Raw genomic sequence first — 108,490 nt, 5'->3', positions numbered from 1 at the left:
CCACCCCCTTCCTCACCGATAGTCATTAAGCAGCATGTTACAACAGCCTCCGGAGGTGGGCGGGATTAAAACGCCAGTGAGATCAACGCTTTTGCACACTTAACCGTACGATGGCGGATTATTCATTCCCACAGCCCGTGCTAATTAAAATGGTAATTAAGGCTGGAAATAGGTCTAATTGTCGATGGTGTCTGATGCAGGGAGATACTCTCGCTATTTGCTAGCCATCAATCTTGCGGCGGGGTCAATGAGGACGGGTGGAACGGTAACGAGCAGTTGCCAATTGTGGGAGGGTTTGGAATGAGAAAGTCACTTGCAAATATGATTTTCTTTCAGATTTATATACTGCACTATGCTTTTTATTCATTGCTATTAAGACATCTTGCCCAACATTGTTGGCGTGAGTGTAAGTAGCATTGATATAAAGGATGCAGAATCAGGACCACACTAAAAAAAATTAAAAGACATGAGAAGTAAGAAAAAAGTAAGAATTTTACAATAATCAAGTCACGTTATCAGAATGAAGTCAAACTTTTGGGAGAAAGTCATAATCGTACCAGAATAAAATTGCAGTTTTGAAAAAAAAAAAAAAATCAGAATCATCTTCCAGATAATAATCCTAATCTTACAAAAATAAAGTGAGATTTTTTTTAGATTGTCGTAACTTTACTCAAAGTTTATCCCAATTTACAATCTTTCATTTTTTTAGATAAAGGGTTTTTATTAACTAAAATATTGTCATCTTTTTTAAAGATAGAATGTAACATCTTACAAGAATAATTTTTTTAAAAAGTCGTAATCTTACTAGCATTTAAAATAATGAAAATAAAAAGTCACAATATATACATTTTGAAAGAAGTCATTTTTTATATATAAATTTGTACTCACACCAAAATAAAGTGAAAAAGAATTGGGGTAAAAAATGTAAATCTTACTAGAGTATAAATCTAATTTCTATCAAGATGAATAGTCAGAATTTTACTATAATGAAGTCAGATTTTTTTTTTTTAGATAAAATGTTATCTTACTAAAAGAATCTTTTAGATATAAAGTTTTACATCATTGCCCTAAAAAGGCCTGCAGTATGACCATTTTTAGGTTATGTCAAAAATGCTGTCGTTTCCATAATATTGTGCCGTGTGGTTCAATCAGATTAAAAAAAAATAATAATAATAATAATAAAGATATCTCAAGCGTGCTGGGGAGAGTTTATGCGCGTGCGTGGTAGCAGTGGGTCCATACACTAAGTGTGGAACATCGCGTCCCCCCCTTTTGTAAAGTGTAAATTGTGAATATGTACATCGCTATTAATCTATTATATTCATAAGTAAAGTTTTAGATTTTTTAATCACCTGTCTGTCTTTATATTATCTTATCAATCTTTATACTGTATTTAAAAGAAACAACCCACCCAGTTCAGAACATTAAGAACAGTATGAGAACACTAAAAATGGCATTTGTTATTGTTTTGTCTCCATCTGAAGTGCACGAGAGCGGCGGATAGTTTTCCAAACATGTGGCTAGCCGAGATGTTTGCTAGCCAGAAGCTGCGCTGCTCTGCGTTTGTTTACCGAGTAGGTGTGGAACAAGAGCGCAAGGCAGTCGCACTTCTTGTCGCTTTCCTAATATGTTTTGGATGCGAACCCGAACAATCGCTGCATCATATTGCATAATTCCCTTTGCATTATTGACATAATAGGCTCAGGCTAGTTTTGAACAGAAGGAAAGAAATTGTAGCAAGCGTAAAATAACATGGAGCCGCCGGGCCTTAATTTTGACGCGTGGGTCCGAGCTCACTCATTGGTTAGGCTGGAGACAATGTTTAAGGCCTGCAGTCTGCGGGTGTTGTTATTGTCCCGTCGCACACATTGTCAAAAATATATATTTATATATTCGCGCTATTCCTTTGATGAGTTGAGGCGGCGAGCGAGTACGCACGAAGTTGCGGTGAACAGCTTCACCTGAGCCTGAGGAAACTTGTCGGGCTTAGCGAGGGCGACACGCCCTGAGCTGACCCGCGGCTGCCAACGCGCATGCTCCCACCGCGCACCTGCAAAAGAGCGAGTCACCGTGCCAGAGTGGGCGGGGCCCCCGGCGACGCGCATGCATGAGTGAGCTCATCCCCCGTCGGTTCCCGCACATTCCCACGTCTCATCTGCAGCCCCACCCACTTCCAGCTACTCTTTGTCTTACCTGCCTCTTTCCCGAGCGTGTGCGTGCGCGCGTGTGTGTGTGGAGAGAGATGACAGGTTGCATGAGAACGCGGAGACGCAGGACAAGTGTGAGAACTGCTACCTGGAAAACAGCCGCTTGACTAAAACAGGCTGACCAACCACACACGTAGTATTCTGCATTTCCTCAAATAGCGGCCTTCCCTCTAAAAGACGGCATATATATATATATATATATATATATGCACTGTTCAGTGGTGTTTTTCATTTGGATTGACTCGGGCGTTCTGATTTGACAACAACATTTGATTTTTGATTCCTGAGTCTGATGTTTCGCCAATGTAGCTTGAGAATTGGGTTTTGTCTTTACGGTTTTGAGAAAAATAACATGCATGAAATATTTCGTAGCAATTGATCAAAAGTGTAAATTGCGCTACATCAAAACAGCTAATCCTTTAATGTCCCTTAGTGCACAAGTAGGATGTCAAATGTGACCTGAAAAACAAGAGTACAGTGTAAGAAATCCAAACAAAAGAAAACAACAGACCTTTTCAACACATTACGTGTGTGAATGTTTCGTAGGTGGACAACAACAGAGCTTAACAAGGGCTTGTAAAAGACTGTTTGGCATTAGCAAAAGAGGAAGTGCCTATTTATCGTACTTTGCGCAGGCAGGTTACGCAACCGGGGTGATGGATTGTGAGAAAGGCGAGAAAGAGAGAGAGAGAGAGAGAGAGAGAGAGAGAGAGAGAGGTCGGATTCTTCTTCATTTTGAAGAATATGAGTTTGTTGTGTCGAGTCGGAAAACAACCAAAACAAACAAAGCGATCGAGCTCGATGAAGCCTCTTTTCAAAGCTGGCCTTGATCCCGTGTCGCTGGTTGGCGTCAATGGCACCCGATACAGAACGTGGGGGGGGGCGGGGGAAAGGGGACCTGGCAATTTTCCGGCTTCCGAGATAGCATCGGAGCCGTAATATAGATCGGACGGTGCCCGCGTGAAAGGAAATAGCAGAAACGAAGTGTGAATTTGAACTCCCGGGAGACTCGTTTCTCCCGCCTCGTTGCAGTGAAATCAATTGCCCGCCAACTATTTTCTACATCACACCAGAAGCCGGCGGGGATGTCATCTCATTTTCTAACTAGCGCAATTACAGATACTGAGTGGAAATTGGCCAATGTGCTAATATATGTTGTGACTGAGCAAGCTTATATGACTTGATTTATGACTCCACTAAAGTAGTTGAAAATTTGCTGGCGACTCAACTTGACTGTCTTGATTTTTGCCCCAGTAACTTTGGACTTGAGACTTACTTATTACTTGCGCTTACGTGGTTTATCCCAACTTTACCGGCACGTGCGTGTCCCATTCTGACCAAACTGCTGCAACGCTATGCCAGCATGCTAATCCACTTCTGGGACTCCAGCAATGTTTATTCTATAAATAAAGAGCTCCTATTCGGATAAACTGCTGCTATGCTATGCTATGTATAACGAAACCCCTATATTGATAAAAGTGCAGCTCTGCTATGCCAGCATGCACAGTATGCTAATCCCGTTCTGGTTTTGCGGCGTCATTTATTTAGGTTGCACTTTACCGCTCGCAGCTTTTGTACGCTCACATTTTTTGGAGGTATCATCTTCAGGCTTGGCAAGATGGATGTGTGAGATTACATACCTGCGCTCGCTGAGTGTAAACAAATAACCACGGCACTCCTCCGGTAGAGTAAGCCCGCATTCTGCCAACTTTAATGGTGGTTGCGGTCAGAGACAAACTGCACTTTGGGGGGGGGGGGGGGGGGAACCATGCTTCACTAAGTTATGTGCTGCTATTGCATTCGACAACACAGGTAATGGGATAAGGACAATTACGATTTATATTTGACCAAACAACTCAAAATCACCCACGTCTGACTCACATTGTAATTGTTTGCTACTTCCGGGAACCTCTGTTGTTGTTGTTTGCACTGTGCAGGAACTTGGCACTCTGGTTGCATCGAGGCCTGATGGCTCCTGCTTGAATGACAGCCATTGGATGTTGACTGATCAAACACACCGGAGTGTCATCATTGTTAATGACAGTGAGTAAAGGTTAGTGTAAGAACAGGGAGTGCCCCCCCCCCCCCCCCTGAAAACACTAAATCAGCCCCTGGGCATCCGTTTGACAGCGTTATTATGCCGAACTTCTTCTACTGTGGTTCTCGATGTTATACTTGAATTTCTGCCAAGTTTCCAGTTGGCAATAACATCATCAATAATCATAAATCATAGGAACAAGATCTACTCATCACACAGTGGAACCCTTGTCAACTGGCTATTTTTCTTTTTCAGATTTAGAAAAAAGACAAATCCTGTGGGAAATGTGAAAAGTGATCTATCTGTTCCGGTTTCCATCCTAAAAACACAGGAAATTGTAAAGGACATTCAAGTGTAAAATGAAGTCAACTGGTGAAATAGGAATACAGTACGTTAAAAAGAATAAAACACGTTGATGACAGGATGTCGGATATTCACCGGGACGATTATTGCTTTTATCTGGGAGGTGAGTCTCTTCACGTGAAGAAATAAACAAAATGAGTGAGAGGAAGAACAGGGAGTGGTTCAGTTTGTTTTGAGGCCCTGAAAAACATGAAATCAGGCCCCGAGCGTCCATTTGACAGTGCTATGAAAAGGGTCTCATATATAGGTGCACATATGTGTTTTCATGAAGAAATCCCATGCAAAAAGAACAAAAACAACTTGCAAATGCAAAACTGCGAGCGCGAGCAACTCTTATCTAAGCTGTTTGCGGGAAGACACGTAGGCGACATGTAACATTTGTTGTGAGTAAGGGGTAACGTGTGACAGTGGAAAAACAAAGGAAGTCACATGACCTGGAACATGGGGAAAGGCATCAGCTGCTACCATGAGCGATTTGGAGCTAACTGCCTATGCTATGAGAAACATGGTGTAAGAATATTTTCTCTTTCTTTCTTTCTTGTACATCGCCTCTCATCCAAAGTCAGCTGGGATTGGCCCGAGGACGTATAGATGCCCAGAAAACGCTATCATTACGTAAAAAGGCCTAACAAATTAGCACCACATTGACGACAATGTCTTATTTTGGCAGCTGTTGCACTCTAATCTCTGTCGACATGCATTCTTTTTCTTGTTCGTTTTTTTGATAATGTTCAGAATTCTTAGGAATCGTGTCTTATCTCGGGCTGAGCGCCGGATGACGCACGAGCTCGAGCAAGGACGTGCGATTTCTATACCCGCAAGTAAACAACCTTGAATCGCAAATATCACCAGCCTATTTTCTTATTTTCGTGCAAGGAGTCGACTCAAAATAAAGTTGAAAGGTGCAACGGGGGAAGAAGATCAAATAAATATTAAGAAAGAAAGACCTATTCATTTGTCAATTGACAATAATAAAATGTCACTGGAGAGATTGCGCATACGTAAGACTCTGACACCGTCACCGCTCCCCTTCAATCACACTAATGTGAAGGGCCGTCTATAGCGGCGGGCAGACAGCCGGCCAACCCCTCGTCACCCGAATTAAGCACTAATAAATAACCGCTTCCCTCAGGTGGTCTTCGTCCGCACGCTGAATGGAGCGTCAGTCAATGACGGCTCAAAAAGGACAAATGTCCTCCTCATCCAGCGTTTGATCGGCCTTTTGTCTCGTTTAGGACTCCCGGCGCAACCTCCCCCCCGGTCGCGTCCGTATCCCTCGCTCGCTTGCTGTCCCGCCCCAACTTGGTGCCCAAGCGGTCACTACAGCGGTTACAAGCGCCGCCACTATTTCTTCCGGACTAAATCCCGCATGTGTCATGCACGTGCGCGCCTCGGCTCTTCCCTTCGTCGGGAGGCGTGCACCGGAGGCTCAATTGCGGCGGCTTTTCCACTGATGCTACATTTGCATTCGGCACACAGCCCAATCCAGCTTCCCCCGCGTAAACGGAACTCGGTGGGAAAAAAAATGATAGTTTGCATGTTACGGAAAGCACCGATCAGCACCCTTGAAGGACATCGAGGCGTGGTAAAAAGCCGATACAAAAATGGCAAACACCTGCAAGTTTGTAAACAACGGCATCGTCTCTGGGAAAAGATGAGCATTAGCGTTGACACAGTAGCACTTTTATCGGAGCAGGACAACATGTCTTTCGTAGAGGAACAACAAATAACAATACTGAATGCTTTTGTTGAAGGAAAGGGTGTTTTCACTCTTGCACCTGATGAAACACTGTGTTGTTTTCGACTTGCTGATGAGGCTAGCCTGCGATGAACCTCAATGACCAAAACCTTTCACAGCACAGACTGCCAACCTCTTTTGATCCTATTTTACAATTTGCATTGTTGATAAATGTACCCAAAAAGGGAATCTTTCCCACTTCGCGTGCCAGAATATTATTACTACTACGACTACCGCTTCTATTAATACTACTAATATTACTACTACCACCAACTACTACTTCTACTAATACTATTACTAATACTACTATTGCAAATGATAATAATGAAATGATAACAATGAAAAAAAAAACGACTACTCCACTATTATTATTATTATTATTATTAAATTCACCAGCCGCAACTTGCACCATTTAACGCTCCGAGATATATTAATTTAACAGTATGTTTATTAATGTGGCTGAAATTTAGAACTGTACTTAATAATGATATCCATATAATACTACTATTAGGAAAAGTTGTGCCGTGTCAAACGGCGCAGGATTTTGATGTGATCCCGTGATCCGGTGCAGGTGCACTGTTGAACTTGAGGTGTTCCTTTTGAGTCCAAACATGTCTGAAATGTGAAGTATTTGTAATACCTATCTGGTGGCAGACGATAAACAAAACCAACAAACAAACAAAGAAAAACAAATCACTTGTTGATCAGAGCCGGCTTGCCGAAGCGCGTTAAGGTGTGTGACCTCGTCGGGCTGAGGTTCGTACGGGGCAAGCCGACGGCAAGCGGCCTGTTACGCAAGACCTGGCCGTAGCACAAAGCATGCTAACAGATGTAATGAAAAGCAGAGACAAAGTGCTGGTGAAAAACAGCAACCACTCGAAGGAGAATCCGCAGTAATGGACTCTTCTTACGCAACCGACGGACACCCCCTCCTTAACGCTCTCGGAGTCGCTCTGTTTGTCTTTTTGTCTTTCCGTGCAGCATGATAGCATGATAGGTGTTTCTCCCTCTGAGCGCTAGCAGAGCAACAACACATTCCTGTCCACATTCCAGCCTCAGGAAAAACAGTGTCCGGAACATAATAAAAGGCCAAGCACGTCAACGCTGTGCTGAGGGCAGGATGGGGCAAATATGTTTGTGTGCGTAAAGGAGGGGAAGGGGAGGATCGGTGGAGAGAAAGAGGCATGTTTGGGCGCTTGTTTATTTGCCGTTCTTCTCTGTGGTTAATGAAGACGTGACGAGCTCGTCGCTCTCTGTCAACAGTGATTCGTCACTCGGCCGCCGCCCACCTCTGAGTGGAAATGCGTGGCGATGAGAACAAAATGAAGTGCTGATCAATGCTTATTGCTATCAATACTGCACACTGTCTGCTGCTGTTGTCTTCCTGTCAACCTTTTTTTTTTTCCTCATTTCTCTCGATGGGCTACTTTGTCCAGGCCAAATCACGCCCGCACGATATATATTCATATAAAGAATAAACATCCTTTACAAAGATAATAATGCTCATGTTTGACCTACGATGTAAAAGAGCGATTTGCCTCAACAAGTGTTTTTTTCTTCTTTTCTTCTTTTTTTATTTTATTTTAAATTGTGGTTTGCTGAGGTGTAAACGTACACTGCCTGATACTGACAGATGTTTCTAATATTTTGACTAGCCAAATATGGTAACCTAATGATCGTTGTCGACCACTAACTTCAAGTAAGATGGGCCTAAAGCAGAACGGCAGGCAACATATGGTCCATTCTTTCATCCGGCCTACCAAGCATTAATTATATATATTTTTTAATTAATTTACTTTTTTTTTTTATTATTGTTTAAAAATTCTGTCATATTTTGCAATCGTCATAGTGAATACATGTACCCAAAAAGTTAAACCTTATTAAAACAAAACAAAAAAAACTTCTATTCTAATAAAATAATTGGATAACGGACTAATTGTAAATGATAACATTTTATACATATATTTTTAAAAATATATATATTTAAATGAATTATAATAACAGAATTAAACAATCAGAATGAATTATTATTTTAGTATTAAAATAAACTATTTAACAGGCGGCACGGTGGGCGACTGGTTAGCACATCTGCCTCACAATTCTGAGGACCCAGATTCAGCCTGTATGGAGTTTCCATGTTCTGCCCGCGCCTGCGTGGGTTTTACTCCGGTTTCCTCCCACATCCCAAAATCATGCATGGTAGGTTAATTGAAAACTCTAAATTGCCCGGAGGCGTGAACGTGAGTGCGAATGGTTGTTTGTTTATATGTGCCCTGTGATTGGCTGGCAACCAGTTCAGGGTTGTACCTCGCCACTCGCCCGGAGTCAGCTGGGATAGGCTCCTGCCCGCCCGCGACCCTTGCGAGGATAAGCGGCATGCAAAATGGATGGATGGACTATTTGACATTCACAACTTTGTCACATTTAAAGAATGTGACCAGGCCCATCCGTCCGTTTTAAAAACCAAATCAAGTCCTTGAACTTTTGAGTCAGAGGACACAGGTTCAAGTTGCACAACGGACACAAATGTAAAAGAAAGCTATTGGAGAGATGCTAGTGTGCTTGCTGACCATTGTTGAGGTGCCCTCGTGCAAGTCATCGTCCCCACCAGCCCAGCTCAGCTCTTTGCGTACTTCTTTGGCGTTGCATGTGTGTGATCTGTTTCTGTGTGTGCTGCGCAGCACAAAGTATACTTCAGAGTGTGAGTTGAATTTGCCCTTGAGGGCCAATGAGTATAACATGTGTGTGTGTGTGTGTGTGTGTGTGTGTATGTATTGTATGCGACTGAGAGTGCAGACAGGGTGAAGGTCATAATCACATTTAATGGCGTGTTTTGGCCGCGGCGGATCCTGGCTCAGACACCCTCTCGACCCAAACATCCTGTCTGGGACAATCTCACGTTGACTCCGCCCTCTCGCTCCAAGGCAGATCGCTCACCTGCCTCGACTGTGACTGATATGTGTGCAGAAAGTCCCGTGTGTTGACATTTGTCGCGCGTCATCATTTTTCTCTTTTAATGCTTCCCCCAAACTCTCCATTACTACATTTGTCAAGAAAGAGCAGTAAGTGATACTCGGCGCTTCCGACGGGGCCGATCCATAGCTAGCACCCGCTGACCTCATTCTGTCCTGCTATCCGCTTTCCCCCGACGACACACACACACACACACACACACACACACACACGCACGCACACACACACATCAGCTCCTCAGGAAGCTAATAATCTCCTTTCTGTATTTGACACGGGGCGTGCCAGCCCGGGAGTGTGACGGGAGTGCGCATGAGCCCGTGCACAATGATTATTCAGCCATAACGGAAGTCATAAAGACTTCCTCTGATCACTATCAGTGTGGACAGAGCGATAACGCACGCACACACGCCCATGCAGGACGTCAAGGCAATGCTGTATTGACACCAAAACAAAGCTGCTCCAACTCGCTTTAAAGTTACTGTTGTGACAAACTAAAACAGAAATATGTTTCATGGCCTTATAATATAAATAAATATTTCCGCCAGTCCTTCTTTGGCATGAGTATCGCGAAAAGCCAAAGAAAAAGTAAAACAGGAAGTCCTGCGATACTTGCTGAATCGAGGTTTTATGCGGTGCGCGCTGCGTGCGTCTCACATGTTGTCATTCATAACAGCCAGGCGGGATAGGCAAATGCTAATCGCGCCGTAGCCTCCAGGTGGCGCAACAAAATCGGGAAAAATTCACCGTTAATATAATGATATTATAGCTAGTTATTCCTATTACGTGTGGCACGGGGGGCCCACTGTTTAACACATCAGCCTCACAGTGCAGAGGTCGTGGGTTCGTATCCTGCACTCTTGTCTCATTGATTGCACTCCAGGTTGGCTCACACCTGACTCTGACTAGCTCTTGGAGAATCCGAAGCCGACTTACTTTTTCCTCCCTCTCTGTTGCATGTGATTTTCAATAAAAATATGAAAACAATTCTTTGTGTGATATTGGTTCATTCGTGATTTAGATGAAGATTATACTACATTTTATGACCAATTTATGCAGAAATTTAAGAAATTCCAATGGGTTCACATAACTTTTCTTCCTACTGTATATTAAATGTTGATTACTTTTCTCATCAATTACAGTAAAATTGTTGAGTGAATCCACTTGTTAGATTATCCTCCTAAAGAAGGATTTTAAGGACTTTATCTAGCTCAGGAATTTTCTCAAATTCACTCTTTTTAGTTGATGATGAACATTGATATTCAAAATCTTTAGTGATAAATATCATTCACTGGACAGGGGAAACATACACTAAACCTGTCAGATATTTGTAACAGATTTCAAAAGTGGACAAAGTGGCCTCAATTACATACCTTTTGTCAACTTTTTTTTTTTTATTTTTTTTTTTTTAGGAAAGGCATTTATAGTAACATGTGAATGGGGTGGGCCCCGTGACTGGGTTTGTCTAGGACCCTCAAATGATTCGCTACGCTCCTGCTGGTATGGTAACACATGACATTGCGCGCGACACATTTTTTTGAAAATGTCTTTTAACATTGCCACAAAAAGCCAAAGACGAAAGAAACACCATTGATACTTTCTGTATTGAGATCAAATCAGCTATGAGAAGACAATGGTGCTTCTGGTGGAAAACAAATATTGCTGATAAGCCAAAGAAAAACAAAACACAACCTCAGGGTAAATCATTTCATGCTTTCAATTGTACTTGTTTCTTCCAGTAATGAGAGAGAAAAAAAAAGTCATAACGTCAATGCATATGAACTGAAGACTGCCTTGTATCTACAGTGACTCAGACCCGCTTGCAGGTGTTTACCTCTGCATCATCGCATCCCACAAAACACACGCATGAGTCACACCGGCTAACCAACTCCTTCATTAGCATCCCAATGAACAAATGTTGACCTGTCATCATAAATACTAAGAAAGAACATTTTAGCTATAAACAGCTAAAAGCGAATGTTCACGAGTCAACACCGTGGTTCATGTCTTCAAATTGCACAATGAGTAAATAATGAATATGCGCAGTGAAATCTCCGAGGTCGAATGCCTCTGAGATCATGCAATTTGGAATAAAACCCAAATATGGCAGAAAATATGCCTCTAAAGTGGCACGCGAATCCAGACTCAGCACATCTCATGAGACGTCAGCTCAGTACTCACAGGAAACTACAAAATCCACGCCGCAATGAAAGCATCATTCTGAAAGAGACATGCTAAGAAACAACTGAGGACTGAGGAGACTGATGGCAGCAAAAAAAAAAAAAAAAATGGGCCACCGCCCATTTTTTTCCTTGATTTTTTTGCTGGGATGCCACAAGAAAAATATGATGATGACCACTGAACCACTGATAGCTTCTCAGCCTATCTCTAAGGAAGAGCCCGGACACCCTGCGGAGGAAACTCATTTCGGCCGCTTGTATCCGGGATCTTGTTCTTTCGGTCACGACCCACTGCTCGTGACCATAGGTGAGGGTAGGAACGTAGATCGACCCGTAAATCGAGAGCTTCGCCTTTCGGCTTAGCTCCTTCTTTACCACAACGGACCGATACAAAGTCCGCATCACTGCAGACGCCGCACCGATCCGCCTGTTGATCTCCCGTTCCATTCTTCCCTCACTCGTGAACACGCCACCCTTTTCTGACCGAGGACCACGGTCTCAGATTTGGAGGAGCTGATTCTCATCCCGGCCGCTTCACACTCGGCTGCGAATCGCTCCAGTGAGAGTTGCGGATCACAGCTTGAACCCAACAGAACCACATCATCTGCAAAAAGCAGAGATGCAATTCTGAGGCCACCAAACCCGGACCCCCTCTACACCTCGGCTGCGCCTTGAAATTCTGTCCATAAAAGTTATGAACACAATTGGTGACAAAGGGCAGCCTTGGCGAAGTCCAACCCTCACCGGAAACGAGTCCGACTTACTGCCGGATATGAGGACCAAACTCTGACTCCTATCATACAGGGATCGAACAGCCCGTATCAGGGGGTTTGGTACCCCATACTCCCGAAGCATCCCCCACAGGACTCCACGAGGGAGACGGTCGAACGCCTTCTCCAAGTCCACAAAACACATGTAGACTGGTTGGGCGAACTCCCATGCACCCTCGAGGATCCTGCCGAGGTTGTAGAGCTGGTCCACTGTTCCACGGCCAGGACGAAAACCACACTGCTCCTGCTGAATCTGAGATTCGATTTCCAGACGGAACCTCCTCTCCAGCACCCCTGAATAGACCTTACCAGGGATGCTGAGGAGTGTGATCTCCCAGTAGTTGGAACACACCCTCCGGTCCCCCTTCTTAAAAAGGGTTCAGGGATTGCCGCAACAACAGGCACCGACCAGTTTACGGCCAGAGCTCCGGTCGGCCGCCTCAGCAATGGAGGCGCGGAACATGGTCCACTCAAACTCGATGTCCCTTGCCTCCCCTGGAATATGAGCAAAGTTCTGTCAGAGGTGGGAGTTGAAACTCCTTCTGACAGGGGATTCTGGCAGACGTTCCCAGCAGACCCTCACAATACATTTGGGCCTGCCACGTCGGACTGGCATCTTCCCCCACCATCGGAGCCAACTCACCACCTGGTGGTGACCAGTTGACAGCTCCGCCCCTCTCTTCACCCGAGTGTCCAAGACACGTGGCTAGTCCGATGACGCGACCACAAAGTCGATCATCGACCTGCGACCTTGGGTGTCCTGGTGCCAAGTGCACATGTGGACACCCTTATGCTTGACATGGTGTTCGTTATGGACAATCTGTGATGAGCACAGAAGTCCAATAACAGAACACCACTCGGGTTCTGATCGGGGGGGGGGCCGTTCCTCCCAATCACGCCCTTCCAGGTCTCATTGTCTGAGCATTGAAGTCCCCCAGCACCCCCTCCAAGGACTCCAAAAAGGGTGGGTACTCTGAACTGCTGTTTGGTCCATAGGCACAAACAACAGTCAGGACCCGTCCCCCCTCACCCGAAGGCGGAGGGAGGCCACCCTCTCGTCCACCGGGGTGAACCCCAACGTACAGGCGCCGAGCCGGGGGGAAATAAGTATACCCACACCTGCTCGGCGCTTCTCACCGTGGGCAACTCCAGAGCGGACGAGAGTCCAACCCCTCTCGAGAGGACTGGTACCAGAGCCCAAGCTGTGTGTGGAGACGGGTCCGACTATATCGAGTCGGAACTTCTCGACCTCACACACCAGCTCAGGCTCCTTACCTGCCAGAGAGGTGACATTCCAGGTCCCTAGAGCCAGCTTCTATAGCCGGGGATTGGATCGCCATGGTCCCTGCCTTCGGCCACCGCCCAGCTCGCACTGCACCTGACCCCTACGGCCCCTCCCACAGGTGGTGAGCCCAGGGGAAGGGGGACCCACGTTACCCTTTCGGGCTGTGCCTGGCCGGGCCCCATGGGTGCAGGCCCGGCCACCCGGCGCTCGCCTTCCAGCCCCACCTACAGGCCTGGCTCCAGAGGGGGGCCCCAGTGACCCGCGTCCGGCAAGGGAAACCTAGATCCATTTGTTTCTTTCTTCATAGGGGTTTTTGGAGCCGTGCTTTGTCTGGTTCCTCACCTAGGACCTGTTTGCCAAGGGTGACCCTACCAGGGGCACGAAGCCCCAGACAACTTAGCTCCTAGGATCATTGGGACACACAAACCCCTCCACCACGATAAGGTGACGGCTTCCAGGAGGGGCAGTTCTGACGTTCCAGGTTCAAATCACTCTTTCGGCCTTCCTGGGTGGAATTTGGATGTTCTCATTGTGGTTGCGAGTCGGGCTGTCACTCTTAAATCTTTCAGAATCAATACTCCTATTGATTATTAGTCGAATAATCTAATAATAATTGCCCCCCCCCCCCCAACACACACACTATTATTATCCATCCATCCATTTTTATTATTATTTTTAACTACTATTGACATGCATTTTATTCTCATTTATGAGGGATGAGCCTTAAACTGCAAATGTTGATACTGAGTGTATGGTATAAATTTGGTGAACAGAATTTGAGACAGCTAAATGCTAAACAGTTAGCAATCGCGATTAGCATTAGGGCTAGCAATTACTATTTTAGGTAAAAAAATTGAGAATAATAAAAAAAAAAAAAAAACACGAACTACCATTCAACTCACTAATAAATCATGTTATATGTAAATTACACATCTAACACTGTCTTATACTGAAAAAATCACTTACAGATGCTCCTCTGTTGTTTTTGGCAAAGTTTCTCAGCAGCCCAACACCGCGTCGGCAATAAATGTCCGTGTGAAACATTGGTTCTGGCGGCGCAAACATTTTTTTTGTCCCGGCGGATCTTCGAAACAGAAATTTTGCGTCGACCTATTTTCGAAGTCGACTTAGCCGAGTTATTCCAATTTTTCCCCCCCCTAACCCTCGTTGTGAGGCTTTTCTCGGGGCATTTGGGCTTCCACCCACATTCCCAAAACACGCGTGTTCGGTTCGTCGAAGACTCAAAATTGCCCACGGGTGTGAATGAGCGTGTGAATGCTTGCTTTCTATAAATGTACATCAGGGATAAAAATTTGACAAAATGTTATTACCGGTTCTTAATCCTTCATGTTATTGAACACCACTTCCCTTCACTAATCGCAGCTGTGACACACACACGTCCATGGTCATTGGTGTCAAGCGGAGCGCTACCCGGGTTCAGTGATGTTACACTTGTAACCTCAAATCATGGATAAACACCTTTATTTTGAAACGTCTCTTGGTTGGTTCTTTGTCATGCACCTGTGTGGGTGAAAAACAAGATGGGGGGTCGGGGGGGACATCTTGGCACCCCCACTCATTATTTTTCTCTCTGTGTTTTTCCTCCATCCTCCCCCACCTCCTCCCAAACAAAGCTACTTTCAGTCCATCATGTGACTTCCTTCCTGTTGTTTTGACCCAGGGGTTATACAGCCTCAGGGTCATTGGACAACCCCCCTCCTAAAAAAACACACACACATGCTTATTAAACACGATCTGAAATCAGCTGCGTTTCCCTCTCGAACACAGCACGAATACTAACCCCTCATTGCGGCGGCGGTTTTTGCGAGACAAAAGGACGAGAGGAGGAGGAGTCGCTGTTGAATGTGATTGAACTTTAGAGGAACTCAATGACCACCCTTAACTCCTCTTTATGGCGCTCTCTGGCTGACCTTTCCGTCTGTGAGGAATGGCAGACGGCGGCCTGGTGGGGGCGGAGGCGAGGGGCCGCCGCGACGCAGGTTGGTGTGGTCCAAATGGTGCGAGTGTCACACTCTTTCCTCACACCGGATTATTGGTCTGGATTTGGCCGTAATGATAAAACGACACACTGCAAACCATCGTGGTCTTAATAGGCCTACTTTACAAATAATACTAATTCTTGGCATTCGACGTCGGTTCAAAAATGTAAATTGGTGTGGAGGATAATTCCCCTTTTCCGCTTTTGCTTTGGCAGTTGCAGGAAACTGCCAAAAAAACTTGCGAACACAAAAAACAACAACAAATAGAAGGGAGGCAAATTTGATCTGAGAGGGCCGCCAGATAATCAGCAAAGTGGAGACTGTGGAATATAACGCCAGCGTCCAGAGCTAAAGGCACCCTGACAGAGTTAACTCCTTTTAGTGTGTGTGTTTATTTCGGTCATTTCAGATTTTATTTGTCACTGGCTCACAGTATCAGTTGATTTTTAGTTACGCTTGAATATTTTTGGTGCCTACTCGCTAATGCAATAGTCTTAGTGGGCGGAATCAATATTAGCCGCTATAGTGTTCTGCACGGGATTAGTTAAAGAACGCACTTGACAAGCGGAGAGAGGAAACGCTGGTGTTAAGCAGTTGTCTAAAAGTTACAAGTTTGTTAATAAAAAGCAACCGGAAACAGCAGGATTCGTCTTAGCCCCTCTGATTACAAGCCGTCTACGAGGTATGTTTGTTACCGTCGTATTAATGTGGTAGGACAAATTCGAGTTAGCTGCTATTTGTATAGCTACAGAGACGACGACATTGCACGGCATACATTCTATTTGTTTTACTTTCTTTCGTATTTCTTGTAACGCAGTTCTCACGGGTTATCCACGACTACCGCTGCTGGAATAAAGCCACGTTTTTCCAATGGCGAGCTCGAGCTTTGCGTCGTTGTTCGAGGGAGCGACGCAGAACACGACATTGTTTGGGATTTGACAGTTAAAGCTAACAAGTTTACATTACGTACGCTTTAGAAGTTGAGGTCAGTGTTATCGAAACAATAAAAGGTCAACAAAGCACAAATGATCAAAGCGTAGTGATTTCACTGCAGACGTTGAAGTTTATTCACTGCACTGTCCCGACACACAACTGAGTGGATCCGGTGTGTTGCCACGGTCACGGATAAGGCCGTGCGTTATCGCGTCCTCTAGATCCAGAAAGCACATGACCTCTATTTGCTAAATATGAGTGTTTTTGTGAGAAAAAATATATATTTGAGTTCAACTTTCTGTGATTGAAAATGACCCCCCCCCCAAAAAAACCTCTCGGTTTTATCAGTGAGAAAGCGTCCCCTCAACAATGGAGGAATGCTATTTGCTCTTGGGAAAGAACACTTCGTCTCCAAATGTAATCTCTGTGTACGCACATGGCATACGGGAGCTTAACCGCGAGGAAGGGGGGCGTTTCCGTCGTGTTTGACGGCTGAGGGGAACACTCGGTGCCGGGATAATTTAACCAGCCCTCGGCTACAAAACGTTCTGTTCCCAATTTTGGGAGCATCTGACCAAACCGATCTCCCCCACACTCCTTGCTTGGAGCCCGGCGTGCATCTCAGCACCGTGTCCTGGCGGAGCGGCCTGACCTGCCGGCGTCATGTCAGCTATTTGTGCAAAACAAACCGTTGTGTTACTACACATGGGAGACACACACATCCAAAGAGTGCATGTTAAAGGTAGAGTATGCACTTTTCAAACTGATAGCAAGACTTGAATGTAATGTCACATCTTCGCGTCGCTGCCCAAAGACGCTAAGGGTGCTACATTGCTAGCATGATTTATTCATGATGGAGTATTGCCAAAGACAAAATCCTACCGGTTTGATGATGAATATATATATATATATATATTTTTTTTTAGCATGTACACTCAATTAAAAATATAAGAGATGCGATCAACCAACCTGACGACCCAGTGAGAACTGACCCCCCGCCTCCACAATTCACTGGCAATTGTCACCTTAAAAACCAAAGTAATCGTATGTAGCCCCTCGCACACTGCCTCCCGCCCAATTCTGGCTTCACAGTATAATGGTAGCCTTTTTCCATCTATGCCCTTCAGACAGAACTGGTTGAGGAGGGACAGACATCACTGTGTTCATCGCATGCGCATTCAAACAGCTGTTGCGGGTTCACACGTTCACATAACCCGATGCGCGGCAACGTCAGTGCCAGCGACTGGGACAGACTGATTTGAGTTCGACCAAGAATGAATCCAACCTGCAGCCTTTTGCAGTGAAGAGGCTGTGGGTAGGTTTGCACAGATTGAATGTTTTCATCTCTCTTTGAATTGTTATTGCTCAACGAGGCCCATTTACGCAATGGAAAGCCCCATACTCTCAGTGGCCTGCCCGCCCTTTAAATCTCTGATCATTTGTCATATGAGAATAAAGGTAAAGTCATATTTATTGCGTGTCTCTGTATAAATCCACCCATCAGATGTGTGAGTGGAAGACAAGCGAGCAAGCTTGCACAAATAGGGCCCAGATGCGTTTGCATGCAAATACAGCGAACGTCGGAACGCTTTAAGGAATACGGGCGCACGTCCAGGGGAGCTGTAGACGCCGCGCTCGAAGGCACATGGCCCCGATGTTGTCCCACTAAGGCGATGGAGGGAGGGGTCATCGGAGTATTTGAGGTCATCGCCATGCCCTTTGTCTATTATTCTGTATGCAGGACATTTTATTAGGTACGTCCATCCATTTTCTATAGCGCTTGTCGTCATTAGCATCGCGGGGGAGCTGGAGCCTCTCCCGGCTGACTTTTGGCCGAGAAATAGGACACGCCCGAGACTGGTTCACATTCACACCTGTGGGCAGAGTCTTCAGTGAACCTATAAAAGCCACGTAAGCACGGGGGGGCATGTAAACTCCAAACAGGAAGGTCGGCGCCTCTCGACCGTGAAGCAGACGCGCTAACCGCAAGGTCACCTGATGGCTTTCATTACGTACAGACACAATGTAATTCTGCTTTTAAAAATACATTTCGGAGCTGGAGGGAGCTGTCGTCATGGAAACGTTATTATTGGAAGCTTATCTACTTTTGGTACACGAACAGTACATCCGGTAACATCACTATCTAATGCGACTATTTGAGTTTGTAACATAATGACATTGCCATTCTCCTGCCGAATAACCAATTCAACCTGTTTTTATTAGCTACTATTTATATCGAGTATCCCCAGCGATCGCCAGAAAGCTCCCAAACCTACTTTCACAAGTATTTAGCAAGATTTTTACGTATAATTGAACACAATTTGATTTTTAACTAGGCATTTCCATAGAATCTAACAGAAAGAGAAATAATCGACAGGCCTACACGAGCAAAACAAAGTTAACTTTGACAACAAGTGATGACGCACGTGGTGGCATAATATTGCTATCCATAAATTACAAAAAAAAAAAAGATAAATATTTACAGGTGGTCCTCAGTTTATGACGCAATTCCGTTCCTAACCCGAATTCGTATGCAAACCGCAATGGGATACTAACCCATACAAACGCAAAGTGAAGTCATAATGACAGTTAAAACGCGTGTAGAAAAACGGAAAGTAGGACGTTAACTGAGCGTTATTTTTTGTTCCTCGTGACGACAAACCAGTGCATTGCGCGCTGTTCGTAACCTCGAAATGCCGTATGTCGGTAATCGAGGGCCCCGTGTATTATTATTTCTTGATTCAGATGTCAAATTACAGTGATTTGCATTCCTAAATATAAAAAAAAACATATTTGGATGAATTTGTTTGAACGTGAACATTTTGGATTTTCATTCCTTTTCAAAATTCATTGAGATTTCAATGAAAGAGAATGAGTCCACAAGAAACCACGCCATGACGTAAACCTTTATTTGTTAAGCACTTTATGTTCTTCTTCCTCTTCTGTTAGCACCCCTTGTTGAGACTTCTCGTTCTTTTGGGACAAGTGTTGTGAAAAAGCCCCCCAAAAAGCAAAAACCAGCAAAATGGACTTTTCTTGCCGAACTGAACTGTGAGTTTAACTATTTTTGCCTGAACCCAAAAGTTTTAACCCTATCGGCCATCTTTGTGGAGTTTGTTATGGCAAGAGAAACCATATCTAGAATGTGTGTTAGGAGATATTTAGTACAGTATATGGATGCTGGGGAAATTAATTTGTGTGTGTTTTACTAGTACAGTTCTCCCTTCGATCCCTGCTATCCTTCATCGTGGACGTTCTACTGGATTATCATCCCCAATGAAATTCCAATGCACACATGTACTCCTCCAGCTTCAGAGGCATTTAAAGGTCAGAAAGCAGCAAAGAGTTCAGTCTAGTAGCAGCGTTCACCAGTGCAGAGCTGCAAATGACATTGTGTATACCTCGCAAACAGGCCATTATGAGAATGTAATTAGTCAGCGGCCGGCTGATGAGATGGTTAACCAATGCTTGATTAAAAGATGGGGGGGGGAAATGCACATTAAGACAAGATGGAGGGGGGAAAACTCAACCGTGGAGGAATGAAAGAGACCACGGTTGGGTGTGGTCCTCATTAGAAGACGACAGCGTACAAATGATCCAAGCGGTTTTTTTTTTGTTGATGTTTAATTCAAGTGGTGCAGCCTCTCCCAAGCATTTTGTTTTTGTACAAAAAAAGGTACTATCATTAGAGGAAAACCTGGCTATAATTAGTTTAAAAAAAACCAAAAAACTTTATGGGTACAAAAAGTAAAATTAGTAGGAAACCATTTTACAAAGACTAAATGCCATAAGTTCAAGCCCTGAAACTTAAAAATGTGTTGTAAAATATAAATAGAAAATAGAAAATAAAATCAAATGTAAATTAATAAACTGGTTTTATAAAGTGTGATTAGGCCAAACAGACAGACATACACACAAACTGTAGTTCACCCTGTGTTGATGTGTGCCTTTAAGGGGTGTGGCCTAATAATAAACCAGGAGGAAAATTACTTTTTTTTTTTTTAAATAGAAAAATGAGGTCCCCAAACCCCCAAATCAGTAGAAAATTAGACTTTTGAGTCATGTATTAAATTGGCAGATCAATGTCATATTTTCAGGTACAAAAGTAAGACACTAAAGAAAACAGAATTCTTGTTTCGGTATGAAATTAAGGTACTAAGTTTAAGCACAAAAATTAAGACTTCTACTAAAGATATGTGTAAAAACTGGCTTTTTAAGGGACACAAGGTGAAGCACTCAAAATTTGTGACAAACTGACTTACTTTCAGGTACACAAATACGCAGTACAATTTGTAGAAAACGGATTGTGTTCTGACTAGGGTATTAAATTAGTACAACACTGTTGTACGTGTTTCCATATGTCCCTTTTCTAGCGCAGGTACACGCGGATTTTAGTGCTGCTACTTCAGTAGAAATATTTCAATCACGACTTAAGACTTATTTTACACTCAGGTATTTAGTTAAACTACACGCAGGCCAGTTTACCGCCGCTTCTCCTCTCTGGATGGCGATGACCGAATCTGAGGCTGTTGCTGCATGGATTTTGTACTGAGCAACTGGGACAAGATCTGAGGTGGACCTAGTGGCACAAATTGGCAAGTGCAACGTGTGTGACCACACAGGGCGGCACGCTTGCGGGCAGCAGACAAAAAAAAACCAAGTTGAGACAAACCAATGTCAACACAAGGGCAACACCCACAAGAAAAATCTGGTGTTTCCGTCATCTTTCCAATAGGTTTTTCTGCATTGATGACCTCCATCCTTCTACCCATCTCACTCTTTGCAATCGATGGGAGCGTGTACAAACTACATAGCTGTAATTTTTCTCCTAGCCTGCTTGTATAGCGCAGCCTGGCCATATAATATGTCGTCCTGTGGGAGTGGCACGGCTTGTTCGTGTAAACATGACATATACTGTACCAAAGAGCGGTCCGAAGAAAGATGGCCCAAGGGAGAGAAGCGGCATTGTGGTTGCCTCTGACCCTGATGAGGCCTCACGTTGCCACGGTAACCATACAGAGAATATCGACACAATTTCTAACATAGTTTGAGGGGGTCCGACCTGCCTGCCATGTTGCCATTTGTCTCAATGCGAACGTGGGGACTGAAGAAAAAAAAATGCATACAATGTGCTACAAAAACGGATTTTTTTCAGGTACAAAAAAAAAAAAAAGGTGGAAAGTAACTTTTGCAGCTACAAAAAGTGAGGTACTAAAATAATTGAAAAAGTGACTTTTTTTCAGTTAAGGGAATAAGGTACTAAAATGAGGTGCAAAAGTAAGACAGTAAAATGAGTAGAAAATTGCCTTTTATGCACACACACCTGTTTTGAATTTGTAGGAAGAAAACTGACTTCTTCTAGGTACAAAAGGCACGGTACTAAAAATAAGTGCAGTGTACTATTTTTTCAGGTACATCAAGTAAGGTAATAAAATAATAAAAAAGTGACTTGGTTTTTTTAGCTACAAAATAAGGTGCTAAAAGGGTACAAAAAGACAGTAAAATTACACCTTAATCACATCGTTTAAGGGGGTTCGTCGTGCCTGCGTGCATGCAATATTGCTATTTGTCCGCACGCATACGTGGAAAAAAAATGCATGAGGCACGTTCTATTTTTCCTTATCATCATAATACAATTATGTCGTCAGTATCATACAGCACATTGAAGACACAGTTACACCTCATTAGCGTTCGCTCGAGTGCCATTGAGCACGTTAGTAGAAAAGTCAGCTCACGCGACCTCGTCAGCAGTATATGCCCTCGTTAATTGCCATGCTAATTAGCTTCACCATCAAAGCAAGCGTGGATTTGCTGACTGCTGGCTAAGTGGCGAAAAGAACCGAAAGTGGGGGGGGGGGGGGGGGTAAGCGGTCATCTGGATGCGACCGGGGTGGAGCAGACAGAATTCATCTTCTGTTACTAATCTGCTGCCAGTCATTTTTCATTTGTCGTTTCATGTTTGGAGGCGCACCAACGCGGGACCGCTGGCCTGCCATCAAGGCGGAGGGCCTTCGAGCTCGCCGCCACGCTGATGGAGGCCATATGCAACGCTGACAGTGCACAAACTGCGTCACTCCCGCTCATAGTACAGCTACAGTGGAATGTTTATATTAGATATTATACCCAAACCCAGCCCGTTAATTCTGACCTATTGTTTTAGTAGCGCTTTATGTTCCAGATGTTTGTCTCTCCAGTGTCGTGCTCAGTCGAGTCCCATCTCGCATTGGCTCGCGTCTAATCGCAAGTGTCAAAGTCTGATCCCGTGCGATGGATGCGTCTGGAGAGAGGGACCTTACAGTCGTTAATTGAAAATTGAGACAGTGTTTAGATGACGCTATTGATTTTACGGCGTGGGGCTGCGGTGAGAAATGAGGCGGGGTGAAAGAGGAATAACAGTGGGGGATCGTCGAATAGCGGCAAAATAGGGGGGGGGGGGGTGGTGAGCGGTGTCATAAATGCGTTTGTAAATGCTTCCGATGGAGAACCGTCGGGGCCCGGTGAAGGTTGAGCAAGACCATCGAGAGGCCTTTCTTCGCCGATCGATCAGATCGCAGCGTGCCGCTCGCCTGGCTGTTTAAGAGTCAACATAAACACCCCCCCCCCCCCCCCAAGAAATCGATGTGGACCCCTCGCCGTGTTCCGCGGCCTGGCGAATATCTGAGCGAGCACACACCTGCGCTTCTCGGCACACCACGAGACAACCTATAGACACAAAACCAACACAAGTGTGAATGATATTTGTCTCTGGTGGTTTTGAAAGCAGCCAGCAAGGACCGAATCAATACAGAGGACACAACATTCGGGAATACGTACGTAATTCAATGACAGAACTATCTGCCTTTACAATTTGAACCTTGCCTTAAAACCTTAACTTGAAACCCTAATCCTGGCTTGAAACGATTTTGAAATGTGAACCTTCTCTTGAAATAGAATTTGAAACACTAACCCTGGCTTCAAATCCTACTTGCCAGCACTTTGCCTTGTTTAAAACCATAATCAAGGCTTCAAACGCCAGTTTCTTGGAACACTAACTTAATATCCTAACCATCATCCTTAGCTTCAAACCTGAACCCTGCCTTGAAACCCTTTGAAACACCAACCCTGACTGGAAACTCTACTTTGAAATCCTCACCCAGACTTTAAACCGTAACCCTGGCTTTAAACCGTAACCCTAGTCTTGATACCCGAATTTGAAAGAATCCTGACCGTGGCTCGAAATCCCAACTACTTGAAACCGTAGCACTGGCTTCAAAACCATCACTCGTTCTCAAAATGCTAACGTGAAATCCTAACCCATACTTGAACCCCTAAATTGAAACCATAGCTCAGGCCCTTCATTAAAAATCCCAATTTTGGCTTGAAACCTGACTTTAAAATCCTAACCCCGTCTTGAAACCCTAACCTGAAAATGGGGATTTGTGTGTATTTTGCCCATCTCGTGTAGCTAATCAAAAGGAGAAACAGCTGTCGCTATGATGCAGTGCAGTTGTAGAACTCTATATCCACAGTAATAAAATTCTTATATAACCTATGAAATATGTGCATTCTCCTTTTAAAGGCTGCATTTACAGTGCGCTCTTGTATTGATCTGGACGGTGGCCCGTGACTGACTAACACAAATTTCAAATTGGCCATGAGATGATTATTCGGCACATTTAGTTCCGGTTAATTACTATTGGAGTCTGAGAATAAATAAAACAAAAGTAATTTTTTTGTAGTTTACAGTCGAAGAAAAAAAAAAAGAGTCAATGAAATTGGGACAGGCCAGCACTGACACAGTTGTGCTTTATTGCTGTACAGGTACAGTACAGTACTTATAAAACATAATCAACATGAGATACCACATACAATCTTTTTTCTTTCCACAAACACGTGAATGCGTCTTAAAATGTGCTGTAAATTATGTACAAATAAAAATGACGGTATAAAAAAAAATACAAAATCCAAACAGTGACACACAGTGAGACATCCCTGTTTATGTGCTGAAACAATTGGGGGTAAAAAAAACAACAACAACCTGATGCGCAAAAACAAATTAAACTGGCAACAAAAGGATGGTGTGTGGGGCGTCCGTGTGAGTGCGTGTGCGTGGGCGGCCAGATGAATGACGAGGTGATTCGCAGTGCGATGGGAAGCCGTCGGTCATGTATATCTCATCTTTTTAGCATGTTTTAACAGCTGGGACTTTATCTGCTTGACGTGTGGTCATACAAACACCGTATTAATCTGAATCATAATAATAATGATGCCTGTGTAACCATAGTAACTCCCATAACTGACCCAATTGTTGCTCGTGACGACGCTAGGCGCCGCTTTTCCTTCCACTGAGGAGTACGTACGGTTTGTGGAGGCACCAGTTAATGTAGCGCTACACACGGCGAAGTGCGTATAGTTGCCTTGCTCCGCTTGCCCTGCGACCGACTGGCAACCAATCCGGGGAATTGTCCACATTTTGCCTCTTAATTTCTTTCCCTGAACAACATAAGGAGTAGAAAATGGACGGACGGATGCGCTGACTTGAGACTGATCACCAATCGGAGACCCAGAACTACAGGATGTGAACCACTACACTACCTAGAACTCCGGTTTGGTAATTATTATTATTTTTTTTTTGTGTGTGATTATTTCTCAAAACGACTGTTCCTTTAAAAGTGCCATTTTTTTTTTGGAACCCTGCAATTGGTGCACAAACTGCATCGGTATTCGGATTGAGACACGCTGCCGTCGACAGAGAATTGTCCCGTTTGCTGCGACGACAAGAAAGGAATGGCGGCAACATCCGTGTAGCGTCACCTTCTCACCCTTACTGTTATGTTACGATGCGGTTTGGCTACATTTTAGCATAACGATATTTGAACAGAATCTTGAAACGTCCCAGCACATTTGACATTACATGTTCAAACAAATAAAATCACCACATTTGTAGAAAGCTGTGAAGAATTGGGCGCGAGTGATTTATACCGCAAAAACACAAAAAGAAGACCACGTTTGTGGGTTGGATTTGAATTAGGGAGTGTTATGATGTCATTGGCCTTCAAATGCAGCCGGGCTTCGATTTCACACTCAGAATAGCTGCCATCATAATTAAGCTGCCGTTGCCTATGCAGAAAGTCTGGCACTCGCCATCCACACACGTGTGCTTTTGACACCCGACCCATATAGGAGCCCAGAAAACAGGCGGATAAATCCCAGCTTGTAAAATTGGTTAAACACGGCACAGGACTTGGGACTCCAAAATTCATCTCAAAGGGGTTAAATTACTCAACTCAAAACACCATGGGATGTAAATACAGTATTTGGCATCGCTCCGTATTTGACCAGCAGTCACTACCTCATCGGGGGAGCGCATCCTCAAGATTAAACTTGCAGCGAACGGCAAAGTTCCGGGAATAAACACTCCTCCGGTCAGCCCAAGCTGCCGCTCAGCTAACGTTGTAGCCTCTTCTGGTGAATCCTTACGGAAGATTAGTGCGTCGCCAGGCCCACAATTAAGCTGGAATCGATTGGTAAGGCAGAATCAATCAAACGCATTGAGGGTGATCAGGAGGAATGAGAAATCAATCGGCGCTATCGATAACGTTGCAGATCTAATGATTCCGACCCATCTTCAAAGATCAGGCGATTGTTTGAGCCCATCGCGGTAAACAGAGTGCAATTAAGCGCCCATATAAGCGATGCAAATGTGCCTATTATTGGAACTAGATGGCGGTCCGGGACAAGGGAGGGATGAAACATTTATTAAGTAGAATATACACCATTTTGTAGCCATTGACATTCGTACAAGCAAGGTATTCACATTTCTTAAAACAAACCTCTCAGTCATTGCATCGAACCCGTGACATTCTTTCATTTCAGTCAGCACCGGTTCATCGCTGTGCTTCGACACCAGTCGCTCTTTACACAGCAGTTACTGTGGAAACAAGCGGACAGCTCCTCGGAGCCATGAGGAAGTAGGGAAGGGGTCCAACACCAAAGGGCGACGGGGTGGCTGGAATCGGGTCTGTCAGTTGGGGTCAAGCTGCAGATTCTGTACAAGCACGGAGGTCATCTGCTTCTTTTCAAGAAACAGTACATGAAATCATGACTGAGATGAGGGTCGGGGGCGCGGTTCGAGGACTGTCGTAGTCGTGACGCTTTGGCACTGACAGCTTAAGTAATGACATATTGCATTCTTAGCTGCTTTTTGTCAGATCGCCTTTGCACCACAAAGTTAAGTGCAGTAGAATGCATTCGTCCAGAGGTTTTCCGCCTCAAAGGCTGGCGGCGAAGAGCAATGCACCTTGGGATTTTACGTTGTGGTCTCGCAAGACTACCTAGAGAGAAGTTTTCGGTACCTCGGGTGCGTTGAAAGGCGTCGGCTGACTTGTAAACTTGAAAAGCTCATTGAGTGTGATCAGCAGCACCGTGTTTGAGGATGGAGCTGGCGGAAACCCAACCTTGGACTTTGTCCTCTTAACACCTGCCATGCCGCCGCCTTAAAATAGATATGACTGTACATGTTGTCCCTGGGAATCTTCATGCTGTCTGCTTTCCACGCATTTTCTTTAGAGTCGCAAAGTGCTTCGTAAACGGCAGGGTCGGTCGGGGGCGTGCGTCCTTCGCTCGACTCGATGGGGTGTTTTCGAATCACGGGTCAAGGCGAAGTCTTCCTGCCGGACCAGAGCAGCGTGGGCGGCGACTGAGGCGGCGGACGGTGTTTCCAGCCGCCCCGCCCCTCACACTGCGCCTGCCGCCATCGCAGCAGCTCCCGCAGCGCGGTGCCCGCATCCCCGTTGGAAAAACGCAGCCTCTGGAACGCCTGGGTTTGCACAGAGGACGAGAGTGTGTCACATTCCGACCGGCCGGATGAATGCAGTGGAACCTCTAGAATCGAACGGCCTGCAATCTGACCACAAATTTGGGGAAAAATCATCTCAAGCGGGGTTTCCCCAAACGTAAGGTTCGGGACCTATACTGTATATATGATATATATGTGCATGTATGTAGTTGGAAACTGTTGATGGTAAAAATGTCCTTGGCTTTTTATTTGGCTTTTACCAAAGACCGCAAAGAACAAAATTGTGATGGCCTGGCTGATCGGTAAAATCTGGCTACGCCAATAATAAAAAATACAAAAAATAATAAAATCCTGAACACAGGATTGTGGGATTTGGAATTAAACCTACAATTGCAGATGAAAATGTTACCTAAATTGAAAAAGCATTTTTTTTTTTCTTTTTTAATCATCCTGCCAGTTTAACTCTGGAATGGATTCTTTCAATTTCCATTATCTCCTATGAGAAAATCATTTCAAAACGTCGCATCCGTGAACAGATTTTGCCCTGAATTTTAGAGGTACCACTGTGATTACTTTCCGGCCAACGAGGAGCTGAAATGATGAAATGATGATTTGGAGGTTGGGACCAAAGTGCAGCGTGGATGACAAGCAGATGGAGTTTCTACGCAAGGAGACAAAATCAAATAAATGGAGCAAAAAAGATTGAGCACGTGTCATACTCTAATCAGGCAGCCATTAGAGACCGATGCCTACAGTATGGGAAAATTAGGACATGGCTATGACTTGTATTGGAAAGAAGATGGAGATGAAGCCACCGTCGGCGTGCCGCCATCTCTCCCGAGTTGGTCGATGCCAGCGTGAAGCGGGCGTGGAAATCCCTCGCTCTGATTGACAGCTCTGGTAGCGCCTCATTTACATCTACTGGATGCATCACCTCAAAGGGGATGATATGTATTTCAGTCGCGGTCGTTCAGCGGGGACCATCCCTAGTGTCCCTCCAACAACGCGTACGCGCGCACACACACGAACAGAGCACATCCATCATCTGCGACTGCATATGCAGGTAAATCAATCAGAGACGGGAATTCCAATCTGCTTCAGTCAGTAATTCCAGAAACAGGACTGAGCATGGCTGATCCATACCAGAAAAGGACACGGCGGTTATATTTTATTGATGACATTACAACCAGTGAGTCACTAGCCTACCTTAACGTAATTGACTCAAAACGTCCGTGAAAATTTGGTTGACCTGCACAATCTAATATAGGAGCTGGGTCTGAAGTTTGGCCTTGAAACAGATCAATTGTATAATTCTGTTTTTCCTCCTTTGGTCGAAGTGGTGTGGAATGGCATTGCATCGGACAGGGATTTCTAATGTTTTGGTCACCCTCTTCAGCTACATGAGGGGGGCAAAATCATACAAACAGCTAACACAGTTAGACATCGGTGAAAACTACAACGAAAATACAGTGCAATATAATAATAGTAGTCAAAGATTAATAAACGTGTTTTGTTTTCAAAAACTAAATAGTAAAGAAATTGAATTATTATTATGTAGCTTGGAAAGAATATTCACTAACAATTCTTTATTTAACATTTTTGGGGGGAGTGTGGGAGGAAGCTTGAGTACAACACACATAAAAAATAAAGTAATACATTTCACATTTTAGTTTGTTATTGCAATACAGTGAAATCGCAATATTTTCCCTCTCTGTTAGCATATGATATATATGTACATAAGCACAGTCCCAGTCAAAACTTCATAGAGATAGACACATGAGCAAGTGTGTCCAAACTTTTGACAGGTGCTGTAGGTTCAGCAGGGATTATTGCTCTACCTAAAGCACTGTACATGAGAGACAGGGAGAGAGAGAGCGTTTGATAAAGCCGGCATGCCTCAAAGTTCGTGTCCCAGTTTAACCCGAAAAGTCGAGGTCAGACTGTGCTCAGCGCGGTCAAGTTCTTCCACTCCACATTAGGAAAACGAGGACTTTGCGACTTTCGGCAACAGAGGGATTCTCCTGTTTAAACAGAGGAGGGCTCTCAAACACAGCTGCCGTGAAGGTCATCATAGGGGAATGATAAAGGCCACATCTTCAAACGTATTCCATTAGACGAGCGTCTTTTCGATAAGCGCCACTTAATCTCCAAACACACAAAAACAACAGGGCTTTCCACTACGACTGTCCTCCCCTCACTTTGAGGACATCGGTTAACTTTTTCTTCACAAATTTGAATGACACATCAACATATCTTTCATAAATATCTACACATGCTGTACAAAAAAACGGCAACTAAAAGCATAACCCAAAAGCTGAACACAAATGCCTGATTTAAAAAAAGGTAAAGGTAAAAAAAAAAAAAGGTACGAATGTGGGATGTGGACAAGCAGAAGTCTCACTTGTTCTGGAATCAGATGTTGGCTATAAGAAGGGATCTGTGTCCAGAAGAGTTTTCATGGAAAAAAGCTTAGATGATTATTCCTATGTGATCGAAAGAATCCCCCCCCCAAAGAAAAACCAAAAACTTGGATGATTGATGAGTTTTGGTTAAAGACTTCCACAAAACAATGATTCAACCAGCACTTTCGTGATCTCACAATGGATTTGATGGAAGCATCGTTACACAATGCAATTCCGGATAGACTCACCACATCCCTTCCAGTAAGCCCCCAATCCCTGCCCCTCCCCCCCAAACACCCTCGTCCGTTAGAGGGCGGCCCCAGCTCCAAATGGAGAAAAATTGAGATGACCCCTCTGGAAGAGAAAGGGTAAAATGATAGTTTTGTGGTCATTGAATAAACATACAGTATGAGGAAATATTGGCAAAATGATCATAGATCTGGAATGCGCTCATCAAGGGCATTAATAGGACGTGTGACTCGATGTGATTTGTTGCATATTGATTTTTGACTTTGTTACTGGTGAACTTTGAACTTGGGCGCTCCCCCAGGCGGGCAAGGTTAATTACTACTAAAAACTGTGCATCCGGGAGGCTGTCTTTCTACTATATGGCCACCGAGTTTGAAGGCAATCTGAGGAAAAAAAAAAAAAAAGGTGGAAAACTGTTTCTGGTGTGAAAGACAATATCGTCCACTTTTTTTTTTTTTTTTTTTTGCAATACTTGTTAAACACAGTAAATTGACAACAACGCACAGGGTATTTGTTTTGTTGTGAATCATATGAGTGTAAACAAGCCCTCTCGCTTCATATTTTAATCATTAAGACTCGATCGTATAGGTTTTTAATCACACTGGCAGGACCCGGGTTTCAGGTGGTTCTTCCAGCCAATATGTTTTCTGCTCGGTTGTCAGTATGCTATCAACCTCGCGCAACGAGGCCGCGTGCGCGCCAGGCTTTAAACTCAATCCTGCAACCGAACACCTGAGTGCGGAGGCAGCGAAAGCTCGCGCGTCACGAGTGGCGCATGTTGCCCCAGGGCGGCCACTTTCCTGGCTCCTCAAAATGTAAACAAAAACAAGACCAGTTGGAAAAAATGAATCGCGCTCATGCTTGTTGGGTGTAAATGTGCATGTCGGTGTGTAAATAAAGCATAACGTGGTGGGACCGGCTTACGTATTAGTGCCATTATCTCAGTTCCCAAACAGTACCGCTCGCACATGGGCACTCAGGAGTTAACTGCTGACCCCATTTCAACTCGGTTGCTAACAAAATCTGCAGCTCCTAATAGATGTATAAAACTCAAGCGTGCCGCTATAATAATAATCTTATTATTATTATTTTATTATTAATACTGTATGTTGTATTTGCCACCACTCGTCACGGTATTCCGTTTGATACTGCCCTCGTGAAATAAGAATGAAACTATTCCTCCAAATTATTATTCCTCCATCTCAGGGGGGGCGCCACGTTTGGCAATATTGCCCTCTGCTGTTAGCAGCCTAAAAAAAGCGTACAATCACACCATCTCTTGTAAATGGTGTTAAATTATATCAGTTTAATCATCTGGTATAAGGATAACTGCCCTTTTATTACAAACGCGTACTGGAAGTGTTTATATGTGTGTGTGTTTGTTTACCTGCGTATGGTGGCTATCCATGTGCCTGTGCAGAGAGGATGTGGACATGTTTGACTTAACGTGACTCTGGTCCTCCAGTGAACCTGAAGGAACAATTAAATGAAGCGTTTGAAAAAAAGTTCTTATTAACATAATACATTTGATTTATTTACATTATACACAACATCTTTGGGATGTATCAACTTGGGCAAGTTTACGATGGAAGAAAGCAGTTGTTTGAAATGCGACAAAGTCCACCAACCATTGGAGATCTGGTTGCCGTTCTCAATAGAGGCGTGGCTTGATGAGTGAACAGAATGATTGTTGGCGTTCTTGTCTTGAAGCTGCAGTGAAGGCGAGGACGGGGCGGAGCCACACTCTTCCCGGCCAGGTAAATTGATATTGGAGTTAAAACCTGGGAAGAACAGAGTCACACGTAAAGATCTGGATTCGCGTTTCTAGCATTAAGCAGATTTGCGGTTTGTTAGGTAGCAAGATTTTGCAAAAAAGCAGGAGAGGCTCATCCAGTACTCGCCTTGGTTCATTCCATGTCAAAATAGTATCGTGGTAAATGGCAAAAATCATGTTGCATTGAACAAGTAGCCCGTTTTTACTTCTTGGTTAAGCAGGCAAATGTAATCCGAGAAGAGAATGTTAAGTATAATACCGGAGCCTCCAGAGTGAAAGAAAAACAAGAGGGTCGGGTAACATTAGCAAGTGTGTTTATTTGTCATTTCTGGTTGTGTTACAACGGTGCTGTGATGGCGAGTCTGCTCGGCAACAGCGGTTTACGTCACCCGAATGATATCGAACCTTGGCAGGACACAGGTACTAGAAATAGCAGCTTGTAGTTCCAGTGGAAAGGGGGGAGTTAGTGTCGGGTTGCAAAAAAGGATCAAGGGTTCTTTAATCATTTCCCTCGAACTTCCCAAAGAACGAATGCGTTCTACTAGGCAGCGTGGTGGCCCGTTCACAGCTCCAAGTTTCGGGATTCGAATTTTGGCTCCATTATGCGTGGGGGTAAATTTAGGATGATGTGCCCTTGTCCGCCCTATTCTGTATGTTTGTGTGTTCCGTCATTGTGCTTTGCAGTATTCCGTATTCCTTCAGCTGTGAGAAGGTGACTCCATTTATGTCCTCTGGGCTCACATGCTTTCACGCTGAATGAGTAATTGTCTGCAACTTCATATGGGCAGACCAGTCCTGAGTGTGAAGTCCTCAACTGCCACCTCAGACTGGCACAGCTTCCCTGCCATCCATCCATCCATCCATCCATCCTAGGCTTGGTTGCAACGCACCTAAATATAAACGCACCGCCCTCCACTCGGCTCCCGGTGGACCTCTACGTGTTAGTGGGCGACGCAGGTAGAGATAGCGAGGCGGTCGTGTACGTGAGAAGAGATGAGTCACGTCAGCTCCGCAACGACACGACCATGACGAAGAGGCGGTGTTGTGTTCAATTCATGGCATCCGGAACGCTGCAGCTGAGGTGAGGGGGGCGGAGACGAGGGCAGTCTTATGACAGTGATTTCCTGCAGCTTGCCAAGACCACCTGCCCTCTCCCACTGGCATTCCGGTAGTTTGCTCATTCCCCGAGGATGGGGGAGGCAGCTGCTCCTCACAGAGATGTCTGGGATAGCGACTGTAACCTCCGGCCCCGCCCCCAGCGTCAGGTATCACACTGAGCAGCTTAACGGCCGAGAGGGAACGGAAGTGGAGCATCCCGTTAAGCCCGTTGGCATCCCGCCGCTCTCAGATCTAAGTGGGCCGCTTTGCTTGGTCCACTCAAAATAACAGCAAGGTTGTGATCCCCGTCACCCGCCCCCTGAAGTGCCAGCTTCCCCTGTCACAAAACCAGTTTCCATCACGCCAGCACCGTGCCTGCCTGCCTGCGTAGGAGCGCGTGCTCACCCGTGAAAAAAGCCAGGAACGTCACGTCAGGCGAATTAGTCAGCGTGAGCACTCCCATTCCGCCTCTTATAAGGCCTTCAGCCTCTTGCCCCCTGAACTTGTTATGGCAACGTGACACCCGCGATCCTCGGGTGAGCAAATACAGCAGTCCTCTGACGGCAAGGGCGTCGCGCACTTTCAGCTGAATGCAATTTCTAGAATCTCTTAGATAACTGCCGAGGGTCTCCCGGTGCGGCGCTTTTGGCCCGTCACATTGGCTTCTGTAGAACATGAGTGAGCTGTTAAATATTTGATAGGCATCCTCATCATTCCCCTGCTCATGTATTATTAAGCCCCCCACCAATAATACTCCTCCAGGAAACAGCCACTCAGATGAAAACAACATGAGAGGACAGTTTCTCCCTTGGCTGGAGTGTTCTCTCAAGCCGTCTGAATTAAGTTTCAGTTTTAACACAAGAACCAGCGTTACGACCAATCTCCGACCCTTTTGATTTGTTTTGAAAGTCAACAACACGCTTAAAGACACGCGACCGACGTCTACAGGATTTACCACCTGAACACAAGTTGTGTGTCTTACTTGGATCAGTGCTTTGTATTGAGGCCTTTAAATGTTAGTCTTGACTTTCCGTCGAAGGCAGGTTACTAGTATGAATTAGAATTGAAAACAAAACACTTTTCAAATTGTGTAGTCGGTTCATTGGTGTTGTTCATAACCTCGAAATGTTCTGTGTTGCTACAGTAGAAAACCGAGGACTCCAACTACGGACACCAAGATAAAAAAGGCACCGACGTCCTGAGGTGCATCGTTGTTGTTTTTACTGTTAAGAGTTTACGCAAGTATACACTAAATATGTCACTTTGCGATGCAAATTGTATCGCTTTCAATAACTTGCACTTTGAGACCAAATGCTGGTGTTTACAGACTGTAATATGCCGTGTCTTATGCGACGACAACATTTCAACATAAATCATTGTTGGTTTTTACATTTTTGTCCATTTTCATTTCAAAACACTGCAGTGAAAATGGCCCCTTGGGCTTCAGTAATTACAGTCCTATTCTCCTCAAAGTTTATAGACTTTTTATTGCCCAATCAAATTAGCTTGCACTATAAACCCTGCTTTTGTTCACAAGTAGTGTTTTAGTAATAGCCTGTCTATGCCACTTTACATAAACATGACTTCCCAAGAACACTCCTGTCAAGCGCGCGTGTTTCCCAGGGGGGGGAAAAAGCACTAAGTGATAAGCGGTGATAAGACTAAACGTGATGACCCGCCGCGCATGGCACCGCAAGCTCAACTGGGCATGGACATAGTCACAAATCACTCAAATAATACGCTGCACATGCACTGCAGCGGAGGCAGGATGAAACGTGCCACAGCTGGCAGCATAGCCAACAAGGTCAGCGATGGCTGTTACTCATTATCCGTGCTCGTTGCACAGAGGCAAATCTTTTATCCCCCCCCCCACCCACCCTAGATAGGTAGAGGTCACATTTTAGGGGGGCACGACGAATCAGGGAGGAACACATTATGACAATGATTTTATGTGGAGAAATATGTCCTGTCCCACTTTAGCGGAAAGGTCAACCTTTGCATCAGCATCCACGTTTTAAATTACAACTTGCATTCCATAACGCCGCTCGGCGAAATAAGCCCGCCGGCTCATTAGCTATCATGTTAGGACACACCTGCAGTCGCCAAAAGACGCTGCGGCTGCAGATGGGAACAAATGGACTCGCTCAAATGTGCCAAAGAGGGTGCTTTCCGAGAACACCTCTCAATATAAAAACAGTGGATTGTTGAGGAAGGACAATGAAAAACAAAAGGTTTATTACTTACCTACTGCCCTACAGCGCACTACAGCGCAGGAGATAATCACCCGGCCAGCACCCAATAAATCAACTCAAGACTCGGATCATGAACTTGTTACAGTAAATACCAACACAAGATGGACATGTGGCGGAGCAGGCTCAGCGGGATAGAGTGAAAGATTACAATAAAGCCGAGGCGAACTTCCCATCACTCCGACTGGCCGATGGGTTCACTGGCTCGGCACTGTCTATAGTCAGCACAGACACGCCAAACAATCGCAAATCGAGATAGGAGCTTTACGGTCTTGTTACGTGTTACAAGTACAGTGAAACCTCTGAAGTGGATCAATGTGAGAACTGTCTGGCTGGGGCAGTTGCGGGGGTGCTCTACCAGTCATAAAACAACACTGCATGCCTTCATTATTGGTGAAATTCTGCTGAGAAGCCATACAAAACCGCCATCACAAATCTTTTTCTTCTTTTTGTTTGTTCAAGAAAATTCAAGTAGTAAGAATTTGTTTTGATTTTCCAGTGGTGAACTTCTTTTTACGCTTGTAAGACAAGAATGTTGAAAAATGAGATTTGTGATGTGCCTCTGCAATGCAAATCAGTATGCCTTCTTCATGAATGCTAACAGTTGATTTGATGGGATTTCCTCACTTGTATTGTATTTTAGAGGTCCTAAATACGACTCTCTAAAACTCTTATCAGGAGTGCCCCCACAAATTTCAACAATCAACATGAAATTGGGTAGACCCTATTCTATTCTATTCTTAAGAGGATCCACCAAAAGAGTATCCAAATGCTCGCAATTGAACAGGAAGTACAGTATGCCATTTTGGTTTGAAGCAACCATTTTGAGTGAATTCCAGGGCTCGTATTTTGACGACTAGCAGAGAATTTGCCCATATTGGATGCAGGTATCCTCGACAAATGGTGACACGCCATCTCGATGTGGGCGAAGAATGGCATCAAAGTTTTCTGAACATTTGGAGGGTTCGCCACGTCAAATGGAGAAAAGCTTGCCGCTTTTGATTAATATTTGGGAATGGGAATACATTGGGATGTTAGCAATTCCGCTGTATCTTAAAAATGTGTGTGTTGGAGTGACAAACCTCCGTCTCGCATCTTGCGTCCCGTCGAGGACTTCCTCAGCAGACTGCGTCCGGTGCTGAACAAGGTGTTGAGCTCCTCCAGGGGACTGGTGAGGGGTCTTCCATTGGCCGGGTTGAACAACAGGGGCGAGGAGGAGCAGGATTGAGCTCTTCGAGGTTCCGGGCGGGACATCTTCCCTGGGGAGTAAGGGGGCGGCTTCCCCAGTGGCTCCACACTTGGTCTTTGTGATGTCAGAGCCTTGGAGGAGTCTGACTGCGTCCCGGTGACAGAAGCGGTTCGCGTCAGCGCAAGTAAGCTGGCCTCAGGTGGGAAGGGGAAGTGGGAAGGTGGTCTATATGGAGGAGGCGGGACACTCGTGGTAGAAAGAGGAAGCGGCGGCGTTAGAGGAGGGGTACCCTTCTTCTCCGGCATGAGGACGGTGAGGCTCGGGGAGGAGTCGGCCCTCTGGCGCACATATTGAGGCGACAGCGGGCTGTCTGGACCGGCCGAGTAGTTGAGATTGCTCTCAAACACCGGCAGCTTCTTGACCTCTAGAGGAGTGAGGGGGGACTCGTCTGAAGCGGGGGAGCAGGTGACGGGGGACGGCGGGAACACCAGGAGAGGCGGGCGATGAGGAAGCAAGTTGGGAAAGGGGGCCGGAATGTCGCAGCTGCCATCTTTTCCTTGCTGAGCCCTGCTACCGCCACCGATTGGCGCGTTGTGTGGTTGAGCGATGTCCAAAGCCGCCGTCACCCCCGACGTCAGCCGCTTGCTCTCCTCAGTCTGAGGGCGACAAATGCTGGATGTCACCAGGCCCAAGCTGAGAGCCTCCAGCTTGGTTGGTTTGGTAGTGGCGGCGGGCGGAAGTGCGGTGTCATCAGGAGGGAAGAAGGACATCTCCTCGTAGACAGCCTCTGACTCCGCCTCCTCGGAGCTGTCGGGTGGTTCCTGGAGGCTCCGAGCGCGGGACTGACAGCCCAGCATCTCGATGTAGATGTCCTCTTCGTCCCGGCCCTGGTAGAGACTCAGCGCTAAGCCCGGCGGAGCGTCCAGCGACGCCGCTTTCTGCATCCCGGCGCCGGCGCGTGTCAGCAACGCCATCTTGACATCTGCGGGGCGCAGCTGGTGTAGGAGGGGCGCTACGGCGTTGATCTCTCGTAGGAGCCCGTCAGCTTGGTGTTGGGACTGCGCTTGGGCTTGGGCGGGGGCACCTTCCTCATGGTTGTGTAGTCATCGCTGTGGGGACGGGGCTTTGACCCTGAGGAAACGTTGAGAAAGTTCCAATTACGGTCACTAGCACTATGAGTAACTATCCGTGTATCATTCCTTCGTTATCGTTTCAATTGGCAATACTGCTACTATTATACTATTCATTTTTAGCTCTGCGACCCACTTTTAGGTCCCAACCCACCAGTCGACAATCACTGGTTTAGAGGAACTAAAGACAAAAAAAATGACTCACTGCCGTCTGTCTGTCCAATCACATCATTCATTTCAATTCATTCATGTCCACACGGAACGCGACCACAAGTGGATTAGTCGACTTGGGCTGTTATTTTCATTCTTCTGACCGTGGTGCAGCGATACACGAGAAACCGTGTGTTTTTGTCTTAGTTAGGGGGTGTGGCCTAGGCGAGTCCGTAGGCTACAGTGAGTGAGGGTTGAATGGCTAAAGATTTTCGTTGTGGTCGACTATGTGACGACAGTCGAGTGGAAGTCGATGAATTGATCATGTCCTTAATATTTCTTTCAGTACATTATAGCGGTCATGTGCAAAAGGTCGGTTTCACATCAAAGGTATAGTTTAGCAGACGAGCACAGAAACAAATAGAAACAAAGGATCTAAAATACACCTTACCATTGCTCTGAATGGAGTTGTAGTAATTAGTGGGAGCCCTGCACATGTTTCTCTCTTCAACGAGCTGGCCAGTCTCATAGCTTGTGTTTCATAGCATAGCGTGTTGTAAGACGGAACAGGCTCCAACAAATGAAGCATTTCACTGATTCTATTTCACTTGTGCTTTTAATGTACTTGAGGACAGACTCGCATCATGTTTTGCAAGTGAGCGTGCTACAGGTCTTACTTTTGCTCAAATATTTCCACATGCTTGTGTCGTGATGTTGGTTGGTACGTGTTGTGACATGAATGCAGTTGTTTTTAAATCACACAACTGTTGCCTGTGCAGTACTGGACATAATATTTTGGCAACAAAAATGGAGCGTCACTTTGCGCTGCAGCCCTCCTTCCTCGCTGCCAGTCCCGCTCGTATGAATATTTTAAGACAAGGGGAGATTGAAATAGCCAAAGCTAGCGAGGCTAACTGCTATTCTCAGCCACAACCAGTTTCTTTTCGTACTCTCGGGCCCGCACAGATGTATGAAGACTGTCGACTTGTCGGCCGGACATTTCGCTGGTCCACAAAGCGTTCTAGTCTGGCGATGGCAGCAGAAGGGCGAGTTGAAAGTCCTCTGTAAATTGCCGGATTGAAAGACAAGATGGCCAAAACACGTGATTAGCGAGTAGTCGACTTCGAGCTTTAAACGTTGATGCGGAGTAGTAAAGTCGACTCGTAGACTAATTGGATCAACCGCTACAGTAAGGAGCCAATAGAGCGAGCAGATTTAACGCATGTAGCCAATTACAATATTGCTTCAAACACGTGTGTCCTTGATATAATATGGCAGATGGCTCATCTGACGGATCGTGGGCGTGAGTGATCTTGACTGATTGTGGCTGCTAACAGCTAGCTACCGTATCTTAGCTAATGCTTGTTACTAAACTTTTGGCTCAATCAATTAAATATTCAAATCAAACTGGCCTATATTTTAATGTTGTATTTATGAGCTAAGACTAAATTTGACAAATAAATAAATAAATAAATATATTTTGGTCTTAGATTAAAAACAAAAAAGTCATTTTTTCATGCCAGTTCAAAATGCAACGAAGGAATGATACACAGAGCAGCAACCATCTGTCATGTCTCTGTCAAAACAAGTGCATGTACCTGCGGGGTCTGTCGGGGACAGCTGGGATTTGGGGGGACTCCCAGCTGGCGAAGCATAGCCTTCCGGAGTGGGGCTCTCTTTGACCGCCATCACCAAGCCGGCACTAACCACCTCGTACGACGCACTCAGGCGAGTGTTGGGGTCCCTCTTCGGTTTTGGGGGTGGTTGCTTACGAGGCGAGGAAGATGCACAACCGCCGCTATTGTCCACGCTGCCGTGAGTGGCTTGCTGCAGCGCTGGCTTGACGCCCGGGCCGGCGGCCCAGTGGGACGCGTTCTCCGTGGCCAAGGGGACGGGCACCGAGCTGGATCGAAAGTGGCGAATGACTCGACTTGCCCCGTTCACAGCACCATCGTGGACTTTTCCGACTTTTTCCATAACCCTACATGTTAAGCGAACAGTTAGCTCACGATACATTTAAGGTTGTAGATGAATTGAATCTATCCATTCATCCATGCACATAACCACTCTCTAAAGCTGTACTGTACATTCAACTGTTTATACATTCTATGTATAAACTTGTTAAATATGACTTAAAGAGGCGGCCCAAAATGAAATCAATAGGGCAGTATTTGACAAACGTTGTTGCAATTTTGTGTCATGTTCCAAAGCCTTTGATTTGAGCTCAGCATTACGCTCACACCGAAGTGTCACGCCACAAATATGAGCTAAGGAGGCCAATTGGAGGATAACGAGACAAGAGATTATGCTTTAGATCTACGCTCGCTGCAGTAATTTGATCATAACCAGTTTGATATTTCTTACGTTAATCTCGGTGAGCCATCTGTCCGTCCTATGATTGCATGCAGGAGGGGGGGGGGGGGGGGGGGGGGGGGTCTGGTGGGCATGTGAGAGGCTATGTGCCTAAGTGATGACGGAAAGACTTTTAAATACCTGCGTTCAAATTAAGGGGTTTTGTTTAATTGGAGCGTGCCGCCTCAATAAAATCCTTCCCTTGTTAGCCCACTTACCCGCTCTTCCAAGAATGTGTGTGTGTGTGTGTGTGTGTGTGCGTGCGCCAGACAGCAGATGTTACATACACAAGGACACTTTAAGGTCACTGGGATCTTGTTCAACAATAAATTAGTATCCAAAACATTGTACAAATGTCGTTGATAGAGTTCTTTTATCAGACCTCATGAGATTGTGCAAGTGTACCTAAAGTTGTGGCTTTTGAGGGAAAGTGTATATTTGTAAATGTAACTTAAATTAGCCTTCAGAGAAGCCTTTAGATTTTGTATTGTTTAGTTTGAAGGTTTTTGGTTTTTTTTTTAACAAAAACTGTCATTATTTTGAAACGGGGGCTTTTTTCCCCCCACATTTGTCAAGTAAGCAACCAGGTATTAATTTTTAATAAATAATGTATCTAAAAATTACTAGTTGGCAAGTCACAATGGATGGATGGGTGGATGAAACGATGAGTTCGCAAACTCACTTTTTAACCGATTGCTCCTCCTCCTTGCCGACCGGATCGGGCCTCTCCCCGAGCGGCGGGCTGCCGCCGAGGGCGGCGGCCAAGATGAGGCCGTTGTTGCCGTGGCAGCGCAGGCGGTCGCTCTCGCGCGCGATGTCCGACGCGTTCTGGATGACCAGCCGGTCGTAGGTGCGCAGCCCCATGTCCTCCGCCCCCTGCAGGAAGCGCTGCACGCAGCCGTCGTCCTTGTTCCGCGACGGCAGCCGGCGCCGGACGCGCCGCCGGACCAGCCAGCCGCGCACCACTGAAAGGAAGAATTAAACGAGTTGCTCACGGCAGGGATGGAAATTTGACGTTTCTTTAACTGACAAAACGTTCAGTTCCCAAAACTGAACGTTTCGTTTAATGTGAGTTTTGGCTACATGTTCTTAACTCCTGTTTCCGTGCCAACGATGAACTGAGCGGAATAATGCTCGGGCTGATGTCGTGCTGTCTTCTTTGGACAGCCAACTAGTCGCACTCCATGTTGACTTAATCGACAATCAATTCCACACAGTTAATGGAACTAATAACTATGTACAGCCCTAATTGACTGAATAAATATTTGAATAGATATTAATAAACTGTGCTTTTCTGATGTTTGCAAAAAGCATGTGGATTTATTTTTTAAATTATTTTTATTTTTTACGCATTAAACCGCATAATGAGGCCTAAAAAGACAACTGGAGTCATCAATTGCTGTTTCTTTACCTTTCTGGCAGGTGATGATCTTTTTATGCAGTTGGTAGCAGCGGTCGTTGAGCTGGTCCGCCTGCCAGTACTTGAGAAACACTTTACTGCTGCCCACCTTAAACAAGCAAACAATGCGGTTAAAGAAGCAGCGACCCTAAACAACAAACAACAAACACACAGTTGCGCTGTGCAGACAATCTGAGAGCAAGGCTGTATGAGAGAAGAATGAGTGTTGACACAACATTCAATTCCTGCATTTAAAAAAAGGGGACGGAAGGAGTCATGCTGGTCTTTGGTAGGGGGTGAGTGACATCCTTCTAGCACCGATTTGTAGAAGGGATGACCAACATTGTGGAGGAGTGTGTGTGTGTGTGTGTGTGAGTGCGGCTGCAGCTGATGTGACCCCTTGAGGTCAGTCACTCAGACACAACAGCAGTCTGGCAGACAGGACCGAGAGGAGGCAGGGCGGGTGGTTCCGAGGGCTTCTCTGTCGTGTGTGTGTGTGAGCGTCTACGAGGGAAGAATGATGATGAGGCGGGACAGCTGGAACGTGTTGACGAAGATTCCAAGGAATCTCTGACAAACGGGGGGTGGCGGCTAAGGGGATTAAAGTCATTTGGAAAAATCTTTTGTTAGTGACGGGAAGACAGAAAAAGGCGCGCACCTGCCATCCCTGCAGTTTGGTCTGCTGCAGCACACGGCGACACTTCTCCTCAGCCGACAATTTCTTCTCGTCACGCAGCGTCGGCACAACGAGGTCTTTGTATCTTCGGCGCACAAAGACAAATCAAACATCAGAGGAGAGAAGAAAGTGGTCAACTGGCTTTAGTTGGAGAGAAACAATAGGGTCAAAGGTCAGAGGTGGGGGTCAAAGACCAGCAAAACAGCATCTGTTCCTGTTGGGGTTGCCCAGGGCAACTGTTGCTATGAATGGTCAGCTGAACGAAGACATTGGGCGTGTATTTTGTTTTCATTTGATTTTTATTTTGTCTGGGATCGATACACACGTGATGGCTGTGATGCCGGAAATCTTTTTAATTTTCAAGGATCTCTTTGGAAAGTCTGCTCCACTCGATGGATTGTGAAGCAACACAAGCAGCTCAACTCAAAGGAATGTAGAGCCATAAATCAGTTGGATTTCCAAAGCCCACATCACCAGTGCATCCACTCAACATCCAGATAAGGACCTGCTGAGTGCTGACCCTCTTCACTCGGTGACCCGTCCGCACCAGCGCGTGTGCTTTTGTGTGTTTAGCCAGGTAAAAATGTATGTATGTAAGTATGTAACCGACCGATCTGAAATTGGACATGCCTATCATGACAAGATGCACGAAAGGTCTCCGGGAAACGTGGACAGAATTGAACAGAAAGTCGGCCATTTTGGGACTCGCACTCGGATGAATCCTACTTGACAAAATTGCCCAGTTGAGCACCAACCACAAGCAGGTGTCCGAGGCAGATGTGCCACGCTACGCCATGTAGCATGGTTCGGCGAAGAGGCGTCAACGTCTTAGGATCATTTAGGTGCGGGGGGCCCGTTCATCGCTGTTATTACTGACTCGAGAGATCAAGATTTTGATCTAACTTTATTTGAAAAGGAATTAATTCTCATAGAACAAAGTGGCATCTATTTCTTCCATAAGAGAATGCATTTTGGTATCATAATCGGGGTTGCCCAATACAATGCACACTCCTACGGGTCTTCTCACACACGGGTCAATTGTAATATGAGCTTCCAACTGGGAAACACTTTGATCCCACTTCTGACACCCACTTTTGAACCAATGGAATGCATTGGGAAACACCTGTTAACCGCCAACGGTGCCTAAGAATGAAGCCTGGTCGGTAACTTCAGTTACAATTTGGAGGACAAGGTCACCCCCGCTGAAGCTGTCAGAGATTTTTCAGAACACTTTTTAGCGTACGCCTGTGGGAATGGTTCTCGAGGGAGGGCCCCTTCTAGTTCATCCCCAAGGAGTTTGATTGGGTTCGGTCATGTTCTTCAAATCCAGACTCCTCCAAGTGTGCATTTAAAGGCCTTTGGAACAGAAAAGGGTATTGCCCAATCTATTACCACCGAGTTGGAAGCATACTTGTCCAAATGAAGAACTAAGACGAAGGGGAACGAAAGTCTCTAGCCTAACGCCTAATTGATTAATGGATTGATTAGAAGGAGCGTGTCAAGACTTTTGTGCATATGTCAGCAGCGTTGCATCCAATTTCATAATCATGTTGTTCTGCTGTTTGATGCAGAGATGATGATGTCAGGCACACATCAAATGAGGCAAATATAACAAGCAGATGGCTGCGAACGTGAATCACTCGTGTTGCAAGCGTGGGCGCGCTTGATTTGCGCCTGAACTCTGGCTAACCCTCTTCCTGTATGGAAATACCAGTTCGGCAGACAGCGCCCGCCGTCCCCCCGAGGGCCCATAAAACACAAAAGAACCGTGCAAACCCATGAACCCCTCGATGGGGGATAAGAAAACCATAGATGGTCGATCCACACTCTTACACGAACGACCCAGGGGGCTTCATGATCGAGTGATAAGGGTTTAACCTCCAAAAGTTGTTCGAAATTCCTGACGTCAAACTACCGTCCCGTGCAGATCTCATGAGCATCTAAATGATTAACATTTTTGCTTTTGATGCACTCAAACGTAATATCTGTTGCCCAATTTTTGTAACCCCTTGGTTTCATAATCTCCCCGCAGCCAAGCTAAGGGCGCTCGCTACACAACGCGTGTTTATCCGACAGCCAGCAGTAACGATGGCCCACTTGTCACTACCCACTCACTGTGTGATGGAGTTGTCTGAAGTGCTCCGTGAAGAAACGCAGACACACAAACCAGGGGCCGGGATTTACACGAGCGACACAAAACGCAGACAGTATTTGACCTCGCGCAACTGTCAGGAAATAAATCTGGCCGCAAAACAGAGAGTAGCATAAAAGGCAAATAAAAGCAATGGTAAAATAGATTTCCTCATAAATCTCCAGTTGCCAGGACACTAATGCAATTCCCCTTAATACAGCCTCGAGGACTTTAGGGAAGTGGCCTGCACGGTTGCAGCCTGTGTGTGTGTGTGCGTTTGCGTTAACAAGAACAGCACAAAACATTAACGACTGACTTATTGCCCTGTTGTATGATTTGGTCAAGGGGCAGGACGAATGGAAAAAGAGATGAAATAAGTAGTAGGTCAAAAAAAAAAAGAGCTAGTGCCCCTTGGGAGGTGGAGAAGGGAAGAAGAGTTAGGAAGGTCCCTTTGTTTAAGAAGCGGGATATGAATGACACTTGGGGTGGATACACTAGTTTTTTTCCATCTGACACCAAATATAGCCTCAGAGAAACCCACACAAAAGGTCAGAGTGTTTTCACAAGGAACATAACAAAAACAAAACAAAGCCTAATCTCATGATCAGTGATTAATAACCCAGTATTTAATATCAGTCACACTACATCAAATGACGTGCAATTGCTTTTCCAGTAAAATGGTTGCATCAAAATTCTTCAACTTCTAGGAATCATCATATTTCCAATTTACCCAATGGCAGAAAGTTCTCAGCATCTATCATTTGAAAGGCGTATTATCAGGGGGAGGTCTTTACTCGAAGACCCTCTTGGAATTGCTTAATTTCTTCTGCATTGTTATTGTATGGCCAAGTCAATCACAGTTTTTATGACATTTCTACACTGAAGTTCAACAACTGACCTAATTTTGCTGGTGTGTTCATCCAGCCGAAAATTTTCCTAAGCAGGACCCCCCCCCCAAAAAAAAATTGGCTTGGTGACACCGCTCTCTCCCCATAGAATTCAACCCCTCAAGCCACTTTCCTCAAACTTTGGGAGGCACATCAATCGTGAGTAAGATGTATTAAAAAAAAGTCTCATAAACAAGAAGACGCAGAAAGTCTACCATTTTGGTGTGAAGCGGCCATTTTAGTATCATTTTGGCCATTTTGTCTGAGGTCCTTAAAAAAAAGTATGCCAGAAAGTTTGTTCGATTGGCGCCAAATTTGTGTACAGTAGATTGGCGATGCTAAACTGCAAAAAACTGGTGAGACCTCCAAAAATGCAATTCATTTTTTCATGGTTATTATTTTTAGGCCAAATGAATCACCATTTTGACGGCTTTCCCATCCACACAAGCTCACCACAAAAAAAAATGTCTGTTTGGTTGCAGTCCTGGATGTAATCCTCCCAAAATTGGCTTGGTCGCCAACCCCAGAATTTTGGGAAACTGACTGCTACCAAAACCGAACCACATACTGTAACCTCAAAAGACAAACCATTAGTTTTTGCCACGGCAGCAAAGTTTGATGAATCACCATAAAACGCAATTGTAACGACTCAGCTTCACAACGTCCAAACTGGATGAGACATTCCGCCATTGAGACTCACAGGCCAGATTCAGATCCAGACTCAAGACATGTGCATACAAGCCACCCCCCCCCCCCCACCCACAATATAATATATAAAAAGCTACCTTGCCATTGAAAGAAAACATATTTTGCCGTCCATGTAATATTTGAAACATCTCGCTACCTTTCTATTCTCCATTTCAGTCACAATAGAAAGTCTGACATCACTGCAGTAAAAGAAGGACCAGGAGATGTGATGTTTACCGTGTGGGGGAGTGGAAACTTTTTGGTGTGTGCCATGTGATAAGCTTTGTCCTCTTTTATAATGTTGCAGGAATGTCCATGTTAATCCTTTCACCTTCTAAACCAGACAGTAAGAGAGGATGAAAGACAGTGACAGAGGAACAGAGAACACACACACACACACACACACACAAAAGTGGTGGAGGGGGGGGGGAAGAAGCTTAAAGCCAAAAATCCTCCACTGGTTGTAAGAATGTGAGGAAGAGGGGGGGGATGCCGAGTGAAATGCCAAAGAGATGTGTCAGATAATCATCCTCTCTTGAGTCCCGGCAAAACGTGGAGAAAAAAAACAACAACTCTATTTGCCACAGCAAGAAAACGACGCTGAGGCAAAGTGGTGAAAGCAGCAATGCAGTTAAGAAAGAAAGTCCAATTGAAGTTCTGGGACACGGAGACCTCACAGACGCAACTCGCTGACTGCTTCGTGTGCCCGTGTCACGCTGACATGAGAAATGTGATAGTGGCATTCATTAGCTGCAATGGACTCCCATCATCCTCCTCAAGTGAACCTATTCCAGGTCATTATGTGCTTCCAACAACAACAAGGAGGGTTGCACTGACTTCTGGGATGCTGATGCTTATCTGCCTGCCAGAACTTCTGAGAACATATGACATCATCTCAAACTTCTGGAGTCCAGGAGGGACATGATCCGAACGCTAATTCAACAAAACTACCAGGTGCATCCCTAAATGCCATGGGAATTATTTAGCCAACATTTCAACCTAAATATTCATGACTTGTTTTATAGAAAGCAACTTAAACAATTTCAATATAATTTAGGTAAGTTGTTGACGTCCATTGCTTCCACTAACAACATTGCAAAAAACAAAATACAAAAATATATATATAAAATATATTTTCCGACCGCTCTCACTACTATTTTTACAAAAAGCGACTAGCAAATTCAATTCCCGCTAGGAAAGCCACAACCCGAGCGGGATCCTTTTCACATTGGTTTAGAAAAGAGCTAATCACGTAGTCAATTGAACCGAACATTGCTAAAGACATGGCGCCCTGTTAGTGACACGTTGCACATGCAGTGCTTGGGAACATTTGACCTTGACGTATGTGCAACTCCGCATGAGAAAAGAGCGTGAGAGAGCTAGAAATGCTGAATGCATTTGCACATTACAAGTTGTAATCCTGTAAGTTGTAATCATAATTTTTTTTCCCCCTTCATAATTATGATATTTTCCATAGAATATTATGAACTTATTAAAGACTTTGTGTAACCCTATGCGGCTTTTATTGTTGTAATCCGACTTCTTCATGTGGAAGGGTCATTTTAAATTAAGGAAGTAGACAAGTGATTTCCCATGAAAATGTATCCAGGGATGTCATGCAGGCAGAGGAAAGAAAAACAATTGTGGTGGGGGCGCACTGTTCAAAAGTGATACTTGAGGAAACACATTTATTTACATGTGGATATGGGAGGCCCCAAGTTTTGCCTCAGGCCCCCAAATTGCTAGCCACGCCCCTGCTGGTCGCTAGCCAATCACAATGTATTTGAATAACTGATGTCAATTAGAGGAAATAGGGGGAAAAGACAAATTCCTACGTACAACAAGTGTTCCAAGAGAACGGTACAGTACAATGGCTTGTGGTAAGTTTATATTGAACGCGTATTGCTCTTTTGAGGCAATCGCAGCACACTGGATGAACGGTTGGCACTGCCACCCCGCAGTCCCACGAATCTCGTCTTTGTAAGGCGTGGAGGCAACACGCTCACACTGACCTGCTGAGAAAGCCGGGAAAGGACAGGCGCACGGGGTAGCCATAACGGATGGCGCGCACCATGTCGAGCACGCCGAAATGTCGCAGTTGGGCGGACACGCGGGAGCTGTCGAAGGCGTCGGGCCGACCGCTGCCGTTGGGGCGAACGCATTCCACAAAGTGGGCCGTGGATGCCCGCAGCTTGCTGATCACCTCTGACAGCGAGTTCTGCGTGGAGGGAAGAGTAACAAAAAAAAAAAAAAAAAGGGGGCCAAGTCAAAAGTTGCCCACTGGCTATTTCACAATCATTAGAAATGTTCCGTTTCACAAAGTCTGTTTATTGTTATTCTCTGACGTCGTCGACACTCTCACTTTTTTTGTTTTGTTTCTTTTCAAGCCCTCTGATGCCAACAGTTTCCCCGAAAACACGCGCACATTAGGACAACACTGGGACTAAAAGTAAAGTTCCAAGTCAAAGTTAGGAGATTCAATTCGGAATTCATTTTACAAAATGAACTTGTCAGCTGAAACGCCCTCTGACCCAAACCAGGATACGTGGTATAGAAAAGGGACTTTTTTTTTTTTTATTTGACTACTGACTACTATTGAATACTATGAGGAAATTTAGTTTGTGTTATTATAAACATAAAGTAAAATAAATCGGAGAAAACAAAGGTAAAATTATAGACTTTTTTTGTAGAGAAACTTTAAAACTATAGAAATTAAGTAATATAATTCAAAATGTACCATTACAAGTATAATGTTGTACTACAAACAATTTTGGGGGAAAAGTAATGCTCTGAGAAGTTATTTGTGTTATCATTGATGACATAGTAGCGCTATAACAAAAAATATCAGGAAAAAAATCATTGCAAATCAAAACAACAAAGTTGAAATATCATAAGAATTGTCCTATTAATACGAGATACCGTAAATCTGCAGCGTTACAAGAAAATAAGGGAAATTACGAGAAACAAAGTCATATTTTTTCAAGGAAAAAAAAACCTTGGAACATTTCGGCTTTTTTCTTTTCTTTTCAGTGTGGGCCCATTACTCCGTTGTACTCACGCGCACTTAAACCTGCGTGAAAACAACCACACGCTTCACCGCTCCCCGAACGTCAACCTCGATCTCCGCATAGCTTACGATTCCCGCCCCCTCTCAACCCCGAGCGTCATCGGCCGCCCTCGCATGACCGAATACGCGCACGCTCGCAGGATTCGGAGGACGCACGTCACACGCCGCTTGTTGTCCATTGTCCATTCATTCATTCATTCATTCATGAGGAGGGCTTCAAGCGTGGTACAGCATCATTCTTCAACCTACTCTCTGCAAGCGGCACCCCCCCCCCTCCTCGCTCCCCCCTCCCCTTAGGGACTCTTGGACCACGCGCCCACAAGGCCACTGTGATTGTGAAACACACTGGCCTCATTCAAAGCGCAAGCGCTCCTTCTCTGAGGCGCATTCTGCAGACTTGCATCACCAGCAGACACTGCGCTTCCCTCTCATAACTAATATTATTGTTGCTTTATATAGGCGTATTACAGTTTTATCATAAAGTCTCGAGGCTTTATGACGCAAAGGCTGTCTTTCGAGTACGACACTACACTGATAGTGTAAGAGGGAGCTCGGGCAAAAAAATGTTGATTTCTAGGAGGGGGGGAATGCATCACAAATCATACCATTACATAGATAATGATGTTCAATTTTGTTTGTTTGAGTGAAGAGGTGCATCTTGTTACCCTCAGCTGGACCGCCACTGTGATGGGCCCGCAGCGCTCTAGTCGTTGGACAAAGGAGCTGGAGCCTTTCTTCTTTAAGATCTGACAATTCAAGGTCATAGAGTGAGACACAAAAAAATAAAAATATTCCCAAGGAGAATAGCTCTCATTGTCATGGCAACACCAGATCATCATACGTGGTCTTAACAAATATGTACACATATATATTGGGACCAGCCAGGACATTTTTCGTGTTGTGGTGATAATGTATAGTTCAGAATTGTGTTTATCATGTACAGTGGACGCCCGCTATTTGCGGGTGACAGCGACCGGCGACAGCACTGAACATTTTTTTTTTAACCCCAAATATTCTTGAATAAGCAGGGATGAACTGCCACTAAGTGATTTTGGGGTTGAAAAAAAAACTGAAGAAAAAAAAAATTGGTGTCATTTTTTTCTTAATTGAAAAAAAAAATGTGCTGAACCGCAAGTATGCGGGGGTCCACTGTATAGTGCTTTAAGCTCCTTTTTTTGGTTTTATGTTTTGAAAAGTAAACCGCCTTCACTGACGTCAGCACATCACTTCAGCGCACCTCACTGCAACTCCATTCAGTGAGCATAGATAGCATCATTGTTTTAGCCATCTCTTCAAAGTTTCGACATTTACAAGAAAAACACACCCAAGAAACCACTGTGACACCATTTGAGACGTGAATAAATGTTCCATGAACTCATCAGGGATCACAAGTCAGCTCAGCGAGCATCCAAAAATTCTTTCCTTTTTTTCTTTTTTGTGACTCTTTTGCAACATGCAAAATGTGAGCAGAGAGGTGCTGTTAATTGTCTTTTATTGTGAGACAGCATATGTCAAAACATGCCTTTAGAAAGCTGAGCAAAAGTCATTTTGTTTCCTTTCTCTTACTTTAAGGGACGGCAGATAAATATGAATGTGTTATAATATTCCACCCAGAGAATGCAGTCATAACAGACTGTGTTGCTTTTAAGGATGTCCCAATCTAAGCGTGTCCATGTGATAGTAACTGGCACAATGAGTTTTCCAAGCCTGACTTGACACATGGCGTTTATTGTGTTATTTTCTTATAGTGAGCCCACTACTACAGCATTACCTGCTGTGTCCCTACAAGGCTGGAGGGACACAACTGGGTGTTGTAGGGTTCTTATGTAAACCCGTGTTCTAAATGGCTAATGAGCCACAGAGACAGAAGGCCAGACCCCCCCCAGGAGGTTACATGAGCAGGAAGTGTCTTTAATCACATGTGCATGGGGGAAAATAAGCTTTCCAAAACTCATAAAATGGGAACAGGGAAAGGGAATTGACAGAGTGAATGCACCACATGGTTTGTTCAAAGATGATTTTTGTTATGATCAAATGCCATGGGAAATGTTTGTCTAATCTCAGATGTGACCAAAACGTGTGTGCGCATGTGTGTGGGCACACATGGTTGTCAGGCTTTTTTTTTTTTTTTTTTTTTGTAAGTACGGGCCGTACAAACAAATCTAATTCCCAGAGGTTTATAAATAGCCTATGGTGTGGGAAGAAGTTCAAATTCAACCATCGTGTTTTTTTTTCTTTTTTGTCTAAAAATACGATGCCTCCGTTTCCATTGATTGTTAGCACGGTCGTCGGCCTAATTGCAATGAAAAGCTCATGACTGGTTGTATCACGGACGCCCTTCCACTCATCAATTAAGGCTCAGAAATCAACAAAGTTGACAAGCTGTGGCATCTGTGGCTCTTGAGATTTGTTATGGTGGGCTACCACAGCCAAGTTCACAACACACTGCTTTGTGAGCAGCACGCTATACCTTGGTGAGGTCACGGTACCCCCGGTGCGCTTGGGGGGGCGCGCCGGCCATGTCGCCCGGTTGCGTCCGGCTGAGCGGCACAGCAGCTTTGGACCCCCTGAGCCCGAACCGACCCTGGGCTGCTGGTACCAGAGAACCGGTCTGAGTCAACTTGAGCAGGAAGAGCTGCCGTAGCAACACGCTCTCGCTGGCTGCAGGGTACAATGCAAAGCACACAGGGAAGAAAACAAGAGTGAAAAGGAGAAAGCGCATTTGTGGAAAAGACGAGGTGGACAGGAGAAGTATCAACGAAGGAGAGGCCCCATTTAAACAACTGGGGGCACGCGGAGCTGTTTAGAACAACACGTTTTCATGACATAAGAAACAGCTAAATGCTGAGTGAGTTAGGCGAATTGATACACGGACACACGACAGTCCAATTGAAAAGGACACGAAAACCCTTCAGTGCGACCGCGAGATAAAAAGAATGGACAATGCTAGCTCGATTAAAGATAGAGCGAAAAACCCAAGTTCACAGACACTCATTAGTCTTGGCTCAAAGATCCATTGAAACACCGCAGACCGACTGATAGATTCAAAGAAAAACCTTAGTCCGACTGACCACTGACCTCAATTTACAACTTCAATGAAACTGTATTCATTTATTTTCCACATTTGATAGACATTCTCAGCTTTCGGTCGTGTGTGTTAAGATTATAATGTATTTATTTTTTGGTCCCATCAGATTTCAGCTTCAATGTGTTGCCATGTCAATGAAATCTGCCCAGGGTCTTCGATGCCATAAGTGCTGACCAATGAATGACACATACACACTTTTGGCAATGGTTGTATTTGTGTGTGTGTGTTTTTTTTTTAACCAATCAGATTTCCGATTCCAAACTCTGATGCGTTCGTGCAGACTTAAGAGTGACCTCTGCATTTTCCCCCTCCTCTGACCGGTTGAGCTAAACAGTCTTGCGAGGCGCGATGGGTTACAGAGAAGGACGAATGTCGGACACTATTCAAAATTCATTTTCAAAGCGGACTTTTCAAGAAAAACGGGACATTGGGTCAGCCAACACTGTTTCTGGCTGGTTTGTTTCAACACGGAAAATGATTTATTCGGCACTTCCAGATAAGACCGCTAGCTTACAGGCAGGAGCAAAGAAAAGAGGATAGATTTCATGATATATGAATAATTAGCATCTGGTAATTGCGATGTCTTTTATTTAAAGCTTTTATGTTTTTGTCATGTTATTAGGTAACTCTTGCTTGTAAACCGCTTCTAATAATATTGTAGAGGTCTGGCGTTATTTGGCAGAAGATAAAGGGATAATTATGTTTCTTGCTTTAGTCGTACAAATGTTATGCATCCCAAATATGAAAATATAATTCCTCATTCATATATTCATTCGCCAGAGTGAAAAAAAGACTGCAACACTTGTAGTCCAACTGAAAGATATCTGGACACGGACGGATACTGTAAATCCGAGTGAAAGATCTGCAGAAAAACTTTAGTTCAAGGGGAAGTTGTACAGAAAAATATTAGATGACTGACAAGTACACAAAAACATGTCTGACTGGAAAATACACAGAAACGTATTTGTCTGACTAAACGATGCACACAAAGACTTTAGTCCAACAGAAAGATACACAGAAACACACGCACACAATAAAGCCGAGTATAAAGAGGCTAAAAGCTGGTGTGGCGCCACCTATGGTCCCGGAGGTGGAAACATGCAAGTGATGTCTCAGTCGAGCTACAGCAGCAGACTCATTCAGCAACACATGCACCAAAGTGGATGAGAGGGAATATTTGATTACAGTCAGATAATGAGCAAAGAAAAACAATCATTTAAGTAATTGAAGGACTTAATTACACAGCGCTTCAGGGATAATTGTCTTTTCATTTAAAGCAATCACTTACATAGATCTCATCAACTTCTAGAAGCTTAAAGGCTTAGAGAGGGAGCTGGAAGCCACATTCAAAATAACATTGGCACAACGTGAGGGAATGTAGCCGTTCTCATTCATTTAAATTAGCGCCAGTCTGGTGGGGCGACGACACCATTGGCCGATCCCTCAAGGTACATTACTCCTTTTCATGTGATCCCAAAAACAATTTCAAGACGATAGTGCTGTGTTTTCCCCTTCAACAAATAAAACAGTGTGTGTGGTTATGAAGCCCAAAAGCTGTCCTTGTACTTGACGAATCTGATAATAATGTTGTTAATTGTTGCAAACATAAACGGGTTGGTTGTGGTTCTCTGCTTCCATTTTCCACAGCACAATTAAGATCAGTCCAAATGTTACGAGAATACATTTGTGATATTGACAGAAGGCAGCGCTGAACTCCCTATTCATCGAAGCACAACATAAGAAAATACCATCTCAAAGCAAAATGTGGTAGATTTGGCTCCTGTGATTAATCGCAAATAATCAAAATTCAAAAATATTTCACTGACAGCCCTAATATATATATATATATATATATATACCAGGTGATTGAAAAGTAACTCCCTATTTTTATGTACTTGTCATTTATTTCTGAACTATAATTCTTACAAGAAATGAGCATGAGAAGAAAGTGTATTGCATGGAGTTTAAGAAAATTAAAGCTTGAATTAAATAATAATAATAATTATTATTTGGAGTCTTAAAATAAGGAAGTTATCGAAATCATAGAATCATAGAAAGTAAGTAGTTTTACAAGAAAAATATGTCCTAATTGTATAAGAATAAAGATAGCTGGGATAGGCTTCAGCACGCCCGCGACCCTCGTGAGGAGAAGCGGCACAGAAAATGGATGGATGGATAAAGTCGCAATATTATAAGACTATTAATTATAACAAAGAAAAATGTTTTTTATGAGCATAACATAATTCACTGCTGGATTAAATGATTTGGTAAATATAGTTCACGAAATATTACACATTTGAAAGAATAAAACAATTTTACGATTATACATTTTTTATTTTACATGGCTTTGTATTATATCATGACAATACAATTATGATATTAAGTGAATAAAGTCAATTCCCCACGAGACTAAAAAAAAATATAAAAAATGAAGATTAAATATAAGGGGACAGCAACTTCTGGTCTCAAACTGGTTTTTACTAATTTCTGAATTTACTGTTGCGCCATTTGGACTTTTTCCGCCAAACTGTCTCTTACTTCTATATACTTATAAAAACAAAGTGCATCGTGACGATTAGTATTTTTCATTTTCAGTGTGCCACTAGCACGCCTTTATTTAAATAAACAGAAAATTGGCGGGGGGGGGGGACATCACGTCCCAATGTAACCTCTGCATTGTGTTAACACGGTCTGTTTGCGATTTGAATGCCTGCGCACGCCCGGCCGGACTGAGCGGGGACAAGGGCCAAGTATGAATGAAGGCCGGGCCTTTAGAAGATTAGCCACATCATGGAAATTGAAGCAATTAGGCCGCTGGACGTACTAAGCAAGCCTGGCAGTTGCACAACGACTCGTCTGTGTCCTCGGAGCTGCGACACCTCACATCTGGCACCTTGGTCGACAATACATGCACACAGACACTGCTGTCTGCAGCATACGCCATGACATCCACACACAAACACACACACACACACACACTCAGACAGAGAGTGTTTTGGAGCGCTGTTGGTTTAGACATGAGTGGATCTTTGTGATCAAGTATGCGCTGACGCAACAATGTGCTCATATGTGCGCTGCTCAGCGAGTACTCACACTTCATCGTAAACAAGATGTTTTGAGGAAGGGAGTCCTTGTTTTTTATGAGCGATCCTGTGAGGTCATACGCAATCTGAAAAAAAAAAAAAAAAAAGAACACGGCACACAATACAATTACTATTGTCGTCTGTTTTTTATTTTCAAGTGGAAAATTTTGTTTTTAAAAAAATAATCACATCTGGAGGCAATTACTTGAAACAGGTAATAACAACACAGCACAATTTCAAATATATTTAAATGAAGAATGTTCCGCTGTACTTGATGGATGTGACATTCTTAGTATGAAGAGAGATTTTTGTTTTTTTTTGATTTGAGAAAAAAAAAATTCTCTTCCTATTCACATCCTTTATAATGCTGGCAAGTAATGGAACACATTATGTTTTTGAAGAGGTGCAGCAGCTTCATTATGTCCATATAAAGAGAGCCTGGGTCAATGGGACTTTAAAAAAAACCTACAAATAAAAAGTTGCTTTCAAACAGTTTGGATTACAGATGAAAGGACAGCCTCGCAAAAGCATTATGAATGTAGCAAGCATCATATTCCACCTTTTCGTTAAGTTTGTCCTAAATCAATGAACTACTGTACATGCATACACATCATGTGACTTAATTAATTAGGATTGTGAAAGAGGGACACCTGTATTCCTCGGTAACATTGTTCCTAAAGCAGACTGCAACTAATTTTGCTATTTGGTGGCCATTGATCATTATTTAACTGTATAATTGGGATTTCATACAATGGACAACCACCCATTATATGTTATCAGATATTATTAGTAAATGTGTCACACCCACTTAGGTTTTGCTTCTTTTTCCACTGCTCAACTTGCCTCGCCTTCAGTTTTTAGGCTGGGAAACTGCGAAAAACCACAGCGCAAGAGGGTCTCCTGTGTTTGCTTTTGCAATTGCAATGGATTCCCCAGCCTTGACATGCCGGGCGTTGATTTTGCTCACCTGTCCGGTATAGTGGCGGATAGTAAAGGCGGGGCCTTGATCCTTGGGTGGGGGGTTTCCGTTGCCATCCTTGGTAGTGAAGGAGAGGCCGTGCGTCGGGTTGGACTCGAGCTGGGCGGACAGCCTCTTGTACAGGTTCTGCTCCGTCGGCCGGAGACTTTGACTCTCCTCATCCAACACAGTGAGCAGTCCTTGAGGATTCTGGATCGCAAAGAGACGCCGCCATTCTTACGTCATGAACTGCAGAAACTAATGACCGTACATCTACTGATCTAAGATGCCATGTGTCGAAAACTTGGGTTTGGGTCTTACAAATTGGATTTTTGTCCCCCTGGCTAAATAAAGGTTACGTGAAAGGTGATGATTAACATGATGAATAAGTGGCAGGAAGACCGATGAACTTGATTAAATGAAAATAAAGTGTGCACACATGACTGTGCATGACTGACTGAGGGTGATGTGGACTTTTTTTAATTTTTTTTTTTTGAAATGCGTATTACGTCTACTCATTCGGTTGTGCACGGTGGTAGTTAGCATGAATGACTGGCAAAAGGAGTCATCGCATTGACTCTGTGACACGTACATGGAGGGTACATTTGAGCCCAAATGTAGAGTGTACTTTTATTTGGACTTATTATGGATTATTTCAAGTCGCTGTGTTTATTTCCGTCTTGGGTACGCATTGGCTGCGCTCGCACCAGCCAAATATGAGAGGCTTCGGGTGTCAGGTGGGCCCAAGCACGGTTCCAATGGCCTAGTTTAGTGCGAGCACGCCCTAACTGACAGGACCTGGAGAAAGAAGTCCAGAGCAGATGGATGGTTGCTGGGGGACGGCGGGGTCTCCATGGCGATGCCCTCCTGCAGACACTCAGCCTGCTCCTCCTGGAATAGCACCTCGGAGACATAGCGCCTCAGTCGCTCGTTGGTCATGTTGACACACAGCTGGAATGTACACAACACACACTTAACTATTCATTGTGCACGGAGAGGGGTCTCTTCCTTTGACACCAATACACAAACACAATTTAGAAAACGGGGGCTCCCCAATGGGCTGTAAATGACAAAACTATACACACCCTGAAACGAACGAGAAGTATAGAAACTCCAGCAATCATATCTGGCCGAGCTCACATGTAGCGTAAATGGCCGCTTAAAAAAAACATCCTGTCCACGACCACGACGGCCTGTCACGTGACTCGACGGCGCAGAAGCGGCTGTAAACAACAAACACGCGCAGGGCAGGCCTGCAGATATCAAGCGCACGTCTACAAGTGCGCCCAGGAACACAGGTGAGTGCACTCCCGTTTTCCTCTCATCTGTGTTTGTCTGCTCTATTTGCGACAGCATCTCAGCAGATGCTTGATTGAGTTAGCTCATTAGCAAAGTGCTGAGCAGGTACAACACTCACACACACACACACACACACACACACAGACACACACAGCTTTAATTAACAAGCACTAATGACCCTGATCATGCTGTGCGTGTGGAGTGTGACTGAGTCTATGTCGGTCGGCACGCGTGTGTGTACAAACATATCAAGATTGTGAGGATTTGTTCGTCACTGACGTGCGCGAGCCGACGAGGAGGGATCAGAGTTTTGCTTGGCTTCATTAGTGACATGGGGGCAAAATAAACATCCACCCATCCGCCCATTTTAAATTCGAAAAATTTCACGGCACACCACCAAACAAAAATATATATATTTAAAAAAATAAAAATAAAAAATGATGACAAATAATGATGATTATGTCTCAATTTACTCGCAAATTTACTTGGGCAGCGTGAAATCAGGACCTTTAATTGAACATAAAGACTAAATGAATGGTAATAACAGGGGGATACACAAGTTTATTGTAATTTTTATAACTTTCTAAAGGAAGGGCATTTAATTGTGCTGCCTAGAGCTGTCGTGATGGCAACAAGACAAACCGAAGTACAAAAAAAAAAATTCAATAATGCGTGTTTGTTTGGACATTTGTCAGCAAGCAGGCTTCCTCCTGATTCACTGAGAATGACGTTAGCAATCGACATACAGGACTAACGATGAACATATATATAAAAAACAGGACAGTTTATTTACCCGTTTTTTTTAGTTAACTCATTCACTGTTGTGGACGTTTGTATTCGTCAACTGGAAACGAGCGGCATACTGCCACGACATATATATTCATCAAGTACATTTTTCATTGGGTCAGAGTGGAAGAGGGTCACGCCCAGCTTGCCTGTGAAATTCAGGTTTGTAAACCAACGAATGACTTTAGTTGGTGGCGTTGCATCACTTCGGATTTCGAGATCAACACAGCTGTCAAGTAGACGATAGAAATTGAGGGTTGTCACGTCGATTGCGAGATCGAGAAATGCTAATACAATACGTTGGCAGTCGGACATGTTTAGCCAGGTCACACTCGAACAGAGTATGAATACCAATGTATCGCCGCAATAGTTAGTAGAAAGTGTGTGTTGAGAAAAGATCCTGCTATCCTATGTTAGATCCCTACAGGTCTTACAAGGCCACAGTCTACTGACAAAGCGTGGCGAAATGAGCACATGGTATGTTTACACTGCAGACAATCGAGTTGAACGTGTACAGTACAGTACGTTCAAGCTTCAGCACAAATGACACACGTGACAGGAAGAAACAATGAGCCCGAACATGCTAGGTGTGCTTGAGTCCACACAAACACACTTTTACAGGGATTAGCACGTCGCACAACAAAACAGTTATAGTGAAACGCAGATAAACTCCACAAAATAATTTGCAGTTTTAAATCCAGGCAAATTGGAGGTGTGTTTAACATAAGAGGTTCTACTGTATCCAAAACAACACATTCAGTCTTTAATACCATTGTGTAGATGTGTAGCCTGTACAGTATGTGTGTTTCGGTTCGTCTTTAACAGTATTTTAAAACTATCAATGCAAAATAATTTATTTGACTTCAAAACACATATATTGAGTGAGATATTTGCTTCATCTCCAAAATGTAAGTGTAGATATCAGCAAATAACATTTATTTAAGAATATAAAATGGCCTTAAGTAGTCGCGCTAGGTTATTTGTTCTATCCATTAAGGGGAAATAAACATAAATATATAAAAATTCAGACGTAATACACTACATTGAAATCATTTACACATGAATGTGGGGATGTAGGTGTGTTGTTGCCATTGTGATGCTGAACATGGGCGCACACGCGCACCGCGCACACACACAATAACTGAGGTTATTGAGGTTGTCGGGTCATGTGAGGACGAGCAAAAGTCAAGCCGAGTCAACCACAGGCTTCACATGATTCGTTGCAATTAGAGACTAAAAATGTTCCCAAGGGAGATGATGACTGTCACACTTTTTGGGAAATGATTAAACTACATTCCAGAGACGTCAGCGTGTTCATATTCTGAACGTCACAAGCTCGAATTGGCCAAATAGTTGCATAATAGATGACTGTTATATTACAAATGATATACAATATAAGTACTGTATTCTTCTTGTAAGCGTCTTCCCTCTTGCCACCAACTTCATAAACAGCTCATTTACAATTCCATTGCAACATGCTGCCAATTTTTTCTCTTGAGTTTTGTTGTGACATTTCTGTCGGGCCAATTCTATATGACTCGTGCACTCACTGTAGTAGTCTCGCCACGCTGCACTATTTGCATATCTGTTGTTGACCAACACTGGCCACTCATGCCAGAGTAGCATCTGCACCACTTGCACACTGACTGAGGAGTATCTGCAACATTTGCACAATCGACATTGTCCCAGATTATCGCACTACTAGTCACTTTAAACTGCATACATTCCTTGATGTCTCTGCGCCCTTTGCACAAGGGACATTGCACCGGACTATTGCTATACTAGTCATTCAAACTGCTGTACGTCCTAGAAGAATGCATCTTTTTGCACAATTGTCAAACAAATGTGAAAAAATTGTACCGGCATTACCCGATTACTAGCAACCCTTTATTGCTTAGTCACTGTTTTTCTCAGTGTCTTTATGTCTCAAAAGTATTCTCTGTCTGTTGTCGTAAATTCCTTGTGTTTTTTTTTTTTTTTTTGGACATACTTGGCAAAATAAAGATGATTCTTATTCAGATTTTTGAAAATCTAACAGAATTTACAGTACGTCATATATTCAACAATGCTAACTGTATATCATCATTTACGTCAGGTGAAAAGAAGTTACCGGAACATAAACACAACATTGAGGAAAGAACGTGTCAGAGTCGATTGGAATGCTAATCTTCACCAAAGACGCTTCCACACATGCGGTCAGACTCCACGCTTTAATTAAACTGAGAGACAGTTTACGTGACTCAATAGGTGCTGATGTGTTGGTCAGCAATGCTTCGCTTCAAATGGGCACAGCAGTGAATGCTTTAATCCCCGTGTGTGTACAATACTAATTCTCAGAATTGACATAATTGACGTCATTAGCCAAATGTTTTTCTTCAATTTGGTAGGAAAAGCGAGGCATCTATTGTTGATTGCTGATTCTTGTATCAAGTGGATGACGCACTAAATGGGGCACAGCATCTATTTGAGGGAATACAAAAAGGTTGGGGTTTTTTTTTCTTCCCCTAAGTAAACTGTAATTTATTTTCTAAGAAGTCCTCTTAAAATGTTCCCTTATTCCACAAAGAATGCAATATTAAACTTTCCCCACATGCGCAAACAACAAACATGCATAATAATTAACTATATACTCCCTATAAGCCTTTTTTTTCCCAGCTGCTTTTGATTTGGACAACACGGTTGACTCACTGTTTTGAGATTCTGGGTTCGACTTTGTCTCGACTGTTGCTCGTGCGGCCGTTTTTTTACTGGAGCCTCCTCCCACATTTCCCAAAAATAAATGTTCATTAAAGACCCTAAATTGTCCATTGGCATGATTGTGGTTGTTTGTCTATGTGTGCCGTCTGAACGGCTGCCAGCCAGTCCACGTTTTACCCCGCTTCTCGCCCAAAGTCAGCTGGGATAGAATAAAGATAATTACAAGAAATGTTACAAAACATTTAAACATAATAAAATACTTAAATGCATCTTAAAACAAAGAGGAGCAATTTTCTAACCTGTTCATAGCCGTTCCTCTGAAATTCTTCAAAACCAAAGATGTCCAGGATGGCAATTTCTAAGACAGGGTCACTGGAAGATATTCAAATATAGAAAAGCATAACAAACATACTTTCATGAATACTGTACATGCATCAAGATTAACAACTTCTTTCATACAGAATTTGCATTCGTTGTGTCCCATGGACACTGAACATTCTTTTTCTCTGTATGTAAACAAGGCAAAAAACATTGCACAAGATGAACTTGAGTTATCAGACTCCGTGAGATAAGACTTAACGGCAACAATAACAACAGCGCAACGCCTCTTAATTTTGCGTGTGTGTCATACAAAAAACATTCCCTCAAACCTTCCTCTAGCGTGTTGTTCAGAATTTTCCATTTCTCTCTTGAGAGTACATACTATTCCTCGCATGTCATGCAATGCAAACTATATGACGCCGCACTACCAGTTAAATCGCAATGTCAACACGTGCCTCGAGGCACTTTGCACCGCAGCGAGTTTGCGGGAGGTTTTCGGCCGACCGTCTCCGCCCCCCGCCCCCCCTCACGCACGCCCCACCACGCCGGCCTTGATGTGCCGAGGGGAAATGACTGCCTTTGGGTCCCCTCTTTTAGGCTGCTTTTTGGGGAAACTTAAGCACCAATCCAGTAAGCACTAATGACAGGTAGTTAAAAAGTGCTAGGCGGGGTCTTGATGGACATGACCCCCATCATGACATAACGACTTTGCAAAAGCGTTGACCTCAGCGTTAATTCCATGCGTGCTGTACAATAACCACAGTTAAGACAGCAAGAGGGAATGGCTAGATGATACGCGCGCGGCAGTTAAATGTACACGTTCTGGTTGAGTAAATGTTACAACCCGAGTTTAATGACATCAACTTGTGAGCACGCACCGCAGTGATGCTGAAAGGGATGATTAAGGGGCCCGATCCCGTGACCGCAAAGTCCGCTTTTCATTACGCACAGAATAGACGCTTTGTTTTTTTCCCGCCTCATTTGACAAACCTAACAGAAAAACATATGTTTAAAACGTCTTAAAACAAAATCTCCATCCGCATGGCGCATGGGTTCCTTGAGACATTTCCGCTCATCCTGTTGTGATAGACATGCCTACCAGGGGGTGCTGCTGAGTGAGTTTCACTTGCGTACACATGCTAGAAAAAATGTTGTGGCCCCTTAAAAGGGGAATGGTAAAACAAATGTATTCCATGAGGGTCTTTGCATTGGCTGGCGTTCTGGCCATAATTAGTAAATAAATAAAAGGGAAATATTAACCTAGCGACCATCGTAGTAGTTGTATATAGAATCACAGCCTCCTTACCCGACGCCGTCGTCGTGTCCTTGCAGGTAGTCATTGATGCAGTTGACCAGGTAGCTAAAGAGTCGTCCGTAGATAGCTTTGGCCAGTTGGTCCCTGTACTGCTGGGCCATCTCCACCGTGTGACGTCGAGTGATCACATCACCTGACACGGAAGGCAGCGCCTCTTTAAAATGTGGCTGACGACACTACGGTATTACGCGCCTCATGTTAAAGGAGGCCTATAAACGGTACGCATGCACAGACCAAATGGCGTACCTTTGAAGTACTGAATATCGGAGGTGAGGGCGCTGCTTAAGTCACTCCAACACACCTGCAGCATTCCAGCCACTGTGGATGCAGAACGCACGAGGAAAGAAATGTATAAGTGCAGTCGAAACTCGCTTCACAAACCGAAGGTCTCTGGAAAGTAAATTCGTAGATTTGTTTCGATATATTGTAATGGTTGAACATATTTGCTGAAAAGGTGCAAAGACTGAAACTACTAGTATATAGTAGCTTACTCACTTGGAGAGAACTGTGCTCCACTCACTTCAACATAGTTCCTTGAACTGGAGATGCCGGCAAAGCAATACCACTAAACTAAAGCATAGTTCTGAAGATTTGTCAGAAAACCGATTTGTTTGTATAAAGTATAAGACTTCCTCCAAGGTACCACAGGTCCATCCTGTTGGGTATTTGCAACACCCCAAAGCAAGCGGACTGTAACATCAAGAACGGAAAATAAATCCCTCATCTGCACATTTATCATTTTTTATTCGGATCTGCACTTTGTTTCTAAAGAACGAGATGGTATACTTTTCTGCACATGTGGGGGTGGCATGTAGTCAGATGTATTGTTGGCATACTCTTGGCATAGCACTACCAATGACACTGAAGTCCAATGGTGCTGCAATTAATGGCTGCGTTTGAACAATTAGTCCCCTGGTATTGCGGATGGAAGCATGATCGAAGGAACTGCATGCCACGATAATTATGGACTACTTCAAAGACTGGCCACAGCGACAGCCGTGATAATAATCGGATCTCGATGTGCCAAAATACTAAAAAGTATTTCATGACATACATGTAATGTTAGGACTTTAATCTTGAAAATAGTCCGTTTTTATCTCTAAAACATGACTTTTAAATAAAAATTCCTTTCCATTTTCTTTCGTAAAAATATACTATAATGCCTGTCAATTACACTTTTTTTTCCTCAAAAATATTAAACTATTTATTTTGAAAATATAAAACTTTTTTTTTCAAAAATGCACAACTTTATGCCCATAAGATTATGAGTTTTTTTCCCCTCGGAAAATAAGCCTATTCTTGTAAGGTTACAACTCTCTTTTACAAAATATTTGACATCACATTTTTAAAATGTACACATTTTTATCCATTACTACTACTTGTATAATACTACTTATATAATATCTATTACAATCTATTATCTTTAATTCGGACTTTTTATTTGGAAAACCTTTTTCTCCCCCAAAAAATCCAATTTTATTCCGTATACGATAATGACTTCATTCTTGTTTTTAGGGTGGGCAGAATACTACTTCTTGAGAAACAAAAACAAAACCAAAAAAAATATCAGCTAATTTCAATTGAATACCTAATGCACTCTGAGATCATTTTAATCGGTAAAGACGAGCGTGACTGGAGATAGCGCTGAGCGCGTGTGACATCGTGATGACATCATATAAGCCTGGCACTTGCTAAATCGATCAGCAGCAGGAAGAATCATGAGGGGATTTCTCAGCAGAGCCCAAAGTAAAGAAAACAGTGGCAATGCGCCAGAATTGCTTTGTTGACCTCATGTCTTCCCCTGACATCAGCCCGCTTACCCGCTCAGGCCGTGATGTCATTTGCTGGTTACTGACCTCTCTCAAGCAGCTGCAGGTCAGAAGGGAAGGCGCTATCAGCGTCCGTCAGCGCAGTGAAACGCAGATCCCCAATATGGAGCGCGGCGGCGAGCAGCGTGAACACGGAATCCACGTCCTGGAGAGTTAAGTATTTCTTTAGGTGATACTTGGCGTGAAACGTTTTGAGAACCACCGCAGCTCAATTCCGATTTTTTCATGTCAATGTGAACCGTACAGTTCCGATTATTTCATATCCGACCCAGGCCTCATTCATACGCGGATATAAATCGGATATTAATCCGACGCGAGTGCAGTATAGGTGCTCACGGGGTGAGGCGACAAACGTTTGAAAAACAGACACGGAATATCCTAACTATGATGTGGCGCACAACAAAAAATGAGTTTGACACCTTATTTAAAATAAATCAAGGTAAACTTTACACCATATGCTGAATAGCGAACCAGGGGGGGGGGAAAAAACAACTATATTTCTTGTATTGGAGCTCATTGAGACACGTATTTGACAGTAAACAGTCAGTTGCACTGTATATTAATGTCCTGTTTTTGCAAGTGATAAGACATTACTTTTGAAAGACCGCCTTCAGCATAAAGCTCATGTTTATCAATAACCTCGACAGGAAATGGCTTCAAAATGTGGAGCCAGTCGATACCTGCTTGCTGAAGCCCACAGCTTGAAAGGCTTGCTTAACAGCGGCGAGACGCTCCCTGCTCTCCGCAGACGCCGCCGCGGCCGCAAGAGGGTTCCCCCCCGGAAGTCCTCCGTTAAGATACCTGCACAAAGAATAATTAAGATGCATTGAAAGTTGCCAGAAACGCTCTTGTTTGGGATCATTATGACAACACACCTGTGAGCCAAGAGGTTATTGAGGTAAAGTGCACTCTTCTCCTCAGGGGACAGACCCTCCGCCATCAGGTAGAAGATGTTGAAGCTGTGTTGCTGAAGAGGACACTGGACCACACGAGACTTCTCCAGCATGTACGTGGACACACGCGCTACAACATCAAGTCACATTCACATGAATGACAATTTCTTTTAGTGCATTCGAGGTGTGAGACAAAGACGATCATATTCTCATTGTTTAAAATAACTGGTAGGAAAGTAGGCATGTTTCGCTGTAAATATGAGCTTTCACTTCCCTCTGCTGGAGTTTCACGCCATTGCGCACAAAACTATAAACAGTAGGCGACTGACTGAGCGGGTTTCTTTGCTGCATTTAGAACTTTTTTTTTGTTGAAAACATATTTCCATTACATACAGAAAAAAAATAATATTACTACCGCCAAAACTATTGCTCTACTAGCAAAATAATAAGAAGAATAATAACTGTTTTAAAGTTTGTATTGTAAAAATTAAGCGGTAGTATTGGATCTCATTAGATCGGGTCTGGTAAGGGTAAAATGTATGAATGAATGAATAAATGAAATAAATAACGGATATAAATACATGCAAATTTAATATACATTTTTTAAATAAATAAACCACACGATGGTCATTTATCCGGAATGCAACTACGTGTATGCCGTAAACAAAAAGAGGGATGAAATTAAATCAGGTGGGGTTTTAAAAGTAGTATGAATGACCTCTGAGCAGCGTCGTCCTCTTCTCACAGTACTGGATGGTCAACAGCTTGATAAAGCGGCTGGAGTTGCTATTCTTCTCCGTCTTTGCGTGCCCAAAAGCCTCCAGAATACAATTCGCCTGCATCATTCAAAATGCAAGATTAGATTAGAAGTGCATGCTTCGCCGTGTTTTACTTCCTACCGCCAGGTGTCAGTGTGCATCTATATAGTGGATAGATAGCCAAGCACAGTTTGGCGTAGTATGCCGAATTGGCCCTAGATGATAAGGGAGCACACTGACCCAGATATGGCCGGCCGCATGAGGATGACTTCATCACGGAACATAGCGCTTGTTCTCACGAGCTACACGCAGCCGGGAGACGGAGAGGCGAGAGCCGAGCAGGATTTAAGAGCGGCAAATACGTCATGACACCGCTACCAAAGGGAATTAATGACTACAAAACTCACATACACTGGCCCCCCTGGATTGAAATGGAGATTTTTGGTCAAGATTTCTGTGAATGAAATCTTCCATCCTCAGCCTAAATACACACTCAAACAATGTTCCTCCGCTCCTGTTGCTGTTGTTTTGTTCCAAACAAGTACCCCTATCAATGAAATTCTGTGCATTCCAGTCAAATTATGTTTCTGTTTGTTGTGGTAGCCCGTGATGACCTGACGTGAGCCTCTCGCCAGATCCGAACGTACGTGGTTCATTCTGGATTCCAGTGCGAAGCCTTTGGGGCGGGATCTGACTGTCAGGTGTCGTACGATGTGCTTACAGGCCTCCGTTTTCCCTGAACCACTTTCACCACTACAAAAAAAAAACACAAAGGAAGACAATGAGAGATAGAATTTTAATGTCTATTCTTTAAGTCGTGTGATGTTTAGTAAATCATCATTTATACATTTGTATTGCTGTCAATATTAAAAAAAAACTTCCCATACGAAAATAATGGGAAAACTGTTGGATCATAAAACATTTATTAACTGCATAGGCAACATTTTAATATTTGTAACTGTCACACAAGTGTAAAAATTGTTTAACCACTCTTTGTATGATAAAAACACTCAAAACCTTTAAAGGCAATTGACACAATTGACTTGTTATGCAAAGGTAGTGTTGAAAATGCGCCTCCTGTGTTTCATCTCCCATTCTGGTCAAGACAATCACAAACGCTTAAGAAGAATGTAACACGACCTCTCGTCCTGTAGACTTTTATAATTGACATAATTAATGCCACCACACTGCAGTTGTACAGCCGGGTTCACGACCCTTGTCCTGCATGCTTCTCCTCCTGTCCTTGTCCTGTTCTATCTCGTCCTGTCCTTCCCTCACAGGGTGTCGCACGACAGCCCCATGCAACACTCATATTTAATATTTCATTGTTGTAGATAATGAATGTTTACAATTAGTGGTTTGTCTTTTGGCTTTGTTTCTCGCTGCCTTCTAGAAACGTTGTTCTGTTCGACTGATCAAGTCTGATTCTCAATAAACCTCAATTATAATACCACAGCGGAAGCGTAAAAACTCCGGCATAAAAGGGATAGAGATTTTCCATTCTGCTTGACCTAACAGCCGAACAGGACAAAACAATGAATTAAAAAAACCACCATCCTACACCTTGTACAGCGCCTGCTTATGTCATACCCTGCTCCAGTGGTCAGCACAGCCCGCGTAAAGTCGCTGCCGTGGCGCATCCTCTGCTCGAGGCCTGCCGTACGACATAAGGTGCTGCCGCAGTCCATGTCACTACACATTCATGCACAGCAGCAGCAGATGGCTGCAGAAGGTCATAAGACCTCCCTAATGACAGCAGTGCGCCGCTCGCTTTGTCAGTGTGTATTTCCTGCACCGAGTTCAGCTGAGTGTGAGGTCCAAAAGGTCTTATCCCGGGTCTATTCTTTGACCAGATTTTAGACTTCAAGGGCATTTGGTTAGTGAGCTGGCCTCGGGGATTATTTATGACTGTTGATTGAATGTCTGTAAACATGGAAGCAGTGTGCAGGGCCAGGTTCTTGGGAGCACCGATTGCAGTTTCGAGTCTTGGGGGAGGGGGGATATTTTGGCTCATCGCTTTGGACTGGATTGTAGATGATGGATCGAGCCTTAAGGTTCAGTTTATATTGGTTTCTGGTAGTGGGTAAGAAAAAAGGACTCAGGACTCGGCGAGGGCGTCTCAGCAGCGCTCGGGCAGTAAACTGGCACCAGACCCGACAGTTAATGCCCAATGTTAGCATTTTCGTGTCCACAGCAGGTTTGCAACCTGCTATCACCTTCATACTCTGAAATCTGAAAAAAAAAAACCCTCATATTGGTACATCCCTAATTGTAAGTCAAATTACATGCTATCTGACTGGAGCGATGTCACGCTAATCCCACTGTCGATGTAGCTCTCGGCATCCCACCTTCGCAGCCTACGCTGGAAACGCAATCCTGATCAGGATTTTCCCCTCCGTACCGTCACAAACCAAATTAAACTGGCAGATTTTAAACAACCAAATGTGATTGCCTCAAGAACTGGGAAACAAGAAAAGACAGACCACCGACCACATTAATCTTAAAAGAAATCTCTATTGGCTCAGAGTGCTCTTTTCACATTAACCCGAGATATATCCGGAATGACTGTCACCGTTTTGGACTGAACACGCATCTCCTATCTTTTTGAAAAATGACAAACCAAAAACACGAATCTCCTATTTGGTGTTGTGAAAAAGAACTCAGCTGAGCAAGAAGTGAGAAAAAGAGAGTGCAAAAGGCAGGACAAGAAAGGTCAATGTCCTTGCATGTATGTCTGTGTGTGTGTGTGTGTGTGTGTGTGTGTGTGTGCAAGTGTGTGTGCATAGAGAGAGATGGATAGCCTGTGGCCAGGGTGCATTAACTCACTGCCAGATTGGTTACAACTCAGCAGGAATGCTACCGGGGAGCTGCAGCGAAGCGTAATTGCAATGAAGGAGCTGCCGCCGCCAGGCCAAGTACAAAGACGCTCCAAACACACAATCATCAGTGTGCGAACACTGAACAGACCCGCAGCTATTTATCTCTCGGGGGGGGGGGGGGGTTGTTTAACAGGTGTTGAAACAGAATGAGCGGACTTTATTATCTTTTTTTTTTTTTTTTTTTGCAATTATTTCACTCTGCTGACTTTTTTCCTCAGTGTAAACTAGGGCGGTTCGTGTCGGGACACGTACCTCAGGATGAAACATTGTGGTCGTCTCTCCTGCAGCATCATGTGGTACGCTCTCTCTGCCGAGGAGAAGATGTGAGGGGGCAAAGAGGAGCACAGGCGCCCTGTGGAGCTCAGGTACAACTGGCTCACCTGAGAGAGACAAAACAGACACAATCCATTGTGGCACTCTTTTTAATCAGGTTCTGGACTCTTATTCCACACTTTGTTTCTGGTGCAAGCAGGCTGCAGTCCACCAGAAGTGAGAGGGTGACAGACAGCGAGCAGACCGCAGATATTGTGACATATGTCCTTCGAGCGCCTCCCAGAGGGACGGGAGCTTGGCAGGAGAAGATGTCTCCTCCGATCAAGTCCAAATCCTCCGAAAGTGCCATTTGGAATAACGTGCCGCGCTCATTGTGTAATTTACTGAGAGTGGCATTTGTTCAAAATTCAGTTTCGGGCCCTGCACGTGGCTCCACCCTTGGATTTCTTGATGCACAGTCAGCCTTATGCTTGTGCTTTGATGACAGGAAGAATGCATTATTAATCAACCACAAAGTCCATTTCACATGTTTATGTCTCTCTATTAGACAGCCGACATCCATTATTGTGTTACTTTTAATGTGCGCTGCAAGGACTATCCCACGGAAAAGCATGTTTACAGTTTAGGACAAATTCAAGGACAACTTTAAATATCCGCCTCATTAAAATGTCATTTTTGGAATTTTGGGGAAACAGCACAGGAGAGCGTCTAATGGTCTTTCCTGTAAGTCTGATAACGTTGAGGTCTGTTAAAAGCTTACCAAAGTGGAGTAGATGGGCAGCGCTTTGTTTGGGTTGACCAGCAAAAGAATGTGTCCGATGTAAGTCTGCAACCGAGCCAAACAAACAAAATTCATGTCAGTGTGACGTGCATATGTCAATATGCACCCTTCCTACACAATGTATACTTACATTTGGAAAAATATATCACTATTGGAACCTTTTAAAGTGAGGCCTTACACTCTGCTCTCTAGCAAAGAGTCCCAACGGAGCTTTGAAAGCTGCAAGAGCGTATTGGCCCTGCTGGTTCAAGGTCGATGACCCGAACATGTTACGTCTTTACGAGGTTTACCAGTGTGTCCGAGAGGGTGAACAACTTTCAATCCAGTAGTCGAGCCGTCGAGCTACTGTTAATGACGGTCGTCCCCAGCAGCTCTGCTGAGCGACGGGGTGGTTAGCGCTCCGTTGGCAGCAGGTGAAAGAACCCTCATCAAAATGTCATCTCCGACCACCCTGCTGGGAGCATATGGGGCGCTCGCCATCTTTGTCCTCACGCCATCACTGTCCCATTTTCTTTTAATCAAGGCAATTGTTGGGTAGGATACATTTAAAATAGGCATAGAACTTCTTTATTTCAATTTCTCATCCAATGGGAATGTACTGAACAACACAGACGTGCATAGTTAGAAGAAAAACACATCACAAGTGATATATATTACTGTACATTTTAAGAAGGCTTGCAACACTTCTTGGATTTTTCATTACTGGTTACGCCACGTTCGCACTGTCACTTGTTAGTTTGTGGAAGACAAAAACGAGCCTACAGGAACAGGAAGTAATACACACATGCGATACGGAAAACGTAAGTTGGACAATTTGGAAATTATTTGGCAAACGTGAGTTGGAGGTCAAACTGTCAACTGTTATCATATGACTGGTTATGTTATTTCTTGTTTCTTTAGCTTCTTGCTTGAGTGATAATGTTTTAAAACAAATAAATTAAGCGCACCTGTGAAATGCCTTATTATGCCCTCCTCAGTGGTCACTTAAGACTGTTAAAAAGAGTGTTTTTACAATTATTAATATTACAGTGGTTAACTTATTTTACACTTGTTTAAGTATGTTAAAGTTGTATTTAAAAAAAAAAAAAAAAAAAAAAAGTCTTTACGGTTACGATAGTTTGACCCTGCAATGGACTAATTATATTTCCATGATTTCCTAAGGGAAAAATAATTTGACCCTGGAACGGGCTAATTAATGTCCTTTATTTCCTTTGGGGAAAAAATGTTTTAAATAAAAGATTGGCAAAGTGGAACAGACTGGCAGTTTATTCATATACATTATAATTTATACAACTGTGTATATTACTGTATGTATTATATTATATTAGAATGTAATCACTACTCTGTATTAAATACAAAATAAAGAAAACAGCTGCATCAGCTGGATCTGGTCCTGCATTGCTCCAATTTATTAAAAACAACAGGTCACATGGATCAGATGTCAGCCTCATTTCGAAAGGCAAATCAGCATTTGGAATCGGAGGCTGAGCGGACTGTGTTTGCTTGACACACTCGCATCACAAAGTGCGAGCGTGTCCTTTTGTCCCTGAAGGTGCAATTACACTCAATTGCAGCAAGCGTGCTGTGACATCGCCGTGATTGCAGCATTTTACCCAGCATAGTCATTTTCTCTTCACACTCATTAGATGTCATTGCTCCTTTCTATTGTGTACCCCCCGCCCCCTGTTGCGGACCACCTTGTCACCCATATGGAGCGCCACAATAAAACACATTCAGTGTGTGCCATGTCGGTCCGAGTTTTGCTTCATAGAGAAGACGAGGAAATAGCGTGTATTTAAAATGGGCGCAATTGTGAAAGATGAAGGCAATTTAGCGCTGAATGTAACCACAGAATTTTTTTTTCATTGTCACAAGTTTAGGTTGCGTGTTTTATTGCTCCCTAATAGCAGTGACAGACAGCGGTGTGGTCAAAAAGCCACAAAGGTACGTGGTCTTTAAACCTGAAAACCCCGTCGACAAAGTGCCCATTTTATTAGGTACACCCGCCGAAACCAAAGTCAAGACTTACATATATTTGGTTGTTGCCAAAACGCTTCTGCATTTCATAGAGCAAACTGCTGTCGGTCAGCTCGCTGAGGGACGCCAGGTCGTCGTTGGGCGCCGGAGGCATCAGCTTCACCTGAGGAGGGAAACACACAACTGCAATATCAATAATTATTTTTCTTAGAGCGTCTCTATATCGCAGGTTAGGTCTGGAACATATCCTCCAGCAAAACGGCACCGCAATTCTAATAGATCTTATGTCCCAATTCATGAATCGCTATGTCAGGGTATATGTCTGGACCACAACACAAACCTGGCATCTGTAAAGCTGAAGTTCATGAAAGTTCAGAAAGTGCTTCTGTATGTGCATTGCCCATACATCCGTTTACTTTATAGAGTTTGTCCTCAGGAGCCTATTCCAGATGACTTTGGGCAAGAGGCGGGGTACTCCCTGGACTGGTTGGCAGCCAATTGTAGGGCACATGCAGACAAACAACCATTAGACTTACCTTTACACCTGTGGACAATTTAAAAGTTTCCATTGATATTTTTGGAATGTGGGAGGAAGCCAGAATACCTGGAGGAAACCCACGCAAGGACGGGTGACCTAACCCGGGATTCAAACCAAGGACCTCTCGACATGCTAACCACTACGCCACAGTGCTGCCCGTACGTATGTTGTATGCTTTGAAACCAATACAAAAACAAGCAACATTTGAAATCTTTAAAGTAAACGCCTTACTCCTAATAATATAGATTCAACTCTTGGATCGGCTCATATTAGCTCAGAGTAGACTGCAGGTGTCCGAAAGCAAATTACCTGTTCCAATTTGGTTGTTCCTGAGACAAAAGGGCCATCCAGGATGTTTTCCAGTGAAGGCTGCCGGCTGGGCGTCCCACCCGCCTCTCGGAACATGGCCCACTTCTCTAGGAGGCTGTCCCGTTTAGCCATGGGGAGGCCCAGAGGGTTCCTGTCAGGTTTATTAAAGTTGTGATTGCCACAATTAAAAGCGGGGCAGGAGGCAGATGAAGGCGTATTTCCTATTTAACCTACAGGTTTTTGACAGGGGTGTTGAGGTCATGTGCTCCGCCGTCACAGCGTTGGGACGTGGAGAGCAGAGGGCCACAGGGGTCCTTCAGCTTCTGCAGCCAGCTTGCCTCTCCATTCAGGAGCAAGTCCGCTATGTGCTCTGATGCGGCAATGTCTGAGGACATTGGAGCCAAAATCAAAATCAAGAAGCATTCAGAATGCGAGCGGTGAAGAATGGGACCCTAGTAGTCCTCCCGGGAGTGTACGTAAGTTGCTAAGTGTAGCGGACGGCGAAGAATCAGGAGCGGAGTTATTGTGTACATTTCTGCCAGTATGCAGCGTCTGTGAATCTCTTTGAGGCGGGACAGGCTCTTTCTTGCGGGCCGCGTGGCGCTGACTTATTACACTTTCGCGTTTTTATGGCAAGGCATCAAACTTTGCTGCCATAATCCGCCCACACCCCATTATATGAAAACCCCAATTACAGGGGGTCCTCAGTTCACGACGATCCCGGCATACGACATGTCGAGGTTACGACCGACGAGCTCCGTAATATTACGTCGTCACGCAGCAAAAGAAGCAACGTTCAGCTACTGATGTACTAACTGTTTTGCATTTTAATGTTTCATATTTACGGCCAAGAAGGGTTTTTCATTCAAATATTTACTGCAATTATGACGCTGCAAACACTGCGCAAATTATGATTAGTATTATGATTATTACTCTAATTACTATTCAAGAAGGCTAGTGATAGACAAAGATAGGGGGCAAATTTGGCGTATTTTTAAGTATTGAAAAAGCCTTAAAAGTGGCAGGAGACTAATAATGATAAAATGATAAAAAAAAGAAAATAAATAAAAGAAAAAAAGAATCTCTCCCACTAACTCCTATATTTCAACATGTTATGGACTGCGAAATTCGAGTGCCCTGAAGTCGAACTATTTTACACTCAAGCACCACTTAGGGGGTTATTGGACATGGAGGCTTCATTTCAGCTGACGACCCCCCTGACTCTCATCACTTACTTCCGTACCTCATAAAGAAGCTGAAGAAAGGATGTCGGGCTCTAACGGAGAAAGATGGGGAGGGGGATCGTGGAAGTCTCTGAGGGCTTGTCTCATGCGTGTTGTGAGCCCACAAGCTAGAGAGGGCAGCTATTGATTTTGGCCAGACTGATGCGGGCCCACACAAAAATGGCCACGGGCAAACGCTGTATTTGCTTTTACACTGCGGGAAGTTTAGAGGTGAGACGTGAACATTTGAAATGTAAACGTATATTCATTCATATTGGAAAAATCACACGCGGTTACGTGCACATTATAACACAATTCTTAAATAAATCAAGTCACGTCTGATTGATTAGCGCTAACATCCAACGTAAACATTGTGCGTAAGTGAAAACAGACGTGTGCAAGGTGTCGGTGAGATTTTTTCCACTGGAAGACTCATTATCTCTTGTAAATACACACAGATGTGCTCACAAGATTATGAAGCAGGATCTTTTTGTGCCTGTTTAATATGATTGTCAAAGCCAAGCATTGGCTCAGGTGGTTCAGTCATTCCTGCTGTTTGCTTCACTCCGCCTCTTGAAGCTGCACGATGTGTGAATACGGACTGCACTTTATACGTGTATGCAAATGTGTGTTACCTGAGGGCTTGTCTTGGTTGCAGTTCAACAGTGTGGGGTTGGCGCCATGCCTCAGGAGTTGACTAACGATGCTCGCCTGTAAGGGATGGAGGAAACGCTCTCTTGTGATACATCTTCTTTTTAAAACAGCAAGAAATGCCATATTTCATACTGGAGTGCACCTGAATAAATGGACGTATGCATTTCCTCATAAAGTGGCCAGGGGGCTTTGTGTACTCAATTGCACAATGGGGGAGGCGTCTAGTAATATTATTAGCATTTATTTGTCCAAACTAGGGCTAAGTGTTTTTACAAAAAAATAAATAAATAATAAATAAATTAATCTGATTTCTACTTTTTCCACTTTAGCTTACAGAAAAAGCAAAGGACAGTGACATTTTTCAATACAACCTTTTTTACTTTATTTTAGGGCTGCAACTAACTTTTGCTTATTTGTTCGAATAATTGAGGAGTTTTATTTATTTATTTTTTTTTTAAATATTTTCTTTTATTCAAACAAAGCACATTCGTTCAAGTTGACTGCAGAAAATGAACAAACATAAATTGATTGTGATTCAGTGACTGGTTTGGTCCATAAGTAAGAAAAGAGGCAAAAATGTTTTCCAGTCAAATCAAATGTCTTATTTTGATGGAACAGAACTATAATCAGTCTGCTTTTATGGAAGACGACCGAAATCTGGACAATTTGCAGTTAATGCCTCTAAACAATAAATCAATAATCAAAATTTGATAATGGATTAGTTGTTGATTACTTGTTTGTTGTACCCGTATTTGTACTTCCACAAAAAAATAGAAATACATTCTTCTTATTTATGTATTTATTTATTACACATAATAAGTCTTTCCGCTTGGAAAAATGCCCCTTTAGTCAAAATATGCATGTGAACGTGATCCTTAATAAATTAACATGTTAAATGGAAACTGCATGGCTTGGCTGATCCATATGCAAGCGTAAGAGTCATGGGAAGCGTGTTTGGCACCGTTCAGCAAAAACGAGGTTGGAAAAGTCGCTAAATAACGGATCCAAATCGCCAAGTTGACAAAAACGACCCTGCTTTTGAAAACAAGCTCCTCTCGGTTAACAAGCATCTTGTTAGTGGAAGCGGTGCATCTCAACAAGGACACATTTTCAACTTCAAAAGCCGCAAAAACAAGAGTCCTGAAGAATAAACTTGAATTATTCCATAAAAAAAAAAAAATCAATGATAAGCCCTAGTACAAACACAACAAAATAAAAAAGATTCTATGTCAGTTATCTCCGCATACTGTAAGACCATCTTGAATTCTGCAAGGGAATTCATTACCTTCAACTAAGTGTGACTGGCGATAGAGAGTAGACGTGGCTGTCAGCTGTCAGCATAAGTGAACACTAACGGCCAGGAACTGAGGTAGTTTTTTTTGTTTTGTTTTTTTCTCTCCTTGAGGGATAACTGTGGCCTCTATTTGATGGAGACACCACATCTATTAAAGAAGGGGCCATTATTTGCAGCAGATTTGACTTGTGACACTTCTAATAAGAACCCCCCCCCCCCCCCCCCCCATGCCATAGTGAGCCATCACGTCAGAAGGGAAGAAACCCCCCCGTAACAGTGCTCATTCGTGAACACATTGATGTGACAGTGACTGTCACCTTTGACCTGCACTCTTCTTCTATCTGTCTTTCATTGTATCTTCATCTGTCACACTCCTTTTTTTCCTGTGTGTGGTGCACTCTTTATATGTGTTCATTCTCCCCGGAAAAGCAGCTACAGTACATCTCGTTTCGGGTGCGCGTGACTCTCATGACAGCACTGACGGATCTTACGACCTTCTTGCCATACGAGCGACGGCATCATGACGGCCATCTCTTCGACGCTGTACTAGAAAATACTGAAGTAGTGCAGTGCTGAAAAAACAATTGATTGTAGACTGTATGTGTGCCAGTGCCAACAGGGGTACCGGTTTTGATGATTGACTGGCATATTTCCATTAAAACGTAATTTATTTTTCATGTTAAGGGACCCTTTACCCTGAATCGTAGTCTGAAACCGCACGCAACCCCAAATCGGTGACTGTCAATCACGGCTGAAACTGACGTATGCCAATCATTCTTTTTGTAATGATCACAGTGTTTAATTTGGATTTTTATTTTCAAAAAGTCCCAGTTCGAATCAAATTGAGCACTAATAATTACTACAATGACAAAAATAAAAACATGAAATGATGAAAAAGAAGCTGCTGGTCAGAATGAGTGCACTGCACTGATTATTCATGTTGACTTACTTTAGCTTCTTGTTTTGCTTTTTCACTTGACTTGGTTTACTTTTTTTTTTTTTTTTCATCATAATTCCATGCAGCGGAGCAGAGCCAATTTGGTTCCTCCATTAACCTTTTCCAGTCAGATGCATCAAAATATTCATGAAAATTAATGGAAATAATCTTATCTTAAAGGGGACATATTGTGGAAAGTTGACTTTTTAATGGCTTGAATACAAATAGTTGCGTCTCTGGAGAGCCGACCCACCCATCAAGCGTAAAATTAAACAACTGCAATTCCACCCCACTGTTGCATAAGCAGGGTTAATTTAAATAATAACCTCCAGGACTGAGTTTCTTCGCTCATGACATGAACAGCTAGGTTGGGTGAAGAGCCAGAGCCACTTTCAAGTGTCTGAAACACTATCACACATGGGGTAACACTGACGCCGCTGCTACCATGTTAAAGCCAGAAGGTAAGCAGAGCTGCATTGAGTGTCGTTGGATGCACAGATTAGCAATGTAGGATTCTGATAAGCAGCGCATACTTGGATGTTTGGTGACGTTTGTTCCCTGTAGTGTTTGAAGTGGTGCCTCCATGAGCAAAAATGCTGTTATTGTCTTTAGGGGTTTTAGTTCCGCACCCACCCACAATCTGGGCTGCGCTGCGCTCCTTGAAAGTAAAAGCCACTGTAATCACTCAGCTCAGGCTGCCGCCGCGGTTCTCATGGGAATGAAAAACAGACTTCTCTAGTCCCTAAAAACTGTCCTTAAATATTAATAACCAATACAGCAGTAGAGGCAGCTTTTGTGTCATCTGTGGCACAAAAGAAAGTGACTCAGCACATTCACTGTGGCAGCTGCTTAAAAAATGAGTCCGGAACCTCTTCCACGAGCCGCACACTGTCAGCTGTGCTCCCAGCCTATAAATACTGGCTTAGACGTCACTAACAGACTAAGATCTCAACCTTCCGGAGGACCCGCGAGGACAAGAAAAAAGGTCATCTGGACCCGGTGACCCCCGAAAAGAAGTCAATTTAATATGTGACAAAGGATCTTCCAAGAAATCAACTTTAAGATGAATCACATTGCTTCCTGTTCCAAAATCTCTCACATGCCTTACCATCATCAGAGAATACAATGAATTAATCCACACCCAGCAGAGCCATGATCTGAAACATTTCATTAAAAGGCATTTTTAATCCTCTCACATACTGTAAGAATTTGAAAACTCTTCCCCGGTGAGGTCAATGGCGCGCTCACTTATCTCAATAGCGGGACAGCGCATCTTAATTAGCTGCGGTAATAGGGTCATACGTCTTTTGAAAGGGTGAGAGTGTGGCGTGTGTGCAACATTGCGCAGGGGGGTCTTTGGGTTTAATGCTCCAGCTAGAGTTACGCTTGGCCGTCAGTGTTTCCAGGCAACTGTTTGCTATGATGGCCTCGCGTCAGCCAGACCTTCCATTCCGTCGGGCAGCAGCCGATTTACTCGACACGACCGCTACAGCCATGATGTCACGTGGGCCCGATAAAAGCGAATAGCGGCCGCTACATTTTCTGTTCACTCACCCGATGGCAAACAGATGTAAAAGTGGTGGCGATGGATTTCATTTAACTCGTCCTGAGTGGCCCAGATGCAAGGAAAAGAGTTATAAGGTCATACAGGTACATCTCAGTAAATTAGAAGAGTGTCAAAAAGCTTCATTTAGTTAGCTAGATCAATTCAAAAAGTGAAACTCATTTCAAAGATGCACTATACACAAACAGTTAAATATTTCAGCATTTTTAGAATACATGTTTGATTATAGCTTCTAGCAAACAAAAACACAAAATTCACCATCTCTAGAAGCTAAAAACACAATCAAGAACCAATGAAAATATGATTTAATGTAGAAATTAAGCATGAATTTGAGGAGAGAGACACCAATTGGGAAAAGCACTCTACGATTAATTGAAATGGGTTGTCTATTAAGTGTCTTTGAATGTGAATAAAAGCACTATACAAATTTGATTATCCTTATTGGCGTGGAGGCCACTATTTGATGAAACGAGATGTAGAACCCTGCGATTGGCTAACGACCAGTCCATGGTATGCCCCGCCTCTCGTCCCCCTTGAAAATGGATGGTCGTACTATACAAACTTTAAACATCTAAATCTATGGCCAGTTGCACGTTTGGAAGAAAATGTACCAATTTCCCTTTTGGCTATGCCAAGAATCTTGTGTTTGACTTTCACATCATGAAGGACGTGAACGTGCTTTTCGGCAAGATGAAGCGAAGGTTGGGAGTGATTCAAAATATGCACATCATTCTCTTTGTCAGCAGACAAGCCCAAAGCCCCGAAAATGCAATTATAAAAATCACGATGAGTGTGCAATACTGCAATGTAATTGGATTCTTCTACTCCCTAGCATCAGATCAAATCAGCTTTCTGCCATGTTTTTGCTCAAATGTCCTCTGCTTCTTTAAGAGAGACGACTAAAGAGCTAATCGAAACGGCAATCTCGAATCCATACGCCATGCAGCTGAGGATCAATGGAGGCAAAAGGAGCAGTTTATCAGAAAGTGTGCAGAGTGACTGCAGGCCAGTTCATCACAGGAACGATCCATCAATACTTTACTCCAGTGACATTGCATCAATTGAGCTTTGCACAGTAAGGAATCTCATATGAAAGTCCAGATATATATATATCTTTTTTTTCCTTTTACCTGTCCATATTTAGCAGCCAGGTGGAGAGGTGTCCAAAGGTTGTGGGCTACGGGATGAGGATCGGCCCCGTTGTCTAACAGCACAGCCGCCGCGTCCCGATAGCCGCTGGCGCACGCGATGTGAAGCTTTTGAAACACAGACGGGGTTTAATGACAGATCCAAACCAACCGAAAGAAGTAGACCCGAATCACGAAGGAGACTTACCAAGGTGACCCCGTCGTCATTGGGCTGATTGAGGTCTGCCCCTGCGGCTACAAGCTGCCGGATGTCGGATAGCATCGTGTCGGGTCTCTGGGTCCGCATGCTATGCATCAAAGACACATCCACGCCTGTCAAACAAACACAAAAAAAACACACAAACAAGAAATGGTTGAATCTTCATATTCTTCAAAAAACAATGGACTTGATTGAAGTTGTTGCGGGAACAAGGACTGATTGACAAACAATCAGTCTTGGTTTGACTTGGCCAAACCAGAGTCTTGGTACAGGTAACAAATAGGGTTATCTTTGCTAACATATTAGCACTGCAAGGTTGTCCGTTTCACATCGTGACAGTTTAGCAGAAAATGCAGAAAAAAAGTTACGTACTACTTGGGGTCCTCGGTCCTCAGTTACGCAACCCGAACTTGAAAATAATTCAGAATGCGATATTGATATTGATATAAAAATATATGTATTTTTACTAATTACTGTGTATAACTTGATTTACAAGTATACGCCATAGACGTATTGTACATGGCCAATTCTTTCCCCCGACGAATGTGGGAAAAGGCAATGAAGCAAAGTTTCCATAGCAACGTCGGCCCAGCATGCCATGTGTTGCATGGTGGCTGCAGTGGTGGTGGGGGTACGAGGAGGGGGGGGGGAGAAGACTGCAGGAGGGATGCGAACACTTCAGGGCCTGCCGAACAAAAGCAGAGTGAAGTAGCCATAAATGACTGTAAATGGCTATGACTCATTGCTGAGACATTATATTTTGTGTGCAAGTGTGTGCGTGCGTGTAGGCTGCTCTTAGCTTAGGACTTGAAGGGTTTGTGGTCTTGTGCAGCTTCATGGTAGGACTACGGAGGATGATTACATGCTGTACGTTTCTAACCACATTTAGCCCCAAGGGCAAACGTACTACAAAAAAGACTGCATTCAAATTCTTAAAACGCTACCCAAGGCTGTCTATCAATCCTAATCTCGATCCCCCCATAAAGTGCAATGTCTGCCTCTCACGCATTTAATCATGAGTCCAGTTTTGGCCAGTACACTTTTTACGATTTTTGTGCTCAAGGGCCATATTAGATGTTTTTTACACCCACAGATGGGGCCGGTTAGTCATACGTGACAAAACAATTAATGAATAAATTGTTTGTAAAACCATATTTTTTAAAAATCAAATTCTCAGATCAAAATTTGAATTGTTCTAAAAATGTATTAACTAATTATTTAATAAAATAGAGACATTAAAATATATATGTAAACTTCTTTACTCCTTTCTATTTTATTATTTACAAATAACTACTATTTTTTTAGATCAAGGAATAAAAACAAATACAAAATGAATAAATATATATTTACCTAACCAATTTGGGGAGAGAAAAAAAACAAAAACAAAGAAAAATGATGCAATGAATCTTTGGCCATTCAAAAATGACTTAATAATTATGCTAACTACGCTAATGAAATATTACAGGATAATGTTAATGCCCGGTGGGCCGTATGTGGCCCGTAGGCCATACATTGCCCACCCCTGCTTTTGACTCTCAAATGTATAAATGCGTTAGTGTCAAAACCGGTGAATGTTTACGAAACTAAAATGCAAATAAAAGCAGCAGGTGTCTTTACCGTTTTCCTCCAGGTGTTTTTGCAGAATATAGCGGCTCTCCGTTCCCTCGGACGCGTAGTCCAGAGGAACATTTCCGTCGACATCCTGCAGCAGAACGTTCACCCCAGCCTTCCGAGGAATAAGACATGAAAGAATTTAGCGGTTAATATTTGTCAAGAACAATTCCATTAAATTACAGTGGAACATTTACAGTTGAACACGTTCAATTAGCAATTCAAATGAAAACAAAATTTGACGAAATAGAAAGGAGACAAGCAGCTGCACTGCACCCATTGCTCGGTAAAATGTGTCGTTTCCAACAGTACATCATTTTTGGTGCGACAGCCAGCGCAGTAATGTCTCCGGTCGACACGAAATATAAATACTGAAAAAAAAAAAAACAGTGAAATGTTGGAGAAGCTGTTAATCCGCATTGTAGTGGCTTGGGTGAAAATGACTTTTTTTTAACAAACAAAAAAATAGTTACTCACTGCAGCTTTAATTTGAATGCCGAGTCTTTTATTGATTTTACTATAAAAGGCGGTGGACTTACTTTTTGCTCAATTAAGAATATTCATAAATGATGTTTGGGGGCGCGTTTACGACAGCGCTTCCCTTCACGTTACATCTTTATGATCTGTCATCTAGGATCGTGCTTTATTGTTTGTCCATCTTACATGTAAGAGTGTTTTGCTTCTTTTAACACTTGCAAAAAGTTCTGTGGACATGACAGTTCGACTTATTTTTATTATTTCCTAATGGAAAAATGTTAATGAAAAAATAAATAAATAAATAAATAAACAGGGTGCCCTGTGTTGAACCTTAACGGTTCAACAATATCTTCGTTTTCGCCTGAAACAAGAAGAGATCACAGAGCTAAGGATCTCATTAAAAATAAAGATCGAGGTTGAACGTTAGGTTCAGGCGGTGTGGGAAGATGAATGTGTGTTTGTGTTTACTCGACAAGGATCCCACTGGAGCGCTTTTCTAGCAGGTCCTCTCCTCGAGCGCCATTAATGACCCGCTATGTGTTTATGATAGATGTGTTTCTCTTTGTTTGTCTTCATTAGCTGTTAAAATACTGTGATATGCACACATGATGCAAAATGTGCTCATGCTCTTTTCGTGTTGAAGCAGTAAACGTAATATACATTGTCAGACGCTGGCACACGAATCGTTGCTTTGACTGGACCATAAAAGACAAGCGGAGGTAATTCTCGTCACTGGACCGGGTCTGATAAAGGGGATGACGGAGGTGGTGAAGGTCCCAAAGTGAAGACACTCATTGGACCTACGCAGCTAATAGAATTCTAGTGACCCGGCAGCAAAGAGATTTACGAGCGTGTCCACCGAGGAAAAGGCCTGAAAACCTCCTCGAAGCAAAAATCTGAATTGATTCATGCATCAGAGACTCGTTTCACAGAAAAATTAAATATCCCAGACAAACTGTTTTTGTCACAAGACCCCCCCAGAGATATCACTGATAAAGAAAGTTTAATGGCATCACTTTATCGTCAGACAACGGTTACGACGCTCACCGATCCGTGTCCGCCATTTTCGCTCACTTATGAGTGTAACAAAAGCAATTAAGGAATATTATTGAGGAAAAAGTCTCCAAGCTCTACCACTCTCCTAGTTCCTTATATGATTCAATATAAACTGACAATATGTCCCTTAGATTTGTGCTCGCCGCCCCAAATAAATAAAAAAAACAATCAACCTCCTCATAAAGCTGACTGCTCCTCTCGCCTGCCTTTTCTGCGCCTCTGAGCGTTTGTGGCACTCTGCGGGCTGTACGGCAAAACCCAGACCATTCACCTCCAGGCCCAGTATAAGTCCAAGTCTGACTGGATGGCGCAATCACTTGACACAATAGATACAGTGTATACTCCTAATGCCTGTAAGCCAACGGGTACGTAAACTTTCACATTTATATTGTGTGATTCAATTATTTTGGAATGAGCTGTGACAGTAAACAGCACAGCAGTGGTACAAACAAGATGAATACAGAACATGTAATGCAGCATTTTCTGAATGTTTTCACATTAAGGCCAAAATAAGAAATTGAACTCAGTATTTCATGTATTGCTATAATGTAAATATATACTGCACAGTACATGAACTAATGATATGAATTCCTTCCACCACAAATGAATGGAAACAGCTTTTTAATTTAACAAAGTTTAGTCCTGTAAACTCACATACATTCCAATTCAGGGCTTAATTTAACGTTTACGATCGGGGAACAGCAACCAATTGTCGACGAGGTAGACTTTCTTGATCGGAAGCTAAAAAAATAAATAATAAATAATCAATAAACACTGTTGTTTTGTTTTTTTACTACAAGGACATCCTCCATGAACCAGGTAGTCGAATACAATCCAACTGACAAATGGTTGCTGAAATGATTATTTTTCTAAGAGCAGATGTTTTTAATACAGTTCTTGTATTGGATCTCTTCAGCGTACACAGGTGTACCTAAGTTTGTATCCCAAAAGAGTAAGATGTGAAAAACGCCTCAACTCTCGGGAGTTACAGCGCCGCCACAAGGGTAATAGCCACGCTTTCATCATGGCACAAAGCGCCACGAGGCCGGTCGACGCGGATGGCGGCAGGGGAATCATGACAAGTGGCCCGTGGACGCTGAGGCATTAGTCATTTGTCTGCGCTCAAACGATAAGCCATGACGGATATAAATGAGTCGGCGTCGGCAAGCGGCCCTGCACACCGCCAGAGGTTAACAAGTTGACTCCTGACCCACTCTTGCTCACCTCCGCAATATAGCGTGCCTTGGTGGTTCAGGAAATGGACGTCACGCTTCTGTCTATTGGTTACTTATTTGGACAGCTTTTCTATTAAGAGTTAGCACCTCTGTTCGATAACGACTATTGTTATGTAAACACACCAGGAGGCACTATATTCATAGAAAAAAAAACTATAATGCACCATTTTTTCATTTTGTTTATCAAAATAAATGAATAGGGGACTTTTAAAATTTTGTAAAAATCATGAATCTTTTTTTTCAGCATCATACATCTCCTGCATGCACCCCATACAGGGATAATTAATAGACAAGTGCAATTCGGCAGCTTGGCATTGAAGTGCTGCCTCCATCATTGAAAATAATTACTAACAGTCTTTGTGGGGGATTACGTGTACTGCGCAGTTTTCACTGCGGGCGCAACATGTAACCAACTCCTAGCTCTGCGCTCGTCGTCATGGAAACCCCAGCCGTACCCAGTATTAGCCCAGCAGGAACGCATGAGACATCACCGTCCCCTCAACACAAGTTAATTTCAGCCATAACAGCTGTAGCTCTTGACCTTCGGATCGCAGATATGTTATTAAGATGCCTGGGAACTGCTTTAAATTGGTCTTCTTCTTAATGTTGTGTTTTATCTAACGTATAAATTAACACATACAACCTATCTGACTCGAATTATTAGTTGAGGTCGAAAGAATGCAAATGGTAGAGTCCCGTAGGTGTCATCCTAATATATTTTCCATGGACCAGGGAGAAGCCAGCTAACTGGGCAAAATGGGCAGACAAACCCTCCTGAATTAGCTCTCTTTGCCGTTTGAGTCATGATGGAACAGTCCACCGAGCCTTAGAAAGAAAAAAAAAGAAAAGAAAGAAAATGCTATTCTGTCATCCTACGTCATTATTTGACACCCAGGATGTATCCTGCTAACTTATGGACAGACTGCAACATGGACAAAACAAACATATATTGCACTCCACATTTAATTCAGTTATGAAGTAGCACGCTGCTTTGCCTATTAATAAGTTATCTAGCTGAACAGCTCATGAGGCTGACGTTATGTGTTGAATCACCAATGCAAATCTGGAGGATCCACTGGCTATGTCAGTGAACAACAACTGAATAAACAAGCGAAACAATTGTGTTACATAATATCACCCACCATGCGGCTGCAAGGTAAACTGAGCAACGTACGAAGCCGGGCTCAGAGAACAGCCGGGGGCTCGCTCTTAACCACAAACTTCAAACGACTGGCAAACGCAGACGTTCCAAATTCATCCGTCACAAGCGGGGAAAGTGGGTCAATTCCACTGGTGTTTTGGGAGGATGAGGATAAGAAATAACATTTTAGAAGAGAACATGTCCCCTGTGGATCACATGATAGCTCGGCTACATCTTGTAAAGGTTTAAAGGGGGAAGCTTAAATCAGAAAAAGCACTGTACCAATCCATGCTTTCTCTGAATTTTCAGTTACTCACCAGAACCAGAGCAGGAGCAAAGAATAGATGTGGGAATATTCTTGGAACCCGGTTGGGATGAGAGTGCTAACAACCATTTTGGAAAACGAAGAGGGGAAATGGAAAAATCTGTTCATCAGAAAAAGTCACACTGCTTCAATGTAGGAAGCAATGCTGAAGAAAAGGATGGGGAGGAGCAAAGAAGAATAGACACGGAGCAAGACACAATAGACAATTTCTTCCTGTGGCAATTAAACATAAGGTTGCTAATCGGGCTCGTCGAGTGAGGCCGTGATACCGCTTCTTATTAAAATGGAAACCCATCATATTCGGAGGAAAGCGGTGCAGATAAGGCAGCGGCTGCGTTTGGAGTGCAAAATAAACAAGCACATGAAAAAGATATTGCATCTGCATTGCAAATCTAGTTACTCTGCAGCTATTTTGCCACATTTAGATGGAAAGGCTCTTGGATTACCCGTTCAAAAAGCATCAGTAGGATCCTAACGTAATAACTTTCAGGACTACTGAAGTAACCAAGCAGCAGGTTTTGGATCAGCTTGATGCATTACTGTTGTAGGTATTTTTACCACTGTAAAGGTTCTCAGAATATCCCGTACTGTCCAATGACTAATGAATATTGTTCGCAACCCTGCCAAATTTGAATGATTAAAAACATTGCCAAGTATAGATAACGAGGCTTCAAAAATGATCAGCTCTTAAATGTGTGGGCATTTCCCTTGGATGCTACTTCGTCTAGTAAATTTCTTATGCCTATATATATATATATATATATATATATATATATATATATATATATATATATATATATATATATATATATATATATATATATACACATACATATATACATATATATACATCCCAACATGTTTGAGCCTTGAAAATATATCCGCTTAAAACCTCTGGTGGCTAGAATATAAAACGGAAACACTGAAAGACAGTTTAACGCTATATCGCCAAAATGTAGTCATTCTCAGTTTTCAGCAGTTATTATCAACAAACATCTATAATGTATTTAGAAACAAATCTCTGATTTCACTTTACAGTGTGTTTAACCGTGTCAGAGGCGCACATAAGGCAAATAGACTTTTTTTTTGTCCTTTTTGTGTTTTTTGTGGGGGGGAAAAAATATATCCTGAAAACACATTATGTGTATATTTAAATCAATTAATTTATTCAAGTAATACCCCCTATTCCCCCAATGTTCCCAAGAAAGACCCAACATATTTACGTCAAATAGATGGTAGGCATTAAGCAGAAGTGACGCATCCTGCAGGGAGTAGGCGTTGACAAGAGTCACCGCAGTGGGCATATCACCCATCATCAACATCGGAACCTCGACATTGCCACGCGCAGTCAATCGACACGGCCGAGCTGTGGAGGAATGTAGCTCCTTCGGCCCGATGACAAGCCTCTGCGGGTCTCATCAACACAGCATGACTGAGCTGAATGTCTTATTTGCCCTCCCCTGCAGATGGCCCTAGGCCCTAATCAGCGGCTCCCGTCAACACAGAGCAAAAATGTTCACCATAGAACCCGTGCAAACAACATTAGAACCCCTAACTCCATCAATCAGAATATACTGGAACGTTAGTTGAGCCATTAACTTTACATTGTCAAAGAAAGCAAGCCCTTTTCAATATTATAGATTAGGGGGAAGAAATATGAAATTAACCAAATTTGGACATCCTACAGTAACGATGTGAGACAGGAGCTGCTTTACACGATCTAGTCTGTGAGTTTGCTCTATACAGTCTCTCAACAACAAGTCTTTTTGTTTCCAAGTGTCACAACAACTACTATTTGAGGAAACACAGTATCCTGAGTTCATCAGCTTGTTTTGTCAAATACAGGAAAGCACATGCTCACCCAAAACCTCAAATCATTTATAACATGGGGAGGCTTCCAAACACAGAACTTGTATACCAATCAATTCCACAACAGAAGACAAATTGTAGCTTTCACGCTTGGATTGGCAGCGCTTGCCCATGCATGTTGTTACTGGGTGAGTGTCTGCTGAGGATTATAGAAGCGCATTCTCACGACTTGTTGGGTTTGGCATGCGCGTCGTGTGTCTCTCACCAGAAGCAAAAGCAGCACCACGTCGGCGTGGTCACACGCACATGCTACATGCAGCGCCGTCCACAGGTCTTCGTCCTGCAGGTTGACGTTCAGGCCTCGCTCCATCAGCAACTCCGCCGCCAGCACGTTGTCGTGGCGAGCGCACTGCGAAATGTTGGCAGGATATCGTTCTGACGCGCACGACAGAAGGAGTTCTCGATTCACGTGTGCTTGTCGCGCACTCTACACCTACACAAATGGTGTATAGACATAGGTGTATGGACAAAAGTCTTGGGACAACCAGTTTAGTTCATGATATGTCTGCTGTGCTGCTGGAACTATTTCTACCACTGCGGGTTGCTCATTGGTTGTGCAGTTTCGAAATCGGTAACTTAACTACAGTGGTACCTGGACTCAAAAGTTTAATTTGACGAAGCTCTTAATTTTCCATCATGATCACTCTTATATAAAATCATAATGAAAGTGAATGTGAAGAAATAAAATAATTTTCCTGCGTGTCAATACTGTAAATGTGTGCGTTGGATGTGTGTCTTTAAGGGCCGTGGCGTAGAGAGTGACGTCAAGAGCTGGAGTCGGTAGCTCACAGGCGAAGGCATGACAGTACCCAAGAAATTACAAAAATAAACATTAACATTAGCTAACGTTGCTGTGCCTTAGCTCTGGAAGCTGCAATTCGCCACAATTTTATTGCTGCGCAGTCTCCTCTCAAATAAAATGTCTCTCCATACCAATAGCCACATGCCAAGAATGAATACACAAGAGCCTAGTTCTCCTCCATTGTTGTTTGTAAGCGTGTTCCGATCCTATAGAGGCTTTCAGTGTGTTTTTCGCAGTTTACCGCAGCCTTCCCAGAAGAGTGGAAGAGTTGAAGCTGCAAACGCCAACATAAAAAGACCAATTTAACAACCGCACTTCTGTTTTTTTACCTTCCATTAGTTAATGGCAGGTGTCCCAATACTTTTGCCCATATAGTTTATGTCACTACAGTAAGGATATGTTAAGTTTTTCTTCTTTCCCATCTATTTGTGAGCAAGTGAAGGTCTTCGGCACTAGTTTTAATCATGCCGTTCATACAAAACTGCTCTTCACACAACCAAAACAGTGATTTTCAATGACTTTCATGCTTAAATTCATAACAGTAAAAGTGGTCGCATGAGAGACAAACTCCATTGAAGTTAAACATGCATCATCATTATTATTATGTCCCGTATACCTGTCACATATGTCGTGCACCATTTGTGTGTGTCGCCTACCAAGTGTAGCAACGACCCCCCAGAGGAAATGGGAGTATTGGGGTCAGTTCCCTCCTTCAGCAGACGCAGAACTGCAACACAAGAGCAAGTAGTAATTACATAATACATATTCACGGAATGGACAAAGGCATTGGGACACCTGGCCATGTCGCTTCAGGAGTTGCCCAGTTTGCAGCTACAACAGCTTCCAGTCTTCTGGGGAGACATTCTACAAAGATGTCACAAATTTAGTTAGGGCCTGGCTTTGCAATCGCAGTTCAAGGGGTTTCGAGTAAGTTGTTCTCCACCAAAGTCATCCAAGCTTGCCTTTATTGACCTGACTTGGTGCACTATGGAACAGAAAAGGGCCTTTTCCAAACTGCTTCCACAAAGTTGGAAGTGTACGACTTGTTTCAGAAAAGTTCCAGCACTGGTTTCACAAGACACACATTTTCAAATACAAACTAAAAAAGTTTTTCCCTTCAGTGTGGGTCCAAAGAGATTCTACAATGTTCGCTTCATTCTTTGAGCAAGAAGAGGGAAGTGTTGTAGCAAGAGAACTCGTGGCTGCGTCACAATGACGGCGCACCTGCTAACAGTGGCCTGAGCATCCAACAGTTCGTGGCTGAGATGAACCTTTCCGTGCCGGAGCAACCTCCCGAATAACCCGACATGGCTTTCTGCGATTGTTTTCCTTTTTGCCGAACTCAAAGGGGTTAGTGTTTTCACCAAGTGCATGACATTAAGAAGGCTGAGACAACTTCCAAGGGAAAAACTTGTAGTTTGAGGTTTAAATTGGACATAGATCTTTTGTGACACCAGTCCTGCAAGCGTTATTATGCGTTATTAGGAATCCCCCTTGTGTTCTCGGCAGGACACACCCAACTGCGATATGAGTGGCTTGTGCATCGCGGGAAAGGTACACTACGCGGATGTAACGAGATGACCATTCTAAATCTGCATCAGATATGTACAAAAGAAAACATCTATTTCGTTATGGTTAGGCCATCCCAAAAACATAATTTAATCATTTCAGAGTAAAATATGTATAAACAAAGCCCACTGTACTCATAGTGCACTGCGCAAAAACATTTTCCTCATTTGTCTAATAGCCTCTGGAGTGTAATATTGTGGAGTAGAAATTGAACATTGAAGTCAATCACGGCAATTATCCTTCATCTCTTCCAAATACTATAAAGGCTCAAGACTCCGACTCCCCCCAACTAAGGCTCATCTAAGATTTAAGTAGTTACCAGGGAATAATACTTTGGCTTTGCTGTATGATTGCTGAAATCCTCATTAGCGAACAGCAACTTTTTAAGCGGACGAGACACGAGCAGGAGAATCGTAAATGACGTAAACATGACTGCTGTAATTTTTTTTCCTTGCACTTCACAGCGTTACGTGACCCTATAATAATTAGCCAAATACACTAGCTTCACTTCACCCGTGAGCTCTAGAAGATGCCGTTTGGAGTTTACAGCACATATTGAGTGTGTCCGAAGAGAGGTTAAAGGTAACGAGCTGCACGACGAGCTTGAGACAGTAAATAAATAATAGCTATCTGCCTGGGAAAACCAATCGATAGGCTCTTTAAACCAAAAAAACACTTTATTGTTTAGGGAACACTGGGACTCGTTCGAAAAACCCAATTGCATGTTTATTTATTTAGTCTGACCTTGAACGTCCTTTTCCCCTCGTCGTGTTTTGTATCTATGCATACTAAAGCTGAACACTGAAGTGGATGTGATTATTTCTTTGTTTGTGGATGAAACTCAACACTCCTGCTGTCTCCTGCTTCAAATCTTCCAGTGATTAGGAGATTGGAATATGATTCATACAAATGTTGCTGTTTCATTTTGCGAATGCGTCTTGATCTTAACAAGCACCAAAACAAACGTTTATGAAGGAAAAGGACAACGGAAGACACAGCTAATGTATCTCCGTAGCCGCAACATATTATTATCCCTTTGGAGACTTGCATGTGATGCTGCCATTTGCGGTTACAATCAGGTGCCGATCAATCGCTAAAAAACTGTAAAGTACACATAACAGATGTCTTTCACACTTCTCTGCATACATTTCGTAAAATGTAAATGATTAGCTTTCCGCATAACTATACAAGGGGGTTCTTGTTTTACGACGGTACTGAAATACGACATTTCGAGGTTACGAATGGTGTGCGATGAACTAGTTTGTGCATCTTTTCATTTATGGACTCAAGGTTTTCGTCATATAAATATTCACTATAATGATGACTTTACTTACTACATTAATGAAAAACTACGGTGACGTTCCGATTTAAGTACCAGTTCAGGTTACATTGCTGCCATAGGTCAGCACACAGCCCCCACACTCTTCTCCCTTCTTTCCGTGACGTGGATCCACTCAAGGCCGCCAGAGAGGCGCTCTAAAGAGTCCATGCCACCCTGAAGCCCTGGTCCAAACGCTGGCTGTCGAGTTAGTCTTATTTTGTTTTCTTTCTTTCTTTCTCCCCTTCTTTTAACACCATTCAATGATGATATTCGTCTGGATTAATTGGTCAAACAATTAATCGCAATCTGCATAGAAATTGGTGTGGTATCACTGTATCCGCTTTGGTTCGTAAACAAAGTAAGTTACCATAAAATACTGTATTATGTATCTTGTCTTGTCTTGCCAGCGTACCCATAGGCTTTTGGCAAAAAGTATAAGGTTTAATTTTATGATTATTTTAGACTAGAATGCTTTGAGTTTGGATCCTTTAAGCCTTACTACCTTGGATGCAAAAGGATGAATTAAAACCTGTCACAAGTACAATAAGCAGCATACAGTATTTCAAAAGCAGGGAACATTGATTTTTGTCATTCCGTATACCTGGAGATGAATGTGAGAGGCGAGTGGGGTTATTACAGATATTTATGTCCACTGAAAGATTTAAACAGGACACCAGGTAGTTTATTCTTGTGCCGCAGCAGCAGCGACAACAGCGATCCATCTTCGTGCGCCCGTTTAACGTTTGATCACACGCTCCCTTACTCTTACATGCTCTGCCAACTACTTTTGACATAATACACACTCTTATAGGGAGGATGCTGACAATGAGGAACTCCACAGTGGGAGTGGGAGGCTATACCCCTTGTTGTCATTTGCTTGGGTGCTGCAAAACAGCTGTTCCACAGATACATTTGCATGGCAACCGGGAAAGGATAATGGGGCAAAAAATATATATATATATATATTATTATTATTATAATAGAGGGTGCTAGGGCGCCGCCCCGCCACTCAGCGGTACAAAAATTAATTGTAATGTAACATGTATTATTATAACAAGTATTTCAAAATATATGCATGTCTATTTTTTAGAAGAGAGGGATTACATAGTTAATGCTGAGTTTAAAAAAAAAAATAAAATCTGTTGTCTCATTTTGTGACACTTTTTCATACAAGAGATAGGAGCATGTGGGGCTCTGAGTGGGGCTCCAAGCGCTTGACCTCATTACGGTCGTGTGTAACTGTGGGTAACTATCCCAGCTTACTTTGGATCAATGGCGGGGTACACCTTGGACTGGTTGCAGGGTGCATATACAACCCCAATTCCATTGAAGTTGTGTTAAGCATAAATAAAAACAGAATACAATGATTTGCAAATCATGTTCCACCTATATTTAATTGAATACACTACAAAGACAAGATATTTAATGTTCAAACTTTATTGTTTTTAGCAAATAATCATCTTAGAATTTTATGGCTGCAACACGTTCCAAAAAAGCTGGGACAGGGTCATGTTCACCACTGTGTTACATCACCTTTTCTTTTAACAACATTCAATCAACGTTTGGGAACTGAGGACACAAATTGTTGAAGCTTTGTAGGTGGAATTCTTTCCCATTCTTGCTTGTAGTCCAGGGTCTCCGTTGTCGTATTTTACGCTTCATAATGCTCCACACATTTTCCATGGGAGACAGGTCTGGACTGCAGGCAGGCCAGTCTAGTACCAGAACTCTTTTATTACGAAGCCACGCTGTTGTAACACGTGCAGAATGTGGTTTGGCATTGTCTTGCTGAAATAAGCAGGGGCGTCCATGAAAAAGACATTGCTTGGATGGCAGCATGTTTCTCCAAAACCTGTGTGTACCTTTCAGCATTAATGGTGCCTTCACAGATGTGTAAGTTACCCATGCCATTGGCCCTAACACAGCCCCATACCATCACAGATGCTGGCTTTTGAACTTTGCGTCCATAACAGTCCGGATGGGTCCTTTCCTCTTTGGCCCGGAGGACACGACGTCCACAATTTCCAAGAACAATTTGAAATGTGGACTCGTCGGACCACAGAACACTTTTCTACTTTGCATCAGTCCATCTTAGATGAGCTCGGGCCCATGTGGTGATATCCTTGACACATTGATGTCGGTTTTTGGTGCAGTGCCGCCTGAGGGATCGAAGGTCACAGGCATTCAATGTTGGTTTTTGGCCTTGCCGCTTACATGCAGTGATTTCTCCTGATTCTCTCAACCTTTTGATGATGTTATGGACCGTAGATGATGAAATCCCTAAATTCCTTGCAATTGTACGTTGAGGAACATTTGTCCTTAAACTGTTCGACTATTTTCTCACGCACTTGTTCACAAAGAGGTGAACCTCGCCCCATCTTTGCTTGTGAATGACTGAGCAATTCAGGAAAGCTCCTTTTGTACCCAATCATGGCACCCACCTGTTCCCAATCAGCCTGTTCACCTGTGGGATGTTCCAAACAGGTGTTTGATGAGCATTCCTCAACTTTCTCAGTCTTTTTTGCCACCTGTCCCAGCTTTTTTGGAACGTGTTGCAGCCATAAAATTCTAAGTTAAACTGTATTGTTTTTGGCAAATAATCATTATCAGTTTGAACATTAAATATCTTGTCTTTGTAGTGTCTTCAATTAAATATAGGTGGAACATGATTTGCAAATCATTGTATTCTGTTTTTATTTATGTTGAACACAACGTCCCAAATTCATTGGAATGTAGAAATAAACATTAACACTCAAATTGACAACAATTGAAGTCTTCAATAAGCCTTACATGTTTTTGCAATGTGGGAGGAGAAAAACCGACGCAAGCACAAGGACAAGACGCAAGCTCAGCATAGAAATGCCTGAGCCAAAATCCGAACCCATAATCCTGAATGTGTGGCAGATGTACAAACCACTAGTTCATAAATTTCTAGCGACGTATTCCTTAACCAATCTCACCACGACGAGCGACCAGGAGCTGGCCACGGCACCAAAATAGTCCAAAGCCGTTCCTTCCTTTTCCCAATCGTCAACGGGAAGTTAAAGCCACACTGAAAAAAAGTAGTCTTGACTTGTTGCTGTGAAAATATCTACATATATGTACTTGAATGTATAAATAACTTTTTAGGGCCCTTAAAAGGGGAAAATGAAATAAAGGGTCCATGGATATTCTCCTTTATGAGGTTTTGAGTGATAGAAAAGCACATCAAAGTGAAGAAAGACTTATAGTATGTAATGGTCTACATGACATGAACAGACAGAATATTCTAACCACATAAAAGCAAAGGTTGAAGCTACTCTAAATTCCCGTGTGTTCATAAGAAGGCTGGTTCCAACTGACAGCAGCACTCTTTTCTTGTATTTTTTTTTACATTCATCTATATTGTTTTGCTACACAGTATTTGCATCCATTCATCCATCCATCCATTGTACAATTCTTACTGTTTTCTGACTCCATCAACGAGTCAAGTTTTAGGAGTCAGTTCCCCGTGCAGTGTTCCAAGATGATCTTCTTTTATGTGGAGACACCAATTCGCGTACTGGTTGACGCACCGCAATGTTGTGCGCATCCAACGTGACTTTAAAGTATTTACTTTTGCCCAGTTGGCCTCGTTTCTTGACACTTCTCTGCAATTCTTTAAAACAAATACATCGCAGTCACCGCCCTTGGCAGGAGGTGCCTCCTGCTCCTTATGTGGGGTGGCAGGCATGGAAGTTTAGTTCCCTGGGGCATGGAAGTTTAGTTCCCTGGGGCTGGGGCTGGACAGCAGAACTAACATTCTGAAATTGGCCCCTCGGCCCTTCTGGTCTTCCCCATTTAACTCTCTCGCCCCTCTCACCAGGTTCTTACAGGTTGACCCTTTGAGCCCCAAGCAACTTGTGACTGTTGGGGGAAGCCCCCGCAACCGACCTTCACTGGTGGATTCTAAGCTCTCCTCCCAGGGTGCCGTCACTTGGCATAAATTACAATATACAAGTAGCATTGTTTTGCATAATTCTAATGTGTTTGAACAACTAAAGGCCTTCCCCCATCTAAAGTTGAGTAAATAAATGCCCTGCCATTATTTGTGGAAATACGGTATTCATCCATTCCATCAAAACAATCCATCCAAACTTTTAATTATCTTCTCATCTGTCCAATTTGTATTATTATGAACTACCATTTAGCTCTCCAAATATCCATTTTGTCTTTGTTTCTTTCTATATCCATCCAGTCTGTCTATGTATATTTCAGTTATCTACCATCCGTCCCAGCTTAGTGGGGTTTTTTTTTTTCCATTTTTTCCACTCTAGACATGTCTACGGGTTTAAATACATTTTTAATTAAATTGAACAACATTGAAATACTTATAAAATCTCACATCACATCACATCACTCACAAATAGGAAGTCTACACTTCTACATCCTGTTCTTGAGGTTGGCTTTCTAATGAAGCAATTCAGTTCGGCATGCATCGTTAATCAGCCACAAATGCAAATCCCCTTAATTACTCATTTAGCCTCATCTAGCACAATAACTGTGAGGCACCCGCTCTTTGTACATTTCCTCTTATCTTAAAAACACGCATTCCGTGTGGGGCAAAGATCCAGAAATAGTCACATGTTACTCTTGGGGACGGTACGAGCCCAAGGCGCATGCTATCACTCTGTGCTTCGCGAAGCAGGACAATAAAACGACTGTGGGTAAAAAACCTTAGTGCCACGTAAGTACGATAGAGGAATACTAAAGAAGGCTTGTCAGGATGTTGTAAATTGTGATATGCCCAGGTTTGCCTCCATGGTGGACTAACAAATCACCAAGGAAACAGCTCAAGATCATGATGCTTTCAAGCTTATCCGATGAACCTAAATGGTTCCCCCATGTTGGTACTTTCAATAATTTACAGGAGAGTATCCGCAATCCCTTGGTTCAGTGATGAAGACAGCAGAATGATCCAGGCTATATCCACATAGATATTTTTACAGATGTTTTTCTTTAGAGTCCAAAGGGAAAATGCTTTTTAAATTCACAAAATATTTTTTTTCCCCTAGATGTTATGTTTTTTTACAATACTTAGAACAGCAAACGAGGGATCATCATTGTGCTCGATGTTGTCATTCCTCACAATAACTGAGTTTACTGAGGATCGCAGTATGAGCTGCTTGCTCTATGTTGGGCGTTTTAGGGATTTTTACATTTATTCCAAAAGAAGAAGAATAGGCGTGAAAGAAAATTAATACACGTCTGAAGTTACAGGAGGCAGACTCACATTCAAACCATCAAGCGTCGATTCACTCGCTATTGAACGTGAGGTAGCCATTTTACGCTTTACACTGTGAACATGTGCACAAATTAAGAAAAACTAAGAAAGTTCAAAATAATTGAAATGAGTTTCTTAAATAAAAAAAAAATATATATTTAAGTGTCCTGATTTGCTAAAACAGCCTTACAGCAAACTGTAATTATCGCACCAGCTGTTATTTTGAGAAGTCGTCTACATCCTGCAAATACATTTTATTATGGGCATAAACCTTTCAAATATATAGGTGAGAGCTTTTCTTTTTTTTTTTTTTTTTTTTTTTAATTGGAGTGGGAGAATTCTTTTTGTACCCATTTATGCGATGGCATAGCGTCAGGCAACGAGACCCTGCTTTCAGTCGGACTGCGGCAACGGCCCACCAGCTGCTGCGCTGCCAAACTCCTGGCAGCGAGGCAGTGAAGATTAACACGCTGACCTCGTGACAGATTGCTGCCACTTCTCTGATTAGCCAAAGAGCCTCTTTAGCAACCTGCAGATTTTCGACCTTATAGAAAGTGGTTGAAGTCCAGGACATACTTAGTACTCGTGTCCTCTAAAATTCCATGGGTTTGTTTTTTCATTTCAAGTTTATGAAGCAAGTACAGTGGCTGGCCTGCATTTAGGGTTTTATTTGTCTTTACGGGAGGAGAGCACAGTGAGCAAAACCAACCAAGGGCAAACTTAATTAAGGTTCCGCCAGAGTGAATTTCTCCCTCTTGCACCCTGTTGTCAATAGACTTGATGAACAGATGACAGATGCATCCCCCCCCCCCCGAATGAAAATGCTATTCCCAAGGTTGACACTCAGCTTCGTAGAACAAAAACGTGGCTCGTGTTTTTAGGTACGGTGATGACCTGACATCAACACTCATGAACAGTATAACAGAAAAGATGTAGGATTTTAAATAGTCTACCCGACAAGAGAAAAAACATGAACTGTAAAGTTCAGACTATGCAGCCGCAACTTTTTTTCTTCATCTTTAACAACGATGAGCCTTATTTGTGGATTTTCCCCATGCCAAGAGCGTGACTTTCTACTTTATTCTTCGCTTCTCTTTAATTCTCCAAAATCGCACTCACTGTTCACGAGTATTCAAATCTGCTCTTCTAGCCGATACCTTAACTTAACCCATTTCAGGAGTCTTTTCACTTGTGTGTTACTTTGTGTTGATGTCTCAAGCTGGTTGTTAACGTGGCAGTAACACATGGGCTACAAATTAAAAGAAGAGTAATCACAAGCGTGCATTCGCTCTGCTCTGTGGAAATGATGAGAACAGCTGGAGTTTAGCTTCAGCCTGTGTTTATTTTGCTGACCGTATACATCAGGCTAAGGCGTGCACACCAGAGGGGTGTGTGCAATATGTATAGCTTATTTGTGTGTTTTATTTAGCTCGATAGACCGAATCCTTCACTAAATGGTACTTTTCCCTGCAATAAGTTGATTTATTTGGCAGTGTCTCGACACTGCAACTGTACTGTTGTCATTGAAACTGTTCCAAGAGCTAGCATCTGTTCACAGACAGATAGTCGCCCGGTGTTTTGAAGCATGTTGTAAACCAGTGTTTACACCGTACCCACAGTAATCTTGCCACAGACGCACCTTCTTTGTCATCGTGGCGGAAAATGGCGTCCTGTAGGATGTCGGCGAGGCTGAAGCGGACTTGCTGCTTCTTGCGGTGGCCCGGCGGGAGGCCTCGCGCCTTGACGCCACCTTGCTGCCGCTGCTGGAGGTTCTTCTCCCGCTCGTAGTACGCCCTTATTTGGTCACAGCGCATCCTTTTGACCAGCCGCTGGCGCTGGCCGATGGGCAGAGACTCCAGCAGGCACTGGTCGATCTCCATGTTCTGACGAAAGGCGTTACATAACTGGAAACAGCCTGGTGACCAGAGAAAACAGAACATATCAGCTCCTGGTTGCAACTGTGAAGAGTAAATCAGCATAAAACACTTGACTTCAGGGTTTACTTCAATACACTTTGATAGATACCGAGATAATAACACAAAGCACCGAACATAAAACGCAGTTGCTTCTGTTTAGCCCTTGGGCGGCTTGCGAGAAGCAGCAGGGAACTTGTCGTCTCGCTTATCCCAACAGCGATTCTCCTGCTTTGTCAGTCTCAGTAGTCTTTAGCCAAACAGCCTCACAGTAAGAAACATCAGCTCACTCCCTAAAAGTGCACAGGTGAAGCTACATAACTGAAGCGGGCAACTTTTAGAGAGGGAAATTGCAACGCATAAAGCGCCGGACAAAATACATATACAGATATCTTTCCAATCCAGAAATGCGTAGTTGTAGACGACTGCCATCCATCAATTTTGTCATGCGCGAGCAGATGAAAGCAAAGGTGACGTGCCGTAGTCTACAGTTTCACTAACCTGTGCAGTATTAAACATAACAGAAGGGAAACCAGTGTTGCCATAGGGGAAAAATGTTTTTGGACAGAAATGGTATTTGGAAACTCTTAATAATGTGGACATGTTCCAAATAAAACTGGGACAAGTGTTTTGGGCACAGAAACAGCAAAACAAAGAACTAAAAATTCAATGTAACAATGAAAAAAAAATGAACTCGGCGATCCGGGTCAAAATTCATTCACAAAGGGTGATTGATTACGTTTCAGAGGGCTTCCAATTTCACAGCGTTGGGCCCCATCCAGCTCAAAGGACAAATTTCGACGTCCCAGACCTATTTGGTGGCCCTGCTACCTCTCTATCTGGACATTTATCTATTGCGCTTGTCTTAATTCACCCCACCTGCTGAACATTTGTCTTCACCGTTCTGTTTTGAAGTGTCTGGGTCTCAATATCTGATCTCTTTGTGTTATATGCCTGCCCCCCCCCCCCCATCAGTCTACTTGTCAGATAGAAGGATTGTTGTTGGGACACCACTGATGTATTATCCCCTTTCAGTCTCAGCCAATCGCAGCTCATCGGAAATAATCACAGCTCATCTCTGGCCTTTGAAAGAATGTTTGGACATTCTTTTCATCAGATTTGCATACAACCATGAGGAGGCAAATAAAGTGCTTGTACTTTCATTCTACTTTTCCCTCTACTTATTTCATTCAAGCACCTGCAACCTACATCCTTCTTTGTCATAAACATTTCACAATACAGCAGTACCATCTGCTGTGGTCAGTCATTTGTGTTCAAATCCCAAACAAAAGTGGTAGGAGGGGATCATTCTAATGCTCTTCATTCCAGGTGTTTTCTACCTCAACTTTGTTTTATTTGAATACCTCAACTGAAAGGTTGCGCAAACACACACACTGCTTCATCCAACATATTGTCACGCTGTCTTCCTCAGGTCCTCTGTGACAGACGATATTGCCACTTTGTTTTTGTCCGCGCTCGTTTTTTTAATTTTGGAGGAGCGTCTCGCTGCAGTCGATGGGTTAAGTGTGTTGAATGTGTTGAAACTGGTTGACTTGAGCTATAGAATATGCCAATGTATTTTCATCAGGATTCATTGCACTCCACCAAATAAACAAATCATCTGCTTGCAATCCATCCCATACTTCTTGACACACTTTACTACAAAATTGAATCTCTGGATATTTCATACTTTCAATAGCGATCCAATCGATGGTCCAATTGGCCAACTGAATCCAAGGGCCGTACCATTTATTCAAGTTTCTGTGCTCAGGAACTTTTAGGGCCATTTAACTCTACGGTACGGATATGCACAGAGGCTTAAGTCCACACCTTGTGCTCATTCCATCAAAATTGCTGTCCATCTCCTGAAAACTTGTAGATTATGTACCATATATGGCGTACATTGTCAAAGGGGGGAAAAAACCATTGAAATGCCTTAAGGTGTTTATTGGGATCACAGACTGCCGCCACCCGTGACACTGCCTCCACCTTTGGCTTCCTTCTAATAAAAGACATTATTTAATATCTCTTGCACTGTTGCCACGTTTGTTGTAAAATCCAATACATTTCTTCATGTGTGGGGGACATTTAGGAGCAAATACGGCAGAGGGCTTAACTTTCATTCCACTGCAACATACACAATTATAGGGGTAGTGACGTTAATGCCACTTAAAAAGCACGCTCAGCTATTCATTAATGCCTGCACCCCTGGCAACAAAAGTGAGTCCACCCATAAGTCAAAATGTCCAATTGGCCATCTTCCATCCTCAAGACCAACATGTCTTTCGATCATGGGAACCAGGTACCAAATTTTGTTTCCAGGTTGAATAGATCTCACCAAACCAGCGTTCCAAAAATGGTTCCTGGTCACTTGGGAACAAAGCTAACATGTACAGTACAATTTTGTGCAAAGAAAAATGATTTCTGGATAAAATTGGAGTGGTTCCAACTGCTATTTTACTGTCTCAATGTATCACTCCATCAACCTGATTTCAGTTTGCGGTAAAAACATAGAACCTTTTTGTACCAGGAGTTTTAGTTTTGGTCAAAATGTACTTAGGTATCTCTCTCTACTAGTGTGAGTATGAATTTGAGCCACAGAAGATCAGAACATCCGAGGTGCTCGTGGTTGTCTCATCAACTACCTCCCAGTCCGCCTTGACTCGCTGACAATCATCATTTCTTCGGCCTGGCCACTCTCTGCCCGCCCTTCACACCGTCACCTCGCACTCAAGGCTGCGGTCGTATCGCCGCCATTTATTAGCGACGCGTGACAGCTGTCACATTGTGCGGCGCATTTATGCCAACATGACTCATCCTCAAGATCGCGGCATATGCGGGCAATATTCATTAGTTTTAAAATGATATACACCAGGACGACGTGGGTGCCTTGTGGTGAAATTGAATAGTGATACAAATGTCTTAAAGAAGCATGCTTAATGGAAGCAAACAACTGTACTCACACACGAACACTCCAGGAACAGAGCATGGTATAGCCCGCTTGACTTGCAGTGGTGCAGCACGGGCTGGGAGTTACATTTTAAGAAAGGAAACCAGTATATATAGTATGCCATTCTTTTGTTTTGTAATATAACCAAAGATTAGATACAATATTTTGTCAATATAGGTAGCCAGAACTGCGAGGAATGCAAAGTTATCAATGTCCTTTCACCGTCGTTCCCATAATACTGTGTTGCATGTTTTTGTTTTTAAATTCCCCATACAAAAAAAAGACTATTCAAGCAACAAGTTTTTTTCTTATGTTTTTGTGATTGTAGGGTGAAAGCTGCAGCTGGCTACTAGTGTGGACTGAATGGGGGGCAATAGTAGGGAAATGAAATGCTAGTATTTTGAGGGTAATAGCCCGTCAGCAACATATTGAGAGAGAAAAAAAGTACTATGAACTACTTTATTTTTGGAACAGTGAACGTAGTTCAAAATTTTTAATTACGATCTATGAACTGAAGTCGGTCATTTTTGGAACGGTGAACTGAACTTTGAACTTGTTTGGGTAGAAAATGAACTTTCCCAACAATGACTACAGTGTAGAACGTAAGGATGGTAACCGCAAGTGGACAAAAATAATACCTAATAATCCCCACATGCCTATTTTGTATTGGTATTCTTTTTTTGTACGGCGAGATGCATTTTTATCCAATTACGCAAATAACTGATAGAATAATCGCTAGGATAATGGATTCTAAAAATATTCGATAGTTCCAGCCCGTAGTTGAAAGTGAGTAACTTGTTGACGTCAACACGGCAGACTAAAACTACAAGGACTACTAAACAATGGATATTTGCTGGGTTATGGTTGGCGTGGGTGGGTTTGATGGAAACCTATCTGACCAGAGTGCTACGTGTAACCACACAATCATGAGCTCGTCTTTGGTGAAGCAGCACGTAGCTCACTATCCAAGCTTATTTTGCACGCCATGTTCCAAGCAACTGTTAAACAATTGTGCTTGCGATCTGCTCGATGTTTGATACAAGCACAGTAGCAGCTGCCATGTAAGTCAGAAGACCTTATTGACTGCATTCTGTGCATTTGCGCTGTACAATCTCTCCACTTTCTTGCAGGGAAGAAACTACAAAGACGACTCTTGGCTGTTTCCCAGTGTTTATCAATCAAAAATATATTTCACTTTTAATTTCTACTAAAAACTAGACAAGCACTTGCTGATGAAGCCAAATAATTTCAAGGTCATTCTCCAAAGGAATCCCCAACCTACATATGGTTGAATGGAATGAGACGAGTAGAAGCGTGGGTATGAATTGCTCCCGACAGCAGCGCTGTGAAGGAGAGGGGGAAGACAGGCATCAATGGAAGGTGAAAGGTGGGAGGAGAAGAGAAAAAAAATAAAATAAAACAATTCTACTTTCTCATTCCGCTGGCTGTCAGTTATTGATTGAATGTGAAACATTCCATGCAGGCTGCAGCTAATAACACGGCAGAAGAGCACACACATGATATATTGATGCAAAGATGTACTTTAAGGATTTGCAACATTTCCCATTACTCGTCACGAGGCACCGCTCGGTCGAATGTCAATCACCCTATGGCGCCTTTGCCTACTTTTTCATCCCTTGTCTCACTAACACTTCTCGAAATCCCACTCTCTTCATCCGTTCTCTCTCTCTCTCTCTCTCTCTCTCTCTCAAGCCGTCTGCGCTTGTGTTAAAAAGCAACGGCGGACGCTCGCCGCTTCCACCTGCCGCAATCCGCCGGTCAACTTGACACGCACACGCAAATGCAGCATTTCTCTGCTGTGCACACCCACACAGGTAAGAGACATTTGAAGTTTTGATGGTTTGTTGGTACTTGGATGGCAGAGCATGCAAAAGCACCCAGTCATGTCACCAATAAGGAGAACCTACTTACAGCATTTGATGAAATGGTAGTGAGACATTTTAGAGTTATAAGAGTCCATCAGCTAGGTAGAAATCTGGCAGGCAGGCAGGATGGAGGGTTATGCCGGTCAAGCAGGCGTCCCGTCAGCAGCTACAGGTTCCAGCACACACTGGATGCATTATTCATCATCTGGCCTCCCTCCCCAAAAAAAAAAAAAAAAACTGTCCTCATCGTGTGTGCATTATTCACTACGAGCAGCAGCAGAAGCTCCAATTGCAGCACTCTTTCTTTCTCTCTCTCTCTCACACACTCACTCACTCACGGCGACAGCCAGCAAGTGAGCTGCCTCCCAGCGCTCCTCGCCTGCAGCCAAAGAGATGCGGCGCGCAGCATCTTCCCAGACACGTGTCCCTCGCGTCACTGACTGACAGCCGGCTCGGCCCACCTCCCGCTCAACACACCCCCCGATGACGCAATGCTCTTCACCTACACACACAGTCACACACGCACGCGCACACACACTGGTTCCCTTATCTTTCACAAAAGATGTGACTCACACGCACATGCAAATGCAAAGGTAAAATGTGTGAAACAGGGGGGGGGGGGTGTATTTGATTGATTTCATTCATTTAACTGGGCCTCTCAACCTCAAAAAGACAGATGAGAGGAACAAGCAAGGGCAATGATAAGGATGGAGGAAATGGAGCTGCAAGACTAAGAAGGAGATGCTGTGGGGAGAAAAGTGTGTGCATGTGCGTGAGTGTGTGTTGGAGAGGGGGGGAGCGAGAGAGAGAGAGAGAGAGAGAGAGAGAGAGAGAGAGAGAGAGAGAGAGAAGCTGCTGCAGTGCGGCTGTTGGCTCGCTGACAGGTTAAGAGCGTGTCAGTCGGTCTTAAATTAGCCGCAAATGGATTGGACTGGTAAGTGTCCTTTTCCTACTGTGTGTGCAGTTTGAGCCGAGTACATGAACACGTGCATACATACACATTGAACTTACTGTGACAGTGGGTGTGTGTGTGTGTGCAGCGTCACTGTGTCTGTAGGTCAAGCTCTCGGACGCATTCAAATGGGAATGAATGGGTAAGTTTTGCATTTGAAAGACAATTTGCATGCAGGTTGTTGAGAACATGAGGGACCAAACTTAAAATACAATTTTAAAATGCTAAAGTAAAAACACAACATAGACAGGGGGTATTACATAGGGGTGTCCCGATCCGATCTTTGAGATCGGATCTCGGGCCGATGTCGGCAGAAAAACGACTATCGGATCGGATCAGACTGGATCGAAAATATCTGATTAGTCTGATACAAGCAGTCCATTCCATTTTCTGCCATTTATCCAGCAGCGCCCGGAGGCATGCAGACCCCACGTGATCACAACAACAGGTTGCTAAGGTGCTAACATACCAGCAAGGAGTAAGAGTGAAATGTTGCTTGCTTAAAGTTGTATATCGCCACTCCAGTTGACGTTCACTGTAAAACTAAAGAATTACTCCTACTGAATGTTCAAATACATCACACACACGTCGTTTCTTTCTTCGTTTTTGTTCACAAAAGTCGCTAGCTCAAAGCTAACAGAATGAATGAAAAACGCTAGCATCAAACTCCCTCAAAATAATGAATATTGGTACACAACCACATTCAAACAGGCAACATAACAATACTCTCTGGCATATATTCTTCAAACTCTGTGGCCAACGAGTTTTAATAACAATATCTGATCGTGACTTCTACTTTCTTTGTTACTACAAGTACGTATCTCATTGCATGTATCATACTGCCCCCAGAGGTCAAGACGTGCACAGCAGGAGCAGCGAACGTCAATAAAACTAAACCTCAGTTGCAAGTTCAAATGTGTATTGCTGCACATGTGGAGAAAGCAAACGATATTCCCACTATATACTGACAGTAAAAAAAAAAATAAAAAAAAAGACTGAATTTAACTAACTTTTATTTTGCACTTTATTGAGATCATTTTCATGTTTTTCTAATTGATTGCTTATTGAACCTATTCCAATGTAGAATATGCTTACGTTTACGTTAGGCAGTGGTTTTTATTTTATATGAATTTTTATTTTTTATTCAATTGCAGTACATTCTTATTTTTAAAGTTACTTTATGTAACCCATTGGTTAATAATAAATGGGTCAGTTTTTCTTCATACCTACTGGTGCTGATTATTGTTTTCTGTTGGAGTAATATCACTTGATCAAGCCTTTTCTAACATTCCATACTACAAAGTAAGTAATGTATCTACAATTAGTGCTGACATTGGATCAGACTGATATCAATATCGGCCAAAATACAAGACTGCAATATCGGTATCGAATCGGAAGTGAAAAAGTTGGATCGGGACATTGCAGACCCTAAATATGGGGGGTGGAATACGATACATTTGCAGGATAAGTGACAAAGTGTAAGAAAATGCTACTTATTACATCACAGTGTCTAAATTCAAATTCTAATTAATTGCCTAAAAAAAAAAAAGAAGAATTTCCAGCCATCAAAACAAACAAAATGAAAGCACAGCCAACAGCCGAGCTGTCAATACAATTGTTTCTTTAGATGTGCAGTGTTGAAAGGAGCCGAAAATGAGTTTCTTGATCAACAATGGGGGAAAATTAAGAACAAATATATTTTTTCAAATACAAATGTTCTGAATGGTGCAGTAGATTGTCTGCCTCAAAGTTCTGAGGTTCAGGGTTGGAAGCAGCGCCGGCCTTCCAGTGTAGTGTTTGCACGTTGTCCCTGTGCTTGCGTAGCGTTTCTTCCTCCTACATTCCAAACACACGCATGTTAAATTAATCCGGCATATGCGCCACCCACTACCCAAAACACAGAACTCTCCAACAGCTATTTGACTCATCCATTATTTTGCAGTTGAAATGTCTCGTAATTAACTGCTGCAGGTGATATTTGGACGTCACAGCGCAACAGTTTTGATGGTGCACTTTATCATGAGAGATGACACCATCCTGACCCATCCTAAATGAGTACCACACAGCTAAATTCTATCGATCGTGTGGAAACCGTTGTTTATTCATTGCATCTGGAAGCAAATGCGAGTGCACTAGTTGTCTCCGGCCAGCAGAGGCACTGTTGAATCAGTCACGGCAGTTTTAGGCCAAAGAAACTCAACACGAGATCAACTATTGGGAGTAGAGCTAAATCCAGCATTGCTCAGCTCAGTGCTAAAAATAACAATGGATTTTTTCATTTCACCACAGCCAATGGTGGAAATGTTGTGAAATGCCCAACTCTAGTTTGCTCAATGTGACAAATGCCAGCTTGTGACACACATTTAAGAAACGTGACATGCAGTCCATTCGTCTGCAGGTTTTTCCTGCATTTTCTTCTGGGAGAATTTGAGCCAATCTGTCAAAACGATAAAAAGCACGCGAGAGGTAGGTGAGGTTTATGTAGTGGAGGGAGCCGAGCTACAGAGCCAGCTTGAAAGGGAACCAGGAGAAAAAAAAAAAAAAAAAAAGAGCGAGAGAAGGAGGCACAAATTGGAAAAATGGATGTGTGCATATGTTGCTCGAGTAATTCCTGTCATTGGAAATCAGGTCAGAGAAATGTGTTACGTCTTCTGACAAACAGCGCCGGGACAAATGCGAGAACTAAGCGAGTATAAAGCGTGAGCATGTCTGGATTCACAGACAACCCCAACAAGCGTGCACTAAAATTGCACTCGATTAAGAATGCATAGGCACATAGCTAAAACGCAGAGATTCCCACCTCGGCTGCAGTGGTGAAACAATAGCCCCCCTCGCACTCCCGACCTCAACCAATGACATCACACGCTCGCAGCCGAGGATGTGACTGTGAAAATGTCATGCTTTGACATCCAAATGTCACATGGCATTAGAGCAAGTGTGTGGAATAATTGTTGAGGTTGGCTTTGCTCCAGAGCTCCTCCTACAGTTGGAAGTGCAATTTACGCCCAAATCAAGCATGGGAATAATAACAACACTTTGACAAACGTTAAATTAGTTAGGATGGATTCACACAACATGTTTCAAGTGACCCTTTTACCTTTTTTTTTTTTTTTTTTTTTTTAAACCCTTGTGTAGCCCAGTTAGGATATACATCATGGAAGTGTACAGAGGGGGGGAAAAATGAAAACAATGGAATGAAATCATCAGATCCATCATAGGTCTTGATTACTAATTTAATTTATTAAAATGCATTATGAATTGCCGTTTCGCAAAAAGACTTGCTCGACTCTGTCAATGCAAGTCTGACGCCCAGAGGTGGGTGTAAGTCACACATGTGCAGGCCACAAGCAAGTCCTGATTTTAAAAAATGCATTTAAAAAATCCCGGGTCAACGTTGCTAATAAACACCCAAAAACCTCAAGTCCGTTTACTCGCATTAGTTTACAGGCGGATATGCCACATTAAATATGGCGGACAGGCAGCTACGACAAAAAGCGATCAATGTGGACTCTATAAATGTCTATGCTTAAATTGCAAACTTCGTTTTTTGTTTTTTTTTAAATGATATAGTAGTTTCCAGATTCCAGTTTCCATATTGCCTATCACTTTATTGTCGTCTCTTCCCCTTTAAATGCATAACTGAATTTTCCTTCATCTGTGTTCAGTTATTAGTGAGCTAAACTGTTAAACTAACCTAGCTAGCTTACCTGCGTCCGACAGATCAGTAGACCTCGTCGAAGTTGCGCCTTCTATCGTTAAGTTGCAAACCTGCCATTTTGTTCTTGTCTTTTTTCGAACTGATTTCATCCCCAAATGTAATCCTTGAATTGAAAGTAATCATCACTGTCGCTCCCTCCGTGATGCTTGCTTTCAACACTTGTCCGCCTGTGTGGTGGCCGGGGGTTGCCAGATTGGGAGCTCAAGCTCATTTTTGTGTGCAGCAACATTCATAGAATCTCCGAACACGAATATAAACAGCGATGTCAACAATAAAGTCTTTTCACAAGAGTCCAACCTTATTCTTCTAATCCATTTTTTTCTCGAAACATTTTGTCGTTTTTGTCTTTATTTTTTTATTGTATTTTATTTGAACTCTTCAGTGAGTTCTTTTTCATGTTTGATTCTGAAGCTATTATTTTAAAAGTAAAAAAAAAAAAAATAATAATAATAATAATAGCAAATCCTGCTATTCGTGCCTGCAGGGGGACTTGCTGTGTTATGGAGCAGGGAAGGGCCCCAACTGCAAGGTGACAAGTTCTCGCCGTACTGCAAGGCAAAACCACACATCTCCAGTGAAGCAGTGAGCAAGTAATGGGTGCAAGTCACGTGCTAATCATTTTTTTTTACCTCGCTGCTGCTACAATTAGGTCACGCAGCGAAACACGGCGAGGCTTATAGACGGTGCAGATCTCCTGAAGAGAATATATTTCTTCTCATGGTTCGCTGTCTTAGCGTAGCATACGGTGGGGAAAACATGCCATCATTCTCACACACAAAAAGAAGAGAAATATGTTCACGTTGACACGTGTCATCCTGTCAGTCGGCATTGTTACCGCAACGTAAGAGCACTTAGAAACCTGCCTACTGCTATAATGATTGAGGTTTTATTTAATAAGCCGCACAAATATTGCATGATT

The 108,490-nt window shown here is 43.3% G+C and overlaps 1 protein-coding gene and 1 long non-coding RNA gene across 4 annotated transcripts; one reads left to right on the top strand and one right to left on the bottom strand.

Annotated features, from left to right (window-relative positions):
- Positions 1 to 24,233: 24,233 nt before the first annotated feature.
- Positions 24,234 to 103,282, bottom strand: myo16 (myosin XVI). Its single transcript, XM_061791736.1, is given in 36 exon segments — positions 24,234 to 27,282; positions 31,300 to 31,382; positions 31,541 to 31,693; positions 36,116 to 37,252; positions 37,255 to 37,353; positions 39,101 to 39,483; positions 40,537 to 40,819; positions 41,266 to 41,362; positions 41,912 to 42,014; positions 47,647 to 47,852; positions 49,367 to 49,447; positions 51,172 to 51,362; positions 54,883 to 54,958; positions 55,840 to 56,040; positions 56,629 to 56,781; positions 60,912 to 60,984; positions 62,240 to 62,381; positions 62,495 to 62,566; positions 64,105 to 64,222; positions 64,758 to 64,878; positions 64,953 to 65,100; positions 65,689 to 65,806; positions 66,376 to 66,481; positions 68,860 to 68,987; positions 69,641 to 69,706; positions 71,691 to 71,801; positions 72,486 to 72,636; positions 72,720 to 72,870; positions 74,344 to 74,419; positions 79,288 to 79,413; positions 79,493 to 79,617; positions 81,122 to 81,230; positions 87,424 to 87,567; positions 88,677 to 88,747; positions 97,792 to 98,067; positions 102,948 to 103,282. Coding segments are annotated over 36 exon segments (5,892 nt in total). The 5' UTR covers positions 102,997 to 103,282; the 3' UTR covers positions 24,234 to 27,117.
- LOC133486489 (uncharacterized) lies at positions 64,942 to 71,322 on the top strand. 3 transcript variants are annotated; one of them, XR_009791044.1, is made up of 4 exons: positions 64,942 to 65,083; positions 66,332 to 66,429; positions 68,826 to 68,972; positions 69,080 to 71,322. It is a non-coding gene; the product is annotated as an uncharacterized LOC133486489 (long non-coding RNA). The 3 variants fall into 3 exon arrangements; XR_009791043.1 differs by having other exon boundaries at positions 66,332 to 66,371; positions 69,080 to 71,321; XR_009791042.1 differs by lacking the exon at positions 66,332 to 66,429 and having other exon boundaries at positions 64,943 to 65,083; positions 69,080 to 71,321.
- Positions 103,283 to 108,490: the final 5,208 nt, after the last annotated feature.

The sequence above is a fragment of the Phyllopteryx taeniolatus genome, chromosome 12, assembly GCF_024500385.1.
Source record: "Phyllopteryx taeniolatus isolate TA_2022b chromosome 12, UOR_Ptae_1.2, whole genome shotgun sequence".
Lineage (NCBI taxonomy): Eukaryota > Metazoa > Chordata > Actinopteri > Syngnathiformes > Syngnathidae > Phyllopteryx > Phyllopteryx taeniolatus.
This window is presented reverse-complemented; position numbering and strand designations above follow the sequence as displayed.